The sequence below is a fragment of the Pungitius pungitius genome, chromosome 5 (assembly GCF_949316345.1).
Source record: "Pungitius pungitius chromosome 5, fPunPun2.1, whole genome shotgun sequence".
Taxonomy (NCBI): Eukaryota; Metazoa; Chordata; class Actinopteri; order Perciformes; family Gasterosteidae; genus Pungitius; species Pungitius pungitius.
The window spans coordinates 21,935,971-22,053,569 of record NC_084904.1 but is presented as its reverse complement, the minus strand read 5'-3'; the positions used below and the strand labels follow the sequence as shown (position 1 = coordinate 22,053,569).

At 45.7% G+C, this 117,599-nt stretch overlaps 5 protein-coding genes across 10 annotated transcripts; 3 read left to right on the top strand and 2 right to left on the bottom strand.

Annotated features, from left to right (window-relative positions):
- Positions 1 to 11,423: 11,423 nt before the first annotated feature.
- On the bottom strand, positions 11,424 to 25,997 carry mapk1 (mitogen-activated protein kinase 1). The gene is made up of 9 exons (XM_037482366.2): positions 25,579 to 25,997; positions 15,849 to 16,031; positions 15,021 to 15,210; positions 14,807 to 14,923; positions 14,561 to 14,675; positions 14,203 to 14,334; positions 13,814 to 13,923; positions 13,609 to 13,737; positions 11,424 to 13,505 (listed from the first exon to the last, which is right to left on the bottom strand). Exons 1-8 carry the CDS (start codon positions 25,725 to 25,727, stop codon positions 13,621 to 13,623), a joined length of 1,113 nt encoding a protein of 370 aa, XP_037338263.2. The 5' UTR covers positions 25,728 to 25,997; the 3' UTR covers positions 11,424 to 13,505; positions 13,609 to 13,620.
- Positions 25,998 to 27,336: 1,339 nt separating this feature from the next.
- grsf1 (G-rich RNA sequence binding factor 1) lies at positions 27,337 to 30,553 on the top strand. Its single transcript, XM_037482359.2, has 10 exons — positions 27,337 to 27,765; positions 28,101 to 28,245; positions 28,521 to 28,676; positions 28,756 to 28,893; positions 29,055 to 29,193; positions 29,286 to 29,380; positions 29,476 to 29,561; positions 29,639 to 29,774; positions 29,884 to 29,932; positions 30,132 to 30,553. Exons 1-10 carry the CDS (start codon positions 27,553 to 27,555, stop codon positions 30,133 to 30,135), a joined length of 1,161 nt encoding a protein of 386 aa, XP_037338256.2. The 5' UTR covers positions 27,337 to 27,552; the 3' UTR covers positions 30,136 to 30,553.
- rufy3 (RUN and FYVE domain containing 3) lies at positions 30,552 to 40,738 on the bottom strand. Of its 5 annotated transcripts, XM_062562581.1 has the most exons (18): positions 40,110 to 40,738; positions 36,438 to 36,611; positions 36,226 to 36,343; positions 36,018 to 36,119; positions 35,635 to 35,758; positions 35,147 to 35,211; positions 34,812 to 34,877; positions 34,659 to 34,728; positions 34,493 to 34,582; positions 34,219 to 34,302; positions 33,934 to 34,101; positions 33,674 to 33,771; positions 32,617 to 32,736; positions 32,414 to 32,454; positions 32,194 to 32,380; positions 32,078 to 32,108; positions 31,871 to 31,948; positions 30,552 to 31,731 (listed from the first exon to the last, which is right to left on the bottom strand). In XM_062562581.1, exons 1-18 carry the CDS (start codon positions 40,369 to 40,371, stop codon positions 31,588 to 31,590), a joined length of 2,022 nt encoding a protein of 673 aa, XP_062418565.1. In that variant the 5' UTR covers positions 40,372 to 40,738; the 3' UTR covers positions 30,552 to 31,587. The 5 variants fall into 5 exon arrangements, with proteins under 5 accessions (XP_062418565.1, XP_037338155.2, XP_037338156.2 ...); XM_037482258.2 differs by having other exon boundaries at positions 32,194 to 32,454; XM_037482259.2 differs by lacking the exon at positions 40,110 to 40,738 and adding an exon at positions 37,767 to 38,457 and having other exon boundaries at positions 32,194 to 32,454.
- Positions 40,739 to 48,167: 7,429 nt separating this feature from the next.
- Positions 48,168 to 85,624, top strand: slc4a4a (solute carrier family 4 member 4a). Of its 2 annotated transcripts, none has more exons than XM_037482219.2 (27): positions 48,168 to 48,317; positions 48,897 to 48,993; positions 53,919 to 53,992; positions 57,472 to 57,645; positions 64,701 to 64,836; positions 66,235 to 66,395; positions 67,423 to 67,602; positions 70,214 to 70,290; positions 72,562 to 72,719; positions 73,819 to 73,906; positions 74,379 to 74,533; positions 75,922 to 76,032; positions 76,292 to 76,466; positions 76,553 to 76,686; positions 76,869 to 77,143; positions 77,614 to 77,681; positions 79,116 to 79,322; positions 79,429 to 79,542; positions 79,747 to 79,908; positions 80,386 to 80,564; positions 81,363 to 81,435; positions 81,921 to 81,989; positions 82,081 to 82,254; positions 82,387 to 82,548; positions 83,335 to 83,428; positions 84,011 to 84,090; positions 84,441 to 85,624. In XM_037482219.2, the coding sequence occupies exons 2-26, from the start codon at positions 48,977 to 48,979 to the stop codon at positions 84,052 to 84,054; spliced, it is 3,261 nt and encodes a 1,086-aa protein (XP_037338116.2). In that variant the 5' UTR covers positions 48,168 to 48,317; positions 48,897 to 48,976; the 3' UTR covers positions 84,055 to 84,090; positions 84,441 to 85,624. The 2 variants fall into 2 exon arrangements, with proteins under 2 accessions (XP_037338116.2, XP_037338117.2); XM_037482220.2 differs by having other exon boundaries at positions 48,169 to 48,317; positions 67,423 to 67,575.
- Positions 85,625 to 95,736: 10,112 nt separating this feature from the next.
- Positions 95,737 to 106,605, top strand: npffr2a (neuropeptide FF receptor 2a). Its single transcript, XM_037482337.2, has 4 exons — positions 95,737 to 96,072; positions 100,124 to 100,459; positions 104,392 to 104,491; positions 105,745 to 106,605. The coding sequence occupies exons 2-4, from the start codon at positions 100,132 to 100,134 to the stop codon at positions 106,595 to 106,597; spliced, it is 1,281 nt and encodes a 426-aa protein (XP_037338234.2). The 5' UTR covers positions 95,737 to 96,072; positions 100,124 to 100,131; the 3' UTR covers positions 106,598 to 106,605.
- Positions 106,606 to 117,599: the final 10,994 nt, after the last annotated feature.

Sequence of the window (117,599 nt, the reverse complement as noted above, 5' to 3'; positions counted from 1 at the left end):
CACACACGGCCCATGTGACCTCTGGGAACCACAAGCGCTCTCCACAGCCTTTATGGGGGGGGGGGGGTTTAAGAAAGAAGTGGACTCCCGTCTCCCGCTGCCCTCGTCTTCTTCCCACAGTCTATTTTTATTACTGCAGTGTTTTCACTGAGTCGCTGAGAGATTTATGCTTCACTGGAGAACACCTGGGGGGGAGGGGGGAAAGGGAGGTGGGGGGGGCAAAGACACCAGGGGGCCTTTCACACTTCCACATCTGCAGAGTGCTACCAACGGCACCCTGCTGGTCGGTGCGTTTGTTTTCACGCAGACACGTTTTGGGGGGGGGGGGGGCTGCTCTAAACCCTCCAGACAGAAAGGATCCCACTCGAGGGACTCGTCTCCGACATGAGGACGTGAGGACATGAGGACGTGAGGACGTGAGGACGTGAGGACCAGACGTCTCACAGGTTCCTTTAATGAAACGGGACCAAATGTGCAGCAGGTTTACCAACCTTCTTTTTTTTCTTCTCTTAAGCTGTTGCAAATCAATTTATTTTAAAGAAATGAGTTCTACAAAGAAAATCTCAAAATCCCTCGACCACAAAAACGGTTTTATTCTGAACGGCTTCCGTTTTCACCCGAATCCACACAGGGAAGAGGGGGGGGGGGGGGGGGGTTATTTGGGCTTAACTGGAGCTGGTTTGACCATCTGTCCGTGCAGACGCTTCTTCTTAGGATTAAACTGATATTTACCAGCTTACGCAATGCTTTTTATCTTAAATACATTTGTCGTAGTGTGTTAGACGTTGGCTAAAGGTAATTCCTAGTTTATTATACAGTTTTTATTAAACAAAAATCAGCTGATCTAAAAAAAAGGTATAAAAAGCTAAAGACTGGACTCTCTCACCGACCCGAACGCCAAAACATCACGTGACGCGGCGTGGAAGAGGTGCCGCCCGCCCTGCTGGACTTTACACTCTGCGACGTGAAGCCCATCAGAAACTCAAGAGCTTCACATGAGATGAGACTCAAGCGCGGAGCGGAGCTCCTTTGGCAGCGAGTGGTGGAAAAAAAAAAAAAAAAAAACACACCGGACCTCGGTGTCGTCTTCTCCCAGGTAACGTAATCGGCTCAGACGGGTCGGGCGACGGCGCCTGAGCACACGGGCGCTAACGAGGCGCGGCGGCCGACGCTCATTAACAGACCTGCCAGCAGTGTGATGGCGATCAATAACGCGAGATCATCAGGAGCCATTTTCAGATGTCGATGGACCTCAGCAGGACGAACGCAGTGAAATCGTCACTAAGATTTAAAGTTAATTGACGCACGATTAACGCAGAGTAAACCTACAAAGCGGGAATAATGATTGAATAATGCTCCCATCACAACTTCTGTGGCGTAATTAATAAGCACAACGGGGTTTGTGAAAAAGCTACATTTTGCAAAAGAAACAGTTTATAAGATCTAATGAGGCTTTGGACACTTTGCCTCAGAGGAATTAAACACATGAGGCCAATTAGTCTCCATCCTACGAGCTTAAAGGCGGACTTTGATTTGAACTTAATGCCATAAATAGCCATGACGGGTTTACATATTTGACAAAGCACGTACTCAAACATACGCAGTGATATCAGATGATCTGTGAGATGCATTGTTAAATGAGATCACATGACAGATACAGAGGAGTGCAGAGAGGAACTTGGAAGGCAACAGGTTCACTGTATCAGACCTCCTGGAGTAACCACACAGTCCAACGGGGATCCCTTAATTAAATCCACTTAATAATTAGAGTGGATTGTTTAGACTAATTAGGTCATTTGTAAAGAGCCGGGCTGCGGTCCAATAAGCAGACAGGACAGTCGACAGATCCCTGATCCCAGCTTTTGTTATTTATCTTTCATTAGCTTATTATTTAATTGGCATTTGGTCCATACGCTTTGAGAAAATGGGTTTTTAATGATTGTTTTGTCCAAACAATACTAGAACTGGTTTTATGTATCCAGTTTAAAATCATAGCAGTAATATGTTCAAAATATTCACGTGGAACCAAATTGCTGCTGAAAATAAATAAACCCACATTTCTTTGGTCCACTATCAATCTATTGATCAGCTGACCAATGGCCGTCGCTCGGGGGTCCCAACCAGCACGAGGGCTCCATAAACTCTTTAAAAGCGCCAGCAGCACGTCGGCCTGCGCTTGTCATCTGAGGACAAACAGCAGCAGGAGCCTCAGCTGCTAATGCGCAGGAACGGCTCCACATCAGACCACAATGGAGATTTAGTGCCTGCGGCACTAATTAAATCACATTGTCTTTAGAAGTGGATCCCAATACAAAAGGGGTTTAATTGATTGAAACCAAAACCAGAGTTGGCTCCTAATGCGGCCGGTGGTTTCGGCACTTGAAAGGTAATAAATCTCTTTTTATTTGCTTTCCCCGGCGGGATTCTGCGCGGCGCCGCCGCCACCGGGTCCTCCGGGCGCTCCGGCTCCGTGTCACGCGAGGACGACACGAAACCGGCCGTCACGCTGCCGCTCCCACTTTCTAATTGGCATCGTTATCACCTCCCGAAGGAAGAGAGCGGCGTCGCAGGTTCGATTCCCGCGGTGCCTTTGCTGCAAAGTAGAGTTCAAGTAAAGGAAAAGAATCTTTGTCCATTAATTGGCGGATTAATAAAAGTCACTAAATGCAGCAGAACTTCTTCTGGATGCATATTTTCTATTTATATATTATTTTGCAACTGAACCTCATTGAGGTCTCAGTGAGCCGCAGCAGCTTGGTTTGGGGTTTTTTCATTGTGTTTCTCAAAAAGAGAAAATAGCAGCGGCAGCGAGGTCACAGAAGGCTGACCGCCAAACGCCGACTTGAGTAAAACACCAGCAGCCGCTGTCCTCAAAGCCTGGGAATTTATCGGTGGGAATAAAATGCAAAATGTAAGAGCCGGCAGAAAGGAGCTCGGCGATGAAATAAGGAGGTGAACGCAAAAAAAAAAATGACATTGCTGTCAAACCCAAAGTGATGTTTGCAGCAAATAACAGCAGAGGAGGACAACACCAAGTCAGCGAGGCTTCGTCATCATAAACTCCTCCTGAAGACGACGGAGACAGGAGCTAAAGCAACAAAATCAACCACAAATTAAACTAAGCAACAAGCCCCTTCCTGTTGAGACCGCTAAAATCTTTGTTCTTTGTTCAGCAGCTAGCGTAGCATAAATGTGCTAATGCTAACACACTCGGCTAACAGCGACGTTGGTCCATGCTACGCCACGATTGGACAGTCTGCGTTCGAGGGGGGGGCGGGACTTAGCAAAGGGTCACGTGAACGTCACGGGAAAGGCCGCGCCGCGGAGCACTGCCGCGTCCCCGCGCGTACCTTTGAGATGAGCTCGTCGTGGTTGGCCAGGTGCGCCCGGCAGTGGATGCAGCTGTAGGTGCGGTGGCAGCTCGGCAGGTAGGCCTGGAAGGTCTTTGACTTGGTCATCTTCACCATGTCAGTGGGGCAGGGCTCCTCGCTGGCGTCCGGGCTGGCACTGGAGGAGCTGCAGCTCTGCTGGACTTGCTGACAGAAGAAGCACTGGAAGATGCAGGCAAAAGCCGTCGTCGTTGTGGAGTGGGTGTGTGGCAGGCTCCACACAGACACCACGGGAGAAAATCAAACCTGCCAAAGTGAGAGGGATAAGTGAATGAGAGGAGATGCGTGGAGGGGGGGGGCCGCTTCCCCTGCAGCCTATTTTTAGAGCTCGGGATCTTGATTGCATTTCCAATACGAACTCATATCGTTGGCTCCAGCAATCATTTGATTACATCGCGTGTTTGTTGGCTGTGACGTAACTTCAAAATCAGCCCTCTGTTGACGTGACACAAGTTTCACTTGAACGCAAATCGATGGGTTATTCAGAGTTCTGTCTCACACACAAGAGCATTAAAGCTTTGATCTACACATTTGAGGGTTTACTTGAACTTTACACAGATCCTTTTTTACCCGACAGCCTCAAACATGTATTCATTTCTAACAAGGTAATAAGACTTAAGCAGAAATAACTACAAACCCTAAAGGTTTAGCATTCACATCAAACAGCTCTATTTTGTTTTATTTTACATAAAGCTATTTAAATAACCCCATTAAGCCTGTTTTTTTTTAAAAGGCAGGCAGCTTTTTATGACCCTTTTAATCAATCTTGTGTCTAGGGTTGTTGAAAGTCGTTTTTTGTAAAGTTTGAGCTTTGTTCCACAGTTTTGTTCATAAAAAAGCTCTTTCACCAGTGAGTTAGTTTGCTTTCTAAACCTTGTGACTCTCTTGTCTCTTGTATTGTTTTTATTTGAAACTCAGTTATAAATGGTTTACTCTGTTTAGTTGATTTATTCTTGTCTCTTAATTATCCAGTGATCTGGTTTATTACTGGACTTTGTTTGCCTGCGCACACTTGTCAATAACAAGTTGTCGTACTGCTCACATTTGTGTTATCGTATTCTTGTGAGTAAACAAACCACTTGGCCTTTTCCTTGCCCCCAATAGAATGTTTTATACATTCTAAAGCCACTTTGATTGATTTCTTGGGAAAAGAACAAGCTTTAAAACACAAACTATAGATTTTTATGGGTTCATTCAGGGGTTAAATATTAGCAGAAAGTTACTCATCGTCCAACGTTAACATCTGGAGTCACGCTTCTTGTCGACCGATGAATACGAGGCCAAAATATTGTTTGCGGTCTTTGAGCCAAACAGTGACGCTGAAAGTGCAAAGTTGAATTCACCATTAAAATAAAAGAAAAACACTTTATACCTTTGACAAAAGTACATGTGGAAAAAAGTAATGGAGTCTTTTTTTGCCAAAGCGAGCTTCTGAATGCAAATCTGAAGTAAAAGTTTGACAGAAAGTCGCTGTGGAAGCTAGCATAACTTCCAAAAACATTTGACCATTTTAGAAGCACATGTGTGGTAAATGCAGGTAGAACTTGTTCTGTGAATGTCTACATGAATGCTGACAGATGTGTTCGAGTCACTTGTGTTAAAGCGAGAATGAGGAGGAAATATCAGGTTTAAGCTAATGGCAGTTGGTTAGCGGGCTAGCGTTAGCCTCACGGTAACTGGCAGTTGGTTAGCGAGCTAGCGTTAGCATCACGGTTACTGGCAGTTGGTGCAAATATTCACCAAAGCTCCACCAATGAACAACGGTTCAGCATGTTTTATTACTAGTATTAGCTGCACTTTAATGGCTGTACTGTCATGATCCCCAAAATTGTCATTTGCATTCCCATCAGCCATGTTTAGTTTGCTGATACGTCGAGATAAGTTAAGGAAAGACCATAACTAGATACTAAAAGTGTGGAAAAGCTGCTTTTGGCCTGAAGCCGGGACGCTCTAACCACCACAAAAGGTTTCACCTTGGTAAACAACAACAACAACAACAACCACAGCACCCATGAGAGTAGTACAAAAACAACACAAAGAAAACGAGCTCCGGCAGTTTTTCCAGTTGAGCTCAATGTGCAACAGGAAGAGCAGCAGCGAGACAGAAGCCAGACGGGGAAACAAAAAGGAGCTTCCGCAACTCAACAGGAAGCAGCCGTGACCCCAAGTGAAGCGTGCTGCTCTGCAAACGCACACAAACACACACAAACAAACACGCAACCTGGAGGTTGCACAAAGAGAGGTGGCAGCCACACTGTGCACATATAACGGTTTAATCTCCACAGGGGCCCGAGGCATAATCCCAGCATGAAAAAGGAGAAAATCCCCTTTCTGAAATTAGACACAGTTTACAGCGGCGTATGAAAAGGTAAACACAACCGCAAGAGCTTCGTGTCTGTCACACTTCAGTTGCATCCCCATAAGTGATTGAATCGGCTTTGTGCAGCGCAACACACACACACACACACACACACACACACACACACACACACACACGGCAGAAAATGCCAAACAAGTGCATTTCTTTGTGCTCCCCTGTGAGGACAAGTTGCTCACTTTTAGTTATCTGGAGATGTCTTGCCAGGACCTGATCTTCTTTGTGTTCACTTGTTACGCCCTTTTCTCGGCATGTCATGTGTTTTTTTTTTAAACTAAATCAGATGATAACTACTTCAAATGATTACTTGAATCATAAAGAATAATTTGCCAGATGTCAAATTTGTGATTCTTTTGTTCCAGCCTCTCACGCCACATGGTCACAACAGCTGACATTTTCTTTTTTTTTAATTATTATTTAAAAAAGACGTCGATTTGAAGAATGAACCAAAAGGAACTAAAAGAAGCAACAACAAAGAAAGCGAGTCCACGGGTACCAGCTGATATCCAAACAAAGAGGCACACTGCGCGTCTCTGGTGACCAGCAACAGGAAGAAGGTCCAGACAAAAGACTCGCTGCTCTCCACACAGTCAACCACCCCCCCCCCCAAAAAAAATACACATTTAACACAACACGCGGCCCCCACGCAGCATTTACATCATAGAGAAGTAAACCCACGCGGGCGTTTGCAGCCTCCTAAAATACGTTTATCTCCAATAAAGATCTCAGGCGCAACAGTGTCGCGCTGCTGCGGTTGTTGTTTGTTGTTGTTGTTGTTTGTGTGTTGTTATGTTTTGTTGTCCTAACCCGAGACACTCCGTGAATCCAGAACCAGGTTCCCCGAGGTACACACCGCCGCGCTGCCGTACTCACCACCTGGGTCATCGGAACCAGCTCGGTGCAGCAAGACGAGAGGTGTTCTCCAGGTCGAGGTTTTGGTTCTGGTCCACGTGCCCCGCTGCCAGACCCGAACTTACTGTTGTGTCCTGTGGGTGAGGACGGGTTTCATGGTTTTAGCCCGTTCACGGGCGTTTGTTGTGGCTTTTGTGTGCGTAATGGACTGGCCTGTTTGCTTTGGTTCGGAACGTCACCACGTGGGAGGGAGCTGGGGCTGTGATTGACGGACGGGGCCGGCCAATCGGCGGCCGTGCGGCTTTCAGGTCACCGTGGGAAAGATGGAAACCAGGTTCGGAGGGACGTTTGTTATTGTATATGTTGTACTGTGGTCTCCACTAGTTTTTATTACTTTTATTTCAATTAAATAGTTTGTTGCAAATAACTTGGCTCACATTTAAGCATATATAAAAGCACCTGTATTTATTGATTCGTGTGTATTCTACAAATTAAAAAATGGAAAAATCTACCATTGAGCTGATCTACTTTGCAAAGGATCAACATCACGAATGTCATCATGAATGCATAATAAATATGTTCATAATTTATATTTCCATAAAGTAAAACTTCTGTTGTATCCTTTTAAATACAAAATACCCTAATATTACCCTAATATACCCCTAAAATTCCCACGTGTTTCAGGTTGCCGACTTTGGCAACACACAGAAAAAAAAATTTGAACGTTGTTTTATTGCTAAAGCGCTTATTTCCCATCTGAAATGAACGCATCACTGGAAGGAGGAGGGAGCATGCAGACACCCGGATGTGTAAATAAATACAAGATTAGAATATTAATTTTATTCTTCTAAAATAACACTGTTTCATCGTGCTTTGTTTTCCACCAGTTACTTGATTGGTTTCTGCACCTTTTGGGCACATTTTCCTTTTCACTAACAATATTCCATTTCAACCTGTCTATGGATTTAATAATCGCCATCGGAGGTTTTAATCCTATGAGGAATACGATCCAAACACGTTTTATAAGGCTGTCAAACACAACAAAATATACCAATGTGAGCAGAAAGTCCTCAAAGAGCACAAAACTACACGATTGTTAGGATTATTAGATCTTTCTTTGTGATAAAAGCCCACACAGCTCAATCTGAGCCAAAACAAGTTGGATCCCATCACTTATTTTTCGAAACAGACCAGGTTGTTAAATGTGGACATGTACGACAACGCTAAAATATTAATATCTATTTTTTAAAGGGGGGAAGAAAACAAAGCAGCAGCCATATCGCACCCCCCCCCCCCACCATCCGCACCTCCTCCCCCTCCTCCTCCTCCTCCTCTTCCTCCTGCTGCACTGTTTACGTGTGAGTGCTGCATCGTCCCTGACATCGGACGGATCCACATCTGACAAATAACGCCACGATCGATGACAGGAACCATTTAAACATTCTGATAATCGATCGGTGACCAGTAACCTTGTGCCCTGCTCCTCTGTGACGTCCCGTGTAAACGCAACGCGTCGCGGGGAGCGCGTTATGAAATCCATCCCTTTCGCTTTGTTTTTGTCGCCTATTCACGTGGCATCATAAGACCCCCCCCTCCCTGCACACACACGCGCGCGCACGCACGCACGCACGCACGCAGCTCTGCAGCCATGAGAGAGGAGAATGATCACATGAAAGGAGATGCTCGGCCGGGTTTCGTTTCTGCTCCTGAATGTAACTCGAGGATCAATTTGCAGAACATGCCTCACTGGAGGCGACATGGTGACCGCAGACACGGCGCAACCGGGTTGTCACAGGCCCACCGTTATGTAAATCCCGCGGGATTATAATCGCACAAGAGCACGAAATAAGACACATTTCGACAAAGACCAAACTAAGTTTCCTGGAGAGTATGAACAGGAATAAGTGTGTTTTCATGCATTAGTGGATCTGCACCTAAAAAACGGAACAAACATAACTTGATACATTTAAGGTGTTCGACATCACGAAGGGAAGGCACACTATAAACCCCTTGATGCAACACAAAAGACACACTAATAAAGTATAATGCCAGCCATGAAGCCACGTCCCTCCGACACACAGAGCATGGTGAGGACAGTGTCGTGGTTCTCTGTTAGTTGCTGCGGGGATTATTCTCACAGACACGCGCGTGTCCTCCAGCAGGTCACTCGCGCTGCACTCACCCCAAAAACACCTCGCCGTTCCCCGCCTCGGAAACCACAACAACCCGGTGAAGAAACCGCTTCCTCCGCTGCAGCTGCAGGAGTCTTCGGATATCAGTAAAGAAACATACCAGAAAAAAGATGAAAGACACCTTCACCGTCCCATAAGAGGCAGAAGCAGGCTGTCGAGGTCGGGCCGAGTGCCGATTAAAAAGCCCCCCCAAAAACATCAATCTCCTCGGTGGATCTCCACTGCGCGTCCCGATACTTTCTGCGTAAACGCGTAAAAGCTGCGGGGTGCCTCCGGAGGTCCGGTCGGAGTGGAGTCCCGTCCGCGGGGTGGGTCAGAGCGCGTGCATGTTGGAGCGCCGTGCACCTCTTCGGAGGGTTTTAACCTCTATGCATTTAGCTCTCCGACGTCAGCGGCAGGACGGAGCGCGCTGTCCCGCCTGCGGCCTTATTTATCCTCGTATCCTAATGAGCTGCACGATGCGCAGCGCGGCGCGGTGAATAATGCAAACACACGCACGAGCTGCGGGCGGATCGAGGCAGTGTTTGGTCTTAAAAGCTGAACCACAAAAGGACTCCGTATTCTGAAGAATTGTCAACTAGTTTCGATGCAAAGCAAAATATTTTTGAGCGTTTTTTTAGGTGTCGAAAAGCCTTGTTTTGGTTCTGCCGATGCTGCCTTCAAAGCCTGCAGGAAATAAGAGACGCGAGCGCACAATAGCAACAACGTGTCAAGACTACGCTTTTTTAGCTTTTTCCCAGAGGAAGTTTTGTTTGCAGCAGGACTACACGGCACCAAACATTAATGAACACGAACATTTGAATCGTACTAATGTTTTATAAACTGACAAAGCAACTACGAATAAGGTTTATTTCACTTGCCTTCAACCGCATCTGGTGAGCTTCCTTCGCCGAGGACGAGAGATTGTTTCCGTGTTGTTCATTTGCTAAATGTGAGGAAACATTCACTAGGAACAAGGAATAAAACAGCAAAAGTATCCTGGGTAGTTTGTGGGATTGTTCTTTCAGATTAGTTGCATGAGTGTATTTAAGGCGTGGAAACTTAACTGACCCTTTGTCAAAAGGGGATTTCCCAGTGTAATAGACTGACGTTAGATCTAAAATCCACTTTGTTTTGACTCTCAGCTTGTAATAATCCCAAAGCAACAAAATGGTTTGTCTCCTGTCGGCATTTTAACACTTTCTTACAAACAAAACAACCGAAAGTTCATGACTTTATCTGAAAAGCTCTTAAATCCGATTGTTTAGCCGGTACGTGAAGGCAACAGCAGCCTAGCTACACAGCCAGCGCTACAAATAGCGTCCAATTAGGGAGAAGTACAATCGTCGTGAGACCAATAGACTACGAGGAAGGGCGGGGCCACGCAGCCACTGCCAATCAAAAAGCGAGGCAAGACGCTGGTGCGCGCGCTCGCGTGGCCAAAGGTTGTTTTGGGGTTCGCGCGCCACCGACGGGTCCCAAAAGCCCAAACCTGCCAGCGCGCATGCGCGGCCGCATTGCAAGCACGTGGTTAAGAGGAGCAAGTAAACAAACCTCCCAACAAAAAAAAAAAAGATCATTAGGATTGATTGAAGATGAATTATAGTGTTGCTTGTGGTTTTAGTGAAATAAGCGTCTATTTAGGAGGCATAATGTATGTCAATCAATAAATTAATATTAACAGCACTGAAGAAAATGTGTTTTGTTTGGAGATTAAAAAATAGATGTAAAAAAATATTCACAATTACATGACATTTTTTAAATAAAAAAAAAACTTGGCTGAAGCCTATTGAAATAATAATCCTTTGAATACATATGTACATATTTTGATGGATCGTTTTTTTTTTTATTGGGTTGAAGAAACCTGTATTTAATGCTTGTTTAATAACTTGTCTCTTTGTACACAGGCAACAGACTTCATAGATGTGTTTTTAATGAACAGCTGGCGTCAGAAGAAAAAAGCCAAACATTAAAAAACAGTTTTGTCAAAGTGGCAGTCAGTCTTTAATAAGAGCAAAGAAATGCTTCGTTTGAGTCAAATCCTTCACACGACAGCAAAGTAAAAGTGATCGATCAATTCCATCAACGTCTGTGGAGGGTCAAACCCCCCCCCCCCCTCTCAGAAATGTTAACCACACAATCAAAACAGTGGAGTATTTCCACTGGGGGACAACCCAAACAAAATTAGTGTCCGATAGAAACAAAACATTCATTTTACAATAAAAATATCTGCACAAAACAACCCCCCCCCCCAAAAAAATGAAACATAAGGGCAACACAAAAAATATATAAATGTTTGCTTTTTCATCTTTTCAATACAGTCACAAGTCACAGCTGTGGAAACAAACCTCTTTAAAATGTACATAAACTGACCCCCCCCCCCGATTGTGTTGCTCTTGAGATATACTGCGATTACAAACGCAACAAAAGCTGCACATCAAATCTTGGATTTCAAGACTATCGAAAAAGGCACAAACAGACAAGTTGCACAAAGAACTCAGCAGAAGCTTTTTTTTTTTTTTTTTTTGTATACAACGAATCTCAGTAAGGTTTCCTGTGCCCTGGATTCTAACCCCCCCCCCCCCCCCCCCCCCTCCCCCCCAACCAAAATAAGACTATCTACAGGCAAGTCCCGGCAGGCACCTCGGCTTACACGCCCCATCCCAACTACGGGGAAGCAAGTGCATTTAATAAAAAGGTGGGACAGGTCTCTACTCCACGCTCACGTCTGCTCGGGGGGGAAAAAAAAGAAACATTTGTGTAACGGCGTTTTGGTCATTTGTAACCAACAGGCAGGTTTTCCTTTGGGTTTGAGCAAAGAGGGAACTCCGATTAAAAACCAGAGTTTTTCCCGAAGGAATTTTTTCTGCTTCAGTTCACACAAATTTAAAAAAAGGAAAAGAAACGGTTAAATCAGTGGGTTACTGGAACCGGACATCATTTGTTTTAAAACTGTACATTTTGTTTGTGACACGCTGTAAAAGATTCCCTAAATTAGATTAAACAACAAGGAAAAGACTGATTAATTGGTTGTTCAAGTCAATTAGAGTTAAAAACTCAACATTTCCTGGTTACAGCTTCTCGAAATATGAAGATTTGCAGTTTTGGATGATTAAGCACGTTTTCCCTTAAACTGACATTTGCTAAAGCATCAGCAGAGCGTCGCCCACTCAGTTCGATTCTGACATTTTGATCTCAATTCGAGCGTCTTCGGTGGATCAACGAGAGCAGGAAGGTTTGTACGACTCAAACGTTCCCTTTTTGACATGAATTCAAATAACGAGTTGAGCTTCAGCTTCACTCTGAATCAGACCACGTCTGAAATACCCAAAAAGCAGCTGCATTCTCCTCAAACAGTTGGGATGTATAATTAAATGTATACTTAATCTCCTACTTTAAGTGCCAGCAGAGGCTGAGGCTCAGTGTCACTATGGAACTGAATATATTTAAGAAACCATATGTAAACAAACGATGACACTCGCCTAAATTATCCACACACACACACACACATATATATATATATATTTATATAAAGTCGTTCGAGTCTTTATTACAGAATAAAGTCTTTATTATGTTTGAGATAAAACCTTGTAATCCAACAGCCTCTAACAGTAAATCTGCCCTTTAACCTCTGCGGCTTCTTATTTAAAATTGTTGTTGTTCTGATAATGTGCAACTCAAAGCAAAAGGACGAAATGGAAAACCTGATTTATTTTAGTCTGGGTATTATTTCCACTTCTCAGCGCTTTGTGTGGTTTGAGTGATCGCTATGGATACAGATATATGGTTATTCTCCTATTTGCAACCACGCAGAGAAAAGAAAGAGTCATCGCAGGGAGCAGCACGAGTTTCCCTGAAGGAAACCTGCAGACGGAAAGGACATAAAAAAAGGGGGAAGGAAACGGGGGAGGAACCGTGTGAAGGAGAAGGCGACGAACCCTTCCATCGAGCGGCCGATAACAGTCATGCAACGGGGCGCGAGGGGGGGGGGGGGGGGGGATAAGGCAGAGATGGATCCACATTTACACGCAACCCGACTTTCTACTGAAGCCGACGGGGGGGGGGGAATTACTTTCTCGGTTTTTACAAAAATTTGTGTGGATCATTCCTCCTACCATTAAAATATCTTAAGACTCTTTGGGCTGTGTATATATTCATAAGTATATATATATTTGCATTTGGGCCTCAAGTGTGTTGATAAAATATAGATCCTCTTCAAAGTAGAACGATGGCTTCGGGGCCCACAGGTCTGTGGCTGATTATGTGATTTCATTGCATAAATCAGTTGATTTAACTCAGGGATTGTTTTCCTTTCTTTTTTAAGATTTAAAAAAGGTCTCCTTTGAAACAGTGCGACAGGCGGTTAGAAAATAATTAGGCTCCGTTTTTTCCCTTTTCTTTGATGTTTGTGCAGAAAAGTAACCACGACATCATCGCGGCTGCTCCACTGGACATCTACGCCTTTAAGACGCACTAAACAAACTTTGTTGTTTAACTTGGCTTGAAACACACAAAAAAAAATCAACCCCGAGACTGTGAGCGGTGATGCGAAAGAGAGAAAAGAGAGCCTACAGAATGATTGATTGATTCCTGACGCCATTCCTGAGCAAAGTGGACGAGCGAGACCCGAGGAATCCAAGCGATGTGGACAACGTGAGGAGGAGACAAAAAGGAGCGTCACAGCGACGGCGAGGAGGAGCCGGTCCACGGAATCATCTGCAGCGAGGAGAGACGTCGCATGTATTAGTCAGTGGCCTCTGATAGAAGGTGAAGGAAACCATCTGACACACACACACACACACCAGTGATGGGGACTTACCGGCGTGAGACGTTAGGACCTGAAGGCAGTCTGGAAACGTGACGTTTCTTCAAAGATGAGCTCCTTCAGCGTCTCCTTGGGGAGGTCATCCAGCTCCATGTCAAACTTGAACGGCGCCTCAGCGACAGGCTGGAGAGGGAGGCAGAGACGTCAGTGACAGCTTACATCACAAAGCTGCTCACGCAGCACAAGCCGAGCGCCTCACCTCATCTGTGGGGTCGTAATACTGCTCCAGGTAGGGGTGCGCCAAGGCCTCCTCCACCTCGATCCGCTTGTGAGGGTTAAAGGTCAACATCTTGTCCAGCAGGTCCAGCGCTGCAGCACAAGGACATTTAAAAGGAATGTGAAACAATGAGCCTGTTTGCCCACTAGAGGGCAGCATTGCACCCTCCGTACGGCTTGTGTTAGAACAGGAAGAAAACGGACCGACTTTACACGTTTTGATAGGAAATTAAAATGAAGGAAAATTGGGACTAATTTGTTGAGCTGCTGCGTGTTTAAAGTAATCAGGTAACCTCCCCCAAACACTGACTTCTGGGTAACCGTTGTATTAAATGATCTCATTAGAAAACAGGCGCTGGCGGCGGCGGGGACCTTTGGGGTCGGCGTTGGGGAAGAGGCGGTTCCACGGCACTTTGCAGCGCAGTGGCAGAGACAGGAGGTAGTTCCTGGCTTTGATGTTAATGATGCAGTTGAGATCCTCCTGAGAGGGAGAACCCAGGATCCCTGAAGGACAAAGAATGGAGAAAAATCACATTTCAGGTTATTAATCTTAAAAGCTTTCGGAAAAAGACCACTATTGAAACCGGCATAGTCTCAATGAAGGAGACATTTAAACGTACCAGAGTGTTTTAATTTAAAATCAATGAACGTGTTGCTGTGTCACAATGACGCCATCTGATGCACAATTTTATAGATTTGCAAAGTCCCCGCTAACGAAGAGAATTTTTACCCAAAATGTGGTTGAGCTGATCCAAGTAGTGCTTCCCGGGAAAGATTGGCCTGTTGGACAACATCTCAGCCAGGATGCAGCCCACTGACCAGATGTCGATGGACTTGGTGTAGCCCTGAGGGAGAGCGGCACAACGCCATCGTCATGACTACAGTGCAAAACACAACTCGGGGTAAACAGATCGTATTCTCAGCCTCCTTCTGCACTCGTCCCGTCGGCATGGTTACAGCCGGTGAGGACGCTCACCTTGGAGTTCAGCATGATCTCGGGCGCTCTGTACCAACGCGTGGCGACGTACTCCGTCAGGAAGCCGGTGTGGTCGTGGTCCGGGTCGGCCACGCGGGCCAAACCAAAATCACAGATCTGCAGGGGGGGGGGGAGGAACGTACATTACATGTGACGTGACGTAGCGTTCGCAGAGCGCCGTGTAAACTTTGAATGCCGCTCGGCGCGCTCGTACCTTGAGATCACAGGTGGTGTTGAGCAGCAGGTTGGAGGGCTTCAGGTCGCGGTGCAGGACGTTGGCGGAGTGGATGTACTTGAGGCCTCGTAGGATCTGGTAGAGGAAGTAGCAGATGTGGTCGTTGCTCAGGTGTTGGGTCTTCAGCAGCTTGTACAGGTCCGTCTCCATGAGATCCTGGACGATGTATCTGCACAGCCACGCGCTGAGGAACCCTCATTTGTGTTGGTCACATGGGTCACATGTTTTAATGCCATCCGGTTATGCCTTTCACAGTAAGAGCTGTGAGTTTCCAAAGGCCTGTGCGATCAAACCTAAACTATGACTAACAGGCATATTTTTAATATTAATACAATAGATTAATTTTTCCATACAGATCAAAAATCAAATATTCTGCTTATTTTTTACTTCTCAGCGCTGGAATCAAAATGATATTTGGGTTTTACTGCAGAGAAAGTGAACTGAAGATTGTCCTCATTGAGTCTGAAGCCAAACCTCGAACCAGCTGAGCGGACATTTAAAAAGTGACGCTTTTAGCTTTTGGGTGGAAGCGGAGCCGATGTGGCTGCAGGCGGCGGCCATTTATATTTAGGGGAAAGCGTTCTGAAGCGGTGGCGGCTGCGCTGAGGAGCGCCTCGGCCAAATGTACAGTGACAGGTGGCCGTTACGCAATAAAAATACAACACAAAAAAAACATTCTTGGTGGAGGATGAACTTCTTCAGCAACACAAAGCGGTCACTTAAAAAAACAGAAATGTTTGGAATAGATTCAAGCAGAAATAACAGCTGCACGTTGAGAAACAATGAAGCAGGTGACTGGAAGGATACACGTCCTTCATCAGGTCGATGGTCGGCGTGCGGATGATGTCATTGATGCCGATGATGTTCTCATGTTTGAAGCGCAGCAGGATTTTGATCTCCCTCAGCGTGCGTTGGCAGTACGTCTGGTGCTCGAAGGGGCTGATCTTCTTGATGGCCACGCGGACCTTGTTGTCCCGGTCATAGGCAGAGCTGGATTCAGAAAAATAAAATAAACAAAAAACAAATAAAGGATGTTGAGGCGCTTCAGCACATCGTAACTTTTTAATCTCGTCTCCACCTTTCACCCAGGAGCCAGCGCTCCGCTTGCTGAGGCCCCACAGCCGTCGTATTAAGGCTCCGTTTGGCCTCTTCTTTGAATTTAGTTTTTTTTTTTTTTTTTTTTTACCCTGTTGGTAGTTCATGCCACCACAGAGCAGGTTTCAATCAGGGCGGCGCCTTGGCATGAAGCGAATGGCGAGCGATAAGATTGTTTACGCTGTGTGTCTCTAAGCAGCAATACTGCAGATAAGTGGATCGCCAGCAGTGGTGGTTTCTTCTTTCAACATCAGCCTGTGAAATCTACCGACTGAAAAGTACAGAAAACAACCAGTGACCGACTTTATAGTTTCTACAGCAGCGTCAGGCGCCGATGACGTTGACAAACGTTGCTTCCTTCCTGTGGTTTCCGAGTGGTAATCTTCTAACGTGAAGTAGTGACGGCAGGAAACGTTGGGGCTTCCATTAGCTGCGTCTTGACCTGGCAAACGTTACGTTACACGCGGACTGCTTTTACCCAAAGCGACTTGCACTACATGCACACAAACGGCGAGGCCGCTGTGGCGTTGGCTCGATGGAAGTGGGGAACAGGAATGTGGGAGTGGCGCTCAGGATCAGCACCACGGCGCTCCGTCACACTGCAGGTGAGCGCAGAGGATGCAGAGAGATGAACATGACTACTAAAAAAGGTCATTAGTTCAATGAAGCCCTGACTGGGATCAGATCTCAAAACAACGCCGCATCCCAGCATGCCCTTTGGCATGGAGCGATATCGTGCGGTGCAAATAGGGCGCCGTCTCTACCTGCAGGCCCTTCTGAGGATCAAGTTGCCCATTTACCAAGTTCCATCAACAAGCATCGACACGTTGAATGAACCCTTCCGGTCCTTTAAGAGCTTTGGATTTTTTGTTTGCTCTGTTCACGTTCATGTTTGGTTGTTTTTCGGCCGTGAGGTTCTGCTGCAGCAGGTCTTTAGCAGATGGGTTCAGGTGCGTTCGGCGCAATAACACCCACCTGACAAAGTCTTTGTAGAACTAAAGCTGGTTGTTCCAAATGAGTGATTGCAAGCAAAAAAAAAAAAGGTGGTGTCAGTGTGTCTACATTGAACAGACTCATTGTAAGGAGACGCCTCCTCCACACCAGGTACAGACATGTCCACTAGGTTCATGGTAGCCCCCCCCCCCCACGCTTACTCAACCGGACTTATTTTCAATTCCTAAACTGGCGTCTAGAAAGTCAGCTTTTTTACATATCTCCTTGTTGTTTTAAATCACGATAAATGGAAATAAACAAAGGTAAGGCCACAAAAAATCTGGCCAGACTTCAGGCGACAGGAAGTGATGCAACACGACCAAGCTCACCGCCGACTGCCAAGAAATGAGTAACGACTGCTTCCAGGAGTCGATTCAAGCTGCTGCCACTTGGAAACCATCACAAAACCCCCCGAAATGCCCAACGAAGCTGAACATTTAGGAAGAAAAGAACAAGTCATCATTTACACCTACAGCCAAGCAGGATTTTATTTGTGCAAACTACAAACAGATTACAGAATAAACACCCACGTAGCGCGACAAAATAAGAAAGTGAGTTGCCATGGTAACGGGGGTATGGAGTGAAATGCAAACACAAGCGTGCCAGCCTTCTGAGGGAAATGTGAGTGACCTTCCTTTCCACTTGTGTGAGGGGACAGTGTGTGTGTGTGTGTGTGTGTGTGTGTCCATGTTAACGCTTCCACTCCAGAAGCTTCCAGTTGCACAGAGAAGGCATTTCTGCAAGAAGCTAAAAGATAAAGTACCTTATTTGGCTAAATAATTGTATTACGAAGGGATTAAAATGAGATATTTGATTTATTCATCAGCAGGAAGGTTAAATATTATCTGGTTCCAGCCTCACGTGTGAAGATCGGCTCCTGGAACTTTTAAACATGTTAATGGACAATCTTAAGAAACACGTTATTAGTTGAGCTACAAATTAATAGATGATTAATGTTTGTTGCAAGCATTATTGATTGATTATATTATTGATTAAATGTTTCCCCTATGTTTACAACAACCATTGATACATTTACAGATATATCTATAGATATCTCTATATATAAAAAGTGAATTATCGATAACAAAAAGACAATTTGTTCAGGAAAATTGAAAACATTTTTTAAATGCTTTTTGTATGTCGCCATGTTGGCTGCAGAGAAAAGTGAGCTGAGCTTGAGCTCACGCTGCTTTCACCACGTTTACCGAGGCGAGCTTATCGGTTTGTCCAGGAGTGGAACCGAAGGAACTCTGAGGAAGTACAAAGTACACGCGGCTGAGTGAGTAGTGTTAACATGCTGGCGTCAGTGTTCTGACAGAGTCTCGCCCGGCTGAGCCTCGCCGCTGACGGGTGGACTTTCGTTTATGAGAATGGTTGAGAAAAAAGGCCCTCAGGACTTTGGAATCGTGACTTCTATTTACTGTGTTTACTATATGCCATGTCTGACCAAGAGGAGAACACACCTGGCACACCTCAACCAACCAGAGGAAATATACTCCCTTCTTTCTGCACAACCACAGAGTCAACATGAGCTTTGGGAAGTGGTGATGGACATGTCCCAATATTCTCCGACATGTTAACACACAAACCACGAATTGATGGAAGAATACATGTGGGAGATTAAAGCGATAGAGGAAATAATCATAACTTAAAGCCCAAACTCAAGGCTGGATCAAAGTTTTATCAGGAAAGGTTGGAACGGTTTTTCTGACCCCCTTCAGAGACGTGGAAATATTATCAAAGGCAGATTATTTTGCATTTTCCAGCTGCAGGTTCTTGAACGCAACAGTGAAGAGAAGCTTCCTTTCCTATTTCCCCTGCTTCTGTACGGTTATCTGAGCATGCTCAGTGCACAGGAAGGAGCACAGCTACTATAAGGGGTGTGTGTGTGTGGGGGGGGGGGAAGAGTGTTTCCAAGGAGACAGGAATACAAGACTTTACACTGCAGCTTTGGTGTTATGCAATGGGCCTGTTACCATGGCAATATTCAAGGGGTTGGGTTTCAAAGAAGGGGGGGGGTGGCGGGCTCTTAATGCTGGAGGGTGACTCTTATAGAGAAGGTGCACATGAGTGTGTCCTTCTTGGACTAAACAAGATGCAGAGTCCCACAGATTTGCGAAGGCCTTGAAGGCAGCGCGAGGTCGACGGCACCAGCTTCAAACGGCGGGATTAGAGGGTCTTTGCATCGGTCTATTTACAGGACCTCCATCAATCTAGTGCACCGCGGCGCAGTGGGTCGTCAATAACAACAGATCAGGCGTCATTAGGGCTTCGTCTGCTGCACAGCGCGGACACGTTAGAGCTTTTTCTGCAGAGATCGGATCTAATAAAGTGTAATCCTTTCCTTAGAACCGGTCTCATGGTTTCTGTCTGAGGGGCTTCAGTAGTAAAGCTTCTACTGAATATCGCCCACAAGAGCTCACACAATGTGCCTTCTCATCCGGGTGTAGAAAAACATATCGATATCCTTTTCAAATGGGGGGTCTTCAGTGAAGTAAAAAAAAAAAAATCACACAAAATCAATTCCATTTGCCTCATTTAAGGCTTCATGAACTATTACAGATTAGGTCCAAATCTGCTTATCAAAACACACTTCCTGTTGCTCTGTAAACTCACAGACAACCAGAGTTCAGAGAGGCGGCGTAGTGGTTTCTCTCAGAACATTTAGCTCAGGCTTGTGTGGTTGAATGATAAAAATGAGCCTTCCATGATAGCAGGCTTCTTTGTGAAACCCTTCTGCAACACGCATGCTTTGATAAGCTGCAGCATCCTCTCACGAGTAGGATAGATAGTGGAGAACATGTTTCTAAACTGATACAAAGGAGAGCCTCTGCTTTAAGACGTTAACAAAGTGTTGTGTTCTCATGTGCTGCAACAAGCAAAATACCCAAATCCTGAACTTCACAAAGTTTGTGATCAGCGGCGTACGTCACTGTGGCTCCGCTGCAACGGCTTCCACCCGGAGGAAAACACAGTAAACTGAGCAGTGATATGTGATTAAATAGACCCTCACTGTGGTGTATTAAATAGGGGTAGTGGGGATGATTCTTCGAGGGGAGCCTCTCTCTTTTCGGAGGATGAAATACGCACTGCAGGAAGTATGCCGGCAACAGGTAAGAACAACATACACCTTAAAACTGACAGCGTACATGTGTTCTGGACAAATTAAACTATCACCCTAAAGGAAGAAGGGCTTGGTGATTAAACACAAACGCTGTATGTTGCCCTTGAAGAGTTTTGAGTGATATTTCAGAAGTGCATTGAATCGCTGTCAGTGGGTTCAAACTATTCCAATGATCCACAGATGGTGTCAAGAAAGGCAATGTGGTGCAAGGAGGGAAGCTTCAAGGACATTGAGGAGCCACATTGAGCACTAAACGCCAACAGATGCTACAAGAAACTTCACAATGTAGAACAATAAGTCATCAGGAGCTGCGTCAGTATTTGGGTGGTTTTCTGCACTGACACTGACTATTTTCTGGAGGAAACAGTCATGATATCGATGCTACCAAAACTGACAAGAATAACTGTATTCGCACAAGTCACAGCAAAATGTAACTCCAAAGTAATTCTGTTGTTTAAAATTGCCCCTTTTCATTCTTATCCAGAGAGATTTATCAACTCTTACCAAATACTCAAATGTGTCGTATTGTTTATGATTCAACCTGCAGCCAATTCAATTCATCAAAATTACGCCACAGGCCGAGGTCGCATTAGAAACATGATTAGACCAAATTAATTTGATTTTCATCCTCAAATGTTTTCTTTCTTATTCTTATATTTACTGCATTAAATATTGGTCACTGAAGTACAGCAGCACAGTGACTTCTAGCTGTGAGCCGCGGACCAAACAACAGGAGCTTTGTACCTCGGCTTCAGCTCGTTATCTGCAAGGTCACACTAGCGACCACCCGGCGCTCTCCACACCGGGGAATTCTGCAAGCACGGAAATTCTGAAGCACCCTCTTGTGTTGCCGGATGAGGATAAACAATTAATACAAAAGCTTCAAAATAGCATGTATCATGCAATTAAACATTATGAATCCATCTTTATATCGGAGTTAACGTTGCCGTCAAGAATGCAGCTTTAAGGAACCGGCTTCAAGAGAAACGCCAAACGCTGCCTGACCGCGTTGGTCAGGTCACAGCGGCGTGCTGCGGGGCCGACATCATCTCAGGCACATTTCATACAGTAACCGTGGAATCCAATTGAAAAAAATGTAATTCATTTATTTGAATTACTGTGATTTATTTCCTGAGACATGGTTCTGCAGCATCAGCTGATGGCGATGATGATGATGCTGCTCATCACGATGAACCCCGATAGCTGCACGTGCGTGGAGGTTTTACGCGCCTGCTGAACAGGAAGTCTTTGTGCCCGTCTTGGCAGGCCTAATCGCTCCAAATTACACAAATTACGTCTCCTGAATTGCACAACAGGATCTCAAGAGTGTCAAGGCTCTCATTCTCTCCCCACCGCTCCCATTGGCTGCAGAGTGGTGGTGCTGATGTCAGAGGCAGAGGGGTTGCCATGGAGACGTGCGCCAGAATTTAGTTGCAGCCCTTAAAACATAAAAAATGATATAGTAGCAATTTTGCTTGCTTTACCTACTTAAAGAAATTAACTTCTTAGGCAATAACGTTTCAAATCAAAAGACTTGACGTCACGTTAAATTTAACTGAACTACCAAACACGCTCACCTCGGTTATACTTTCCATAATTCTTATCTTCTTAAGACTGGCATATCTCAAATGTTGAAATAGGACCCCAAATCTGTTTGACTACTAATCTTGTACAAACAAAAAATGTTACCAAGGAGAAGTAACACCCGATTGTTTGGTTTCTTCCAACACGCCGAGCACCTCTTAGGTAGAAAACTTTTATCCCCCCTGACAGACAAGTACACGTGGGCGTGCTGAGAGGAAGGCAGAGCGTGTTCGGCTTCTGCACAGCGTCGCAGAGGGTGGGAGAGGGGGGTCGGGGGGGGGGGCTGTGTCTTGCCATTGCGTAAGCCCTCCGGTGTGTGCAGAGGCCTGGCGCTCCGTCGATGCGAGCAGCCCTCGGCGGGTGGAAAGTCGAAACAGAGCAGCCTCAGATTGAGAAACCTTCCGATGTACATCTTGTACTCACTAGAGACGCAAAGACAGATTAGGATCTTCTAGCCAGCATTGTTATGGAGAGATTTGTGCAGTTATTTAAAAAAGAATCAGTGCAACACATCAGTTATAACTGGCTCCATTCCATACGGTATCTACGGCTAGGAAACATGAAGAAATAATTGATTTATCTTGGCTACTTTCAATGTAGCTTGGTGTAAATATTTAGAAGGAAGAGACTATGTTTTAGAAAAGTAGTTTCAACAGATTTATGGCTGCTTACTTTAGCTTTAATTGTGCTACAAGACAAGTTGCCAATATTTGTGTGTGTGACACACACACACACACACTAACTGCAAAAGCATTTTTCCAGCATTTTAAATCTGATATAAATCTCTAAACTACACATTTTATAGGCATCAAAAATGCAAGTCATTTAGGATCCATACTGAATGGAAGTCTTATACAATAACATCCAGTGCTTCTGACTCATAATACTTGAATGTGTTCACGGGAAGCCTTTTACAAGTCCACTGCACCACAGAACAAAAGAGCAGCTTCACGATTTAAAAATACATGTGAAAGTACACGCTGCAACACTCTTTGGATGCTGCACATTAAAGCAACACGACCAACTGACTGAAAACTCCAGGACTGAACGAAATGCAAGGAGGCCAAAAATACACCACAGTAAATAGCCGGGTTATTAACACGAGGGAAGAACACTGGCGTGTGGTAGACCTGATACCAGCCGTTTGGCCATAAAGATCAGGGACACTGCTCTTAAAAAACATTTACACATACAACTCCCTATTCAGAGAGATTATAATCAATCACAATGCTGCCTCAAATTGCACAATCTTAAGAGCGGACGTTATTGCAAATGTCCTCACAGGAGTCTAAGGTATGAGGAAGGCTTCTCCATGAAACAAACATTGCATTGTATGGACACAACGTTCTTTTAACTAGTCATTTTACCATCTTTGATATTGTGGCAGAACGGGGAGTCAAAACCAGTAGAGATGCAGACTTTGCAGCCTTAGTTAAGTCTGAGGGGCCTGTCAGCACCTACCGCTCAAATTGAATAACAATGTATTCCGAATACAAGTTCCTTTTGAAGTCATACGTCTATTTGTGGGTCACTTCCTGTATTTGGTTGCAATTCTCAGTCATAATATACGCTGTTTTCCTATGTATAAATAAAATTAAAAAAACATTAGCTCAGGTTTTTGGTTGATGTGGGCAGTCCAAACCTGCCTACATGAACCTAAACAAATACATTTCAAACTGAGCGGTGAACTCCAATGACGTCTATCAAATCATCCATCAGCATCCCCCAACCATCCTTCAGTCAAGCAGACGAAAACCACAAAAAGATGTTTGATCCTCAAGCAAACAGTCAAAAGGTCAGAGCAATATACCAAGTACAAGTCTTTGTCTAAAGCATTTCACATACTGGGACGACAATAACTAGGAGAAAGAAAGTTCTACGCTGATAGAAACAAACCTCACAATGGGACCGATAAATCATCTTAGAGGTGGAGTCGGAAATCACACACGTTCCAGCTCGTAACCCATCGCCATCGGTTGTTTGCTCGGGGGACGACTGGGCCGAGCTTTACTCAACACAAAAACAGCTCAGCTCGTTTTGTGCGAGCGGAGGCCGAGAATATCTCAACCATGTTTGTTCATGTTTAGTACAAACATATCCCGATAAGTCCCCTAAAGTAAAGCTCAACAGGTCAGTGTGTTTTTTTTGATTGCAAGATAATTTGGACTCCAGCAAACGTGACCAAGCTTCCAACACTGATATCAACACAACGCCAAACAAGCACATCGGTTCAGCTACACTGGTTATGTTCAGTTATGGTTTGAGTTGCCAATAATTATTCACTCAAATCTCAAACCTACGTAGTAATGAATAAAACTGGATTAGTTGAGCACAAAGAACGTCAGCTGTCATTATGGATTAATACTTGCAAATAATAATGCCCATCACAAGTAACAAGAGCAAAGGGATTGCTTCAAATTATTCATTTTCACTAGCCGCCAGTAAAAAAAACTAAGGTACATGAAGCAGCATATACTTATTAGAGGAATTTCTTAGTCACGCTGCAGTTTAACAGTAATTTTGAAGTGCCATTGTCTCTTTTAATGCTATCAAAACATCAAACTCTCCGTGACTCAACATGGTCCCAACACCAGGGCTTTAGTGGTCCCTCTGGTCCGCTCGTCTCGAGCCAACCGATGATTTGTTTCTCATCAGCAACAACAGTTTGAGCCTTTGGTGGGTTTCTTCAGACAGAAAGATGCTGAACTACCTGCTGTGTCTCCGTGCTGCAGGCAGGCTGCGTGTCAACTGGACCCGCAGAGAACCAGGCTCTCCTCACCACAGACCAAAAGAACTACTACTGCTGCTGCTGCTGCTGCTGCTGTTTGACACGAGGCCAACGTGTTATGCAATTCATCAGTGTGAGGAGAGTAGGATTTAGCTTTTAGACGAGCAGAGATGCTGTTAAAATGCAATAAACAGGTTGCACAGGATAAAAAAAAAAAAATACAGTGACGATTACAATCATGCAGGAGAAGGTGGTAAATGTCACATAAAACAAGCAACGTTCTGATGAGGTGTCAACTATAAATACTACAGAATGTACAAAAAAAACAGCTACAGTGGGCAAGAAATACACAATGTTCTATGGTTATGTCATTAATTGGGAGACAGAAACCATAACAAAAGTCAACCAAAACCACTATTAGTATGACACTGGCACAACGAGATCAAGAGTGCGTTATAAATAATACGTGTTGTAGTTATTATTATTATTATTAATGCAACGGGGATGATTACACGGACCATGATACGTGTCCGTTTTATTAATATTTTTAAGAAAAAACACAACTTATTTTATATAAGCCGCATGCTACGATTGAGAGCGAAGAGAAGAAAAAAAACAAACCTGAAAAATTGCATTTAAGAAATAGATTAAAAAATTGTAACGTCACCTTGACATTTTATATTGACTTTAACTCGTCGTTTTTTTTACAGCCCACGAAGTCAAAGATTTAATGTAGTTTCCTCTTAACAGTTTAGCAGTTATTTGCTCGCTTAAACACGTCAGTTAGCTAACGTTAGCTCATACATATCGGTGAGCTAACGTTAGCTTAAACGTCACTTAACGTTAGCTATCGTTAGCTTAAACATGTCAGTTAGCCAGTGAAGTTGACTTAAGTTGTTTAAAAAGGGGAGGTGGGACAAGTTAGCGCACTTCAAGTCGAACTAAAAGTGACGGCGGTACAATCACTACGCGATGTTGAAATGAAATAAATAAACCCAGGTGGGTTCACTCACCACACCATCCCGTAGGCTCCCTCCCCGATGTAGGAGAGGTTGCTGTACCGAGGCCCGACGTCGAAGGCCTGCCCGCGGACGAGCTCCGTCCCGGACCCGGGGCTCGGGCCGCAGCCCGCGGGGAGAGACACCGTTGCTGTCGCCATCATGAACTCTCAACTTTAAAAAAAATGCGCGGCTATCAAATGAAATCAATTTGTTTAAAAACAACTAAGATTTGAAAAACGAATGTAGTAAAAACAAAACAAAAACGTTTTCCTTTCTTTATGTATCCGTCGTCGCTGTGAGGGCAACAGTTGTCGGTGTGAGCAGAGGGGCCTTCGCGTCTCGTCTTCTCTCCGTTTACGTGAACTCAGACCGACCACACCGCCGCCGCTGTGCCGTCTCAGGCAGGAGCCACTTGATGCTGCAGGAAATAGCGGGGCGGGGGGTGGGGTGGGGGAGTGGTCACGTGATCCCGTGTTGCCTTCAGGTACGGCTTCCACTCAGCAGCACTGCACATGCAGACTCACACGGCGGTGGATTCGGTGACGTAAACCGCAAAAGTGGCTGCTGGTACGGGGGGGGGGGGGGAGGATTCAAATCCTGCACTTGAGAAAGAGTTGTCTGCTGGTGCCAACCCCGCTGCAGCAAGGAGGTCCATCCTCAAAGGGTTCAGTCACAGTAAGTCAGGATGTCATCTACTAAGCCCCAATTCCTCAAGTCTCAAGGAGCTTAATTGTTTCTTGTGGTTTCCAGAAGCTCAAAATGTAGGATGGGAGGCAGAGCCTTTGGTCATCAGACTTTTTTTCAATAATTATAATAGTAAAAAAGTACAACAAATGTAAGATAAGTAAAATAGAAAAGGGTCAAATTGAACAAAAACTAAAAACACACATAGGTAGATTAAATACATTTTAAAAAATACGCACAAAAATGAAAGTAGGAAAACTAGGAATGTAGAAAAAAAGCTACAAATAAAGCAAAATCTTGGGGAAAACCCTAATGTTTTAGAGAGATTTTTAAAACAGAATATAAGAAAACGATCAATAAATTAACTCGAATTCTTATCCCAGTGATATGAATTTTTTTCTGTTTCCATCAAACATTTTGTTTAAGTACAATGAGTGATTATCCCAATATAACATTTTATTAACAGACCAAATATACTATACGTCATTCCTCAAAACGGTGTGCTGAAAGGGCCCCAAAACGTGACGCATAATCACATTTATATGACTGGATGCGTTGAAGGAATGAAAATACATGTTGTGAAACACAGGATGTTGTTGATGTTTTTGAAGTGCTGATGACCTCTAGGGGGCAGAGTAGACTACACACAACATTACCCAGAGCGGAGGAAACAGCCGAGTGAGTAGGACTCAGCCGGTTGTCAAGTCAGATACTGTTATGGTCACTTCCGGAAAACATTCTAATTAAAATCATAAATGTCTATAGCCCTTTTTCAGAAATAATGTGGAGGGTTAAACGTCGTCTGAATGCTAATGGTTCATAAGATGTTTTTCATTGTATGCGTAATGTCAACTATGTAATTTCAATCTATGTAAAAGACTATGAGATTTGATTAACAACCCAGGCAGTTGAATTGACCGTTTCTTAACTTATTCTGTTGGACTACTGGTATATTTTAAGGGTCTAGTTTTATTGTGATTTTTATTCTATTTTACGATATATAATGACACTGTCTGTTTTTCTGCAAGGTGATCAAACACCAACACCTTATCAGACATGGTGACTTTCGTCTTTTGTTGTGAAAGGATGAGCGGAAGTGCAAAGCGTTTAGCCGTTAGCTTATTAGCTCTCGAGCTGTCTGCCCTTGACTGACCCACGTGAGTCCGTTTAGCTTCCTACAGTCCCACGCCAAGCCGGCAGCTAAACAAACTAGCTAAACAAGAGAGAGGTGGCATTCAAACTACTTGTTTGATCTCTTTATTTCAGGCTAAAGGGTCTGGCCTCACAGCAGGCTAAGCTAACATGTCACTTAGCAGCAAGTCCATGTTGTTTCTGCTGCAGCGGTGTGTCGCAGTCAGAAAGGTAACGCTACCGACAGGTATCTCAACTAGATGGAGCAGCGTGCTGTCGGCCCGGAGCGCGCTCGTTCAGCAGCCGACATGGACCGCCACAACCTGGGGAGTCGGCCAGCTGCAGTCCGCGGTGACAACCAGCCAGTACCGGTTCTGTACCAAGGTTAGTCCGAGCGGAGGATGAGACTGATCAGCACTGCCTCCATGTGATGCCGTGCTGCACTGTAACTTTACCACATGTGTGTCAGATTCATTTCTGTTCTAGATTGAGCCAACTAGCAGTAGATGAGCCAAACTGTAAACCTGAGCCAAACTGCAAACCTGAGCCAACCCTTAACTGTATTTCCCTTAGCCAGCCCTTAACTGTATTTCCCTTAGCCAGCCCTTAACTGTATTTCCCTTAGCCAGCCCTTAACTGTAAACCTGAGCCAGCCCTGAACTGTAAACTACATTGTGGTTCTTTTAACAACTGATCATATTTGCTTTTACGTCTTCCAGGCAGGAGAACCTTGGGAGGACGAGTACCCCCCCCTGCCGGCCTATCAGTCTGATTCAGAACAGGTGAAGAAGGAGGTGTACATCATGCAGGTGAGAGGTCTCCCCTGGGGGTGCTCGGCTGAGGACCTCATGCAGTTCTTCTCAGGTGAGGATCTAAATGCCTGAGAAGAGTCACACTTCTAGTAATATTTGCTTATGACATATTTATAACTCTGTAATAACTAAATCACTACAGATATAGATGAAAGCGTATTTGTTCACTGTATTGTTAAATGATGTAGTGAATTTATTGTCTACTGAGCCATGAAAATTGTGCAAATTGTTTTGTCAAACAAAAAAAACAACAGATTGAATGAGATGTGAAAATGGTTCAATGTTAAGACTATGTACAAAAATAAATATACCATATGGTTGCTTCAGAGTGTCGGATACGTGACGGGGTGAAGGGGATCCACTTCACCGTGGAGCGGGTGGGGAGGTCCTCGGGACAAGCCTTCATCGAGATGGAGCACGAGGAGGACGTCAGCAAAGCTCTGGAGAAGCACCGGCAGTACCTCGGCCCGCGATACGTGGAAGGTTCGACTCTTTGCTGCCAAGAGTAAGAATGCATCGCAAATACAAGGACTTGTAGAAACAGATGCTCAAATCCCTGCAGTGTACGAGGTGACCAACAGCGACGCGGAGGCCATGCTGAAGAAGGCCGCCCAGGCGCCGGCTGAGAGCGGGGGGGTGGTGCGTATCCGAGGTCTCCCCTTCTCCTCCACCAAGGACGACATCGTGCAGTTCTTTTCGGGTAAACCTCTCAGAGTCAAGGGGCCGTTTTTAGCCTCCGGAATGATCCCATAGACGCTTCAATTTTCTGCGTTTTGATTTGATCTCCCAAAAATCGGTTGAATGAATCGATTCCATTAAACTACACGCGGAGGAGGTCACTAAAGGTGGGCTTTCTCTCAGGGCTGGACATAGCGGAGAACGGGATCACCGTGGTCTTGGACCGCAAAGGGAGGAACTCCGGGGAGGCCTTCGTGCAGTTTTCCTCCCAACAAGCAGCCGACGAAGCTCTGCAGAGAGACCGAGAGGTCATCGGACAGAGGTGGGAGGCCCCAGGGTTCCCTCTCGGGTTTTTTTTTTTTTTTTTTTTTCTTGAGGGCGCTTAATGAGCATCTCCGCTGTTGGCGTTTGCAGATACATCGAGGTGTTTCCCAGCAGAAGGGACCAGATTCATTCTACTAAGACGCGGAAGACGAGCTCGTCTTTCCCTCAGTCGGAGCCCAGGGCTGGTGAGGGCATTTCAGTAGCCGCCCCCCCCCCCCGCTTTGAATGCTAATCTGATCTATTTGCTGGATGTAAACGGACTCGTGTTTTTTTGGGGCAGGATCCGCTCGGAGCTCGACGCTGCCGCATCACTTCATCCACATGAGGGGACTTCCCTTCAAGGTGTCCAGGGACGACATCGTTAAGGTGATTTTCAAACTAAGTACAAGGAGCAAAAGGGTGGTGCCTTTGCGTGAGGTTTCACGTGGTTTCCCCTCCCGCAGTTCTTCTCTCCTCTCGACGTGTCCGAGGTGGTGATTGACAGCGGTGCCGGAGGGCGGCCGAGCGGAGAGGCAGACGTTTACTTCAGCTGCCACCAGGACGCCATGAACGCCATGTCCAGAGACAGGATGTACATAGGTGAGACGTGGTCACATGTCCCATTGTGGACACGGTCTAACAAAGAGAGCTGTTGATTGGTCGCTGTGGGATTTCAGTTGATCAAGTGTCTCCTTCTGATCTTTTTTAGGAGAAAGATACATCGAGTTATTCCTCAACTCTGAATCCGATGGAAAGAAGTGAGAAAAAGCTGCAATTTGTAGATTTCTGAATTGTTGAGTTTCTCTCAGATTTCACACACAACTCAGCAGCTTTTTCTGGGACTGGAGACAAACTCATTTTATTCCGTGCTGCGTCCCTTGTTTAAAATGTGATTATTAATATGAATTTACCCACAGACTCCAGATGTGGTTTAACACCTTCTACTTTCTCCTGCAGGTGAACACAAAAACGCCCCAAAACACACACACACACAGGACTATTCTTGATTTGCCAGCCCGACCTGATGAAACTTTACTTCCTTCACTGTCTGCGTCCAACGAGGAGGAGCAGACCCCGAGTCACATGGACACGAAGAACAGGCAGTTATTTAACTGAAGGTGACAAACATCAGCCGGGCCATCATGTCTATTCAGGCACACCAAGGCCTTTTTTCTGAATATTTATTTATTCTGGAAATGTTTGTCTGGTAATAGAATCTGTAGAAATTCTTCATCAAATCATTCACCAGTTTTTACAGAAATATTGAATAAAATGCTTATGCTGCACAGTGTTATGTTTATTGAATGAAATAACATTGATTCTATTAAAAGCTTGAATCTTTAATGAGAAAAATAATAAACAGAGTCAAACACCAGAGACATCTAAAAGTTTATTGTTGATATACGAAGCATTTCCATCTGGCGTGTTAATCAGCTTCAACGAGGATGACTGAGCTTCTAACTATTCTTCATATCAGTCAATAAAACATTAAAATAAATCTGCGTGTGCACACCTGAAGCCAGTCAGCAGAGCGCCGTGCATTTCAAAAGTTTACAATCAACCAGACTGATGGGACAAAGTGTTCTTTGTCAAATGATGTAAATATTATAGAATGCACATTTTACCCAGAGCATTTTGTAGCTTTGTAAACTTAAGGAACAAATATTTTGAGCTCTTTGCCCCCCTGTTCAGTAAATAATGAGCTGATACTGATAAACTGTAGTCGGATCATAACATTGTTTTTCTGTTATTAATAATAACTGCTGCATTAGTTTTACAATGTTTAGAATGAATTACTCTGGGTCCACCACCAATATATATTTATATTTATGCTTTAACATTAGTACAGTGTGTAAAACGCAGTTTGACTGCAGTCCTTTACAAAATGCAATCACACGTTTGCTTTCATAGTTTAATAGAACATCCCAAGGGTCCAAAGGGGGATGTTGGGTTTCTAAGAGCATCAGAAGCCACTTGGAGAGAGAACGATATCATGCTTCACCTGAAGGATTCTCCATATACTCATCTGTATATGATTAATAGTTTCCAGTTTTTCATCTTTTAAAACTAAATCATTAAAAAATATATTGACACTTTTAATTTGACAATCCACTTAGTGGACATTTTTTTTTTTAAACAAGTGAGATGATCCAAGTTCTCTTTTTTTTTATGCCGTCAGAAGCCATTTTTTTTAAAAATGCGGGTTTTCACTCAAGCAGCTAAAACGCACATTTTCAGGCAGGAGGGAAGCTTCACAGCGTACGAAAACGGAAGAAAACCTGCATCCAAACGGCTCCCCAAGCGGCGAGAGAGAGAGTTTGCATTTCACTAACCGGGAGTTAGTCCAGTCCAGAACCCGCAGGACTCATAAAGTCCCCCGAAGGCAAAGGAAAAGTGCGTGTTGGCGGCGCGCTCATGTGGGCGTGGAGGCGTACTGCTGCAGGAGCAGCGAGTAGCAGGCGCTGCACACCGTCTCGGGGAGGATGGAGGAGGGCAGCGGCAGCTCGTTGGACACGCAGCCCTCGCAGAACACGCCGTCGCAGTTCTTGCAGCGTCTCTGGAGGCGAGCAGAGGGGGGAGGGGAGGGGAGGGGGGGAGAGTACACCGCGTGACACCTCACGACAACATCAGACGCTTGTTGCTGTTAAACACCTCGTGGTTTAAAGTTAAAGGCACGAGAGGCTCCATCTGGGTACCTTTGTCTTGGTGAGGGATTCGTCCTGTTCACACATGCTGCAGATGGAAGGCCGACCGATCTCCTCAGAGTTCTCGTCCTGCACAAAGTAAACCAACTTGTTGACGCATCCGACATCAAACACTAGAGCTGCAAAATACTGCTGTTCCTGTCTGCATCTTTACACGCTTTGATCTAAATCAAGACGTTTTAACTTTCTAGACCTCACCTGTTCGTCCTCATGATGTGACCTCGAGGACCTTAAAAAAAGGTGGAAAAGAGTATAAATGACTACATAAATATATATATTCCCTAATATTAATATTTTGTCTAAATATTACTTACAGGCTGGAGCTCAGACTTGTTTTGTCCTCTGCTCCCGTGTTGAACGGCTCGCTCTCCCTTTTGACCGACACAGATGCTGGGACGCGCTGGGAGTGAAACAGGGGAGTGGGTATGTCCTCTGGGAGCCTCGCCTCCCTCCGGGGAACGCCGGACTGTGCCGACGGGCCGTCGCCGTGGTGATGCTGCTGATGCTGATGCTGCTGCTGCTGATGCTGCTGCTCGCCCCTTCGCTCTTTTCTCAGCTCCAGCTCCAGCTGGGACCTGGAACGCAACGCAAGTTTACACTAAAAGCAAATACATAACGCAGCGTGATCCTGTCTCGCCCCGAAGGAAATAAACAAACAAAACCATTGAGAGGAATAGGAAACTGGAATTAAGGCCACAGATGTAAGAGAATCACAGGGCTTGCATCACAGACTTTACCTGTGCTTCCGCAGCTGCTCCACCTCCACCTGCAGACTCTCGATTTTATCCCCAAACTCCTGCTTGAAGAGCCGGTTGGCCTCCAAAGCCAGACCCCTCTCCCTCTCAGCCTGTTTGCATCTGGTCAGGGGGGGGGGGGGGGGGGGATTACATAAACTTATGGTAAAATGAAAACGTGACGAAAACAAAACAGGACGGAAACTGAAAATAAAACAATTTAAAAAAATGAAAAAATGACTGAAACCCAAACGAGGAAACGTTCAGCAAAGAAGAGGAAGCCGGCTGATGTTTGTTTATCGTTTTATTGGCCTTATGATCACTACAGTGTACACCAAGGTTATGTTAACATACAATTCAAAACTGACTAATTCATTCGGCCCTTTCCTTCTCGCTGCGTCGTGCCCCGGCTGCCCACCGTCTCCTGTACGTCCCCTGAAGGACACTGCGCCCCCCCCCCCCCCTCCCCCCTCCTAGCCGGCCCTGGTGGTGATCCTATTCTTTGGAATAACATTACAGCGAGTCTGACCCCCAGGACGTGTCCGTCAGCATAAACCGACAGAGGCCCCCGCCTTCCACTCGTCTCACCGTCGCTAAAAACCATTTCAAAAGCGCCGATGCGGTTTTCTTAAGAAACGCCAACAAAAAAGAAGGAAAGGGACCCGTCGGAGAAGGCGAGAGGATCGCCTCGGTCCACACTACTCAAAGCTGATGCTGCAGGAGGTTATGGGGGGTTGGTTTTTAATTTTCCACAACAAAGGAGCATGGTACAGGAAAGGTAACGCCCTAGTCTGGTTGATCTCTGCACGAAGCTACTGCTGCAGCTGCAGCAGCTTCCCCGCGGCCGAGTTCAGGTTCCTGGCCTGTTTCACCACGTGCTTCTCGCTGAGGACGCGTTCAAACCAAAGAGTGACGACCATGACAAAAATAATGAGAGTGAAAGGGGGGAGAATGACAAAAACAGGACAATAAGATGTTTTTGGAGGCAAATGAAATAATCATTTTTAAAAAAAAAGGAAAAAAAAAAAAAGAGCGAAAAGACACGGCTGGCCGTCCTCACCTGGTCTCCATCTGCTTCACGGTGCCACTCATCTGGTTGATCTTCTCCTCCAGGCGGGCGATGGCTTCACTCTTCTGTTTGGAGCCGGCGTCGGCGCTCTGGGGAAGACGAGCCACGGCGGTTTACCCAAAAACTAAAACTCCTACGTCTTGTTGAAATGGAGTGCGGAGATTCTCATTTATTCAAAATGTTCCGATGCGTCTCTCCTTGGCAGCGCAGGCCGGGGCTTGTGGGTAATGTAGTGTGGGGACGTTCCTCACCTGTGACTTGTGGCTCAGCTGTTGGTTGATGACGCGGAGGTCCTCCAGCTGCTGCCGGAGCTCCACCAGAGTGTCCTGCTTCTCACAGACGTCCTTCTCCAGCATCTTCATGGACAGCTCCATCTCCTGCTTCATCCCGATCTGCACCTCCAGCTCCTTCTCCACGTCCTGCGCACAGATTCCACGCGCACTTCACCACCTCCTTTCATTTGTTTACATGGCATTCTAAGCTAATGAAATACTAAAAATGGAGTAGAGTAGAACCTTCATCAGCCTGAAACTCACCAAGCGAAGCAGAGTTTCCTCTTTGAGCTGCTTGCGTGTTTCGCCCAGCACGTGTCCATCCGGCGCCGACTCGCTTCTTGGTGCCTGATAAACAAACGCACATTTACATCACCTTAAAGCCGTGCGCCAAGTGCCACCGCGTCGTGAATATCTGTCAAACTTGCAGTTATAATAAACGCTGGTTGTCATTAATCCAAGGCAGGAGTTGTAAATTAACAAGGAGACGCTGCCATTCTAATAGAAGAGGGTGAAACGTTGCTTCTTGCGAACTCACCTTCCTGGACTCCAGCTGATACGAGCTCTCCTCCTGCACTCGCTCCACGTCTTCTTGTAAAGTGATGATCCGGTTGTTCGCCACGGCGAGCTGCGGGGGCGAGACAAAAGTGGCGGTGACGCGCCGGGCGAACGCAGAGCGAACGCAGAGCGGTTCTCCTCCTCACCTCCTCTGTGAGCTTGGTGTTGGACTTCTCCAGAGCGTCCACCTTGGCCTGCAGGTTATTCACCGACGCGCTGCAGGACAGAAGAGGAAGCAAAGCGGTGAGTCGGCAGGTCGGCGGGGCGCCGCGGCGCCGCACGCGGCCGGGCGGACCAACCTCAGGTGTCTGTTCAGCTCCTCCACGTAGTTCTTCTGATCGAGAATCGCCGTGATCTGACCGTCGCTGCGGGAGGAGGGAGGGAGAGACGGGTGAAACCACACCATTTCCTCACAATGAGAAAAGAAATAATGAGGAACTTTCCCAATGTAAGGACTCAGTGTCTTAGACTTAGACATTAAGTTCAATCATTCTACAACCAACCTGTAATTTACCTGCAATATTATAAATACTCTTTCCAGAATATTTGTTGATTTTGTTGCTTCTTAGCTTATGTGTTTGTTACGTTATATTATTATTGCTCCGTGTGAAAAATGAAGGGAAGCAGCACTCACCCCTCTGCACTCTTACTACTGTGCCCTCCGTCTTTAAGGTACATCGAGAAATCAATCACGCCCACCTGCAGAGACAATCAAGTCAGAAACAGATCATCTTTTTTTTAAAACTTAATTCATTTACACTTTATCTCATTTGATCTTTTAAAAAAGTTTATTTTATGACCTATATGTTTTTTTCCATTTTTTAACATAACATATTTAGATTTTTTCAATTTTCCTTTTACCGTATATTTCATTATTTTTCCATAATTTTTCAACATATTATTTTTTGAATTTTATTTAATTTCATTTTTTGACAATCAGCGCAGTGTCTACTCATCGAGGAGGTGGAGACGGTGTCACTTGATGCTTGTTTACGGAGCAGAGGACAAACTGGAGACCAGCCAGTCCTCCCAGTGTCTTCAGTCTCACCTCTTAAGCCAATAGAGAGGCTCAGAGCAGCCATTTAAAAATACCGCTGTGCGTAGACGTGGGAGCAGGATTACCTGAGAGTCCAAGTCCTCCCCCTTCATACACAGGTTGGCGTCGATGACGTTTAGTCCGACGAGCAGCCCGGCGATGACGGCGCCCTCCTCCTCCATCATCAGCGCGTTCGCCTCGTAGAATTCACTGCGGAGACGAGACGAGTTCTTACTTTATTCAATCTAACGCTCTGCAGGACAGCGACTGAGATTCATCATCTGTCCTTCAGAGGACGCTTCAGAAATGAAAGCAGAGAACTGAACTGAATGTAATGAGATCTAACGAAAGACGCTATTCTGTTGCATTATGGGAAATGTACGATCCAGCGTAGTAGGACTCTCAATACGATGCATGCAACATGTCTCAAGAGGACTGTGCTGGGGGCCGGCGTGCATTACTGCCTCACCTGAGCAGGTCCTTTCTGTTGATGATGGTCTTCATGTAGTCAGAGAGCTTCTTCTGCATCAAAGCCAGTCTCAGCCAGGCCCGCCCTCTTCCCAGAGGGGTTCTGTAACACGGGTCCAAGAGGCAACCGCTCACAATCTTTAGCGGCCGTAGTGGGAGTTTTAGATTTACAAATGGAAGGGTGGGGGGGGGGGGTGCAGCCGTCTCACCTGAGGCCGGGCAGGTCCTTCACGCTGGCGGTGATCTCTCCCGCTTCGGGCGTCAGCTTCTCCACCAGCTCCAGCGCCCCCCAGAAGGACTTGTTCTGCCCCAGGAAGGTCTTCTTGGCTGATGGAGGGGAGTCAACCGTTTGAAATCAGGAAATCTGCCTCACAATCACATTCTCTCACTGACGGCGGCGTAAATGGCGCCCAGTACGTACTTTTCAAGCCGTGCTTCAGACAGTGCTCCATCACCACAAAGAACTGCTGCAGCGGCGCGTAGTCCGAGTCCAGCGTGCGCCCGAGGTTGAGGGCGGACTCGATCAGGCCCTTGATGCTCAGCTTGGCCATGTTCATCAGGTTGAGCCGCTCGATGGCGATGGGATCCTTGGGATCTGAAAGAGGAGGAGAGAAGGGTCACTGTGAGCCGCGTAGGAACGGGACAGCAGGAAGGAGGGGGGGGGAGTGGGGGGGGGGGGGCATCGGAGAGGCCTCTGCATTTCTTTCTGATGCTCTCCAGGAAGTAGTGTGTTGAAATGAAAATAAAGGACAATATAACCAACAACCAAAAGGAGCTCAAAGACTACTAATGAATAAATATACGTGACGTTTTCATAGCTTTGTGGACAGAATGCAACAACACAACGTTTCATTTACAAAAAAAACGAAAAACAAGTAGCCTCCATTCACTCATGTTGTATTATTTTCTACATTTATTTGACACCGCCGGCTCCTGAAGCCTCAGAATAATAACACAACTAATAAGTTAGGATACATAGCCATAGATTGATATACTGCTAACCAGCAAGATAATAAAATGATCAGCTATACCAGCATTAGAATGATGAACACAATAGTTATAACTTATATATTTTGATTGATGGCTAAATTAAGACAGTCAGCTTCTCACAATGTGGCATCAACATGTGTGTAACGTAAATGTCACAACATACAAATACATTTTTGTTTAACAGGGGATGAATATTGCAAAGAAATAAAACATTGTTAGAGAGAAGTCAGCAGTCATAACGAAACATGTCATTATCCGTGGTGATCTACAGTGGAGCCGCAGCGTGCCGACCGGTCGGAGAGAGGCGTGGCAAGAGGTGGAGGAGAGGAAAGGAGCCACATTCATATTTCAAACCATTAACTACAACACATACTGCAGCGTGCGTTCACTGCCAGATGTGAACATCTGGATGCAGCTGCATGCAGATCGGTTCTTTTACAAAAAAATAAAAATGAAAAAAAAGCAACCCTGTACAGACTTGTGGGTTATATTCAGGTAAAGTGACAGCAAACACTCGGCTTTGTCTCGTTGTTGTTGTGCTGCTGCTGACGACAGAACAGGCGCCACTTCCTGCTCGTCATCATCAAACCACCGGCACGGCGCCACAGTTCACTCCACGAGGACGCAGGGACGCCGATGTGCGCCGCCACCACGCCCAAACAGAGGGGCACACTGTGCAGGCAGGCAGGCAGGCAGACGCCGCCTCCTCCCCCCCCCCCTCCCTCCCTCCCTCCCTCGATGAGCTAATCCGTCACGTTACCTTCATGGGCCGGCTCTGGGTCCGGCGTCAGCGAGATGTCGTTGAGCTCGCGGAGGCAGAGCCACTCGCCATCCACAGACACGCGGAAGTTGCAGAGATAGATGGTCTCCCGGGCGGCCTGGGTGATCTTGTCCGTGGTGGGGGTGGGGGTTTCGCTCTGGGGCGTCAGATCAGACATGATGACTCAGCTGATTGCCAAAAAAAAAAAAAAAAAAACAGCAGCAGCTCCGAGTGGGGAGGAAAAAAAAAAAAAAAGAGGCCTGAAGAAGCTTTTTGTTCCACAATCCAGTGGAGGCCCCCTTCGTCCCCCGAACCCCCCCCCACCGCCGCCACCACCAGAAAATTACAAGTGGGAGAGAAGAAGGGATGTAAAGAGCATCCACACAAAGGAGGATGAAAGGCCCACGGTAGGTGTCGGAAAGGCTTCGGCTTTTCCTCCTCTTTATGCCTGCATCCTCCTCCGGACAACTGCTGCTGCCGTCTTCAGAGAGGCTGCCCTGCCTCTCCTCCTCCTCCTCCCCCTTCAGCCTCTTGTAATCCCCTTTAGCACAGACCGGTGGGGGGGGGGAGGGGGTTATTTTAAATGCAGGAGAGCACCCGTGCTACAAAATCACAGCCCTCCTCCGGTCGGCTCGGCTCCGGTTCCCTCTGATTCCGCAGCGAATGCTCTGCCTGGGTGTCGACCAAAGATGGCCGACGGTAGTACGGCAACACATCGTCACGTGAGCAGATGGTGCATGCGTAAAAAGGGAGGGGGGGGGGGGGGGGGGGGAGGAGGAGGTGGGGGGTCCCCTGAGTAGCCAGCCAGTGCTAATGATTCAGCACAGGACTCCTCTCAGCCCCTCGAGCATCGACATGCGATTATTGAGCCGATGCAGACGGACCTCGTGTTACTCTGCGTCCCACTGGAGAGCCAAGAGACAGGAGAGGAAAGCAATAGTTCTATGGGCCTGGTGCACGTTGGACAAAGAAACCCTGATCAAAAGCAACGCATGACATTAAAGAGGAGAGGATTCATACTGTGGGAAACATACTATGACAAATATGAGGAGGATGAAACAATAAAGCACAACATTTGTAATTGTGGTCAGAGACAGCAGGTCATCAGAGGACTTCCTGGTTTATGGCTCGTTAGATGTAAGTTACTTTTTTGGCTATTGACTATTTAGCAGATTAAATAATTATTGCAATTATAAAAATCAGTGTTTGCTAGAATCTAAGATTTATTTTCATGATCTTGCATTTTTACAGTTAACATTTTAAATGATAACGGCGCTTACAAAAGACACGTTTGTACAGCATAGATTGTTTTAGCCCCTTTACTTAAAATGTTATTAACTTATTTTATAAATCTGGTTTGAATTGAAATTAAACACCATGACTGACTGACAGGTGGATATTAGGAGAAATACTGTAATTGTATGTATCTGCCACCAAGAAACAGGGAACACAGTACAGAAACGCAGACACGTTCAAGGTCACTATCAAACATTCAAACTAATATAGTTTGTCCATCGCAGAGCTTGTCTTTAAAATAAAGAAATGAAAAAGTGACTGCTGATAAATCGTTACCAGTTTTCTTAAACTCCCCAACAACACTGTCATTTTGGCCCAGGTCCTCCATCAGTAGGATTACTTTATTATTGAATAAAATGTACAGTAAAATGTTCCAAAGCTTTCCCAGAGTTCAAAGTGATGAATACAAAATTATGAAAAGTTTTACAGAGCAACAGACTGATGCTTCAGGGATGTCAAACTTAAATAAGACAGAAAAGCAAAACATCTGCACATTTAAGGAGACAACAGAGACGTTTTTGCCTGATAAAATCACCACCTGAATGATTACTAAACTGTCAAAAGGAGAAAAAGAAATTAAGGACAAAATCGTATCCAGTTTGACCCAAATCCCAGATGACATCCTGCGTGTCATGTTGTGACAATTCATATTTCACAATACAAGTATTTCAACGAGAAGATATAAAAAGATCGCATTGAGTTAATCACAGTGCAGGTAACCAAGCAATCAGTGCAGTTAAAGCAGTAAAATCACTGCGGATGATTTGCCTGATTTGTCATCTGCAACAAACACCACACGTAAGACGTGTCACGGCACCGGGAGAGTTGGTGTTGCCTTCTGTTCATAAAGCCACGCGTGCTGTTGTCAGATCTTAGATCCGAAGCACGTAGGAAGTAACGTTAGTTTGTTTACGCAGTCAATAGTTAGCTGCTAGCACTAACAAGCTAACCATGCTAACAGCAGGTACGTTGCATGTGTTGTAACTAGTTTACCGCTGATACATATCGGAAGTTATATAAACACATTTGGACAAGTTGGTTACTCACTTCTGCGCTTTGACTCGATTCGTTCGATCCTGAAGTCATACTGTCGAGGCGGGGGAGCGGGTGACAGCGACCCAGCCTTCCCAAATCTCAAGTTGGAGGAGTTCAAAGCCTCCTGGAAGTAGATCACGGACGTCGGGGAGAGCGTCTCGTCCGGACTATCGACGTGGCCGTTTTCATCCGCGGAGCTCGGTCTGCCCGAAATTTCTGAAACCGCCGAGGATGATCGCAGAGGTGGATCTCCCGTCACGTCTCGCTCCGCCATCCTCGCCCCCTTTACGGTTAAACTCACTTCATGTGACCGAGTGAGTGGGGCTGTCAGGCGGCGGCTAAGCTAGCTACCGTTAGCTGCCGTTAGCTAATGCGGCCATTCACAGCTGGAGGCTAGCAAAGCAAAGCAACCGTGTTTTGGTCAGTTTACTCAGCCTGCCCCCCCCCCCCCCCCCCCAAAAAAGAGAAATTTCTCCAAAAATCACTTCGCCTTTCGCCCCGTCCTCCACAGCATCCACATGACCCGGAAATAGCTTTGCATTAGCATTTGGGCTCAAATCGGTGGCTAATTTCGCGAGAGTTTGCGCGCTGTGTCAGCGGATGGTCCAGCAATCCGTCACCAGAGAGTATCCACGTGAGGAGAGGACCGCGATGACTCGCGAGTAGTGGCGCGTGGATTCTCCCATGAGCCATTGCGACACGCGCCGGCATCCTCGCGCAAAGACTCTGTGATGAACAGCTCCTCGTTTCTGTGTTGTCTGTAGACCGCAAACAAACCGAAATTACTTTATGTTTAACAATAAATACAATCGCACCAAAATAATGTCTGCCTAATATACACCTCGCGTTTGGGCCCTTATATTAATGAATGTGTATTTATTATAGCAATGGCGTCATAAACAAGACCTTCAAAACTAAACTAGATTATTTATACAGTATTTAAAAAATATATCAAAAATACAATATGTTACTTTTCAGCAACACTTGTAAACAACAACCAGAAGGAATAAAAAAAAGGTTCTATATAATATTATGATATGATATTTTGTTATAAAATAAAATATGATATGATGTTATATAACAAAATACCACATGATATAAGAAATGACATGTCTCTTTACAGTTCACACTTTAAATGATGAAGGTACTTACAAATGACAAGTACACAAATACAAGTGACGATTCGAGGAAAAGAAAAGAAAATGTATTGAACAAAAAATGTAGGGTATAAATGGGAATTCCATGTGTGAGCTGTATCTCACTGCAGATCGTATTAAAGATACATCAGTAGACATTGTAGGAGTTAAGAGGTCGTTTTATAAAGTGTGGACTTTACGTCTTTATACTCTCCTCTGTCACGAGTGTAATACCCCAAACGGCCCGTAGAAGGAGATGCAGGACTAATGGGGAAAGGATGTACTTCCTTCATACCTCCATCCCGACCAGCAGCACCTGCCAACTCTGACTTCTGTGTGATTTGAGAATAATTTGAAATAATATACAAAAACAATCATGTTGGATTCCCTGTCAAACGTTTGAAATGTTTTTTTGTTGTTGTTCTGTATGAATGAGGCTTTTCGGATTTTGTCAGATTCCACTACAACCAAAAGCACGACATCAGAAAGACTTTTCACTTTTTAATAACAGTCCTTTTCTCTACGTGATAAAATATGTGTGGTTTTGAATGAAATGTCTCCACATCTATGAACTATGAAAAAAGACAAATATATTCAAGACATTAGGACCTCCTCAGGATGACTTGTATTAATATGAATTGATAATATGTATATGTATTGATTTATATTAATTCATTAATAAAAATAATTTGTTCATTATGGCAAAATGTATTTGAAATGAAAAGACGTTTTGCCGTGTTGACTAAAGGTGTTCTAATCTTACAAAACACCTATTTTGGGAAGTACATTTGTATTTCATACTGGTTTTAGACTGCTTTGAACTGATGCACTGAGCCCATCACAAGATGTCCTCAACCATCACAGCTAGAGGCTCAGATGAGACCTTTCTGGTTCTCCTCACAGTTCTGTGTCACATGACTTACTGTACGCTGAAACCTCACATCTGTGAGACAACATCTGTCCAACATATCATCTACACATTTACTTGACACTTCCTCTCATTTAAACAATGGACATAACAGACCAGGACCTGGTTATAATTTAAAATCAAAATTGTACAATGCTGCATGAGGTTTTTTTAAGGAATTCTTTGCGTCTTCACTTCCCCTCCTGTGTACATGAATCTTGTGTTGTTTATGTCCTGCCCCTGCAGAGTCCATCTCCATCTCCATCTGCATCTCCATCTGCATCTCCATCTGCATCTCCATCTCCATCTCCATCTCCATCTCCATCTCCATCTCCATCTCCATCTCCATCTCCATCTCCATCTCCTTCCCCTGACGCCTGGCCTCCTGTTAGGTTTATGCTCCGGCTTCATTCATAGTTCTCTGTCACAGGATCTCTGGAATGTTCTTCCAAAGGTTGTTGCATAAACCCCCCAATTTACTGATTTTAAGTTGAAGCATTTGTGCGGTAGCAAACTAGAGAGCAAATATTTCAATAATGTCTTATTTGAATCCGGAGAAGATGGCGTTTCAACGTTTGGGAAAAGGTCACTTGCTCCTTGCTTAACAAACCCCTTACTCATGAATATCACAGCATGTCACACTAAACAAATAATAAATATAAGAATGAGTTGACCTAACAAATTGAAAAAATAATCAATTCGTTTTTTAACCTAAGTTGCTCGATAATAAAATCGAAGGTCATTTTTCCCATTTCTGCTGTGAGGATGCGGCCTGAGAAGCTTCCAAGAAAAGGTTTAAGGTGGAATTTACGTTTCCTCGAACAATTTCCTATCAAAGGCACCCTGTGGAACGACAAGAGGGATCACAACAGCAGCATCAAGCAGCGGCATCGAAGGCATCTCAGACTACAAAGAGATGCTGACCTTTCAAATCCCATCAAATGCTTCATGTTTGGAAATGGAATTTGAAGAAAAGCCGAAGGCGTATCAGATCCGTTATGTTTTCCTGTCGCTCCGTCTCAGCTATGCTGCTTTTTTTTTCCACCATAAAAAGTTGCAGATGGTGGAAAAAATGGAACTGCTGACATGCTTTGGGTCAAATGTTTAAAACAGGAGCTGTTTTGGATTACACACTCACGCATGACGGACAATCCCTTCTACTGCTAACTAGTCTCACATATGTCGAGGGATGTTAGCCTTAACAATATTTTGTGTTATGAACAAAAACATAAAATGATGTTTTGAGAACAAATTTCTTCTTGTGTATCGTGAAGGCATAAGCAGATGACAACAATATTTTACTTTCGGCAATGCCGTGATGTTCACTTAAAATGTAGTTTACTTTGAAATAGCTTTTGTCAGAAAAGCTGTAAAAATCTGTAAACCTGTAAAAAATAAATCAAATGAAGTGCTTGTCTAATGGTGAAATTCTGCTTGATGTAACTGATCATTTCTTTATAGATGAACCAGAGTCCAGACCAGGAAGCAGAGATGCAGTCTTCACATTCCAACTGTCCCAAACCATAATTAACCCTATAGGGACCGTGTCTGCCCCATGGACACTTAAACCAAATAACTTAATCAACGTTAAAACCAATGATGCGACAGTGCAAAATAAAAGGGTGGGTTCTTAAATATTAGATCTCTGTCATCTAAAGGTGTTTTAGTAAATTAATTAGTATCAGATTACCATGTAGATCACATTTGTTTTACTGAAACGTGGCTGTCGAATGGGGACTATTTCAGCTTAAATGAAGCGACTCCTCCAAGTCATGTTAATACTCATATTCATCGTCAATCATACCCTCGACTTGGTTCTGGTGTATGGTACTGGAATAGAACATTTAACAGTCTTTCCACAGGAGCTTCTCTCGTCGAACCACTGTCTGCAAACCTTTGAATTCCTACTTCATTCCTACGATCATTTTGTTGATACTGCTCCGGGCTCTTTGAGAGTGGAACTGGACCCTACAGCTCCTCTGGGAAAGAGGATGGAAACAAGAAGGAAGTTTGCTCCTTGGTAAAACCCTAAAACCCGCAGCTTAAAGCAAACTGTGCCCATTCCTCCAAATGAGAAAAAGAATTTAGGTTAGTTTGGTGAGACAGCCTCAAGGCATAAACAAAGGCTCTTTATAATAGAAGAGCATAAATAGAGAAAAATAAAATCAACCCGTTCTCTTCAGAACTGTAGCCAGACTGACAGAGAGTCACTTTTCTGTCGAGCCGTGTATTCTTTTGGACCTCAGTGGTAACGACTTCATGAACTTCTTCAATAATCAACCAGTTGTTGGACGTGGTTCCTGCTTGGATGGCTCATCTTCCATCAACCTTGATCAACTGACTTCTGCAATTTCAAAGTCTAAATATTCGACCTGTCTCTTGGATGCGATTCAGATTTTCTTTTAATTAGCACGTCTTTACTGGATATCATGAAATCTCATTTGTTGACAAATGAATCCTCGATGACCACCAATGTTGTTTACGGAGTCCCACGTCCCCCGATTTTATTTACCATGTATATGCTTCCTTTGGTCGATGTTACCAGAAAACACCGGATAAAGTTCCATTGCGATGCAGACGATACTCACTTGTATCTGCCGATCAAGCCAGAGGAGACCGACCAACTTGTTAGACTTATAAAATACCCCAAAATTGTCTTGGGGACATCAAAGTTTCCAGCAACTTTCTGATGCTCACCTCAAACAGTTAAGGCCCAGAGCGCCTTCAAGTCAACTCTCCAGGGATACAGTTTTTCTGGATGGAATTCCTCGGGTATCCAGCATCAATGTCAAGAATCTTGTAGATTCTTTAAATCTCAGATAAAGAAGACTTCAAGGACTTAATCTATGTAATATTTCAAGAATCAGGAACTTCCTGTTTCTAAGTGATGCAGAAAAAAGTGTTTGTGCGTTTGTTACTTCTAGAATAGATCACTGCAATTCTTTTTGATCAGGCTGCTCTTATAAGTCTCTTCAGCCTCTCCAGTTGATTCAGAATGCTGCAGCATGTGTATCAACAAGAACTAGGAAAGGTTTTACTCCTCTATTAGCTTCTCTGCATTGGCTCCATGTTAAATCAAGAATAGAATATAAGGTTCTTCTTCTCACCGATAGTCTTATCTCAAGGAGCTTATAGTACCATATTGCCCTATTAGAGAGCTGCGGTCCATAGATGCTGAGTTACGTGTTGGTCCTAGAGTCTGAAAAAGTAGGATGGGGGCCAGAGCCTTCAGTTATCAAGCTCCTCTTTTGTGGAACCAGCTTCCACTTTCAGTCCTGGGGGACAGACATGGTCATCTCATTTAAGATAAAGATTAAGACTCTCCTCTTTGATATCGCTTATAGTTAGGGCTGGCTCAGGTTAGGCCGGACCAGCCCTTGGATAAGCTGCTATAAGCCTAGACTGCTGGGGGACTTCTTAGGACACATCAATCTCCTCTCCCTCTTTCAATAAAAATTCACGTCTCATTAATGCACATCACTGATTCAGCTTCTTCCCCGGAGTTTTTGTGCTTTCTCGCCTTGCATGTGTCCGCAGATCGTGGTCCCGCCTGGGTCCTGCCTCCTGCCTCCTGGCTGGCCCTGCTGACACCTACCACTTCTAACACCATTATTATTCCCATTACTATTACTGTCAACATTAATGCGCATTACGGACTTTGTTTCTTCCACGTAGTGTTTGTGCTTTCTCGCATCACGGGTTTCCAATAATCGTGGTCCCGTATGGACCCTGTACCTGCCTCCTGCTGACAACTGCTGCTGCTATTATAATTATACTCATTATCATAAATATATATATATATATGTAATATGTACAATAATATATAAATTATAAATGTTAATCACATTACTGTTGCTGTCATCGTGGACCAACATCCGCTCTGCTTCTTTCGTGAAGTTTCTGTAGATGGTGGTTATGTCGGATGGTGGTCGTCCCTGCAGTGGTACACCTGGCTGGCTACTTATTTTAATCATTTCTGTCATTGGAATTGAATGTATTGTACATCTCTTACGTTGTTTATTCTGTACACATGACATCCGTTGTAGTCCATCCATCACGGGAGAGGGATCCCTCACTAAGGATTCTTCCCTTTTTCCCCCATCAAATGGTTTTTCACTTTTTGGGGAGTTATTCTTGTACCTGTGCCGATGTGAGGGTTTGGGGACAGAGGATGTTGCACGTGTACAGACTGTAAAGCCCTCACAGGCAAATTTGATTAAAAGATTTAAAAGATGCTCAGCCCAGATGACTTGTAAGGCAAAGTAGCAGCAACAAGAGATATAAAAACATAAACCGTGATAATAGAAAAATACTTTTTTACATTGTATTTACTCTCAAACATACACACAAACGACATACAGGACTTTGAATTCATTTACAAACATAAAGCAGATATAAAATCAGATTAGAAGGTGCAGACAAACAACACAACCTGAGCAGGAGCCCTTTTTCCAGCTCTGTTTTGGCAATATCCAAAAATTAGTTATTGGCACGAGACTCTACATGACACATTAAACATCACAAGAAAGAAAGCTTTATTCTTGATTTTTATAGTTAAATGTTACCCCACTGAAGATAATCCAGTCTAAGTTTGAGAAAAGTGTGCTCAGTTTTGTGTTAAAATAAAATGCTTAAAACATTCATTAAAATAACCCCATACGCAGAAAATGTCCGATGTGATTGTTATACGATGGTATATTGTTAGATTTTTCATATTGCATTACAGTTTGGTTTGGTTTCTAAAAATGTCGGAAAAAACCGCGAAATTTCTATCACATTACACAGTATCAGAAATGCAGCTTTAGCTAACATGCTAACCATTAGCCATTAAAGCTACGCTTGCCATTGCAGTGCGCATGCGTCAACCGCTAAAACCGTCACCGTTGATCAACGTCATAACGTTTTACTTTACTATTAAAAATAGCGCAGGAATCCAACTCATTCCCCTTCCACCACGGTTATTTATGTGTGCCGAGAAGGCCGCTGCAATGTTTTATCTGGCGAACGGATGAGTCTGGTAACGTTATCTTTACCGTAGCTAGCTTGTGTTAGTTATAGCATTGCTAGCATAACTGCAACCGTTTAGCTAACGTCAACGGTCAGTAAGCTATGTTAACGTCAGCTAACATTAAAGTAAGCGGTGAATAATATCTCCATACGAGCTAACTTTGTTAACGAGCAGTGCCGCTTATCTTATGAACAGGTAACGTTATGTTTTAAAAGTAACGTTAGTCTTAAATTAAATTATAACGTTAGGTGGAGAAATTAAATGATTAAACATAGAACTTGTGTCTGGAATGGGAAACCTCCACGACGATTAGCTAGCTTTTTGTATTTTTTTTGTGAAAGGTTGGCTTGATAAGGTGGCATCTGTCACCTGGTGGATGTTCCTGTTTGTCAGTAACTGAAGTTAATTAGTCTTTACAAACCACTGTGAACGTGTTATAGATTGATGACAGTCAGTTTTTCTGTTCGTACAAATTGAAGGATCATCTCAACCATTTATTTTTAGCTGTTTCTGCTGTTAAATTTAGGATGACGGTGTGCGCGTCACCTCCCGACAGATGGCGCTGCGGAGACACAATGCGCCGACTCACAAACATATAAACAATCCCAGCAAGTGTCGCGGGTAAAGACTCTATCCTGCAGAACTCTATAGAGATGCTGGATGAATAATCCCAAACAACTATGACAGTACATCACTTTTTTTCAAATAGATAAACAAAAATGTGTCTCCTGTCTAATGTTGTGTTGCTCGCATGTGTTATTGTTGTTGTTTTTTTTCCATCGGCATTCTATGCTTTTTGTCACTAACTGCATCTCGTGTATTTCATGTTTTGAACATACCGTCCACATTCGACGGTTAACTGACTTAAAGTTAACGAGCGACCTGGCAAAGTGATGATGGTGCAGCAGGCGCAGCCGTTTGACCTCCCACCCGGAGGAGTGGCGTTGACAGAAGGACGGTCCGGCGGGTAGAGGCGGCCGCACGCTGAGCGCACTCAGTCGCTTCCAAACCCCGTGTGTGTGTGTGTGTGTGTGTGCGCAAGTGGACTCCTTCACCTCACATGCTCCCCGGCGGCCGGTGACGAGCGGAGACAGACGCGCAGGCACCGCAGCGGGGACACAGGGTCCGCACCGCGAGGGTTTCGACAGCCGCGTTCCTCCCGGCCTCGTGTGAGTGCGTCGAGGGGGGGGGCGTCGCAGTAATGTTCCGGTTCCGTTTTTTTTCGTGCCGCTTGTCACCGGTTCATCGCGACTTGGGACACTTTTATTTATTTTTTTCTTTGAAGGCTTTTAAAGTCACGCTGTCTGCGTGGTCCACCAGCTGTGTTGGAACTATTTGGCATCGATCGAGAGTCGGCTGGCGCGTAAATGCGCAGCACGAGCTGGTTTTGTTGTGTTACTCTTTGGGCCACTTTGGTCTGAATTACTATAATCTGCCACTTTCTGCTGTCTCTCAGTAAAGTGACTCGGAATTGTCACCGGATTAGTTTTGTTATTACAATTGTGCACAAATGTAGTGTTTGTATCATACATGGTGTATTTATTATTAACCGTATTATCCGTTATATGTATAAGTTATCTGATTCTGATCATATTTTGCTGCATTGTGTTTGTAAATAAGTCAATCTTGGACCTTACAGCAGACCCATATTAAGTCCTGCAGTTATTATTTCATGGTGTTCGTGTAGTCAAGCACCCTCGTTGTGAAAGACTCTGAGAAATGACCTCTTCATTTGTTCTTTTTATCAGGTCAAGCATCAGCAGCCACTCCGGTGATCCGTCTGCTCCACACATTCACTGAGGAGCTTCATCTCACACAACCAGAAGAGATGAGCAGCGGCAAGAAGTAAGTGACCGCAACGAGCTTCAGACAGGAGTGATTTTCTCGCTACGCGGAGCTACTTGACCTTTTTAAATGAATTGATTTTGTGTAGTGTGTGTAGGCGAGCATGCAAACGGCGACAAGTGCCTAATAAAATGAGTAATGATTGCTTGTAAGATCAGGTGCACTTCACGAACAAGTGGTCAGGTAATGTGGCTGATGTGTTACAACAAGGTGACATTCACGCTTATAAAAACTCACCTTTCATACAGTGAGGGCTGTGGCTGTGCTAAAAGTAAGTGTATGTGATTTTAATGTGCCTTTTGCTTAAGGAACCCCCTCTGTATATTCAAACTACACAGGGTTGTACGTTAACAAAGTCCTTAAAGATCATTTAAAGACTGACTGTTAAAGTTTAAGCAGGGATCCTAACTCAAACAGTCACTTTTTGTTTCCCTAACGCAGCACAACCACAGCTTTATTATTAAACCACCCTTAATGATCTTTAATTCATCTTTAAAAGAGGACTGCTACCAAACTGCTCGTTAGATTTTTTAACTTTGAGAGCAAACAGTGGCCAAAGTGACATTACAAAATAGCGACTTTGCTTTTTTCTGTGATTACTGTCAGAAAGTCGTCAGCAAAACTCTCAGCCACCTGGAAGAGTTTAATTCAATCCATATGATGATCTTTTAAGGGTCAGTTGCTCAAGTAAAGTGGTGAAAATTTATCCAAAAAGGTGTTAACAGCCGATTTAAACAGTTCAGGAAAACAATGCTAACCTCATTAATTGAGTGACTTGTCATGATGACACTGGCGCAACAATACCAGCTTGTTAAGCCTCAGCTGATCCCTGCTTTTTTCCCAGATGTGACCCTTAATCACTTTAAGTGGGTGGTGGGAACTTTTGGTTTTTGGTCTGTGAGGCAATTACCAAGAAACACGGCTCTGAATTTCTTCCTCATGCACAGTGAAAAGCGCTGTCAGCCCAAAAGCCCGGGTGGCTATCGTTTAACAAAAACCCAACCCATCCTTCTGCTGTGCGCAGAAAGCCCCCCGACGTTCCGGGACATCTGATATCTGACGTCGTTCTGCCGTCACTGTGCGAGGGGCTTTGCCTTTGCAAACTTGATTGGAGTACACGACACCGGATATGTGAGCCTGACACATGCGTTCCCATCCCATGCAGCGACCACAGTAGATGTTGTATAGCGTAATAACACAGCTGGGTGTTGGATGTTCCCGATGCTTTGGGCAGACCACACGCTCACCTCTCCAAACGCATGCGGATCACCGTCGTTCCTCACAAGGACGGCCGGGCTGATACCTTATCTTTGAAGTGAAACGCAGATAGCCTCCTATGTGCAAGCAACAGTGCAACGGAACAGCTTGTCAGCGTTTGATTGCTTTCACATCTTGTCATGAGGTTGTTGGAAGATTATCAACATTTACATAATTAAATATATTGATGAAAGGATTAAATCCATCTTGAAATAGGTTAACACCCTTGTAGTTTGCACGCCGTGGTCCCTTTGGGTTCTTTTGTCTACTTTCCTTTTGTCACAGTTAAATGTTTTGTGTGCGTGAAAAGATCATCAATCATAGAAGTTATTTCAAGGATCTAAAATCATAGAAGGCAGAAGTGGGACCCAAAGACCCGACATTCAAACCTATAATATTTTAATAAATATATTATTGTATAGTCTATTTTGCTGTCAGTGTGACAAAATTCACTTTGATTATAGAGTTATAAAGTTATACATAAAAGTCACAAAGATAGTTCAATAGGAGGAAAAGCACTCTACATTGCATACACAAATATCAGCAGCCACCAAGGACATGAAATTTAAATTTTGCATCATGACAGTATTTGTAGTCCTTTAACTGAACGTGTGGTACAATATTTAATCAAGCTTCCTCTTGTGGGATATTCTAGATCCCCAACTAATGCTTTACTCAGTTATAACTGATATTATATTGTTATAAAACAATATTTAAAGGAAACTTCAAATAAATCATTTCATTAGAATATCGGAACTTCAAAAAGCAGAAACTCTTTTGTGCTGAAGTGGCTCTACAAGCCTCCCAGAGGGTGAAAGAGGAGATCACGAAACGATGCACGAGATCCTCTCTGCAGGTGGAAGTCAGATGGGAGACGTGGGTTTTTAGATTGTCTGCTGTGCCGTGGTTTTATAATGGTGTTAAAAGCCCTCTGGGAAATGTAGGAAATAAAGTTCTCAAGAAAAATAAATGAATGACAAAGCTTAGCATTTTTTATTGGTCAACTTTACAAATTATTTCCATGCAACATCGTGCAATAAACAAAGTATAAAGCGTTTTATTTTCTTGCCGAATCAGTTTACCTGGAAATGTTTTCACCGCCTCCTTCTCTAGAGATTTAGTGAGGGCAGTTTGGCCTGTTATGTCCGTGATTGTTCCATAGGTGGCAATGGAGGAGGTATGAAGGCTGCTAGCAGCAGGAGAGCTGCAGAGGAACACACATGAGAAGACCTCTGCTTGGAACTGAGTCGTGGTGCTTCAAAGTTAAAGCTCCACCAGACGCTTTTCATCAATTCCAAAATCAAAGGGATTTTAATATAATTTGTCCTTTTTTTAACTTAAAAAAAACCCCCAAAAACTTTATTTCCTGGAGTTTTGTATTGGAATTTTTCCACCTCACAGGTGTGTATTGGACGCACAGAGCCGATCGGGTCACTGCGTGAATGATCAGAACCACCAAGAAAAGTGTTTCAAAACCAAACAAACTCAATGCGCAGAAGTAAAAAATGACACAGATGGTTTGGAAGAAGCTGGATCTTTAAAAATATACATCTTTCTTTTTTCGAGATTATGACGCAATCAGCAATGACTGTTCCCTGGTGAGCGGGGCGCTGAATCCCAACCAGCTGGAAGAGAGGCTGTTCTAAAGCTGACCTTTGACCTCGCTATTCCCCTGCCGTGACACTGTATTATAATTTACCTACGACACCAAATGCTTCCAGACAAAGTATCAACATTACGTTACTGCTTCATACATTCATTTGGGCCAAAAACGATCCTGTCTGCACTTGACAATCTTCTCCTGCTTCAAATATGAGTTGTACTCAATGCAGGTAGCACTGGAAACGCTGTGCATCCTGACAAAGGTCAACGTGTACGTACGTAAATTAGCTGTTTGTAAAAGGCTAAAATGATTAGTGGCCTTCTAAGAGTTTTTACCGCATAATGTTATTATAATGTGCTTGTTGCTTAACGAACCCCCTCTGTATATTCAAACTACACAGGTTTGTATGTTAACTGAGTCCTTAAAGATCATTTAAAGACTGTGTTAAAGTTTAAGGATCCTAACCCTGCGTGGACCACAGCGGCCTCAACCACTCACTTTTTGTTTCTCCAACCGAGCACAACCACAGCTTTATTGTTAAAACACCCGTAATGATCCTTAGTTCATCTTTAAAAGAGGACTGCTACCAAACTGCTCGTTAGATCTTTTAACTTTGAGAGCAATCGGTGGCCCTGTGCAGTGTTTTTATTGAGGTGTGAAAAGCTCTCTGGGAAACTTAGGTTATCCAGTTTTAAAGAAAAATAAATGAATGACAAAGCTTACAATTTCTTATATCTCCACTTTACAAATTATTTCCATGAATTATTTCAACAAAGCAAAACTTGTTTTATTTTCTTGCCGAATCAGTTACCAAGAAATGTTTTGAGGCCGGCCGGCTGAGGCAGAGGGCAGTTTGGCCTGTTATGTCTGTGATCGTTCCATAGGTGGCAATGGAGGAGGTATGAAGGCTGCTAGCAGCAGGAGAGCTGCAGAGGAACACACATGAGAAGACCTCTGCTTGGAACTCAGTCGTGGTGCTTCAAAGTTAAAGCTCCACAAGATGCTTTTCATCAGTGAAAATGCATGTTTCAGTGGGCCCTAAAAGATATTTTAATCTAATTTGCCCCTTTTTTACTTTAATATATATATATATGTATGAAAGAATAGAAAATGGGTATTCAAGACTGTCGTCAGGAGGTTCTGGAAATGGCCGAAGAACTTGAGCAACTTTATTTCCAGGAGCTTTATGATGCGTGAGCTCTTTTTCCACCTCACAGGTGTGTATTGGACGGTTGTTTGTCCACACACAGAGCGATCGGGTCACTGCGTGGATGGTCAGAACCACCAAGAGAAGTGTTTCAAAACCAAACAAGCTCAATGCGCAGAACTACCTGTAAAGTTTATTCATATTTCTCACAACTTAAATACCCCCCCCCCCCTCTCGCCCCGCGGCGGATGCGGCGGCGTGCTGCGGCCTTCCGTCAGTGTTGTCTTTTAAGTAAAGCCGGCGTAATCCTGTAAGGGGGATGAGACAGTCATGTGATGCCCCACTTGTTTCTCATGGGGGAGGGAGAGGGGGGGGCGGGGGTGTGGTAGGCATTACCGGCCAGATGGAGAGGCTTTGTAGTGTGTGGGCGTGGGACTGATTAGCCACACTTACTGATACCTTTTTAGGACCCCCCCTCCCCACCCCCCATCGCCCTGTATTAAATAGGCATCACCTTGACTAGGCGAGGTGTGTCCGCAGACGCACTCGGACCTGTCTCAGCCGGTCTGGGTCGTCTTTTTGACTTTATTGAGCATGAGCAGACCCGGTCAATCAATTAGCAGCGACTTCCTGCCCTCACCCCCCCCCCGCGGCAGATTATCCACTGCTTTGCTCTCCTCAAGGACGACACGCGCCGGCTCACCGGAGGGCGGTTTTGCTTCGCTGGGACGCGGATCTTAAGGCGCCTCTCGCGCGGCGTGTCCCCCCCAATGAGCCTTCTTTAATGAGCGCCACCAGCAGCACCAGACTGAGCCCCAGTCCCAACTCACTGCAGGTGAACGAGCCAAAGCGCTATGGCTCCACGTTGTCTCTGGAGGAGAAGTGTGAGCAGTCTCTCTTCCTCTTCTATTACTACAGGATGGAGGACGAGGCGGTGCTGGACCGGGGCGCGTCCTTACTCAAGCACCTCTGCGACGAGGAGGAGGTCGAGGGTGAGTTCACCTGTTCCTGCAACACTCTGATATCTCTGCATGTGATGAAAAATCAATGTCTTCTCTATCCCCCGTGCGATGTGGACTGCAAAGCAATAGTGACACAGTGTCTTTATGGATGCTTCTCTCTAAGCGTAAACAAAGGTTTCTCTCAGTTTGAACAACATTAGAAAAGTTCCTGAAGTTACTCAGACAACACAGAGTCTCCATTTGAGACTCTGAATGGATTTGTCTAAAGCCGGGGCCTTTTATCGAGAGAAACAGGAAGGACCTCCTTCAGCCTCCAGACGTCACACTTCCTACGCCTACGCACAAGATGATGTAGATCACGAGATAATGTAGAACATGAGATTATGTAGATCACAAGATAATGTAGAACATGAGATGATGTAGATCACAAGATAATGTAGAACACGAGATGATGTAGATCGCAAGATAATGTAGAACACAAGATGATGTAGATCACCAAATGATGATGTAGAACACACCGAGGAGCACGGGCAGAAAAAACCCAGAACAAAAGGTACCCTTAGACCCTCATTCATACTCATTAAGTTACTTTAAATCCGTACTTCGTAGCTATTGTCATCAGAATGTATCCATTCATTTCTGTAATAATATGAGACAGTAAGTTTCCTGAAACAGGAGTGATGTAATCCCTCGCAGTGAACTTTAAGTCCACATCTGTAAAAATGTTCAAATGTAAACTGTATCACCATTCTGTAGGACTTAGTGAACTCAAAAAAGAAACATCAATATATTTATTGCACAAGTTTACATAAAGATAAAAAAACAAATTATTGTGCAGCCCTTCCACACGTCGATAACGCAAACTATTGAATATTGAAATGAACGCAGTCTGTGACACGTGTTTTTTGTATATAATTGAATAATTGAATGGCTTTAAAAAGAGCTTGTCAACACGGGTCGGTAACTCTTATGTAGGCCCAACAAAACGTGATCCCTAAAGTCCTTTAGTCGTAGTTGAGATAAATCATTGCATATTTTCACAGCGGTGTGACTCGTGCTGCAGGTCAACATCTTGTCCCTCCAGCGCCCTTCCCCGTCCCCGTCCTCCGTCCTCCGCGGAGACCGGCCTCCCTCCGCTGCTCGCTCGTAGCTCAGCTGATGAGAGAAGCGACGAGGTAGCCCCGCGCTTCTCACTTCTCGCGAGATAACGGTCCGGAAGAGGCGGCCTTGATTATCTTTGTGCGACACTGATAAGTGCGTTTTTTATCACCGGAGCCAAATATGTGGTTCCTGAACTCTGCGGGGCCTGTAAACACTGGCACCACCGCAGGGGAGATGTTTGTATCCCTGTGATGTAATCCAAAAGTGTTACGCTTTAGATAAGGAGTCCACCCCCACTAATCCCATTAGTGCATACATATTTTTTCCGAGGCTGTTTAGCATTAGCATGCTGTCAGCGCTGCGTGGCGCGTTGCCCTCCTCCCCACCGGTCCGGCCTGGCCCCAGCGCCGCGGTTACCGGGGAAACTGGCGGCGGCGTTGCCTCTCCTCAAAAATCCCAGCGGGCTGAACAAACCGTTCCTCCAAACACAGGGATTTTATTTCATTTCATTCAAAAGCCTCTTCTTCTTCCAGGAGAGGAAGTCGTTACACAAGCGCCTCTTTGCAGCCCCTTGACTCGACCGCTTTTTATTCCTTTCTTGTTGCCGTGCGAACGTCTTCCCGCTGGGGGCTCGTTGCTCGTCGATCAGGCCCGATGGCACCGGGGTCTCCCTTCTCCTTCATTGGTCGCAGCGCGGCCATCTGGCTGCCGGGTCTCGCTGTAACGTCCGCTGTCTGCATGTTAAGTGGGATTGCGTCTTTGGGCCACTCTAATGCCACTTTGAGCCCCGGTGTCAAACGGAACAGAATCATGCCGGGCTTTTGTGTGAAGCTATTTCAGCTCTACAGTTCATAAAGTGACTGCTAGGACATTTTGGTTATATTATTTTATTAGCTTCAGACCTCCAGTCCTAACATAGAATTGCCAACGTTTGAACACTGTATACAGATTAAAAAACATCTACATCCCTCTCTTGAATCAGCTCAGGTCCCAACAACTTCTGTTTTGTTTCCTGCAGTAGATGTTTGTCTTGTCGGCCAGTGTTTTGTCTTTGGACTATTGATCTGGTGTTTTCAGTGTTATCCTCGTAAACACTGGGCCACCTCATCTCTGCTAATCCAGAGGTCCTTGTGGGTAGTAGCTCTGCTGCGGGCGATGCGGGCCTTGAAGTTACCAAAATAGACTAGTGCACTGAAAATGGCTAAATCCTTACCTTTTATTTTGGCAGGATAATCCCTTTGACGTGAAGTGTTGGGGCAGGTACATCCCCTCCTCTAATGATGCGCGTCAAGCAATAAAGTACAGCCTGTTGTACCTTATTGCTTAATTATAATCTTGCATGCTCATGCAATAATCTAGTTTAAAGGCATGCAGTAGCTCGCACAACAAGAGGCTCCGATAACTGAGTAAATACCGATATACATGATTAACTCCCTCTTTAAGTGATTTGAAAAGTACATGTAATGTATTCAAAAAAACAATGTAAGGCACTTGCATTTTTCTCTGTGGTTTTGAGAACATTTAATCCCATCAACAACAAGTCTTACAAAGCCGATGTCTGATTTCTAGTATTTAACGAAAAGCAGGTGAGACTGTTTTAGACATTTTAGACCTCCCTCGACCGCGATGCTCGGGATCCGCTCGGTGTACTTTGGTGTCAGGGAATTTAGACAAACCCCTAAAAAAACCACGGCCTTGTGCTACGGGTGAATAATGAGCGCTGTTGTGCTTGAAGAGAGCTCATTGTTCGCGTCGTCGAGGGCTTCCGCCACTTCCTGGTTGGGTCATGTGCCGGTGCTCGGCGCCGCCCGTCTGACACTGATCTCATTAAGCCTTTTGTTTCTGGAGGACTCTAGATGTCCAGCCCGAAAGGTTACTCCCATAAGCGTACACTGCAGGTCGGCTTCGTCTGTGACGACACCGATTTCGCTTTATTCATCGCTTCAATAACGCTGCACCAACAAGGCTGCAACAATTCATCAATTCATTGATCTCCATTTGTGGTGATCGATGAATGTTGTTGTTGTTGTTACAATGTTGTTTTTAATGAATTCTTCTAAAGACTAAATCTTAAAATTTTAGATTTTTTGTGTTATTTTAAAAACATTTAAAAAAAACGGAATTAATGAAATCATGCAAGCCGTCATGGCGTTTCCACTGCTGCATCCCACTTATTCTTCTGTCCAAATATTAGTTTTGACGGTGTACTGCGACCTCAATAGCCCCGCTGTGAGAATGTTCCCTGATGGACCTGAATTTCAAAGTGGTCCAGGTGGTGTTTGGGTCTCGTTGCGTTTTACGTATTCTGGATCACATCTTCCAGGGAATCCTTCTCGACGCAGCAATCTAAACCGAAAATGAGTCCCACAAAGTTCATCCGTTCTTTTCTCTTCTCCTCCCCCTCGCAGGCCACCACACCGTCTACATCGGCGTGCGCGTGCCCAAGAGCTATCGGCGGCGGCGGCGCCACCGCCGGAAAGCCGCCCACAAGGACAGAAAGGAGCGTTTGACGGAGAACACCTTCGACAGGTCGGACACCGAAAACAACGACGAGCCCAGCAACACCATCCTCAAACCTCTGGGTAAGCGGTGATGGAGCCCACGTCAGGTCGCGTCAGGGCTCCTGTCCGTCACGGCGGAAGGCTGCTCTCTTTTCCAGAAAATAAAAAAGCCCCCCCCCCCCCCCCCCCCGTCCCTCCCCGTGAGCCCGGTACGACGTTTGCTGAGTCCAAGTCCAGAAATAGCCACGCGCGTCCCGCTGAGTGACGAGCGCGTTTGGACGGAGCAGAGTCCATTTTCCCTCGGACGTAATGGGCTACTCGGGTGTGATTGTGTTTGTGCTGATTCGGGTCCCTCACGTGCAGCCAGTGAGTGCTTTGCCGTCCTTTGGCCTGTGTCCTTGCTCGTAGACATAAGCGTGTCCCTCTCTGTGTGCGTGCCGTCGGTACGTGTTAATGCCCGAGTTCCTGGTTGACTGAAGCTTCCAGTGTCCCGTTAAAAAAAAAGGGTGGAAAGTGCGATTGGGCCTCAGGCGCCGCTGCTGCCCCGCGCGGATGCTCAGGGACAAAGAGGGTCGAGAAAAAGGGAGACGAGAGGTTGCATCGGGTTACTGACTCTAACGGATGTTTCTCAGCCATAACTGCGCGAGTTATGGTTTGAATTTGCATGAGACGGAAATCCAATTTGCATCTATAAAATCTGTAGATGAACAGTGATTTATAATGTCAGCTGTGACTTTAAAAAAAAATAAAAACTACAGTACAATTTCATGAGCCTAGTTTGGGAGACAGCATATATAATGGGCTTTGAGATAAATCTAAAGAGGTCACTAGATGATTATCAATTGAAAAAGGTTAAAGAAGAGGCATATTGCTATATGGTAAAAGTCTTTGAAGTCTCCAAAGTCGATTCAAACAGGAACTTGTTGACATGAAGGGTCAGAACCAAACGAAAGTTGTGAACAGACATTTTATGTCCTTGAATTGGTGCAGAGGTGCTTACATGATGCAAACATGTGTAACAGTAGTCTAAACATGTCGAGGCAATGACGTCCTCTTTGCACACGTGACGGGACAAAAGGGACGAAATACACCAGAAGTGGATTTCTACAATGAGCACACATCACTTGATGTGAGGGGATTGTCCTTGGGACATAAATCCAATCAGAGAATATATTACAGCCGGCCCATCTGGTAGCTGCTACTGACTGCGACGGGACAAATATACTGTATATATACATATATTTTTGGCTTTGGTTTGTCAGTAGTGCGAGGAGGTGTTGAGCATGTCGGAGACACGCAGGTCTGTAACGCGCTTCCAAAGTGGCACAGGAAGTGATCGCTGGTGTTGTGATGGTGTTGAGCACAATGTGATGAAGCTGCTGTACATGAGCTTCACTAAGTTACAAACTAGTTTCTTGACTTAATATTATTATTATTAAATTTGATTTCTGCCTTTAACCAGTGAATCCTTGTTTCACATCTAACGCTGTCCCCAAGCCCTGAAAGCGATTATCTGGCTACTGAGCCTTTAGACGGATGTGTGCTCGCTGTAACTGGTGGATCATGTCTGTAGGGCCATGAAGGTAAATACTCCAACCTGTTGTGTGTAAACAGCGTTACTCTTCAGCCTCGCCAGTTCATTTACTCACACTTGGTTGATGCACACGAGTTTCTGTTTTTGAACCGCATTCACAGATGAGATGTGTGGTCGACCGCTCCAATGTTGTGGAGGAGTGTTTGGGTGTTGTGTTTCCACTATTGGGCTGCTGGCTGCGACATTTTCCCACCTGTTCAAATGAAACTCATGACAACACGGATGCTTTTACGCTACGACAACAAACCCCGCTGCGTCGTCCTGTCGAGTCCTGCAAAGCTTTGTTTCAGTGTCTTCAGTGAACACGAGGTTGAACCGGTGGGCGTGTGATTACAAATTATCAGAGATGACGTATTGACAACTTTATTCAGTGCATTTAGTAGTTCAAGGATGCGCAAGCTTAACTACTAAATAATAGCGGCATTGTTTCATTATCACTGAACCCTATTAAACATTAGTTTGAGAAACCAGACGAGTTGCAGTTGAAGAAAAATGTATTCGAAGCAGCCGAATATCCATATTTAATTATCCAGAGTCAAAGAAACGTGCAAAACAGACTCAAGCGACGTATCGGAAGACATGGAGAAATATCATTGTGTGTGTGTGTGTGTGTGTGCGCGCACATATATATGAATATGTGTGTGTCAAAGTGAGACCAACCGAGGACGCACACGGCGCGGTTTGTTTACAGTGTCACAGTGACATTTACCGTGAACGAAGGATTAGCTTTAGTAATCCTCCATTCACGGAAACTGTCACTATGTTGGCAGGAGACGGGAGAGCGATGACGTTTTGTTAACTGTCAACACGTTGGCGCTCTGCTGGTCGGTGCGGGTGGAGGAGCGTAGGCGCTGTTGATCTCTGGTCAAAAGTCGTCACGGAATTAACGAAGCTGTACTACTCAAACAAACCTTTTTTTTTTTTTAATTTCCATTTCATTCAATGCGAACAACTAAAGGTGAAATGTTTGAAATTCTGTTCAGTTTCTACAACGGATGAATCAGAGATTCTTCAACATCCTTCAACATGGGCTTGCAAAATTCAAAGTAGGGAACTTTCCACGGGAATTAACGGGAATAAACTGGACATTTTTGGGTAATCTGTCAGTTTGTTAATGACTAGCAGCTTGTTTGTCTCATCAATAATATATTTACCCCAGTAATATCATCACAACCTATCTGAGTCAATGTATTTCTTCTGCTCAAATGCAGTAGTGTGGCCTCGATAGCCCTGCTGTGGTGCGATAAGTTGCCCAACTCACACTTTTGGATGGACCCCCGAAAGCTGTGAATAATCAAGGTGAACTTATGTGTGTTCCCGACCATCCAGGGTCCAGCTGAGCGAGGCGTGCATAGTCCTGTTCTCAACTACATCAAGTTCCCTGTTAAATGCTTTTGCAAAAAAACTTTGACCCCCCCCCCCCTTTTTTTTTTTTTCAAAATTCCCACGGAAACTTTCCGGAAATTTACCGGAAACTTTCCGCCCCTTTGCAACCCTAATCCTGCATGCTTTGAATTGGCAGGGAAACAAATAGAAACCACACGTAACGCACGCTCTGCTGCAACATCTGTGACTGTAATAAACGATCCTGAGCGAGGTTTTCTTTCCTCGGCGGGTACGGAGGGCAGGTGTGTGTGTGTGTGTGTGCCCACCTGTGCTGGGGCAGATTGGATTTGAAGTGGTTTATTCCAAATCCGTTTTTTCAACTATTTCCAAATATCGCCACAGAGAAATATTGCTTATTTGTCTTTTTTTAACGTCAAAGCAGATGTTCCATTGAGATATGTTTGTGTAAACAAAGCTGGAATCTGTCAGGCACGCAGAAACTGATGCAAGGCATGCGATTTACCTAATGTCCCACTGTGGTCCCCCGCCCTCCTCCATGTTTCTCCCTCTGTGAACCCGCCCCCCCCGCTGAAAGCCTCTTGTTTGGTCAGATGAGTGCCGCAGGGACGGAGAGCGTAGCCTACATGTGTGTCCAGGGCCGTTTGACATTTTGATGAGCATGCTTTTCTTTGCAAATCCCCCCCCCCCCCCCTTACATTTTAGTGTGATCAAACATTCTTTCAAAGTGGATTACGTAGATTACTACGGTTCTTATACTATTGGATTTTGTTTAAAACCAGACTGTGTAAATGGGTCTCTTGTTGTGAGACTGTGGCGGGTTGACAATTTTACACAGTACATCAAGGATTGATGGTTACACATTATTACACAATAGCAGCATTTTGTAAACAAACTGTGGCGTCACACATGAACCCGACCCTTCTGCGATGATTCGCATTGGGTTTTTTTTACCGTGAAAGCAAAAAGGAAAGTGTGACTAAGGTCACCCCCCCCCTCTCCCTTACCTTTCAGCTTTGGTACGTTCTCATTAAAAGCACCTTAGCTATGACAACCCAACACCAGGCCTTATAAACACCGTGCCCTCAGTGGTTCCCCCTCTGCACCCCGCCCCGTTGGCGCTGCGCTGGCGCTGCGTGCGAGCCTCCCTGCATACTGAGCGCCACTCATCCAAAAAGGCTCCCTGTTGCCTTCAGAATGAGCGGCGGCGAGCGTCACTGACGATGCACGTGCACGTTAGTCCCCATGTAGCTCGTGGTGGTGCGCTGAGTGCTTCAGAGGGGACGGAAGGTATTTGTGTAGGATGCATGTCGTGGGGGGGGGGGGGGGGGGGGGGACTGAACCGGCCTTTAGTGGGAGTCACACTGAGCTTTCTGCCGGGCAGCGGACATTCTTGCTCCATCCCCTATCCCATGAGCCTCTGCTTCTGGGACAAAGTCCTCTTTGTGCGCCTGTGGCTCTTGGCTAGAGCACACAGAGCTTTGAAATTGCGTTTGGACGCTGGGATTTTCATCTCTACCCCTCCTCTTGGTGCTCTCTCTCACTCCTGTTTGCTTTCACTGGGCACTGAGCCTCACCCCTGATCCCTGCTCACCCACCTTCCTCCTAGCACCCTCACCCGCGGGGGGGGGGGGGGGGGGGGGTTTGCTGCGTAGTATTGATCTCTCTTGAACACCCCCTAGATTCCCACAGTGTATTAAAAGGAAGCTTCAGAAAATACTTCTTGAACTTATTATTATTGTGGCTTCTGCTGATCTTAGTAAGTAAAATAAATGTCTGCTTTGGTAATGGCTTTCCTTCAGCAGGATGTCCTTACATTGATCTGATAGGAAACACTGGGGTGTTTGTGTGTATTGTGACACCATAAGAAGCCACCTCACTGCCCCTCTTTGCTGTACGTGTACGTCCCAGCAGCACGTGATTCTCCTGAGGCTCTGAGCCCGTCCTCCCACCGCTTACTATTCTTTGCATGCAGTTTGGGCCGCACAGGTATTTAAAGCTTGTTTGAACTGTTTACTGTAATCAGCACAAATCACAGTGGATCAGGAGCGTCAGCTGAATGTGTGAAACGCACGTGTAAATTATTCCAGCCGAGGTGCTATTAAACAAGCTGCCGTGACTTAAGCTAGTTGCAGCCTGTGGAAATGTGTGTGTGTGTGTGTGTGTGTGCCAGCAGACAGCCAGTTGCCCCCCCCCCCCCCCCCCCTCTAGTAACACCTAGTAATCTCCCAGCTGCTTGTCTGGCCCGTACCTGCTGCTGTCGCTGTGGTGCTGTGGAAAAACACAATGAGGGGAAACTGCAAGCTTTCACCTCCTTTACCATCGAATGAATGAATGAACGTGGCATCGGACGTGATGTCATTGATGTTCCTCGAAATAAATGTATTTCTACATTTCACCTGCGAAGGAGAAAGCAGTCAAACACTTTTTATGGTCTGTCCTCCCTGGTGAAGATATCTGCATGAAATCTTCGTTTAAGAGCAGCACCTTGCCCCAGGTGGGATGCCCTGCTAATCATTTATTTTCTGTGTAAGTGAAAGTCCAAGGACTTCGCACCCCTTAGGGGCATGCTCCCCAGGGAGAAGATTTTGTGAATTTTTAAGTCAATCTTGTGCACTTTGAGGGCAGAATTAAGAGAATTTGGATCAATATCGATCTAGAAAACTGCAATCACAGTCACATGGGTTGTACAGACATATATTTATAGATATTTTACACCACACAAAGCATGGTCAACAATAGGCGTCAGGACCAGGCAGCACTGGGGGGGAGCTTCCTCAAGAGAGACTTCCACGCCGCGTGGGTTTATTTGAGAAGTGTGAAAAGTTTGTCGGTTCATTCTGAATCTGAGTCTTACATTCAGGATCCACTCTCTGGTGCCTCAGTGTTAGCAAGCTGTTATGTAATCACAGCAGCCTGCTTTGTTAGGATCTCACACACACAAACACACACACACACTAGGGCTGCACGGTATGGCCAAAAATCCATTTCACGGTATTAAGAAACATTCTGACGGTATCCCGGTGTATCCTGGTATATCCCAGTATATCACTGTGCAGCCCTAACACACACACACACACACACACACACACACACACACACACACACACACTCTTGTGCCTCTGTGATTCTCACTGATCAGCTCAGCTGATGTAAAAATATCAATTAAATAGTCAATGCATTTGCATTCTTCACATTAATCCCAGCCATGCATTATGTGGAATGGACATTTTTCGTTCTTTTTTTACATATTAACGCTCCATTGTTTCGCTGTGAGCTTTTTCGTAAACCAGCTGCAGCTCCGTTGGGGCCTCGTGCGCTCTTCTTGTCGGCTGTTTGCTGACCACAATGATCTTTGTGTACAGTTTTCTCCATGCACGTGCCTCTTGACACGAATGGGGGCCGGTTATTGTTTTGCTCACAAATTGAAAGTTCAAATAATGTTTCCACTTGGAACACGCGCGCATGGCGTCTAACCGTTTGCAACGTGTTTAACACCGAAACATCTGATCCATATATCAATCCTGTTGAAATCGTATTTCACACAAGGACACGGGGGGGGGGGGGGAGGAAAGCCGAGCCTCTGCCACAGAAGGGGCCAGTTAGTGGACCATTTCCTAATTGTTAATGAGGGGCTCCAGGGCAGCTTGCCAAAGCCTGGAAGGCCAATGGTGAAGGCCTGTTCAAACAGTGCAGGGGAGGACCGGAGGAGAGGCAGAGGGGGCTAGCTGTGGGGACACTGTCACCGAGGGGACCCCTAAACCCCATCGGCCCCCTCCTACCTGGTCCACAAAGTGCCGGAGCGGGCAGCTGAGAGCGCCTGTCACTGCCCCCCGAGACTCTAATGAGGGTTTAGCTGCTGCTTTGGGACTCTTGGGGAGCTTGTGCCGCTATCGGAGGAGCAGCAGCCCCGGGTCAGCTGATTTGAAGAGCAAAGTGGGGAGGGGGGGCGGAGGAGGGGAGTCACTTGAGTGCTTGAAGATGTCCACCAACAACAATAACCAAGAGGAGAAGGAAGAGAAAGAAGAGGATGCGGCAGAGAAAGCCGAGGAGGTCATGGTGAAAATCCCACCGCCTCCGCCTTCTCCCGAGGTCACCGGGACGGCGCCGGCCGAGGAGGGGAAGCCGGCGCCCAGACCGCTGCCCAACGGGCGCCATTGCCAGCCTGTGAACCGCAGCATCTTCCCTCTCTCCGCAGTCTCGCCGGCAGCCGAGAGGATCCGCTTCATCCTCGGCGAGGAGGATGACGGCCCGCCGCCGCCGCAGCTCTTCACGGAGCTGGACGAGCTGCTGTCGGTGGACGGACAGGAGATGGAGTGGAAGGAGACGGCCAGGTAAGACCCGGGGCTTCCTGTGCGCGCACCTGCAGTTGCAATGAGGTGTAGAAACCGCCTCCATTCACTTTTGTTTGATCGTTATGTCTGTGAAGAAAAGATTTGCATTTGCAGGGGCATAAAAAGCAGCTCACAGTCTCACAGGTCTCTCTTGTGTGGCCCACTTGAGGGATGTTTATACATCATCAGCGTTGGATGAGTGAAGCTCTCAGGGGGAAACTAGATCCTCAGGCCGCTGTTTGAGCCTCCAAATGAGTTGATCTGTTGCAGAAGAATCTTTCAGTGCACCTAATAAAAGCCTCTGCTTTTACTCCACAAGGCTTTCTAAGGCGTTGACATCTGATCACTAACCGAGTCATGTTAAAATTCAAAAAGTTGAAACTGCAGCCTGGAATGGACAAAATATCAGTGAAAATGCAAATAACCATAATGACAACCATTTTGAAAAAGTGCAACCCAAAATGATCAAACACAACAAAGTACAGGGTAGAATGTATTTTTTTTCTATGAATATTCAATAAGTAATGTACGTAGATTACAAAGAGAACAAAGCTGTGTTTGTTCATTGCTATTTTCCCAGAACAAATACAATCCAAAAATGAGAAGAGGTTATATGAGAAGTTAAGAAAAAGCCACAGTTTCACACCGTTTCAAGGAAAAAGGTTTCAATGCTTACAAGAGGTAAAACTAATCAGTCCTCCATCTTTAACGTCAGACTTATTATTCTGCAGATAACTGCAGAGATTAGGACCCGGTCCAAAGTCTCACCAAGTGGACTCAGTGCTTCCAAAACGGATAAAAGATCTCAGGAGACTTGGGGAGAGCTGGCTGTCGGCCCAGTGCTATTTTTTGCAGCCAAAAGTGTCCAAATAAGACCCGGTATAGAAAGTCCTCAGCACCAGTTACGGTTTCTCATCTCCATGACTAGAGAGCCAGAGAGAGAGTGTGATTAAAAAGATACATGAAGAAAATAGAAACACTGCCTCTGAATTAAAGAACCAACTTATTATAACAAAGAACAGAATTCTGTCACATCGCCAGTGAGGCACTTAATGAGACTTTGGCAACATGAAATAAACAACAAATGAGAAGCTCTACTGGCTCTACGTACTACTACTACCTGACCCAATATAGATGGCACACATGGCATTGTACAGCAATATACCACTGAGAGTTGAAAGCTATTGAATATACTGTATCATGTATACTTCCTTGTAAACAGGAACATGTATTGGAGGTATTTAGTCAGTGCGCCAGGGAGACGATAGAGAAACACACAGACTCTCGAGGCAAAACAAATGGCACTTCAGAATACATCTTAAAGTGGGAACACGCTGTGTTAATGTCCGTAGCTTTCATCAGTTCTTCTTTCCAACCCCCCCCCCTTCGTCCTTCCAGGTGGATCAAGTTTGAGGAGAAGGTGGAGAAAGGAGGGGAGCGCTGGAGTAAACCCCACGTGGCCACGCTGTCCTTGCACAGCCTGTTTGAGCTGAGGACGTGCATAGAGAAAGGCACCATCATGCTCGACATGGAGGCCTCCACCCTCCCTCAGGTTGTTGGTGAGTCGGCTTGTGGAACGGGAGGAGAACGCAGTGCATGTGGGGGCTTTGGGTTTGGATTCATTAGATGAACACAACTGGTTTAGTTTCAGTCTTGGCAAAAACTGGCCACTATTATTCTCTAGTGAATAATACCTCGACGTCACGCTGATGACGCTTGGTGGAGGTCTGTTTGATTCTGGGACGTGCAGAGCTGCTCCTCACGAGATGCTTCCTCCCCTTCCTCCCCTTCCTCCCCTTCCTCCCCTTCCTCTTCCGTCTTGGCTCCAAGGCAAGTCGGGCCGGTGCTGTACGTTGAATCAGAACACTGGGAGGCTCAGGAAGTAGTTTTTTAAACACGTCCCGGTTTGAGGGAGGTCAGCTCTCCTGGTTTTTGTCCGGCTGAGGGAGCAGGAGGAAGCGTTGCCCCATGGGAGTGATTAATGTGAGGTAATTGAGTGTGCTGCATGCACTGTGCAGGCCGAGAGGAGCTGGGCCTCTCGCTTTGAGGCCAGCCGACCTGACGGATGGGCCATTAGCGGCAGAGGAGAAACTGCCCGAGGCTGCTATCTGTCGCCATTCAGGCTTTTCGCCTTCTTCTTTAAAAAAAGATAAATAGACAAAAGAAAGTTTCATGAAGCCATGAAGACTTTGCTACAGAAGCGCTCTGGGAGGCACTCGTTTTTGTCTCCAATTTCTGGATGAATTGATCCAACAACGTAGTTGGAGGGCCTTTGAGTGCCCCTCCTCCTGGTCATTTAGGGTTAGGATGCTCCTAGACCATTCAAACAAATATTCCATCTTATGTCTAAAGTAGAAAATCTGAGTTGGCTTTGAGGATTTGCTGTATTTTTTAAAACTTGGATTGCAAATTAGGAACATTGAGATATACTTCCTTGCTTACATTATCACAATATATTGAGTGCATCATTATGCATTCTTTACTGTAATGTGCACAACTCATAATGTCGCTGTTTAACTTTCTTCCCTCCAGGAAAAGACAGAAATGGTCTTTGGTGACGCTCCCTCTTTCTCTTTGCACCTGCAGAGATGATCACTGACAACCAGATAGAGATCGGCCAGCTGAAGGCAGAGCTGAAGGACAAAGTGATGTACACGTTGCTACGGAGACATCGCCACCAGACCAAGAAGTCCAACCTGCGCTCTCTGGCCGACATCGGCAAGACGGTCTCCAGTGCAAGTAGGCTGTTTTCCAACCAGGAAAACGGTAATACTGGTGCCAGTTCGGTGCAGTCCTTTCCCTCTTTTTTTTTAAGATACAAAACTTTAGCTTATTACTGTGTTTAATTTGGATTTCTTTGGTTTTGAGAAAACCACAGTGTGCAACACACTAGTGGCCTCCTCTGCTGCTGTTTAGCACAAACATAGTACCTTCTACTCACTTTACAGTGTTTCCTAGATCTCTTTTGTTAATTCCCCACAAAAATAATCACTCCCAACACTTTTAACACACTCACCGTGGGCTACTGCATTACTTCATTCACACAGGCATGCGATTATTAATCATTTATCACCTGTAAAAGCAGGTGCATGTCATTTCAAATTGACTTCAGCTGTAAATCTCGACACTGATGAATGAAGTTCAGTGAATTGATTTATAATGCGAGGAGAGAAAGGTCCAAGGCCACGTGAGGTCATAAAAATAATTTTGATAAGATGGATTTGATTCCATAGAGAATTAGAATTACAATCTCCGAAGTTGATGATGAATTAAAATGTTCTGTCCAGTGATTTGTGACTTAGTTGATATTAATGACATTAACTGTTTAATCTCACAGGACGGGCTGTCACTTGGCTTCACTGAGGCTTCACAAGAGATTCAAAGTCCCACAAGAATCATAAAGGGATTAAAAAATGGCTTCATTGATCAATTTTGCTAAAATTGCAATCTCAGTTTTAAATCTGACAAAAACATCTGTGTTATGCTGCATTTCAGGCCCATTAAAATGTCTGATTTAATGACTTATGAATAAACCCTTATGAATCAGTGAGGTCTAAAGTGACAGCCCCCATTCACAACGATGCCTATCTGATGTTAACAACTTGTCACTTGTCTAACAGTGTTTGATTGCATCACATTGAGTAACGGGACGCTTCTCTGCGTCGCCGACGTCATTAATCTGTTACCAGCCGTGGGTCGTTGGAAAGTGAAGTTATTTATTAGCTGCTGCTTGTGGAGCAAGTTTTACGACCGCATCAAAAGAAAAGCCTCTGTGCTCGGGAATGGAAACATACGACCATCTGTTATCAGCAGCGCAGTAATAGAAGGGGGGGCTCGCTGATAATAAGACCATAACATCGACATCAACCAAACAAGGATAAAGTGCATCCCGCAGTTTATTAAAATCCAGTCGTCCTGTCCAATGACCCACGGCCTTCTGGTTCAATGACGCCTTGCTCCTCTGCGCAGCTCGTAGAAACACGTTTCTTTTTAACCACTTGACTTCATTCTCTTAACAAATTCCTTGCTTTGGCTCAGTGGGTGTTGTTTTTCTACCATCTCTCCCTTCCTTCCTTCTCTCTGCTGCCCCGGATCGGCTCCGATAACCCGCTCAAAGCTCGTAGTCCTCTGGAGAACTCTGTGACTTGCCTGTCGGGTCACATTTCACTGGAGGACTTGCAGTCCCAGAGGAGTGCCAGCATGGACTGGCTCAGTAAGTCCACCGGACCCGGTCTACGTTCACACTGCAGACCGCCGACCCGTCCTGGTTCCATCAAGCCCGTCTTTGTAGTGAAAACAACCAAAGAGTTTGAGCGAGGCGTCTTTTAAAAGCCACGGCTCTCGTAAATTTGGGCCTATATATCTTTTTTTTTTCTCGTATAAATAACTCACTCGGCCCGAATGCCCCGCCGTGTCTCTTAGTTGCACATGTCCAATCCACGTGACTCAGACAGGAAGTGGGAGACGGGACGGTTTGTGATGTGAGTGAAAACAGTCAGAACCGGAAAGGTTTCCTCTGCAGTTTGAACGTAGTCCTGAGGCTGATTCTGTAGTAGTCCTTTTATTACTTTATATACTAGTGACATAATCCCCAAAACATAACATCTTTCAAAGATTTTATTCGTGGCCCCTTTTTAATTTAAAAATAAACAATTTTTTGTATAATTTATACTGACTGCATCATACTGACAAGCATGTTATTACCCACAATCCTCAGGGGGCAGATGTATTAAGGGCTACAGTGGGCACCAGGGCGTCAGTAAGTTGTGCTGTCGCATCGCTGACGAGCTGCAGCCAGAAGTCAGCAGAGCGTCAATCACGGTCTGCTCTTCACCTGCACTTAGCGAGGAAGACGTTGATGTGAGGCGAGGATAGAGGATAGAAAAGCTCGTTAAGGCTGCATGCTCATAAGTGCTTATAATTATCAGCGTAGATGAAGATGTGCGTGGAACAGACACTACAAACACAAGTTAAACGTTGACATTCTGTTGTAAATGTTACATTAAATGTAATGTTGTTCTTGGATTCTACAGTGAACGCTAATCTCTACATTTTATATCTTAGAAAATATTGAGCGTGCTTATCGTTCTAATTAAGACTTTCTGACTGGAACAGAAAAGCATTTGTGTGGTTTAAGATCCAAACAGATGCGTGTGTGCGGCTTACTGCCACTTCCACTCGGTGAAGATGTGAGTGGAGGACGTTTTCAGGAGATGAAAGTTGATGGCGTCCGACTTGCTGTTGATGTGGTTGGGTGCTGCTTGGGGAGCAAACTGTCATGGCCGCTGTGCGTTCGCTTGGTTCGGCGGCGTTCACTCAAAGGGGTCGTCGCGTGACGCAGGTCTAACTAAATGGGGGGGCGGATGTGTTTTTTCAGACAGTCCCACCACAGCCCACCGGGACCTGACCTCCAGCAGCCTGAACGACATCTCTGACAAACCGGAAAAAGAACAGGTGAGTCGACCCGAGGATTCAATGGTGGAAATGAATCTGCAGTTAGAAAAAAGGCTTCCTGGAGGTGATTCAGTTTTTTATGACGTACTGGAAATTTAAGGGCAAAAACTGTTACACATCAGATAAGTCTAATTATTACAGATCGTCTAATGATCAACATTTTGACAGAATGAATAAATGTGTTAGCCTGAAGTAGCTAATAGAGGAGCAGGGTTCAGATTGACCCAACAGGCTGCTGCAGACTACTTTATCCAAAAAACAATCTGCATGAACCTTTCCTTCCATGGTCAGTGTGGAGGACGAGGAGCTTTGGCACAAAGTCACAATGGAAAGTTGCACATTTGAACTCCACTTCCGCTACAACGTCACAGGATCACCTCGATAGGAGAGAGCCTTTGTCTCCGTCTTTATCAATGAGTTTCCATCTTGGCTAGAAGTCATGTCACTCTTCTCCAGGGTTCATTTCTCATTTTATGGTCTGAACAGATTTATTGCTTTAGAAGGAAAGTGGTCAGAGAATTAGGTCAAACAGACCCCTGTCCTCCTGTGTGAGGAAGGAAAGGGACAAGTGGACAGGAAGCACATCTTCAGACTCAGCCTGTAAAGTCCACTCAGGTGTTTCCTTCGTGGAATGAAGCCGGCATTAACACCACATTGAATTATCCACCATGAAGTACTTCATCTGGACATTTCTGTGATCTCTCGCTACGTCATTGAAGCCAAATGAGCTCCAATCATCTGCTGAATAATACTCCAATAAGTAAAATAGTGTTTGGGTGAAATGACCCTTTAAGAAGGCGGCAAAACTGAGGAAACCTACAATTTGAATAAAAAGTCAATGTTATTGAGCAGGTTTTCATGTCTTGGGTAACGGAGTTTGTGCCTTGGGTCAGTAAACGGAGTTTATGGAGGTGTGGATTAGGGCGGATTGGACCCTGGTCAAGGTGTGCAGTTTCGGCGGTTTAAACTTCTCAATCATTTACAGACAAACGTCTTGCCGACGAGGCTCAACTGCCTCTTATTGGATCTGTTTGGATCTCGCCAGAGGAAGGTCAGCAGGTTTATGGGACTTCCGTCCTTTAGAGGTCATTCGGCTGCGTCCTGCCAGCACATGATCAGGGAGTCATGATGTGATGGAAGTTCTTTGAGCCCCAGTAATACTCGCTGTTCTTTATTCTCTTTACTTATTGTTGTGTCCAATATGTTCAAATACAGAAGGTCCCTTTGTCAGCAGTCTAATCGGAATATCTTATTTTAAACACAGAATGACGCACCTTCTCTCCAGCCTTTGGTATCCATGTAGTTTGTTGTCGACCTGAAGCCTGTCGGGACAACACGTTAAATATTACCTTTCTGCCTCTTTAGTCGTTTCTGAACAACTCTTAAGGGTTTCTCAGTTGTCTGCAAACCGGAGGTGTTTATTTATTTCATGATTGCATCATATTTGACATTATTTTATTTGTCATTGTATTTTGTGCGGTAACATATTTTTTGGATGGTTTGGGGGCAACAATCAGTTAATTGATGTGATGGAATACAGTACAGCTCCCCCCCCCCCCCACCCCCTGAAACACTGCACTCTGGATTGTTGTGAATGTAGAAAATAAGACAACGTTGTTGTTGGTTCTGGCTTGAAAAGGCCCCAGAGGAGCTGTGATTGATGTGTATTTATGTGTGAGAGGAAACGCTTCCTGTCGGCTCGCTGCTGTTTGGAAGTTAATAAATAACTCTGAAGATCTCCATGACAATTCTTATCTCAATGTCGAGGGTTCTTTGTCTTTGAACTTTTGTCTATTATTAATCTCAATCTGCTCATAAACATGCCACCATTTAAAAAAAATTCATTCTATGGAACATCTTATAGAGTTAAAATGATATGTGAAGCAATAACCTGTCGTGGATTAAAAACATAGAAAAGTGAAGCATCGATGAATCTGAGGACAAACATTAGAAGATCAGAAGGAAAGTAATGTAACTGGTGCTGGGAAACGCAGCCCTTTAATGTCCTAAAAGGTAGAACGTTGAACCTGTGGAGCTCAGCGGGTGTCTGACCTCCATCTTCACACACCTCACCGTCGCCATGACGGCACCAAATACCAACCCTGCTCCGCCGCTCCTTCCCTCCTCAGACACAATGGGTTTGGTATTCAAGCTGACTGTGATGGTCCACTTTGATAGAGCTTCTTCAATAAGGTTGGGTAGCTTGCTGGTGTGAACGTAGCACTTAATGTCTCCTTCTGCCCCGTCCCCCGTCCCCTTTTGTCCTTTCAGCTGAAGAACAAGTTCATGAAGAAGTTGCCGAGAGACGCCGAGGCCTCCAACGTGCTGGTGGGGGAGGTGGACTTCCTGGACACGCCGTTCGTGGCGTTTGTCCGTCTGCAGCAGGCCGTGATGCTGGGAGCCCTCACCGAGGTCCCCGTCCCCACCAGGTAGCTGACACTCACCTGCGTTCCATGTGGACAGACGCTCCGGCACAGCATCTCCGTGGAGACCGTTGTAGTTTTCAGGGAGGATTTGCACACCTATTTTAAGGTTTTATAACAGGTTTTATAAACAGTCTGAAAATATGTAATTTAATCGTTTATCAACATAATGTACGGGGTATATCATGTGAAGTTGTCCCTGTCTTTATATTTTACTTGTAAAGTAATAATATTAGGAACTTCACAAATGGCGTTTATTTTAATTAGTGCTCGCCACGTTGATTAATGCGGACAAATATAGTGTTGCGTGTTGACACATATGCAATGTTAGCGAACTCTTTTCACACGTCTGAGTTGAAGAACCAAAGTTATTTGTAAGCACTACTGTCGTGTTTTTAAATTCTCAAGACGTGAGAACAAACTGCTCTTAATTGTAACTCTTTATTTTGGATAACCCAGCATGCCGTTCTTCCCACAGGTTGTTCCCCCTTTACCTGTAAATCCCCCCCGGGTCCTAAGTCCCTCCACGTACTGCATCTTATAAACATCACTAAGCATTATGAGCATCAAAGTACCAGCAGACATTTATAATAAATACATCAACCACTGAACAGGTGAACTGTTTATGCTTTAATAAAATAAACATGTTTCTGTTAAACATGTGTTTAATCACAATTATAATTAAAATAATTAAAAATTATAATTGTTACAGCACTAATTTTAATGTGTCTTAAAGTGTAATAAAACTACCGGAGCGACTCAAACTGTTTTCTGTTGAAAGCAAAAAGCCAGGAGGCTAAATTAGTTTGTGACTATGTATACATAGCAATGCCCATAGCCATTCTGTGCTATGGTTACGCGTCTAGTGCGTCACCTTTATGGCGTACACGCACAATGCTGTATACTGTATGCAACGGCTTCCCTAATGACATGTCTTTGTGCTTGGAGAAAATTCTAGATAACACATAATGTCGTATAGATAAAGTAAAGACACATTAAACCAGACACCAGATCATCTGTTATCGGGTTGTAACTTTACATTAAAGGTGTTTCTGTCAGAAGTTAAAGGGCATTGTTAACACAAACAATTTTGCTGCATTTGCAGGTTTTTATTCATCTTGCTGGGACCCAAAGGCAAAGCCAAGTCGTACCACGAGATTGGCAGAGCGATCGCCACCCTGATGTCGGATGAGGTTCGACTGGCGGCGACACACATCACCTTTATATTTTAACGCTGAAAGCGAAAGATTCAGCCTCAGGTTTCACCCGCAATATTTACGCCTCGATGTTTACACAAAGTAGCCGATCTCAGAGGAGCCGACATACTTCTCACACTATAAATAATCCTTTGTGGACCCATCAATTTTAGATTGTAGCTGACATTGCGTTTCAACTGTACCGTAGTTTTTTAAGCCACACTTTATGGTCAGCGGTACGTGTAATGTTTAAGTTTCTTTTCCAGGGTTAATTTATCAACATTTTACATTTTACCTAAACCCTAGAGCTGTACACAAAGTGAACATTTTACTGTTGAAACGCTTCTCCTTCCCCACACGAATCGCCTCATTGGTGTTTGTTGTGTGGTTGATTTTGATGCTTGGATGTGACAAGTCTCTCTCTCTCTCTCTCTCTCTCTCTCTCTCTCTCGGACGCCCCGTCCCTCAGATCTTCCACGACATCGCGTACAAGGCCAGGGACAGACAAGACCTGCTGGCCGGCATCGACGAGTTCCTCGACGAGGTGATCGTGCTCCCTCCGGGGGAGTGGGACCCGGCCATCAGGATCGAGCCCCCCAAATCCCTCCCCTCCTCGGACAAAAGGTCTGTGAGCAGGAAGCAGTCGGGGGCCGCTTTGGCTTCGGGGCTGAATGTGAGAGCGAGGGCTTGTTGTACATCGCTTACGTCAAAGAGCCGGCTGCCAAATCCCCGCAGAGCAGACGCTGTCTTTGCAGTGGTGGAGACAAAGGTCCACCTGGACTCATGATGGAGTGATTACAGTTTGATGGTCAGAGGTGAAGTTCACTGTGAGCTGGATTTAAACCGTAATATAGTGGAGTCATACGAGGGGGTAAATGTAGACTTTTTTTTTAGACTCACTGCAGTGTCAAATGTCCTCGTTAGTTTTTATCATATTTTTAATCAAGTGTTACATCTAGACTAAAGGGTATTTCACTTCTTCAAGAGAAAAACATGAATTTTCACCATCTCAGTGAAATCAGTTTTGATCATCAGCTTGAACATTCTGGTGAGTCTCTTCGATGCAGAATATCAGCTCATTTTCTCCTTTAAATAAAGTAACTCCCCTTGACGGCTCACTGCAGGCCTGATTGCTGGTGGGTTAATGTACGATTATATCTGGGATTACAATGAATACACCCAAACAAACTGAATTTCCATCATAGCAATGAGTTGTTGATGTCGTCACAGCTGGTTTAATGGGCCGTCTTATCTGTAATCACAATTGTTCTACAAGGTCATCAGGCTGTGTATTAATCTGCTGGTCATTTATTAAGCAAGTTACACACAAAGTAAAACCCTGCACAAGACATGCATGGTTTAACCAGAAAACATTCTGCTGGATAGTAATTCCGGCACTTTATAATGTGTATAACAAAAGAGAATTTGTTACTAGTTCATTTAAAAATGAGTTGGTGGTGAAAAGAAATGCGAAAGCGAGGGTCAGCGAGTTCAGGTTTGTGCATTAAACGTGTCAGATGTGTCACTGACCACATCGTGTTATAGAAGAGCTCTCAGTGCAGAATCTCTGCATCCACGTGTACAGCAGTGGGTTCAATTCAAAGCTGCTGGTTTACTCTGACAGGGAGGAACGTTTTATTTACTCTATGTGAGCACTGAGCAATAACTCATATCAACATCTTCTGATCCCCCAACACGAGAAAAGAGGCCATGAGGACATGCTGACACTACACGGTGTAGATTGCAGTATTTGAGGACATCTAGCGGCGAGTTAGCAGACTGCAGCCGGCTGAAAGTCCCTAGTGTGCAAAACATGACGCAACCACACTAAGGGCCTTATTATTATTATTATTATTATTATAATTATCATTATCATTATTATTATTAGGGCCAGAACTAGGTTTGTCCATTCAGGGCTGCTGTAAAGATTTGCCATTTCTGCTAATAAATGCCCTTTAATGCTCTAGTTCCTGCCAGCCTCAACAAAACGTTGTATTTCTGTGTATTTTTAGGAAAAACATGTACGCAGGAGGAGACTCTCAGATGAACGGAGATATGCCTCATGATGGAGGTCATGGAGGAGGGGGACATGCTGCTGGGGACGAGCTAAAGAAGACTGGAAGGTATGAAATTATGAAAGAAAGTTTTATTTTTTTATTTGAGACTAGGTAGCTCTGATAAATTAGTTACCAGGTTGGAACCATTTCACAACAGGCCAAAGGTGGATCTCTGAAGCATAACCTGCAAATATTCAGGTTTGCTCTAGATGTACAAAGAACAACTCACAGACCTCATGTCTTATTGAAGATGCTCTTTTCCTGGATGGTGCTGGTCTCTGCGCCTCGGGGCCCCTCCAGTAATCTGTAATCTCTCTGTCTTCAGGTTTTGTGGAGGTCTCCTACTTGACATAAAAAGAAAAGCGCCTTTCTTCATCAGTGACTTCACCGACGCATTTCACATTCAGGCCTTGTCAGCCATTTTGTTCATCTACCTGGGAACCGTGACCAACGCCATCACCTTCGGCGGTCTGCTGGGGGATGCTACGGAAAACATGCAGGTCGGGCCGGGATTGGAACCCCCTTCAGTGTGTTTAGCGCCTGGGTCCCGAGCCCTCCTCTGAACGGTTCCCCTCCGTGTGTGCAGGGCGTGCTGGAGAGCTTCATGGGCACAGCCATCACCGGCGTGGTCTTCTGCCTGATGGGCGGCCAGCCCCTCATCATCCTCAGCAGCACCGGGCCCGTCCTGGTGTTTGAACGGCTGCTCTTCAATTTCAGCAGGTCTCCACTTCCTTAAGTCAAACCGAAACGTCGAGTGTAGCTGGATTTAAACTCTGCATCTCGGTCAACAGTCTGTCAGCTTTCATGTGTTTATATGTGAATATTAGACCGACTGTGGGGTCTTTTTTTCTATTTCTTTACGCCCTGTGATGCTCATGTGCGTCGTGCCTCTCCCCCCACAGAGACAACTCACTGGACTACATGGAGTTCCGCCTGTGGATCGGCCTGTGGTCGGCGTTCTACTGCCTGGTGCTCGTGGCCACCGACGCCAGCTACCTGGTTCAGTACTTCACCCGCTTCACCGAGGAGGGCTTCTCCTGCCTCATCAGCTTCATCTTCATCTACGACGCCTTCAAGAAGATGCTCAAACTAGCCGACCACTACCCCATCAACGGCGACTTCAAGATGGAGCACGTCACGCAGTACGACTGCCTCTGCATGGCGCCTGCTGTTCCTGGTGAGATCGTCTTAATGTCATCGTCTCAATAAGCAGAGTGTGTTTTTACTCCTGAATGCCGACGGGACACATTAGAGACACTTTGAGATTCATTTCATGAGGAGGAAGGATTGTCAGTTTGGTTTATTGGCTGCTCAGGTTTAGTCTTTGTCTTGTTTTGACACGAATGGACAGATATTTCCTTGTTGTGATGGTTACAGAGAATAAAATGAGTGTGTGTGTCTGTTCTTAAAGGTCTCACTTGGTTCTGGGGCTACATATTTACCACACCAGCCTTTAACTAAAAGCAGCTGAGCTTAACAACAAGTACAACAACTTATATATAAAACGTTCAGCCGAGTGTTTAAGTGTATAATGTGTATATAGACAATAAACTACAATATGCTATTACAGAAGGTTTTAGACAAATGAAATCTTATTGAGGAGGAAAAGTGCAGTGTTATAAATCAGATTTTGTTTTGTTATTGCAGAGAATACGTCCGACATGGTTGACGATTCATTGGAAGCTATTTTACAGTCTTTAAACAGCACTGATCTGGTAAGTCTTTCATGTTATTATTGTTCTGCTTTGAGAAAATAAATGAATGATGATCGCATATTTACATGAGGCATCATCATTTAGTTGAGTTATTTTTTTATTTTTAACAACACAAATCTGCGCAGTAACTAGTAACTAATTGATTAATGTAGTTTAAAATGGTGAATTGTATTTCCCCGATTTGCTTAAAGCATCGTTCTAAAGACTTTAACCACAGGCGGCAAGATAAAGATAAAGTTCAAGTGTTCGTTGAACGATGTTGTTTCCGATGATCCGCTCGGCCTCGTGCGGGACGCTCCTCTTCCTCTGTAACGGCGCTCCTCTTCCTCTGTAACGGCGCTCCTCTCCCTCTGTAACGGCGCTCCTCTTCCTCTGTAACGGCGCTCCTCTCCCTCTGTCACGGCGCTCCTCTCCCTCTGTAACGGCGCTCCTCTTCCTCTGTAACGGCGCTCCTCTCCCTCTGTCACGGCGCTCCTCTTCCTCTGTAACGGCGCTCCTCTCCCTCTGTCACGGCGCTCCTCTTCCTCTGTAACGGCGCTCCTCTTCCTCTGTAACGGCGCTCCTCTCCCTCTGTCACGGCGCTCCTCTTCCTCTGTAACGGCGCTCCTCTTCCTCTGTAACGGCGCTCCTCTTCCTCTGTCACGGCGCTCCTCTTCCTCTGTAACGGCGCTCCTCTTCCTCTGTAACGGCGCTCCTCTCCCTCTGTCACGGCGCTCCTCTTCCTCTGTAACGGCGCTCCTCTCCCTCTGTCACGGCGCTCCTCTTCCTCTGTAACGGCGCTCCTCTTCCTCTGTAACGGCGCTCCTCTTCCTCTGTAACGGCGCTCCTCTTCCTCTGTCACGGCGCTCCTCTTCCTCTGTAACGGCGCTCCTCTTCCTCTGTCACGGCGCTCCTCTCCCTCTGTCACGGCGCTCCTCTTCCTCTGTAACGGCGCTCCTCTTCCTCTGTAACGGCGCTCCTCTTCCTCTGTAACGGCGCTCCTCTTCCTCTGTCACGGCGCTCCTCTTCCTCTGTAACGGCGCTCCTCTTCCTCTGTCACGGCGCTCCTCTTCCTCTGTCACGGCGCTCCTCTCCCTCTGTCACGGCGCTCCTCTTCCTCTGTAACGGCGCTCCTCTTCCTCTGTAACGGCGCTCCTCTTCCTCTGTAACGGCGCTCCTCTTCCTCTGTAACGGCGCTCCTCTTCCTCTGTCACGGCGCTCCTCTCCCTCTGTCACGGCGCTCCTCTTCCTCTGTAACGGCGCTCCTCTTCCTCTGTAACGGCGCTCCTCTTCCTCTGTAACGGCGCTCCTCTTCCTCTGTCACGGCGCTCCTCTTCCTCTGTAACGGCGCTCCTCTTCCTCTGTCACGGCGCTCCTCTTCCTCTGTCACGGCGCTCCTCTCCCTCTGTCACGGCGCTCCTCTTCCTCTGTAACGGCGCTCCTCTTCCTCTGCAGCCTCTTCTCTCCTCCATGCAGCCCATGAACGCCAGCTGGTCGTCCCTCTCAAAGTCGGACTGCTTGAAGTACAACGGCGAGCTGGTGGGGAAGGCCTGCGAGTTCATCCCGGACATCGCCCTCATGTCCTTCATCCTCTTCTTCGGCACCTACACCTGCTCCATGTTTCTGAAGAAGTTCAAGACCAGCCAGTTCTTCCCCACCAGCGTGAGTCGGCGACGCCAATTTGACCCGACGGGTCACCAGTCGCGTGCGTGAATTGCGCTGTTTACAAGTGTTTGTGTCCACGCCCCCCCCCCCCCCCCCCTCCCAGGTGAGGAAACTCATCAGCGACTTCGCCATCATCCTGGCCATCCTCATCTTCTGTGGGGTGGACATGCTCGTCGGAGTCGAAACTCCCAAACTCATCGTGCCAAGTGAATTCAAGGTGAGTCCCTCGCGATTCAAGCGCACTTTGTTCTGGTTGCTTCATGGAACATAACAGCAGCTGCTTTGGACTGAAAACATCTGCCCAACGAACGGAGTTGGACGGAGAGGGTTTGGAATAAAAAAAAAGATGTATCGTGTTTCATGAGCCGATGGAACGCAGCGATTTCCGTCTGAATGAATTCATCTTCCTCCTCCTCCACAGCCAACAAGTCCCGAGCGGGGCTGGTTCGTTGCCCCCTTCGGAGGGAACCCCTGGTGGGTTTACCTGGCGTCGGCTCTCCCCGCCCTGCTGGTCACCATCCTGGTCTTCATGGATCAACAGATCACTGCCGTGATCGTCAACAGGAAGGAGCACATGCTGAAGGTGCACGGCATGCTCCATGACCTCACTGTTTGAGGACACTGCAAAGGGGGGGCGGAGGGTTTGGGACTCATTTCTGTTCGTTTCTCACACTACGAGTGGGAGGATTTTTTTTATTTATTGCGTAACAGTTGGCTGAAACATTTATGACAGCCTTCGACTTTGCAGCAAAATGCGGCATAAACCAAGTTGCTGTGATGTAAGGAGCAATGACAGCTTCTTTGGATTTGAATGCGTTTTTCAGCAGCATGTCCAGGACACTGGAGGCCTTCACACTGTGGTTAAATATGGGGGTCATTCTTCTCGTGGGGGTGAGAGATGTTTCGCCGAGCACCGAAATGTTGTGTTGTCTCCGATTGTAGCTCCGCGACTCTTCTCTTTAAAGAGAGAACTCCTCAGCCGCAGGGATCCAAAGTGCTCAGTCAGTCACATGGTGTGGTCTGTGACCTCTGACCCGCTGCTGTCTGTTGTCTGTACCAGAAAGGGGCCGGTTACCATCTGGACCTGCTCTGGGTGGCCATTCTGCTCATCGTCTGCTCCTTCATGTGCCTGCCGTGGTACGTGGCCGCCACCGTCATCTCCATCGCTCACATCGACAGCCTGAAGATGGAGACGGAGACATCGGCCCCCGGAGAGCAGCCCAAGTTCCTGGGTGTGAGGTGAGGCCTCCGTCCACGTGGTTTCCACGCTGCAAACCACTCAAAAAAGCATTAGTAACACAACAATAGCAGGAGAGGACAAAAGGGAACATGAAGGTCATCGGATTCTGAACTGAAAACAGAAGTTCAGAAGAGCTTCCAATGTTACCAACAAATGACTAATTACTATTATATTGATTTTTACTTTACAAAACCCCAAAGCTATTATAGATATTAAAAGATAATGCTCAATTGTTAGTTGTCTTACAAGAGGTGATTTATTTTTATAATCTACAAACTGCAGCCGTAGTTCAGCGTGGAACATGGTGGGCTTTCAGTCAGGAATGTGTGGAAAGATTAACTGTCAACCAAGCAATCCAGGAAAAATAATGATTTACCAAAAACACAGCGAAGGAGTTGTTCAGTCTGCAGAATCCTTTATTAACATGAAATAACTGATTAGAGGTCATGACCCCAGCTGTGATCTTCTCATTTGGCCGTTAATCCTTTACGGTAAAACACTTTTGTTTCTTCTAAACCGCAGCAATATTATCGTAACCTCAGATTTGTGTTTTTTGAGTGAAGCTGTGTGAAGACTCGTCGTGATTTTCTTCCTGTTTTCGGACTTTTGTTTGTGTGGCGTCGTCCTGCTGAGCCTCCCGACGCGTCAGCTGTGAGCTGAACTAACAAACCCTTCCTCGCCCTCTGAACTCCCTTCACATGTTTTCTTTGACTTTGTGACCGTTGTTGTGTCCAAAAATGGGAATTTAAACACCGACGGATATTTGAGTTTTGTTCTGTAATTTTGTTTTTTTGCAGAGAGCAGCGGCTCACTGGTGTCGTTGTGTTCATCCTCACCGGCCTGTCTGTGCTGATGGCTCCTATTTTAAAGGTAAGTCCCTTACTGTCTCAAGTTTAATGTTTTCATCCTCTCAAAACGACCCTCGATTGTTTTGATTCCTCAATCGGTAAAGAGTTTATTTCATGAAAAACTAATTGTCAAAATGAAGTAACAGGCCTCTTACTATTGTCATGACTAGACCTACAAACTTTAAATTCTGTATCAGTCTGTTCCACAAACACTGAACTCTCCATTCGGAGGTCAGAGGTCAACAAGATCATTGCCATCGTCATAGTCAGTGCTTATTTATCATTTTGGCCAAATTCAATGTGGAATGTGAAGCTGCAGTGAATGAAATAAGCTGGTTACGGTCCTTATATATCTATATATATTTATATATATATCTATATATATATATACTTCATCGACTTGTCCTTTGTGTTATAGAGTTCATTTAAAATGACTGCTCTGCTTTAAATGATTATTCCTCGGAGCTGGAATGGCTGATAAAACTAAAATATTCTCCTTTGACTCAGTTCATCCCGATGCCGGTGCTGTACGGAGTCTTCCTCTACATGGGAGTCGCTTCTCTCAATGGAGTGCAGGTAAATGATCCATTTTCTCTCCCTCTCCATATACACACGTACACCTTCTTATCCAGCTGTTAACGCGCTGCGTGCTCTCGTCCGCCTGCAGTTCATGGATCGCCTGCAGCTGCTTCTGATGCCAGCGAAGCATCAGCCCGACCTGGTTTACCTGAGACACGTCCCCCTCAGGAAGGTCCACCTCTTCACCTTCATCCAGATCCTCTGCCTGGCCCTGCTGTGGGTCCTCAAGTCCACGGTGGCCGCCATCGTGTTCCCCGTCATGGTAGGACACCTCAGTCGTGATTATTGAATGTTGTGCGACACAAATGAAACGAATCAGTAAAAATGATTTAAAAGGCACCGTCTGTGGGGCAGCTGATGTTCACCCTGATCATTGATCCTCCTCCGCTCTCAGATCCTCGCTCTGGTGGCCGTCAGGAAAGCGATGGACTACATGTTCTCGCAGTACGAACTCGGCTTCCTGGACGACGTCATCCCGGAGAAGGACAAGAAGAAGAAAGAGGACGAGAAGAAGAAAAAGAAAAAGCGAGGCAGCGTCGACAGCGAGGCTGAAGACGTAAGAGTTCACGATGTACATTTCACACCTGGTCCTTCTGGTGTCTTACATGACGGCCCATCGACACATCGCTAGCCCCGCCCCCGACCACCGCTCACTTCCTGTACCGCCTACCCGCCAGCTGATCAATAGCCGCATGGGATTGGATATAAATAGATAGATTTTATAATCTCTGTAAAGAAGTTCTGATGTCTTCAAGGCGATTATAAAGTAATTGGATCATCCGCATTGTTTTAAGCCTTTGGGCACAGAAGCTGGAAGTCGAGGTCCACTTGGTTTTATGTAGTCAAACAGGTCAGTTTGGACCGGGTCCGGTTTTTGTCTTTATGAATTCACTGGAGGACGATGCATCTTTTTCTGGTGATTTCATTTCCGATGGAATGAAGACTTGTCGGATCAGAGAACCTTTTTAGTTGCAGCGAGTGATGTATTTGTAAAATGCCATCGGCCGGACGTGAGTGGATTAAATTGGATTTAAGTTCCTGCCCTTTGATTCTCACAGACAAGCGGAAAAGCTTTATCACATTTCTGATTTTCATCTGCAGCAGAAGTCTCTGTTCCACGTTTCCACGAGTATCGCGACTCCAACGATTCATTGTTCATGCGTTCATACACCGCTGAGCTCACTCTCATTTCAAATCCACACCGAGAGGCCGTTGGATCGATGCCTCGCCGGGAGGAGTCCGCTCAGGGATGGATGGGGGGGGGGTCCGCTGGCCGCGTGGATGTGTGTGTGAGGACGACGGTCCCGTCTCAGGCTGTGTGTGTGTGTTCTCTCTCCAACAGTCCGACTGTCCTTACATTGACAAAGTTCCCAACGTTAAAATCCCCATGGACACGATGGAGCAGGAGCCTTTCTTAGGCGATAAGGCCCGTGACAGTGAGTAGACCGAGGGGGGGGGGTGTCAGGGGGGGGGTCTCTGGGTCCGGGGATGATGCACGCATGACACGTTCATAACCGAGCCAGTGAGATGCTTTACTCGCCCTGCTGTGAGTACGTTTCCATCTAAGGGCTTCGTCCTCCTCCTCGTCCTCCACTAACTGCATGACCTTCATGACCTTTCCTCCTTTCTCTCTTTAACTTTCAGCGCTGATCAAAAATAACAATGATTCTTCTCCTCGTGAGCTTTTCTTCTTGGTTTGTGGTGTTTTATTATTCCTTTTCCTCTTTTTGATTCTTGCTTGATGAGCCAAACTCTTATTTCTTCAGTGAATGACTTCAACTTAAATATTCGCTCCTCACTTTGTTGGAAGAGTTTGTTGAATTTGATCCTTTGTTTCAATTACGTTTAAAACTCCTTAAACCACATTAGCACACGTTGTCAAAGATTGACCTGGTGCTTTTTATAAATAAAAAAACAACTCTTAAAGTCCTTGACCCTGAGGAGATGCTGTGATGCTGGTTAAATCTGATGCTCGCAGACACGCCCCCTAACAGCTGCTCCTTCGTGTTCCTCCACAGGAAACAAGTCCCCATCGCTGCTCGAACGACACACATCGTGCTGATCAGCTCCGCTACTACCAAGACAGCTGCTTGTCCAGGTGAGATATATATATATATATATATAAATATATATATGTGTGTGTGTGTATGAATAACTGGCACCGCTTTCCTTTTTTCATTCATTCATTGACGTGGCGTCCAACGTCGCAAACGCCAGACTGACCTTTAAAGGTCGGCTGCGCTGATGAACTTAACGTGGACTTCCTGCTTTCTGCTCCGTCCCGTCTCAATGAGAACCACAACGACCCAATCCACAATAACTCACTCATTCATAACCATCACAGAGAGACGGTGATCGTCAGCCGGTCGTTCTCTCTCTCTTTAGTGAAACAAAGTAAACTAATCGATACAAACATTGATCTGTGATCACGTTCTGTGTGTGTTCCAGCCCCGAGATGAGTCCGCTGAAGTCTGTCCCTCAGATCAGGATCCACATGGACCCCGACGACAACGACGACAACTCCTTCTACTGGAGGAGCCGGGGCTCCGAGACGTCTCTGTAGAGACGAGACATCCGTCCTCAGCTCTGAGGAAAAGTCATCGTTGTTCTCATGAAGCCGTTTCACGTCATGTTTCTCCTCACAGATCCACAGGAAACGGATGAATGTGGCTCCTCCCACTTTTCTTCTCACTGCTCCTTTCGTTTTTACTCTTTGCATTATAAATATAATCATTGTCCGTGGGTTTTTTATATGAAGTGATTTACTTAAATAACATTTTCCTGTAGCAGTAATCTTTCTTTTTCTTTAGCTCTACCTCTTGTTTTAGATTAAAAACTTGTGAACAAATGCAAAATGTTGACTTTTAAAAAATATATATTTTCTTTCTGTTTTGTGGTGGAGTCGATTCAAGGGATTCACTGTATTATAGCTTGTCAATAGAATGTGTGAGAATAGATTATTTTTAAGTTAATTAATAATGAATTAATCACAAATATTTGTATATGCAGATGAGGTAAATATTTTTATTATCATGTTTTGATTGCTTCACCTTCTCTTTCTAATTTCTTTCTTCCACGTTTGTTCAAAGCTTTTGCTACACTTTTAAGTTAAATCTTTTCTTTTTTTAATGATTATTTTGTGTTTGTTGGTAAAACTAAAGTGTTTTTCCCTTTTGGTAGAAATCAGTTGAAAGATATTTAATCTTCAGATTATCCTCAGCCAAACTTAGACTAACTAGGAATGCTTATCAAATAATGGCTTGTACTGAACCTAAGTGGCTTATAAGAATTATGAGAAGGGAATCAAATCGGACTTTCTGTTTGGAGTCATTTCCTACACCAAGCAGAGTACTCCTCGGGGGCGGGGCTTACTGTGATTGACAGGACAGGTATACGCCGTCTCCACGTCACTCCTCCACAACCCCAAAAGTTGGAGTCCTTCGTTTGAATCTACAACATCCAATGAAAAGTGTCCACGATGTTCATATTTAGGGAACGGAATGAATACTCAAAACAGTTTGTTTTTTTCAATTAACTTTTTGTGACTTTTAGTAACAGGTGAAATGGTTTATTTTAGAATTTATATTTTTGAAATGAAATGTACATTGGAAAATAAACAGAGTTCTCAAACAGTGGAAGTTGTGATTCTTTTGATGAACGTTGTGAACTGAACTCGTGTTTTCATGTTGGAACCCAAATCATCTTTAGTAAGATTTTAATTGTCGGATTTAGAAACTGCAAAATACGCTGATGCAGCATCAGTCGACTTTAACAATTTATTCCTAAATATTAAAGTAAAAGTACATAAAACGAATCTGTTGAATCTTCATTTGGAAGAGTAGCTCAACTTTATTGTTTTCTTCCATAATAAATAAATAGATTCTGGATGACGATATTTCAACTTCAGGTGTGTTTTCTGACACTTTACGGATCAAAAACAAATTGTTTAACCTAAAAAATAATATTTCCAACCTTTGGCATTTTGACAGTAACTATTATTTTCTTTATTATGATTTTTAGATTTTACACTTCTCCGATCAGTTTGTGAGAAACTGTAAATAATCAATGAATGGATCCAAATCAATAATACTCAGAGGAGAAAAGGAATTGAAGTACTTCTACTTGTACTACTGCTATTCCACTACATCGAAGAGCAAATATTGTGTGTACCTTTTACTTCATTTTCAACTTTTGTTCATTTCACTTTTCATATTCATATCTACAACATGATCAATTCATAGATGATAATATATTAATAGCATTAATAGCAAACAGACCTCATTTGTTTCTTCCATCTGCACTTTGAGGGACTCGTCGGTGTCGCAGTGGTTTCTGGTCCGGTGGCGCCTCCTAGTGGCGAAGCAGCCACATCGCAGCCTGCAGACGGACGGGATCAGATTCTCCTGTTTTTAAACATTATTTTAATTGAAGTAAACGCAGAACAAGCTGCTAATGAGGTACTTCCGGTTGTTGTGGCCGTTTATTCCTCTGCTCTTAATCCTCGATCAGATATTCATCTGTAAATAAGTTTAAAACCACCAGAGTGGATGAAAAGGTTCTTCTGCCTAATATTTATTGCCTTAACATTAATATAATACTGCTTCCTATTGTTGACGTCAACAATTATTATTATTGTGTATGATTATTGTACATTATGCTGTCTAGATAATGTACAGGCTGAATGAGTGTGGATTTGTTTGTACTGTCTCTCTGTGACTCTAATTAGGAGCTTTCCAGTGAATCAGCTGACAAACTCACATTAAAGTTACAAAAGGAACTAAAGAATCTTTTTTTGGTCCCAAAAATAAATGACCTGAATCCAGAAACACACATCAGAGGAATCATTATAATAATAGAGGAGCAGAAAGCCTTCAGCCGCCTGCAAACGTCCTAATCATGCTTGTTTTCTACAGCGTGTGTGTGCGCGTGTGTGTGTGTGTAAGTGAGAGTGAGCAAAGGCAAAGGATGAGACTCCAGCAGCGTGGAGTCTCTGCCGCTGACAGGATGCATTTAAAGACTCATCATTAGGGCTCCCTGACGTCATGTGACCTCAGTCACACCTCGCCGTGGGTGGGGGGGGGTGGGGGGGCGTGTGATAGATTCCACAGCGAGTTGGCAGAGAGCAGCTGAGGGGACGAGCCAACTGCAATGTAAACATCAATTTGTATCTATTTAATCCACCGCACGCGTCAACAGCTTTTCTGAGATGTCGACTAATAACCAGACAGGTGTTCAGTCCGCTTCACTCATACACTCACTCATTCTTAAAGACACTCTGTTTCTGTTGTAGGAGTCGAATGTATTGTACATCTTTTACATTGTTGATTCTGTACACATGACATCCATGTCAGTCTGTCCATCCCGGGACGTTCTCCCTAAGGTTTCTTCCCTTTTTTTCCCCCATTGAAGGTTTTTTTTCATATTTTGGGGAGTTTTTCCTGTGCCGATGTGAGGGTTTTGGGGACAGAGGATGTTGCATGTGTACAGACTGTAAAGCCCTCTGGGGCAAATTAGTAATTTGCGATTTTGGGCTCTGCAAAATAAAACGAATCGAATTGAATTGATTGACTTTGTGTGTGAGAGCGAAACATGAAGCTTCATCAACGGACATCTTATCGATGAACCAATGAACGAATGAGCTACTCACCCAAGGAGGAGACTTTTATCACATTCTGTCAAATCAAAAAGGTGTGAAAACACACCATTGCTATTTATATACACACTGTGCATAAATATCCTCAAAGGAATGGAGCGAGGGGAAGGGGCATAATTAACAGTCTGCAATCTCCTTTGGATGTTTGGACCTCGCTGAGACTCTGTTCCTGAATGTGGAGCTTCATTTGCTCAACAGAAAACAACATGTTTATGTTCGATTAAACAGCGTCACATGAAGGAATGAATCTCTTTAGAAATGAAGACGAAGGGATTCCTCATTGGCTCCTTTATGTTTGGTTGAGTCCGACTCGTTTCAATGAGGCCAAACGATTCACGCCGCATTGAAAACATGGAAGAAATGGACCAAATGTTCTTTTTTTTTTTTTGTGGACTAGTGGCATGTTTCCTTTGAGCTGGGGGATGAAGACGTCGATGAATGACCCTCCGGTGGGGATGAAAGGGTGAGAGAACATCTTGCAGGAGGTGGGAGGTCCCGTGGGAAGCGGCTCTTACTTATTAGTGAGGCCTTCTGCTCCCCACTGTGATATTTACATTTCAAAAGCTTCCCGCCGGACTGAAAGGATCAACCCGGCGGATCCAATGGATGCCCAGGCTGCTCAGGAGCGCCGCGCACCTCCGCGCCCCCCCCCCCGGGCTTCTGATCCACGCCGTGTTATCATCGTCTCACGTGGAGATGGACAGCAGCTGTACTTCCAACAAGCTGCTTAGAGGCCTGTGGTGTTACATCCACTATGACGAGATGTTCCCGAAGAAAAGAGCACTCGGTTCTCCTCCTCTGGCTCCATTTCGGGATGTTCACGTGGGCCGAGATGCTTCCTGGTTCCTTTGATGTACAGGTTTCATGAATATGGTTTGAACACATTTGGTTTATGTCGTCGGCGCCAGAAGCCAGCTTCACTTAGCAGATGTGTTTTGGCAGATGGCAACGAGAACCTCGAATACGCGTGAGATGAAGTTGACACTAGTGGGGGGGGGGGGGGTTTTCCCTTTTCAAACTGACTTAAATCACCAAGCCAAAGAAACCAGGAGAAACACAATTTATTAACAATCTATGCAACATTTATCTCAGAAACAGATGATAAATGGAACTAAACGAATGATGTAGAGAGAGAGAGAGAGAGAGAGAGGGAGAGAGAGCATGAAACATATATTGATTTTTACTAGCGCGTAAGAAAATTCTGTGAAGTTCACGCGACTCTCCTTGAATTTGTCCTTGAATCTTTGTCACAAACGAAATCCACTCTGCAGGTTGCGCGCACATGAAAACACTTGATTCTCGTGCCGCGTGTCTCTTACCTTCCTGTTACCATGGAGATGTTCAAACGCGCCTGAAGTGCAAAGTATGAAATGCTCCGTGTGTAAACGGGGAGTTTGGTCTGGCTCGATTTGATAAAAGAGAAACCAGCAGGATTAAGATGCCTCATTGTGACACAGTGAAACTTAATTAAAATGTTAAAAAAAAAAATAGTTGTGTTGACAATCGCTTTGGAAAAAGGATTAAAACTGAGTAACCTGAAACTAATAATAATAAATTGTATTCATATAGCGCTTTATAGTAGTCTCAAAGACGCTTTAACATAGTCGGTAAAAAACGGTATGAAACAGACAGACAGGAGACGAGCGACAGAAAGTGACAAACACGGTGAAATAAAACCATCATTAAAACAAACAAACATGGCGCTTGTTAGCCAAACTGCGTCATGCCTTAAGGGGCCTTGCAGCATAGTGATGGTGCCGTGCTCTTTGCTATGGGGGGGGTCAAACATCCGGCCGGCCAGATGAGTGTAAAAATGAATATGATAATATCTCAAAGAACCATTTAATATCCCAATAAACCATATAAAAAACACGTAGAACCATCCAATAGATGAAATGGTTCTTAAAAAGTTCTTCGTAGAACCCACTGCCTTCTGAAGAACCATTTAAGAACCTTTCTTTTCTGTGTTGGATTGTGTTTTTTGGGAAATACAGATATTTTGAATGTTTTTTTGAATCGCTCTTAGTCTGGACTCTTCCCCTGAGACCTGTTGTTGTCCTCGGTCCACAGAGATACCAGATCACATGATCACTGAGCCACGCAAACTCCTCCACCGCGTTAAGGTGTCGATTCACGGAGGAGACTTTTTTTTTTTAATGTGGGAAACCATAAGGGAGGGGAAAAACCCACAGGGGGGGGGGGGGGAGGGTGCTGTCAACCCCAGGTGTTATTGGAGTTGAAGCGGGGGGGGGGGGGGGGGGGAGGGTGCTGTCAACCCCAGGTGTTATTGGAGTTGAAGCGGGGGGGGGGGGGGGGAGGGTGCTGTCAACCCCAGGTGTTATTGGAGTTGAAGCGGGGGGGTGCTGTCAACCCCAGGTGTTATTGGGGTTGAAGCAGGAGGGGGGGGGGGTCTTTAGTGCTGTCAACCCCGGGTGTTATTGGGGTTGAAGCGGGGGGGGGGGTCTTTAGTGCTGTCAACCCCAGGTGTTATTGGGGTTGAAGCGGCGGGGGGGGGGGGTGCGCTGTCAGCCCCAGGTGTTAGTGGGGTTGAAGCGGGGGGGGGGGGGGGGGGGTCTTTAGTGCTGTCAACCCCAGGTGTTATTGGGGTTGAAGCGGGGGGGGTCTTTAGTGCTGTCAACCCCAGGTGTTAGTGGGGTTGAAGCGTGGGTGGGCGGGGACCGGGGGGTAGATGGATGAGGCGATGGAGTGGGAGATGAAGGAAGGGGATCTTACTGGCATCTCAGGCACGTTGATGTTGACGCCCTGGATGGTCTCCTTTTTCTTCACTTCTCTCTTTTCTTTGACTCCTGCATCTTACGCCTCATTTTTTCCAGCTCCGTATGCCGGCCTTGCATCCGTCGCCCAAAAATGCCTCTCGTCTTCTTTTTTAAGTCGAGGCAGATGTCCTCAAGGAGTGTTCTGTCTTCCTCTAAATCTTCGATCTTGGTGACGAGGCGCAGATTCCCTTTGGCGATGGTATCCTCCATCTGTCGGATCTTTGCGATTAGGGCGGCCTCAGTAAAATACCTGGACGAGACCACCACGTTTTGGGACTCCTCTTGGCTCTTTTGTAAAGCAGCCTGAGCCTTTTTCTTCAGCAGTTTGTGTTCTGCTTCCAACTGGTGGTTTTTGGCCCGCTGTTCTTGCAGGGCCTCTTGGAGAGAACCGTTGGTGGAGAGTAACCCTGTTACTTTAGACTCCATGGACTGTTGTTTGTTTTTCAGTTCGTTGGATGTCTTCTCCTCCAGATCGTTATACTTCTGCTGCCAGGTCGTGTTGTTGACCGTGAGTTCAGCACTTTTGACCGAGAGTTGTTCTGTGGTCTCGGTGATCTTCAGGGATAAACCCTCATTTTCCTTGATAGTCTTGTACAGAGCCTCTGTTTTGATCTTCAGGTGTTTGTGTTCTTCTGCCAACTGGTGGTTTTTGGCCCGCTGTTCTTGCAGGGCCTCTTGGAGAGAACCGTTGGTGGAGAGTAAGCCTGTTACTTCAGACTCCATGGACTGTTGTTTGTTTTTCAGTTCGTTGGATGTCTTCTCCTCCAGATCGTTATACTTCTGCTGCCAGGTCTTGTTGTTGACCGTGAGTTCAGCACTTTTGACCGAGAGTTGTTCTGTGGTCTCGGTGATCTTCAGGGATAAACCCTCATTTTCCTTGATAGTCTTGTACAGAGCCTCTGTTTTGATCTTCAGGTGTTTGTGTTCTTCTGCCAACTGGTGGTTTTTGGCCCGCTGTTCTTGCAGGGCCTCTTGGAGAGAACCGTTGGTGGAGAGTAAGCCTGTTACTTTAGACTCCATGGACTGTTGTTTGTTTTTCAGTTCGTTGGATGTCTTCTCCTCCAGATCGTTATACTTCTGCTGCCAGGTCTTGTTGTTGACCGTGAGTTCAGCACTTTTGACCGAGAGTTGTTCTGTGGTCTCGGTGATCTTCAGGGATAAACCCTCATTTTCCTTGATAGTCTTGTACAGAGCCTCTGTTTGGATCTTCAGGTGTTTGTGTTCTTCTGCCAACTGGTGGTTTTTGGCCCGCTGTTCTTGCAGGGCCTCTTGGAGAGAACTGTTGGTGGAGAGTAACCCTGTTACTTCAGGCTCCATGGACTGTTGTTTGTTTTTCAGTTCGTTGGATGTCTTCTCCTCCAGATCGTTATACTTCTGCTGCCAGGTCGTGTTGCTGACCGTGAGTTCAGCACTTTTGGCAGAGAGTTGTTCTGTGGTCTCTGTGAGCTTCAGGGATAAACCCTCTTTTTCCCTGATGAGGTCTTTGTGCTCGCAGACCAGCCGATCATGGGCCAGATCTTTGGCTTTTAACATGTCGACCAAATAAGCCTTCACAGATTCCGTGTGGGCATTAAGGCTGTTGACTTGCCTTTTCAGGTAGTGCACTTCATTCCTGGCACGAGAGAGTTCACTATTCACGCTGGGTGCAGTCGGAGGAAGTCCGACGAGTGAGGGGATAGCTCCACGTCTCGGGTTGTTTCCACGGGACATTGTGAATAATGCTTGTGTAGTCTTTAAAAAGTGATGGTATCTTTAAAAAGACGCCTTGAAAAGGGCGAAATGCTCTAAAAAAGGCTTGTGTTTGTCGTAAACCACTCGATGTAGTCTCTGAAAAATGGTGATGAATCTTTCAAAAGTCTACTTAAGTAAGTAAAGGACGAGGAAATTATCTCTCAAGAATAAATCCAACTGCTCGGTTCTGTAAACAGAAGGGCAATGATCAATGATCACTCTGAAGTTCTATGTGAGTGACACATCACTTGATGATGTCATCGCATTCCGTTGCCATGGAACCCCCCCCCCCCCTCCTCCCCTCCTTAACGTGGTGATGCATTCCCTGATTGCAGTAGCACACAACAAAACCCACTATATACTCTCATATATATATATATTAGACATATATACATATATATAAATATATATATATTAGGGCTTTTTAAAAAAAAAAAAAAACTTTAATCAAATTAATCAGAATTTTCAGTGGATTAATCATGATTAATCACACCTGAATCCTAACCATTTTTTCTTTTTGAAATGCATACTAAAGATAAATAACAGGACACAGATACATAATTATCATTATTATTATCATAATTATTATTTTTTACATAAATACATGTTTTTGATATTTGACTTGGTTTAATTCATTCCAGAAAATAATCAAATCAATGTTATTTGATAAGTTACAGACTGATTTCCCTGCATGGCTCTAGAAGGGTCTCGAGCCTCTGCAGTTTATCCCACTCTGCTGTGAGTTTGTGCTCCTGATGGTCCAGGGCTGCGATGACCAGACATGTCAACCCTCCCGATGTTTCAAAGTCCCTCCCAAAAATCTCCCGGACCGACCTTTCTCCCGATTTCCACCCGAACAACAATATTGCTGCACCACCCGTCACTGGGCGCGTCGTTTCAGACCGAACAATAATAAAGGTTACACCTTGAAGTCGAGCGCGGCGATTAGAACGACTGGCGCTGCAAAGAAATCCGCTACCACCCCCATTTCAGTGTGAAGTATCCCCATACCTGGGAGGATTGCTACATGTACCATTAACTCAATGCAATGTTATGTTAATGTTTTAACATCTTCCATCACTTAACTTAAACATGCCACTGGTAGCTGTGGGTTACTGGTTTGAAGAGACTGGGTCAGTCGAGATGGGCGTCACGTGGAAGTAGGCGGAGGACACATATCTCACTTTGTGATTGGTGGTCTATGTTGTCATTCATAATGGCTGGAAAACAGCTATTATTAGAGGAAGAGGCTGTTTAGAGCCAAGTACCAAAGTAGACAGATTACGGACCTTTTATATTATTAATTGTTCTGCCCCACATTGTTGCGTCAAGGAACGCCAAGTGGCGGGAAAATATAATTGCCTTTTTTGCTAATGCTAATTAGCAATCCTTGCTTACTAAAGCCTAGTTTATGCGTTTGCGTTTTCAGAGAAACGCAAGGACACGCAGACACAAGAGCCCCCTCTGTGCCTTTTCACCCCCTCTGGCCTGAGGCATTTTTCTAGACTAGAGTGAAAAGCTACGCAGGCCGCAGCGCTGTGATTGGTCTGCTAACTACACATTTCTCACACTTCCTGATATTATAGATCAAATGTTTTCTGTGTTCTCCGACATCAGCACCTTTAAGATCTAACAAATGAGCTCTCATTGCAGCGGCCGGGATGCAGACGAGCTCTTCGTCGTGCTACTGCCGAATTTACTAATGGGGGCCGTTATCCCGGCACACCAGCGGGGGCTCAAAAGGAGAACAAAGCTGAACAAAAAGCTGTTTCAACACTGAGTTCAAGCACTGATTTTGATAAAAAACCAACGTCAGCTATCGCAGAGACATTAAAAGTGGTCTTTTAAATCATGCTACCGTGCAAACAACACTTGGAATGAATGAATTCCTACAAGGTGGTGGAATTACTCATTAGCAGCTTCCACTCCTACCACTACTCCAAGCCGAGAGTCAGACCCCCGGATCCTCTCAGGGGGGCTCCATTGTTTGCAAAAGCAGTTTTCGGCGCTTTGCGAGGAGACGAGGGAGAACTTGTTCTGTGTTGCGCTCCCCGAGGACCGCTGCCACATCTTCTCAGCGCTGAAACAACAGAGAAAAACAGCGTGGCAGCGTCTTCAGAGGTGGAGGCCGAGCCGACTGAAGAATAACTTCATCAGGTTTTCATGGTTATGGAAACAAACACCTTCATAACTCGTCTGTTCACCGCTTTTCCTCAGGAACATTTGATTAATCATAAGGCAAACCTCTCACATGCATTTGGGTAAAAGCTCCTGTATGCAGAATCAAAAGGAAAATGTTGGAATCTTATGGAAACCGATGTAATGAGGAGCCTTAAACTTGCATTCTCTTTAATGTCCACCAGGGGGCGACTCCTCTGGGCCTATATTAAACATTATGAACACGAGGTCATGGTCTCAGTCTGTAAGATCAAGTCTTCTTCTCTACAGCATTTAGGACAAGTCGGTCCATTTGGAGTCAAAAACCATCAGGCAGAGCGATTTAGGGCGGGGCTTACACAGTGATTGACAAGCTGCAACCACGGCAACCTGTTCATCAGGTTAAAGGCGTTATGCATTTCCCTCCCAAAATCCACCCTCTTGTGTGATCACCTATGGCTCCAAAAAACGTTGGTCCATAAACCAACAGTTAAAATCGTGTATTATTTAAGTTAAAAGACATGTTGGATTCGGCTTTTCAAATGTAAAGATGTTATTTAATGTGAATGTGACCCAGTTCACCAGAACCTGTTCACTTACGCTTTGAAACACTTTGGGAGAAGGAGGTGGCACCTCGAGGTGTCCTTCATTCATCCCACAGCCACGTGGGATGAATGAAGACACAACGTACATAGATCTGTCATTGTCATTCCCAGAAGAAAGCTGATTAAAACCCAAAGTGTCAACGCTCACACGCATGAAGGACTTCACAGAACGAGGTTTTCATCCAGTCGGTAGAACCTCTCCTGCCGGCCGGTGATCTTTACAGATTGAAACGCTGCCTGACAGAAGAGAGAAAAAGGAACCTTTTGTATTCCATCAGTGCGCAGCCTCCCTTCCCCACAGACAGCAGCTGTTTATGCTGTGAGGACCGAGCTGTAAGAGGACACGCTGTGCTTCAAGAAGGAATACATTTGAAAAACACCTTCAGTTATTAAAAAGTTACAGATTCACAATAACTGTGTTTTACTCATGAATCCAAAAAGGCACGAGAAGCTGACGTGTCAGTGAGGCAACTGTTCATTTCTGCATGTTTACTCCCTTCAAACTATCACATCTCTTTGTTATGCTCCATATTGAAGCTTTTTTTTTAAAATCATGTCAACACAGATGAAACCTCTCGTTTTTGAAGCGTTAGACCCAATGAGCACTTTGGTTAAAAATGGAAACTTCTTACTGATGTAGTGGGGACATTGATGAGATCTTCCTATTGGAGCCAATAGACAGACACAGTCATTCTGGCTCATGATGCAGCTGATTTAATTTCTCTTTTTTTTGACTCTGTAGGTCTGATCTCACCAGCATTCCGTCACGTGGTTCTTATTATTACAATGCTTTGGGCAGCGAGGGACCCGTCAGTCCGTCCGGCCCCCGTCCGGCCCCCTTCGCTGCCGACGTCACCGCGTCCAATCAGCTCCGCGGGGGTCCGGCTGTCAAGCCTCCACTCGCGCTCGGAGCGGCGGCACGAGCGCATCCCGGAACGTGTGAGGCGCATTCGCGGTGACGCACGTGAACGCGCACTGACACGGAGCCCAGGAGCCGGGACGCCGCGTGCCTCTTCTCCCCCCCTTTTTTTTTGCCATGATGTTGTCTGTGTGTTTTCCGTCTCTCTGTTCAACGCATGTCTTATTAGGACGAAAGTGGACATTTTTGTTTTACTTTTCCTTTCCTTGGAGCAGCTTGATTTGAAATAAACCAAAAGGTAAGACAAATCCATTGGCTTCATTTGCTTTATCCATCGCTGAAATGCATTTGAAAAAGCCTCTCATTTCCCTTGTGGAAGTTTGAATAGCTCGTTACTGTGGCCCATCAGGGCGCACAGCTTTCTGCACAGTGAGCCAAAGGGAAGACGGTTCCATCCGCTCCCCACAGACACCGCTTTGTCCACAACTGCTCAGCCATGCGCGGTTTGTTGCTTTTTTTTTTTGCACAGTCAGCTCCCTCAAGTTGTTCCATTCCGTGCCGACATCTGATGCGCAAAGTTCCCAAAGGGAAGAAAAAAAAAAAAAACAGCCCACGGGGAGACCGCACATTTTCCACCGCATGCAGCGCGTGTGAAGCGCAACGACCGCAACGCGCGCGCAAACGTCCCCCCCCCGTTGTGTAGTGCGCGCACTCATCCTGCCCGCGCGGGTCGCCGTGCTGTTGATTGATTGAATCATTGATTGTGCGCGAAATCCGAGGCAGCTGCTCATATCGGCTTTTTGGGGGGCCGGTGGGTAATAAAGTGGAGTCCGGGCCAGTAATGTGTCCTATAATAACACATAAGTAACGACCGCGTGTGTGTGTGTGTGTGTGTGTGTGATTTGAATAGAAATGTGGAGCATCCTCTGGGCTCCTGACCGCCTCCTGACCGCCTCCTGACCGCCTCCATCACGTTCCGTGCAGATGCGCCGGGACACATGCAAACGCAGAGGTTCTTTTTGCTTCAACGCAGCAAAGATGTTTAGCGGCGGGATGAAGATTGACAGCGAGCTCGTGAAGCTGCACATTCCCTTGCTGCCCTCCCGTGTTTTGTGTATTTTGAAGATCAGGTGACATCTGGTAAATGTGTAACTTTAGCTGCTGCAGGTTAAACTGATTTACGCTGCGACATAAGAAGCTGTTGTCTTTAGCCTCGATTTAAAGGATTTAGTGAATTTTAGTCTCTTGAGGTGCGCGGTACAGGGATGCTGCTCTTATGACCTTTAATTAACTAAATAGGTATTAAATGGAGTTGTTTAACTAATGATTCTGAGATTAGTTTAAGTCCCTTAAGAGTTTTTGGATGTCAATAAAAATCGACATGTGTGATGTTTTGCATGCCATGGGCCCTGTGGACCATTCAATGTTTGCATTTAAGAGAACTAGATCAACTCTAGTGCAATATTTCACTATATTAGTATTCTGATATAATGATATCAACAATGTAGAATTTAAAACCCCAAAGACAAGGGGCTACAATACAAGAGGCCAAAACAGCATAAACATGAAATGTTTAAATCAGAAACACTCTCCAGTCAATCAATTTTCTATCCGCCTGTCTGCTGCCCGGCTCAAGGGGGCAGTTAGAGGTCCTCCAGAAGCCTCCCTCCCCCAGCAATGCTTCCAGCTCCTCCGGAGGAACACTGAGGCCTTCTCAGGCCGGACGACATGTATCGTCCCTCCAGCGTGTTCCTGGTCTTCCGCAGCGAGGCGTCCTGATTAGATTCCCCTCAGCCGGCCCCTCGCGGCGCCAGCACTTGGCTGGAGGTCACGTTCTGCAGGAGCCAACAGAACGACGCCATCTCAGAGTGAGGCCAAGACGCACGTCTGCAAGTCCCAAAAAAACGGGAGCCATGTGTCCGCCAAGACGGCCCAACGATGTCCAGAGCCTTCAAACATCTCGGGGCGAATCTCCATCCAAGAAAGCCTGAGCTGGGCCGTGTTTTTCCTTTCTGAGGCGGTTTAGCAGAACTTCCATCAGGCCATCAGGATAAGTCCTTGTCTCCCAGGACTCCTCCCACACACTGGCCTCGTGGCTAATCGGTACCTGTTCACCACAGACCCCCTCGGCGAAGGCTCTGAACGCGTCACGGATCTCAGCACTTCAGCCTGGGTCTCAGCCACTCGCTCCCAATCAGTCCATCACCTGGGGGGGTCTCACCTGCAGCCTGTCCCCTCGTCAGTCCCTCCCGATTAACGTCCGCTCACTTGTCCCCCTGCCGGATTCTCTTTGTGTCCTCACTGGGAAAACTGTCACTTTGGCTGAGCTCGTTTTTTTTCTCCCTTCGACTCCGGATTCAACAAAATCGTGTGGGCGTCCCCGACGTTGACTTCGACCCGGTGTTTTTGGTGAAGAGCTACAAAACTTTCTTTTAAAAAAAAAAAGCATAATATTGCAAATGTGTATTTTGGAACATGTGCATCTGCTCCGACCTCAGAGAATCAAACGGGCCCCCGTGTTTCTACGCTGTGCAGCAGGATCTCTTCAGATGAACGAGAGCATCGTGTTTACTTCCTCCTCCTTCGACGTATCGATTGTAACTCACAGCCCCAGATACAGAACATCCCTCTGAAAGCACCCGGATGCATCTGCGCTTCTACAAATGAGTCATTAGGAGCCGTGGAGCCTGTTCTGCTTTAATCTACACGAGTCTCCCCCCCCCCCGGCTCCATCGGCTCGGAGTAGATGTGGCCGGTTCGTTGCGTTTGAGGGTATCTTGGTATCGCAGCTGCTAATCTGCTGATCGTCGCGTCACCCGCCGGAGCCTCACTGCAAAGGAGACGTTTTGATGGCTCCCAATCGTCACATTGCACACCTCCATCATGAGAAATAACCATTCGAGATCACACACACACACACACACACACACACAGATGATCAGGAGTCACAATGTCAACGGCTTCACGCATCCGATGCAAAGCTCATCTCTAAGCTCACAGCTGTCTGTTCTTGTCACCATTCACTGAATCCCATTCAAACCCCCCTGTGCACCTCAGGAACAGCTGTTAAGGGACGGAGATGCATTTCAGCTCCCGTTTCACTGTCTGCTGGCCGACATCAGGCCCTCATTCCCCTCAAGGGGTCAGCATGGAAAACGGCCTTTTGAGCATCGTGCTCATCCACTGCTCAGCCTTTTCTTTTATAACGTTCCTGTGAGAGTGTGTGTCAGTGTGTGTGTGTGTGTGTGTGTGTGTGTGTGTGTGCGCGTGCACCATTGACTCAAATCAACTTACCTTTTATATTAAGCAATATTTTCTCGGCTCTACCAGATGTTTTCTTATGTGATGACGCACTCATCATTTCAGGGGAGAAGGGCACAATAATGTGTGTTGTTTGCTGGACATGCCGACCTTGTGTGTGTTGGACACACGGTGGACCTTGGGTGTGTTGGACATGATGGACCTTGGGTGTGTTGGACATGATGGATCCTGCTAGATTTCCCTGCTAGAATTGGACTCTCTCCGGGAGATAGAAGTTAAAACGAGGATGAGTCTTCAGTCCCTTAATGGCTCTGATTCCAAACATGGCAACAGGAACACAAACAGTCATGAATTATTAACAGGATGGTCAGTGGTTGGCCTTCAACAGATTGATGTCATGTGTTCATATTTTACCAGTTGTTGATAGACGTATTCTGAAAATTTGTGTCATTATCGGATTAAATATTTAAATGAATGGATGTTACTTCTAAATCCAAATTGTATGAAGCCATCAAAATGAAAGACTTTAAAGATTTGCTTTGTTAAATGACAAACATTTTCAAGGTTTTCAAGTTCCGTTGAATAAGGTATAATATAGATAGAAATTGTTTATTATATATAGTATAATATAGAAAACAAACCTCCCCACTTTCTCTAACGTTTGAATAATTTAAAACTTGAACATCTAAGGCTTATGTCAATTTTCCTTTTTTAGGCCATTTCAGGTATCAAGTTTTTTGTGTGTTTTTGTTCCAGTAATCTGAAACAAAATCACAAAATAAATTTATTTTGGCCCAAATGACCTAAAAGAATATTCAATTACCAATATTTAAAAATCGGAGTGAGCGTCTCCCTCAGTGAGCATCAGAAGCTTCCCTCAGACACTGATCTGCTGGAGAAGGTTCTCCTCTATTTCTTCTTCTTCTTCTTCTTCTCCGTTCTCACTATTAAAGAACGTCTCTAATCGCCGCGCCGACGTTATCGGGGGCCTCTGGTGGAGCGATGAATTGTGCACGATGTCACGCTGTCACTGATTACTTCAAAGTTAGCAATTGGAATTCATGGTGAAGTCACCCGTCCCTTCTCAGGCTCGAAGATGGACGAGGGACGTGAGAACAACCGGACGCCGCCGTCCGACAACTGGACGTCTTACAACTCCTCGCCGGAGGCGGCGGGGGCCGGGAGCAACGTCACCTACGTGGGCTTCTACCTGCACCAGCCGTCCACGGCGGCCATCTTCATCGTGTCCTACATGCTGATCTTCCTGGTGTGCATGGTGGGGAACGGCGTGGTGTGCTTCATCGTGCTGAGGAGCAGGAACATGCGGACCGTCACCAACTTGTTCATCCTGAACCTCGCCGTCAGTGACCTCCTGGTGGGGATCTTCTGCATGCCCACCACACTCCTGGACAACATAATTACAGGTGAGCGGCGCCGGTTGGGTTCTTTTCGTTGAGGTTCTGCTGTGTTTGATCTGTGGCTGGGTTTGTTGTTCAGTTGTTTAATCGCTTTCCACATGTAAAACCAACTTTTCAATGGGTGAAATTTGAAAGACACATTCAGTGTTTTGTTTGTTTGGTTCCATTTTTGTACAAATGTTTACTTAGTTTAATGAAATCCTATTTTTTCCTTACGTATTTTGTGCAGAGACAACAAACACCACTTCAGCGTTGTGGTGAATTTACATAAAGGCATTCGTGGTTCCCTGATGATGAACCCTGACACCTTTTAGTGAGGGCTTTTCCTCTTTTGACGCCAGCCGGCTGTCATTTTGAGGGAAACTATTGGATGGATTCGTCACCATGACATCTGGTAACAACATTTAAACCCACCTCAGAACGTTAAACAGGACAATCCCCTGTGACGGCTCATCTGTGTCTGTCACGTGACCTTTCAAAATAAACCTGTGTTCACAGGAGACAGTAAAAGGTTGAATTCACAGGGTCCCTTTTCAAAATAAACAATCCATCGTGCTTCGGTCAGATGTCACATTTTTGATAAAAATGCAGATTTTACCATTTAATTGTCCCACTGTTGTTTTTAACCCCCCCCCCCCGCGCGCTATGTGTAAAGGTCTGAATGGCAGCGTAGTTTTTCCTGCAGCCAACACTCGGCCCATGCGCGTCACGACGCATCACAGCTTCACGGCGCCGCCGGCCCCGTCGATCCTCCGGTTGACCTTGATCCCCCGAACCGCTGTTTGATCCTCCGCCTCTTCCCCTCGCTGCAGACTCTCACTCCTAGAGGCTGCTGGGAGGCACTCGGAGGTCGTCCCAGCCAAGATGACACCATTGTTTTTCAACGGGCCTGGGGGGAGGAGGGAGGGGGAGGGAGGAGGGGGAGGCGAGGCAGACGGGCTCCCCGGCGCGCGGCGATCAGAGCGCCGCTCTGCGCACAGTCGGCCGATTGGACCTGACAGTTTGGCCCCCGACGGTGCGAGTCTCACACGGGCGAGTGTTTCGTCTGCTGCAATGACTTCGTCTACTGAAGTCCGGGAGACTCACAGGGCCCTTTTGAAAAGGAGCGTCGCATACCAACAAAACTAAGACTCCTTCGTCGTCCGTAAGGATGCACAATTAAATAAAGGAAGAATTAGCGGTGGACCAACTTAATTGTCTTTTTCACCTACGGAGATTATCTCATGGGGGCAACAAATAGAAATAATACACATATTGCCCCTCAAGAGATTATCCAAACCAGGGTGATTACTCTGTGTGGTCTGAATCTGGGAAGAAATCAGGGGGGGGGGGGGGGGGGGGGGTGATCCAGCTGCTAAATTGCTTGGCGTTATTAAATCCCTGCTACAGTGACATAACCGGAGATATTGTGGACAGCTTGCCGCTAACGGAAGGAAACAAGGATGAAAGCCTATAAGCTTTGCATTAGATAATCACATTTTAAAATTATGCAAAGTTGAATAAGAATCTCTCTGCCAGCGAGCAGGAAGACAACGTGAGTAGAAACACGCTCTCCGCCTTTCCGGGTCGTGCGATGAACCCCCTTCGAGGTGCAGGAGGGCGAAACAGAACGTCTCCTCCAGGCACGCCGTCCACTTTTTAAGAGCCTGTAATGGGGGGGTAAAAAAAAAAACAACATCCTGTGTGTGTGTTTGTGTTTGTGTGTGTGTGGTGCTGATAGAAAAGCTTTAAAGAGCAAAGAGCTCACTCCCCTGAGGGGGGTTATTATGGCAGGGATTTGTGCGTTGAGCCCATTGGATGAACGGATCATCCCCCCCCCGACCCCCCCCGGGCAGCGTGGTGGTGCTGGACGTTCTCCTGTTACCCCGCCGCCCCGTTGCTGGTGTCCAGGCCTGGTCGGTGTCCTCGGATCGGAGCGTCTGTTTCAGCTCCCGAGGCATCGATCTGCAGGCGAGTGTTCCTCCAGCGGCTCCATCGGAAAATAGGATTTTATATCGCTCAGCGGCGACCTGACATTCAAAATGCACGCGTGGAAAATCAATGAGTTGTTTGTGAAAATCAAGGTTGTAGCTAAGAGAACATTTTTCGAACGCAGCCTCGACTAGAAAGGAAACAGGAGAAGTTCTGGTTCTGCAGCTGTGGCCACTTCCACTGGGAAGAAAACAAAGAGGCTCCTTTTGAGTCTCAAAATGAAAAAGGTCATTGAATTCTGAGACAAGAGTAGAGCAAAACACAGCCCCCCCTTCTGAGAAGCTAGGAGCCTTTTAAGAACATTCATAATTCACAGGGAAGAGGGAAGTAGTAGAGTCCATAAAATAGAGGAGTACTTTTATACTAAAACATGTATTACATGTTCAAAGGGGACATGTTCTGATGTTATGGAATCTACATCAGGGGTCTCAAACTCATTTGAGACTCTTCCTGCAGTGGTTCCTTGGTTCCTCGGCTCCTTGGTCCCTGCAATGGTTCCTTGGTTCCTTGGCTCCTGCAGTGGTTCCTTGGCTCCTTGGTTCCTGCAGTGGTTCCTTGGCTCCTTGGTTCCTGCAGTGGTTCCTTGGCTCCTGCAGTGGTTCTTTTGGTTCCTTAGACTTATATATATATATATATATTTTTTTTTTCACAGAATACTTAAATTATGCTAAACATCTCGAAGAAAAATGTTGTGGATTTTGCTCCAGTACATTAAAAAGCTTAGTGGTTACTTTAAGATTCAGTTTGATAATTAAAAAATGAATCAATAAGTGAATGATGAATATTTATCGACTCTTAAAACGAGTCTGACCTTTACCAGCTGCAACCAGACACTAATGTGAACGCATTATTAATTATAATCCAGTCATATAATACATCACTATTGAAATGAAACAGTAATTACAAGAAAACTCTTGCTTCTCTTAGTCAGTGAAGAACAAAAAAGGATTCACTAATAGCAAGAAGTATCCATTCATCACATTGTACTTTGTCTCTCTGGGTTATTTAAAGGTAATTAGCTGCAATTTGTGTCCCCTTTGAGGCCAAATGGTCCAATCACAGGCCACCAGCGAGCCACCGGAAAACTGCTCTTCATCGTCGGTCTCCATCGAACATTCTTCAAAGGAACATTCATGTCCCTTTAGTCCAGCTGCACACGGCTCAGCGTCAGCTGGATCCCCCCCGCCCCCCCGACACAGATCCATCTAATCAATAACACAATCCGCTGCCGGCTGCTGTTGTAATCCATTCATTCATCCATTCATTGGATCACCAGTTGCTGCTGTAGTGACGACAATGTGGTGATTAACGCTGTGAGTGTACGGACCCGTGTGTGTGTGTCCAGTGTGTGTCTGTGGCCTGTGTGTGTGTGTCCTGTGTGTGTCTGTGGCCTGTGTGTGTGTCTGTGTCTTGTGTGTGTGTGTGTGTGTGTCTGTGTGTGTGTCCTGTGTGTCCTGTGTGTGTGTCTGTGTGTGTGTCTGTGTCCTGTGTGTGTCTGTGTGTGTCTGTGTCCTGTGTGTGTCCTGTGTGTGTCCTGTGTGTGTGTGTGTGTGTGTGTGTTGATGTAAACAGCAGGCGACGGCTCACCTGCGTCGTGCTGTCATCTGACCGGCTGTCGCCTCGTGTTTGACCTCCGAACGCTTTGTGAAGACAGTGGATCAAAGATTTCAACTCATGCAACATTCAGATGTTTATGGTGAGGGGGGGTGGGGGGGGGGATGCCTTTTTCATATATTAAGCTCTTTGCAGGCACCTCTTGTCATCAGTATCACTGACACAGTTTCAGGTAACAGTGGAAGAATAATGAAACCCACGAGTCTTTGCAGGAAGTAGGACGCTCCAGAAGCATCGTCCCCGCAGGCTGCTGCTATTGTTTGACATTATAACAACAGGTCTTTCCACTAAGCAAACCAGGGATTGTCCCTGTCCTCTGTGGTTGAATCAGCTGTGCTCCCTGTCCTCCACAGGGTGGCCTTTTGGAAGCCTGGTCTGCAAAATGAGCGGCATGGTCCAGGGCATCTCCGTGTCAGCGTCCGTCTTCACGCTGGTGGCGATCGCTGTTGACAGGTACTGTGGCCACTGTGCTTGGTTTTTTTTTTAAACTTCTACTGCTACACATAACCGCCTGTCTCCTCCAGACAGCACCTCAAACTGAACGACGCCCGGGGGGAAGGTGGGGGCGGGGGGGCCTGGATGTGACAGCGTTCGGGGGGGGGAAGTCGGACTCAAACGCTGAGACAAAAACACAACTAAATGAATTCAGAGAAAAGCCTGAAAAAACAAACAAAAAAAACACTGCAACCCACGCAGCGGGGTCAAAGGTGAGACGCACGGCGATCGGACGACCGCCGGCAGGGAGGGAGGATGAAGTGTGAGTGGAAATGGTTCCTCGGGCTGATCTGGAGTCAGCCAGCAGCAACTAGAGAGCAACCACGGCTCAGAGGAACACGAGTCGCTCTTTTCCATCACTGATCAAGGACATTAAAAGCTTCCCCCCCGTCCCGTTCCGAAGGATCAGGGCTTGAAATCCGTAATTGCCGCGCGTGACGACATCCCCAGCTGACCCCTAATCCTGCTTAGTAACCCTAGAGCGGGGGGGCTGGGCTGGTGGGGGGGGTTAAGTGAGGCAGCGGAGTGACAGTGCGAGCTGATGTTCCTCCATCGCAGCGGAGAGGGGGGCGGAGCCTGAGACGCGTGGGACGGCCCAACGTCACCTTACGGGTGACGGATAAGGGCCCCCCCCACGTCCCCGTCCCCCCTCCGTCCGCGTGTCTAAAGGAGATAACAGCCCTGTAAAATACATATTCAAGAAGTGCTAATGAGATGATTAACTTTCTATCATCAGCTCCAAGCAGATAATGACACATCATTAAAAATAATGATGCATCAATTGCTTTTATCGTGTATTTCCTCTTTAATTTCTTTGGTATGTAAAATCCTGGATGACAATAAAACGGCAGAAGGATCCACATCGTTTACGCTGGCTTACTTTTGGCACGGGGAGGGGGGGGGGGGGGGGGAATTATTTTTAGTCAAATTAAAAAACTGAAGCACAAAGACCTTTTGAGCTCAGGATAGCGTTTACCTTTTAATTAACAGATGGCAAATAAGCTGGAGAATCACAATGATGGCGAGCCGGGTCAATTATGTCCCTTATGTTGTTCAGAAATGAGTCAGCAGAACGAAAACGTGAAGGAGCATCAAGCTCAAAGAGTGACGTCCACACAGAACCAGCCGGGCGGTGAATCTCTGTATTTTTGGACGTGTCTGATCTGAGGAGATGTGCATCCAACCCCCTCTGCGCTGTTGCTCCTCTGCAGGTTCCGGTGCATCGTCTACCCGTTCAAGCAGAAGCTGACCATCTCCACCGCCTCCTTGATCATCGTCATCATCTGGGTCCTGGCCATATCCATCATGTGTCCCTCCGGCGTGATGCTGCAGGTGACCAAGGAGCAGAGCATCCGGGTGCTGCTGGGCTACGACAACAAGACCAGCCCGTTCTACTGGTGCCGGGAGAACTGGCCCAACCAGGACATGAGGAAGGTTTACACCACCGTCCTCTTCGCCAACATCTACCTGGCGCCGCTCTCGCTCATCGTGGTCATGTACGCCCGGATCGGCGTCACGCTCTACAAGTCGACGGTCCCGACGGGCGGGAAGCCGGGCCAGGAGAACCGCCACTCCGTGTCCAAGAAGAAGCAGCGGGTGATCAAGATGCTCCTCATCGTGGCGCTGCTCTTCATCGTCTCCTGGCTGCCGCTGTGGACGCTGATGATGCTGAGCGACTACGCCAGCCTGACCGAGCCGCAGTACCGGATCATCAACATCTACGTCTACCCCTTCGCCCACTGGCTGGCGTTCTTCAACAGCAGCGTCAACCCCATCATCTACGGCTTCTTCAACGAGAACTTCCGCCGGGGCTTCCAGACCGTCTTCAAGTTCAGCCTGTGCGCGGCGGACGGCCAGCGCCGCAGGTCGTACTCGCACCGGCTGCAGGCCAACTCCGTGCTGCCCGCCAACAACGCGCTGACCACCCACGAGCCCATGTCCCTCAACAGCGTGGAGAAGAACCCCGCCAGGCGGGTCAACCACGTCAGCGAGCACGACCGGGTGACGGAGGACCAGGACAAGGCGTCCGGCAGCAGCGGGGGGGTGACCGCCGTGTCCATCTGAGGGAGGGACGCGGGGGACGAGCAAAGGGGAGGAGGGAGGGGTGTGGGGGGGGGGTTGTGAGGTAAATGAAGGTACAAAGAGGAGGACGGGCTGGATAATACGGCCCTGCGGCACGCTTCCTCAAAGCCGATCGGAGGAGTGGGAACGCTCCCTTTGGACCCTTTGACCCCTCATCGCCTTTAAGCCACACGTGGTGGAGGCGGGGCGATGAAGTCATCGACGGGGATGACTGCGCACCTTTCATCACCTGTACAAATGTACAAAGAAGCATCAAACACGAGCGGCAGAGCAGATTTCAAAAGTTTAAACACCCATCGCACAGATGCTCATAGCCATTGACCTTGTAAAGGGGCGCATCAGATGCATCTCATCCGGGACGGGTTCTTATTGACCTTGAACGGGAAAACCTCAGTGGCCTGTGAAGCTTCAAAGACTCCTTGAGCGTCTTTGACCACGGTCGTACGATTTGTGCTGAAGCAAACGTCTAAATTAAGCCCACATCAACATTTCTCATCAGCCCCCGTTATGCTGATTATGAAGGTCATCATGTCTTGGGATGATGTTGGAGATCCCTTCCACGAGAAGATGCCTTTGGATGCCGTTGACAGCGTTTGAACGGTCTGCTTTTAAGTTGGAGATAAAAACCCTTGATTTTGATTGTGTGCGAGACACCTACTTTTTATTCTGAAATCTGCTCTGCAAACATTAAAGTTATTTGCCCACGAATATATATCATGAGCCTGTAACGAATGTGCCATGTAGATCTCTGTTTTATTTTTACCTTCTTGTACAGTTAATGGGAAACACCATTGGTCCTAAATACATGAATGGTCTGCTACACGAGACGCTGTGAACTGACCATTCGGACCCGGTCTCTAAACGTGTTGGTGGCGTCCGTTATTACAAACGGCACCGTTTTGAAAATGTTGTCTTGTCTTAAAACTTTCACAAAGCTGTGATTGGTTCTCTCTGGCGTCCGGGTCCCTTTTTGATGTCCCGATGTCTTTGAGTCTCTTCATTCATGGTGAGACTTTAAATCCCTGCAGCTCAGCCGATGGGTCAACGTGAACCATTTAATAAGTTGGCGGCATCAAACGGAGAAAAATATGCAAATAGCTGCATAGGGGCAGGGGAGCCCCCTCCCTCGCCTCCCTCCATCCGATGAAGAGGAGACAAGTAAATAGGAGCATTTGTGTGCGTCCGCGGGGGGGTTTTGATCATGAGGTTGTGAAGAGGCCCAGACCCCCGATTTGACCCCCAGCGCACATCCTCCCGCTGAAAACCTGCCGCTCTCTGGCTGTTGGAAAGGCTGGGGGGCGCCCCCGTGAGCCCCCCCCCCGTCCCCCCCCGGGGGGTCACGGCCGGGACGCGATGCCATTGAGTTTGATGTATCTCAGCAGCTGAGAACCAGGATCCAAAGTGGGACCAGCCTGATTTAAAGGAGTGTGTCGCAGCAGGAAAATGCCGCTTTGCTCCCCTTTCTGCTCCGACTGGGTGACGTCACATGGAAACACAAACCGTATGTGAGGAAGTGTCAACAATTGTAATCGCCTTTTTCGCTCTTTATGTGATAAAAATGCTTGATGCAATTCATGTTACCGATACAGAGATGAAGTGTTACCTGTTTTCCAGAGTTGGATCGGGAATGAAATCGTCATCATCAATCATTAGGTCCCCTTCCACCAAACGTTAAGCTGAAGGCTTCATGTTGGGGCTCAATAACCGACTCTACTCACAACTTCTAAATATCATTCTATAGAGAAATGAAGGCTGGAGAAATAACGTTAAAAAAACATTTCTGTTTTAATTTGCAGCGGTTTTAAGTAGCGATGTCATTTAAAAACACCTCTGGACCTTTGATGGAAGTCAAAGCTTCGCTTGTGAGAAATTCAGCACAAACAAGATGTTAAATGTGAAACAGTATTATTGAATGTAATGAATTTGTACTTTTCGGTGCCTGTGGTGAAAAAAAAAACCTCCGCTTCTCTCTGCTTAATTATTATTCTTCTTCAACCACGTATTGATTGGTTACTGTGAATTAATCATCGATTGATTACTGTCCTTTTTGGGGAGCCAGAGACTCTCGGGCCCTGCGTACAGTCTGCATGTGAACATCTGGCGTATTAGCATGTGTGTCGTTGTGTCTACACGTTCTTGAATAATGTTTAAATGCCAATTTTGAAAAGATTCATTTGTTGGGACACAAAGGTCGACAGGAAGATGAGAAGATTCTTTTATCTGAAAGGAGGTAAACGGTGTCCTATTTAATTGTGAAGGGCTATTCATCACATTTTATACCAACTTTGATTGTCTGCAAAAATATATACAACTGCAAGGTTCATATTCAAGGTTCCGAGTATGAGAATAATCTTGTGGAAGCCACTGCTGTGATTTCATTTTCACATACTCTGATGTAATTAGCTTCATTTGAATGAGGGTTGAGAATTTAATGCAAAACAATTTAACTGATGCGCCTCAGGTAGAAGGCACACGTTCATAATGAAATTTAAATACCAACTAGATTTTGCAGGCAAATGGAAGAGCACGGCGCCGAACTCTAACATCGGAATTGCCCGACAGACGCAATTAAGCAAATATGAAAGCAAACAACAACAGGCTCATCCTCTCATTCCTGGTTAGCTTCAGTGAAACGCCGTGCGGTTTTTTTTATCTCGTGGTGGTGGTCGTACAGCTGAATTGAAGAGGAGGCACAATGCAGAGAATGAACGGCCTGAATGAAGGTAAACTGAGGTTGAAGCACACGTTCAACGGGTCGATAAAAAATAAAAAAGGTTTGTATTCAGAATAAGCTGAAAGCTCATGTAAATGTCAGTGAATAATTCAACGTGGTTATTTTGGAAGCAAAATAAAATGAACCTGAAGCAATATCCTCTGACAACCCATTCATTAATATGTGTAACTCAACGTATCATTGATGCATTTTAATGATGTAAATCTCCAGAGGATCAAAGAAGTGGTGTTGATCTCCAGTTTAGTGCAACAGTGAGGCCGTGTCATGTTGTTCAGTTCTCAGTGCTGTCAGTTGTGCTCAAACCATCCCTAAGTTTTACCTCACAACAAAAGACCATCACAAGAATCACCTTCCGTTTTCGTCTTAATGCATGAAGTCACTAAACGACCTGTCGGGAAAAGGTTTCTGATCCGATCCTCAAACCCGCTGCGTCCCTTCTGCCTTCGGTCCAGACTCAACGGACCGAGTCACCCTTTCACCGAGGGGCCGACTAAGGCCGAACACAACGTGTCACCTTGTACCTGCGTTTAGGTCGATAACCCGTTCAAAGCATCTAAGGCTCACTCAGACAGTCAAATGGCCGCTGCATGGGAACGCTGGGCCCACTGGTGCCCTCTGCCCCCCCCCCCCCTCCCCCGCCCACCAACTCGTTACCAAGTTCAGCCATTAGTCTCCAAGGCGACGCCATCGACAACATCTTCGGGCCCAATTGGTGCGTTTGCCACCATGAGAACAAGTACCATTGTCTTGTCTTGTGTTGCTATGGTTACCGTCCACCACCCCAAACCTTCCTCATATGAAACTTCTCTGAGATTCGTGAAAAGGAAAAAGAAGGCAATCGATGGCGGCCTCTGCAGTCTGCGCCATAGTCAGACTTTATTAATCAGACTTTATTAATCAGACTTTATTAATCAGACTTTATTAATCAGACTTTATTAATCAGACTTTATTAATCAGACTTTATTAATCAGACTTTATTAATCAGACTTTATTCATAATCAAAAGAAAATGAATCAATGGGCTCTTGCAGGGACGAGGATTTAATTCATCATTTCTCTGGTCAATGAGTGTATATTTATTTTGTTATGGTTTTGAAAACATGTAAAGAGTTTTGAATCACTGGATATAAAAGAAATAATAATAATTGTTGTGTTTTTGCTTTTCCAAATTGTCAAGCTGAGTTCTGTCTTGCCTTTGTATCACGAGATATTTAAATGTGCCCAAACTGTAAGAGGTGCCACATGTCCAAATGGTCATACATGAAGATATTGTGTTCTCAACACATTGACAATAAAAGTGTTAAAATCTCGTGTTTTTCACATGTTGCAGTTGACAGCAATAAGTCTGAGCCTTTTTTTTAATGGACGAAGTGGCTCCTTTAAGAGATTTAAACCCAAAGAGGGAGCACATTAGCATGAGAACACATGGAGGTATCATTGTAATTTGCCTAAATCCTCTCGTACTCTTTCTCACGTTCACGGCTCTTTAAGTTGTTTGCAATTATGTGCCAGTGAAGAACATACAGATAATAACCTGCATGTTTAATTGCTTGTATTAATTATCAAGGCTGGATTCTGCGTGATGAGAAAGAAGCGGCGTGCAGGGAGCAGGTGGATCGTCTAAAGGAGGCTGGGCTTCCCCCTCGCTTGTTTCATGCATTCATCAGCGGATGGAAAAAAAAAAATACATCTGCTACTGTTACCCAATTCTTAACTGCATCGCACCGATTCCGGCTGCATAATCCCGTCACTCCAGTTACAGAGTCTTAGAGGGATGAGCGTTGCTGCAGTTCTTGCACTCTGTTCTTTTTTTAGGACTTCCTCACATCTCAGACTCAAACGAAACAACCTCAGACAGAACTCAAATGGCCAAAAAAACCCCTTGATTAGTGTCATCTTCAGAGCCGTGGTTTATTTCTTTATCAAAATGATGATTTGTATTATTATTATATGGAAGGCCACAAATCTGTGGTGTTATTGAGAAAAGAAAGGTCAAGTAAAACAGTCTCAAGGATCAGGGTTGCTTCAATTTTAAAGCAGAACTTTCTATTCAATCATTTGAGGTGAAATGAAAAGGTTGTTTTTCATTCAAGGCGTTTCGTGCCGTAACATTTTTCTGCCGTATGTAAGACCTGCAAAATTCATTTTTGCGTTTTAGCATAATGCCACGTCAAATTAAACGGACCTTCTAAAATATGTCAATATCAACTCTTTCAAAGTGTAGGAAGCCAATTTTCTCCCATAAAGAAACCAGTTTACACGGCTTGTGCTGAGGCAGATTCCCACTTCAGCCCTTTCAATGCAAGCAAAGTTGCTGCTCTGGGGGGGAAGCAGCCAGACGCAGAGCGGCAGGAAGAAGCCACACAAAGGGGCCCGCCGCCTGCCGCTGGAACAGGAAGTAGGACGCGTCTGTTTGGAATTCAACGCGTGGAAATCACGATGATTGCATCTCATTTCCTTCATTCACCACGTTTCCCCCCCCCAAAAAAAAGTAATCTGCATTCTGCCTATGAAAAAAGGTAATTTTCTCCCCTCTATTATGTATCAGCAGAAGAGTTCAACTAAGATTTTCCCCACCGTCGTTTCGGCTGATTACTGTTTGTGAAAAGCAAAGTCTTCTCGTTTATCAACGAAGGAAGGAATCAACATTGCTTCATCAATCTTGCACATATACATACAATTTACTTCCTTGAGCAGCAATACTGGAAGTTCCAAATATGTTCCTAAATGTATTCACAGCCTAACAATTATACATTTAGAATAGAAATAGTCGATTTCCTGGTGGTGAGCACACAGCCGGGAGCGTCCTGCGGGTCAGATTCCGTCAACATCACGACGGTTGAATCCCAGCTGAAAGGATAATAACCCCCCCGCCCCCCCCCTCTCTTGGAGAGTTAAATACAGGTTGAACAATGAGGAGGTTTCTTGGAATCATTGAATGCTCTTAACTTCAGGGGGATTCACGTCTTCTTTGAACACTGTTGAACAGCTGCCCCCCCCCCCCCCCCCCCCACTCGGATAAATACCTCAACTTGGGTCAATTTGGGTCTAAAAAGAATAAGAACAATGTGACTGTACTGAACGTTACATGTTTGGTTGGGTTTTCATTCTTTGCGTGAATGTGGTGCTGTATTTTAGTTTGATGGTTTTTTTTGATCGTCTTCACCCCAGAAACTACGGAATGCCGTTTTATTCTAAATTAAATAAATGAATAAATACACGGTAATGCATAATGACACTGCATTTCTTTTTCTTCCCTTATACTTCCGGTCCTCTTTGTAGATCCGTTCTTCTTCTGTCAGCTCGCCCTTTCCTTCCCGCCCTTTTCCTAACAAGTGTGTAATTAGGACTTCATCAGTGGCTCATTAGCGGTGTGAGAGGTGAAGTTGTGCGACTCGAGGAGCCACTCACAGCTTTGTGCTGCTCGACACCAAATGATGATGAAATATTAAGAATTAACTTTGGTGTTTTCCTCCAACTGGGAAGAACCGGATCCAGAAGCCCGGAGAGATCTCACGCAACGGTTGCAAAAAAACACAAACCCTTTTGTCTTCACACAATGATCACAGACTCACTCCGCTCATTTCCATTGATGATGCCTCTTTTTATGTTTCTAGTTCATCTCGTCGTTTGAGATGATTCATTTCCCATCAGCCGAGAAGGAGCAACAATTAAACGAAAGAAAATCAAGGCTAAACCTCACAAACACACTGACAGCCGACGCACAAAACTTCACGTCCACAAAGTCAACACAATACAACAGTTCAAACTCTACGGGATGAGTGAACACCCCGCAGGGGACGCCGCGTTTTTTCCCCAAACACTGATAATAAAAGTTCAGCACACGCTGCGACAGGAGCACAATGCGGTGACGTGGTGAAATAAGAACGCAGAAGACCGTTGAGATCCAGCAGCAACGTGCCCCACGGAGAAGACCCGGAACCACAGACACGCACTCTCAATGCCTCCTCAGAATTCACCCCAAATGCGGGTCTGTTGTCATGCACCGAGGAACAAGACGTCCATCACGTTCCACAGAGGACAGGTCGGGGACCAGTGGCACAGAAGAAGGGAGAAGCTGCTCCTCCGAGGTCACAGTCGCTCCCCTTCCACACAAAAGAGCCTCCTTCGAGCCACTTTGTGTAAATCGACTGAAAAAATCCTTGTATTCATGAAGCAAACACAACTTCTTTAACGTCTTTAACTCCCAGCTGCTGCAGAAACATGATGATGTCATCATACTTTACTTTTAGTAATAAAAGCAACAACAACCCCCTTAATCGAGGGCATCGTTGTCCTTGTAATGAAGTATATTCTCTCCAAGTTAAATGCGGCATTTCTCACAGTCTGACATAATAATGAAATAAATAGAGTCCACCTCATTGTGCTTCAATGGGCTGCAAAACACAGAACGTGACACGGATGGAACACCTTTGTCAGAAAGTCATTCGAGGTACGACTCAGCGCCAAAATCCACCTTTCACTGCATAATAAATAAATAAATGTATTTATAGTTTCTTATTTCCTGGTGATTCTCGAGTTCTTTGCGCCTCCACAGCAGGAAATGACCATGAATTAGCATGTGCAGGTAGGAGGGAATGGCCGGATATATTCAGTGTGTGTGTGTATATATATATATATATATATATATATATATATATACACAATGAACCACAGCGTGAACACGAACAGTCGTCATGGCAGAGCGTTGTGAGGGAAAGGTGTGCAGTGCGTAGTGAATGTGGCCCCCATAACACACAACTGGGTAAAGATCCAGACGTGTTTCATCGATCCTCGATAACTGATTTCTGTTGGTATTTTAAGCCAATTTATTGTCTTTTATTTCATGCATTTTCACCGTTGTTCGTGCATTCATAGTCTCCAATGTTTGATCTTGTTACAGTTTCTTCGACTATTGGAGAAGGGATTTTCCAGGAGAAGTAGATTTTAAAGGTCACGGCTCAGAACATCTCCTTCCATCAGAGCTTCATAGCGGCTGGTTAATGAGGAGCCTCGTGAGAGAGAGAGAGAGAGAGAAAGAGAGAGAGAGGGAGGGAGAGAGAGAGAGGGAGGGAGGGAGAAAGAGAGGGAGAGAGAGCTCGGCCAAGCTACAAATGAAGTGCTGTAATTAGTGCGCCAGCCCACTTCCACCTCGGTAGCTGATTTCCCCTGATTGATCTGCAGGAACGTGTGTGAGTGAGTGATGGGGGGGGGGAATAAGTGGCGTCCCAGGAGGTTCGCAGATATTACGCCGTGATACTTTGTTGTGATAACACTTATCGAGCGTCACCTGCAGCTCCTCGAGGGCCCCCCCCTCTCATTCTGACCCCCTCCTTCAACTAATCATCTCTGTATCATCTCCGCTCACTGCACCTGCTCAACGGGCTTCTCCAGCCTGCTGCTGCAGAAGAAGAAGAAGCTTGGTGATGCTTACAGGATCTTTCCGTCTTCTTTGAGACATTTGAAAGCTTGGTTCTCAAATTTGTAATTTACTGACAGTGTTTTATGTAGTTGGATAAATCGTTGAAACCCTTATTTTAGAAATACCCACCCCCCCCCCCAAAAAAAAAAACCCTCAGGGGACCTAGTGGCTCATTTCTCGGCTGCAGGCCTTCAGGAGAAAGAAAGCCCTCCTCACGCCGGTTAGAGGCTCCGTCATGCGAGCGTTCACACGGGGGGGTCGAGCAGCATTTGGCCCACAGCCACCCGGGGGGGGGGGGGGGGGGAGGAGGTGGGGGTGGATCGCCGCATCGCCCGAGCACGCCACTGCACCAGCTCACACGGGGATCTGTCTCCTGAGCCGCACGGTTATGACATCGGTCCTGCGAGGCGTTTAGTTCGCTGCCCGCGTTTCCCTCTGCAGCTGTAAGTGGATTTTGGGGGGGGGGGGAGGCGGGGGGAAGCGGACGATTGGTCGGTCTCAGGCTGACGGACAGCCCGGCCGGTCGAGGAGAGGCCTCCAGCCGACCTGCGGCGGATCAGATGAGGCGAGACGTCCGCCCTGAGAGTGAGAGCTCAATGAACATCTACACGCTGGTGGCTTCTTCTCCCCCCCCCCCCCTCTCATTCTATCAGTCCTGCACAGGCTTCTGGCTCTGAGCCCTGAGCGCCGTGGGGGGGGACACTCATCGGATCGGGTCGCTGTTTCTTCTCCCGGCGTCGTACCACACGGCGTCCAGCAGGGCGGCGTCCTCTGGCCGTACTTCCTGTTGTCTCCCTGCTCTCCGGTTTGGTTCCTCTGGGGCCTTGTGAGGAGAACCCTTGCTCTTTCTTTCTCAGCGTGTCGGGGAACCTGAAGCTTTCACCACAACAAATCTACTCGTGTCTCACAGAAACCCATCCGGCAGCTTTTCCCAGTCAGGACGGAATGGTTCCGAACCACTGAGGTGTGTCGTGTGGAATACAAACATTGTTGTGGGACAGACTCCGGATCCCCATTAAAAAGTCCAAAAAAGCCCAGCGGACTAATCCACTTTGGGATTGTTGTCGTCCGTAGCTGCTGTGTGCAGAAGGACATCAGTCTGCTGCGCAGACGCCTCGTTAAACACTGCGAGAGCAGCACAAGCTCATGGAAAACCAACTAGAATCAAGACGTGATGACGAAAGGCGTCACATGGAAAGCGGTGGAGTCAAATCCAGGTCAACAGGTTTGTTCCAAAATGTGAAAAAATGTGAACCTGAAAATAAGTGGACGAAAAATATTTTTGGGTTGAATATAGTTTTGACTCCGTTTTATTATTTTTTTGAATGAAATATTTTTTTCATTCTTCACTTGAATTTATTTTTTGATATTCACTTTTATTATATTTTTTCGGTTGCAGATTTTATATTTTCTGATTCAAAACTTTTTTTTCATTTCAACAAACCTTTCATCTCCATTTACCTGATGATGTCATCAAATGGTAAACAGATAAGAAGCATTCAGATGCTTTTCATTGACTCTTAATAGTGTTTTATTCATGTTAGACAATAGTTCCACATTGCCACGTGGGTTTAATATGAGTAACTACATTTCCCATAGTGCATAGCGAGCGCACCTCCGGTATTGTCTGTAAGGTAAAAATAATTAACTAATTAATCGCACATTTTGAAATGTATTAACCTTGATTAGTTTTTTTGATTGGAAGTGCTTCTGTTAAAAAAGGTGTCGGGAGCACGGAATGTTTTTTCGCGTGAACCAGGGACGACGTCCCCGAGAGCCGCAGGGAGCCCCCCCCCCCCTGATCAGGGGGCCGAGTCAGAGCTCATTGAGGGCCCCAGACGGGGGAGGTAATGATAACGTGTAATGATCAATGTGTGCGATTCAATAACTCACGTCACGTACAAACCGCGGACCGTTGTTTGTGAGAAAGCTCGGATTTAATTCAGCGCGTCGGAGGGTCGAAATGTCGCCGTAATGGAAAGTGTCCGCGACGCCGCACCGAGAGGCCCGATGTGAATCCTTAATCAACCGCCGCCGAGGTGGCAATAAATCAAGACCGAATCGACGCAGACAGCGCGGCGCCTCCAAGGAAACGCACAAACGCAATCATGCGCGACGTCACACCAGAGCGCCCGCTTGGCTTTTTTCACTTTGTTCCGTCTGAGGAGGAACCGGAACTCAGCGAGCCAACGGGACGAAGGTCGTGAATCACATGGTGCACGGACGATGCTCCTCCTGAGCTGTGGGGTCGAAACGAGGCCAAAGGCTCCGCACACTGGGAGTGCCATCTCCATGGTTACTCCATCCGGAAACTACTGCACCACTGAGTGACATGTCCCTTCATTAGCATTAACACACACGCACACACACAGACACGCTGTGGTTCATTTGGAGTCCTTCCAGGGAGCAGCGAGCTGCCGGCGACTGGAGCTCCAAAATGTCTAAAAAATGAAAACACTCCAAGTGGAAAAAAAACTGCTTTTTTTCAGGTGTGTTGAGTTTAGTTCTGTTTTTCAGGAGACCTCAGAGAGCATCTCATAGCTTCGGCTTTACCTTCAGATCACTTGATTTGAGCTCTTTTTTTTTTTTTACACTCAGGTCACGTTGGTTTCAAACTGGTCTCATCTCGAGTGTATTTTGCAGCTTGGACGCTACAAAAACAGGAGCCACAAACCTTTAGCGTAAATGAGACATTTAGGGGGAAACAAAAACGTTTCAATAAACCAAAACAAACGTTAATGAGCTGTCAATCACGGGCTAGCCCCGCCCTGAAGCCTACAGAGGTCTGTTTGCCTTTAAAACGTGATGAAAAAATATCCTCGATGGACA

Bases quoted from the DNA above. Each gene is read 5' to 3' on its own strand.
- mapk1 (XM_037482366.2), bottom strand. From the start codon at position 25,727: ATGATGGCGACAGCAACGGTGTCTCTCCCCGCGGGCTGCGGCCCGAGC. The intron at 16,032-25,578 runs GTGAGTGAACCC...TTCTGAATCCAG, and splicing joins GGAGCCTACGGGATGGTGTG to CTCTGCCTATGACCGGGACA. The intron at 13,924-14,202 runs GTCCCCGCCGCC...CTTGTGCTGCAG, and splicing joins CCCCAACGCCGACCCCAAAG to CGCTGGACCTGCTGGACAAG.
- grsf1 (XM_037482359.2), top strand. From the start codon at position 27,553: ATGTCACTTAGCAGCAAGTCCATGTTGTTTCTGCTGCAGCGGTGTGTC. The intron at 29,381-29,475 runs GTGAGGGCATTT...TTTTTGGGGCAG, and splicing joins TCAGTCGGAGCCCAGGGCTG to GATCCGCTCGGAGCTCGACG. The intron at 29,562-29,638 runs GTGATTTTCAAA...CCCCTCCCGCAG, and splicing joins CCAGGGACGACATCGTTAAG to TTCTTCTCTCCTCTCGACGT.
- rufy3 (XM_037482258.2), bottom strand. From the start codon at position 40,371: ATGGCGGAGCGAGACGTGACGGGAGATCCACCTCTGCGATCATCCTCG. The intron at 33,772-33,933 runs GTGAGGAACGTC...CGTCTTCCCCAG, and splicing joins AGCTGAGCCACAAGTCACAG to AGCGCCGACGCCGGCTCCAA. The intron at 32,455-32,616 runs GTAAAGTCTGTG...GTTGCGTTCCAG, and splicing joins GAGCAGCTGCGGAAGCACAG to GTCCCAGCTGGAGCTGGAGC.
- slc4a4a (XM_037482219.2), top strand. The intron at 82,255-82,386 runs GTAGGACACCTC...CTCCGCTCTCAG, and splicing joins CCATCGTGTTCCCCGTCATG to ATCCTCGCTCTGGTGGCCGT. The intron at 82,549-83,334 runs GTAAGAGTTCAC...TCTCTCCAACAG, and splicing joins TCGACAGCGAGGCTGAAGAC to TCCGACTGTCCTTACATTGA.
- npffr2a (XM_037482337.2), top strand. From the start codon at position 100,132: ATGGACGAGGGACGTGAGAACAACCGGACGCCGCCGTCCGACAACTGG. The intron at 100,460-104,391 runs GTGAGCGGCGCC...TGTCCTCCACAG, and splicing joins CCTGGACAACATAATTACAG to GGTGGCCTTTTGGAAGCCTG. The intron at 104,492-105,744 runs GTACTGTGGCCA...GCTCCTCTGCAG, and splicing joins GTGGCGATCGCTGTTGACAG to GTTCCGGTGCATCGTCTACC.